At 39.4% G+C, this 103,860-nt stretch overlaps 1 protein-coding gene across 1 annotated transcript; it reads right to left on the bottom strand.

Moving 5' to 3' along the window:
* Positions 1 to 16,824: 16,824 nt before the first annotated feature.
* On the bottom strand, positions 16,825 to 97,823 carry PDS5A (PDS5 cohesin associated factor A). Its single transcript, XM_054382805.1, has 32 exons — positions 97,797 to 97,823; positions 96,805 to 96,975; positions 65,909 to 66,112; positions 65,115 to 65,201; positions 64,234 to 64,331; positions 63,594 to 63,720; positions 59,341 to 59,421; positions 57,123 to 57,263; positions 55,486 to 55,601; positions 54,217 to 54,311; positions 53,203 to 53,348; positions 46,436 to 46,587; positions 43,055 to 43,168; positions 41,882 to 41,963; positions 41,044 to 41,092; positions 40,786 to 40,925; positions 39,211 to 39,326; positions 38,313 to 38,418; positions 36,784 to 36,944; positions 33,986 to 34,109; positions 32,655 to 32,813; positions 32,355 to 32,423; positions 31,528 to 31,664; positions 30,206 to 30,329; positions 29,643 to 29,847; positions 29,010 to 29,124; positions 25,871 to 26,003; positions 25,133 to 25,252; positions 23,928 to 23,990; positions 21,061 to 21,206; positions 19,781 to 19,886; positions 16,825 to 17,181 (listed from the first exon to the last, which is right to left on the bottom strand). The coding sequence occupies exons 1-32, from the start codon at positions 97,821 to 97,823 to the stop codon at positions 16,825 to 16,827; spliced, it is 4,071 nt and encodes a 1,356-aa protein (XP_054238780.1).
* Between the last annotated feature and the right edge of the window lie 6,037 nt (positions 97,824 to 103,860).

The following is a 103,860-nucleotide window of genomic DNA, read 5'->3' as shown; positions in this document are numbered from 1 at the left end:
GAATTACGTTTCATCATCTGTGGATATTATGTGTGCCATTTACATTTGCAAGTAGTTTAGTTTCCCCTGTATAAAGAAAAAAAAAAAAAGAAAAAATACTATTTTTGAATCCTCAGTAATGATTTTCATGGTGTTTTCTACACAATCTCCTACAGAGTTTGCCTCCATGCAGCACATGAAGATGAAGCTGGTTTTCTTTCCTTTTTTTCTTTTTTTTTGGGGGGGGGGCTGTTAGGGGGGAGTCTTACATAGCTCTAAAATATTCTTCAGTACATTCTGGATAATATGATTTCACTGGGTTTGAAGGATAAAAAAACCAAACCCTCCTGATTCTCTAGTGTACTGAGAATTAAACCCAATTTTTGAGTACTTGATATGATGCAATCAGCAGGGTTTGGCAGCAGTTTTCTAGCTTTGTTTTGGGGCTTCAGTTTAAGGATTGCTTACCAGGTACTTTAATCCTTGCTCGTATTTTTCTTTAGTTGACACATGGAGGCTGTGTTGGTGGTTTTTTTTCCTTTTTCCTTTTTTTTTCCCCCTGTACATACTTCAAATGTGCATAGAAGTTAGAAGTGTGTTCTCAATTTAGCTTTCTTTTTGGCTTTGATGTTTCTGATAAACAAGAACTGAACTCTTACCTTGGCTTGTACATACAGTCAGTCTTTTTATTCGTATTAAAATGACATTTCATCCTTGAGTGCAAAAGCTTGAAAATTATTAGTTTTGCAACTGCCACCACTAGTACATCTATTTAAAGAGAGCTGGAATGTCTCTGTGAATATGATGCTAACTTTTTGAGAATATATCTGACAAGTTCAGAGGAGTCCCCTGTGTCTGGAACGTGGGGACTGCAGATAACGGAGTACTGTAGAAGTCATCTTTTCCATGACTGTTTTTTTCCCCTCCTAAACTCTGGATTAATGGGGTGGGTGAATACATGTTTGTCTACTTGTTTGGTTGTTGTTTGTTTGCTTTTTTTTTTCTGGAGCTATGAAGTTGAAACAGTTTCACACTTCATAGTCAAGTCTGTTTATAAATCATACTCAAATCAGGAACATTGTTTTATCAGTTCATTATCTGGAACAGTGGTAAGGGAACAGAACAAGAAAATAGAGCTGCAGAGACATGGCTACTTCAGGGATGTTCCCTGTACTGCTCTGTCTGATGTGTCCAAGCTTAAAATAGTTCAGGGCATGGACAGTAAACACTATGAACTCATATCAGTGCAATACTAAACACATTTGCTTAGTCTTTAATACTTAGTGCTTTTGAAGGCATAGTGATCAGCTTTCTTGAGTTGGTGTAAATCATTTGCAGTGATGCCAAAGGAAATGAGTTGTTTTGTCTTGCCTATTTATTTATTTTCATAACCAGAAGCTGCTACTGTTCAGCTGGTTTGCCAGGTGACAACCAGGGACAGTAGGAAACTGTGGCAAAATGCCACTTGGTGTTAATCTCAAGTCGCTGTCTTTTGTTATACAGGCTAAGGCCTTCTTGATTACATCACACCTGGTTTGTTGTTTATTTCTTTACCCTGGTGGTAATTAGAACTTGCTGACTACTTTCCCTTGTTCTTCGCTGCTATTTATCAAAGAAAGAACTTAGAAATCATTTTTGGGGACGTAAAGCTTCTCCAAGAACAGCAGGTTTGTCCAACAGTGTGTATAGGGACAAAGGAAGCGAGGGAACAGGGGAGGGGGAGAAAAGAGGAAATGGTTCTTGGGTGAGCCTGGTCACCTCTGAAACAATGCCCTGTTAGGTTCTACTTCTCATGGAGTTACCTCATTTTCTTCTCTACTGCAAAACACTCGTCTTCCCCTTTCCCCTTGTGTATAGATGTTGAATACTGGGGTTTGCCCTCTATCCCTGTGCTTGGTAGCAGAGATAGCTTGATGCCAGCTCAGGTGCTGGCAGGAGGGAAGCTTCTCAAGAAGTGAGCTGAGAAGGAAACATGACCCAGCATGAAGTAACCACCTGTGGTCTGAAGTCCCTCTGAATTTTGACATGTGAGTCCTTTATAAGGAATGTTTTTGTATTCTTGGTTAATGATCAGAGTCAAATTACTGGGTATGAGGGTAGTTTAATGGCAGCTGGGGCTGAGCCCTGGGGACTTTGCTGTTGGTATTATCAGTGTGAGTTTGTAGGTACCAAATGAGGTTCTGCTTCTGTGTGACTGACTGCCCCCATATTCAGGGCCCTGTGCACTCTCCCACCTGGAGTTGCCTCGCAGCCTGCTCCAGCTGCCTGACAAGAACATCAAACATGGGTGCAGTTGCTTTTTATGTACAAGTCAGTCCTGCATTCATTCTCTTCCTCTGTCACTTAAGACAGCTTGAAAGGGTGATTTTTGAAGTCTAAACGGCCCCATTTTTCAGAGTGAGCTGTTGGGGATGATGGGTACTGATTGCCAGAGCAGCAATCACATCTCCCTGCTTGAATGTTCAGCATGCACCCAGCAAAGCTGTGCCTCCCTTGTTTGCTTTGTGGTGGGGAACAAAACCCCTGCTCTCTCCTTTAGCTCCTCAGAGAGCAAAGCAGCTTTGTTCAAAGGTAGAGAAATGCCCTTTGCTGTTGCCAAAAGCCTCCCTTTTCCCTACAAGTGCCAAAAGTCCTGACTGCATCACAGCCCTGACTCTCCAAACTCGCAGCTTCCTCCCATTAGCAAGCTGTGTGACAACCTGGAATATTTGGGAGACAAAGCTTAGGGACCTATCCTTGTGGAAAGATGGGGCACTTGGTTTTGGTCACTCTGCTCTTTCCAGACTCTTCATGAAGTTTCTTTTGTACAGAGTCCATGGGGCCTTGACTATAACTGGTTCAGCAGTACTGATCTGAGCAATTCAAAACTAACACTGTAGGAATGACTTGGGTTTTTATGTTAATTATCATTGTATTTAACTATTTTCCAAGTAAATTAGTATTGTAACACTGACATAAGGAATACTTTTTTTTCTGGTTGTCTGAAAGGAGGAACTAAATAGCCAGAAGGAAGCTTACCCTGTAAGGCCAAACCTGCATGACATGGTGTGGGTAACAGAAACTCTCTATGCAAATGGAAGCTGAGGAGCTGTGAATCAGAGCAACTCTTCAGAGCATGTGGGTGACTTACTGGAGGGGGGTGGGGCTGGGGGCAATCAAAACACAGTTTCAAGCAGGAGTTCTTGTTTACTACCTTTGGTCATACACTGTGAAGGTGAAATGTTCCGTTCCCAGCGCAGGGGGAAACCTAACTGCATGCCTGTCCCCTCCTGAATGCCTACCTTAGACTTGCAGGCTTGCCCCCAGGGGGACAGGCTAAATAATTTAGCAGTGAAAGGTAGTTTGACAGAAGGTCAGCTGATGAGCACACAGGGAGCAGATGTGGTGTCCTCTCCTGCTGTTTTGTTGTTAGAGTTGGTGAGGGGCATCTCGAGGAGCACAGCAGTAGGCTCAGAAGCACTTCTCATCGTACTGTCCCGTCCAGTGTGGGAGATGCTCCTTGGCTGCCTGAAGAGTTTCCTGGGAAGACCATACAGCTGGTCTTTTTCAACATTTCCATCCTCGGAGGTGTTGAAAAGCCACAGAGATGTGGTGCTGAGGGGCATGGTTTAGTTCCAGGCTTGGCAGAGTTAGAGAATGGTTGGACTCAAAAGATCTTTCCAGCCTAAAATGGTTCTGTGATGCTACTGTGGCTCTGTCCTCCTTCAGCAGGCAGAGTTTTCTCCTACGGCCAGGCAAACCGGCAGTTGCTGCTTGATTCTCGTGTGCAGCTCTACTCCCAGCCCATCAGTAACTCATGGAGCTTGCTCTTCCCATCTGTGTTTGGTGCCATCAGCTGATCCATCAGACTCACCACACCAACCATGGCTAAGGCCTTTTGCTCCTTGCTCAGCTGCTCCAGCTGCAGCAGTCTGTAGGCAGCCTCTCCAGATTTGTTCTTGCTGGACAAGCAAACCCTTGCAAGCCATTTGCACTGTATGATGCTGTGATGTTCCTTCTCTGCTGTTACCTGTATTGTAGGCATCAAAATAGCTAAGCTGGTGGCTTCTAGTGCTGAGCCATTTGTCACTGATGTTGAGATCCATGACTCAAGCCATGAGGAAATGTATTGTGAAAACGCTGTACTGCTCCAGTTCAACCTGTTGCAGCAGCTGCTGGTGCTCTGTTGTGGTGTCTGAAGGAGGCTGCTGCCATCATGCTGGTGCCAGCTGGTGGAGAACCCTGCTTTTCACTTACCTTTTCCATCGTAAAGCCTGACTTTTCTTATTAAATATATTTACCTATTAAAAAAATACTGCAGGAGGTTGGTTCCTGGGCATCAAACTGTGTGCAGAAGGCATGGGTGGGCTGGAAGTGCAGCACCAAGGGGGTGGGGATGGTTTTTGGTTTGATTTGATCTTTTCCTCGGTTTTTTTTTTTTGCTTCCTTTTTTTTGTCTTGACAATAAAACCTCCAAGAACACTTTTGTACACAAATGATTTTTTTAAATAAACACCTTTGAAAAGATGTTGATTTTCACTGGGAATGCTTACCGAATAAATGCATGTTTCCCTGAAAAACAGCTTTTCATCTTCTTTCTGGAGCTTGGGAAGTTGTGCTGAGCTTAGAGGGGGTCAGTGATGAGAGAGGCAAAGGGCTGGGAGTGCTCGTGGTGCGCATCAGGAGTCTGTGAAGAGGGAAAGGGTGGAATTTGGAGCTGTATAATGGAAGTGTGGGTGAGTCCAGCTTGACCATGCCACCTCTGGTAACCTGAGAACTCCCAGTCTGTATGCACAGAGGCTCCTTTCAAGGGCTGTGACTGAAGAAACAAAAGTTGCTAATTCCCAGAGGAAGCTGTTTTGCTTTGGATTCTGCAGCAGCATGGCTCTGGTTCAGCTCATTTCCTATGCTTTTTAAACAACAGCTCTTACCTGGAGGGTGGCAGCCTGTTGGGTGCTAATGCTGCTCTGCTTCTCAGCTGTAGAGCCACCTCGTAGAAACAACAGCTTTGGAGCTGTTTGTCACCAGGACTTGCTGTTCATTTCTCTGGCATTTGTTGATTTCTCTTCAATGGAGCAGTTTGGAGCACTCTGGCCAGCTGAAGCTGTGGGCAGTGAGTTTGCTGTGAAGTTGTGATCTTGGTTCAGCTCTAGATCCCATCTGCAGGTCTGTGTTGGTCCCTGGGCAGGTTTTGCAGGTTTCCAAACAGGCTCTCCCAGCTGCCATGATGCTGCACAGTCCTAGTGTTAAAACTGTGGTGTAAGGTTGCCACAGCTGCCCGGAGAACTTGAGGGGTCTCCTTCTCTGGTGCCTTTCAAGCCCCATCTGGATGTGTTCCTGTGCAGCCTGCTTGGTCTCCAGAGGTCCCCTCCAACCTCTAACCTTTTATGATTCTCTGATAAGAGGGAGCATGGTGGTGTTTGACTTTGCTATCAACAGGAGCTGTGCTGTACTGTGGTACCTTGGTCATGGAGAGGGGAGAGGGAGAAGGAGCACTCCAGCCCTTCTGCTGCAGGTGGAGGCTTCTTCACTTTGCCTGCTCATGACTTGAGAAATATTACACCCCCAAATCCATATTCTCTTGTTCTTGTAGTCAGACCCTGCTGTGACAAGGAAGTAGGAGCTGCTCTCTACTGAAAGACTTGCAAAACTGTCCAACAGCTTTGTAGTTTCTTCCAGCACCCTAAAATTGGAAGCAGCTTCTCAGCTGAAACAGACTCTGGGTGCTCATAAGCTCAACTCCTCCTGTAGTTAATTTTCTGTTCAGCAGCTGCACTGCTGCTAGGCTCAGCTCTTGGGCAGGTAACTCCGGTACTGACCAGACAGCAAAGCCAGGATGATAAATTGTTTTTAAGGTCAAGTCTGGGTCTGGAGCACTCCTCTCTGGTATAATGTCAAATAAATTACCTGCTTCCCTTGGTGGCTGCTTTGTGCTGAACTATGTGAAGTCCAGAGTTGGGTTGGTGACAGTCTGGAGTAAAACAAACGGTGATGGGCTGGGAGAGGAACAAATGAGGTGGCTGCTGCTTGGGGGAAAAGAGGGAGAGAAGCTGTTTTGTGCTAGTGGTATTGGAGCCACCGAGCCCTTTAGCAATCCCAAGTCCATGGTGTACAGCTGCCTTTGCTTGCAATGGTGCTGCAGGGCATGGGCTTGTGGCTCCCTGTGCTTTTCCCTGCCCTGCTCTCTTCCATGCTTCTATCCCCAAGCTGCTCTTCTCACAGCTGGCCATTTGAGTCCATGACAGGTGGTGAGCAGTCAGGGCTCCTGCTGATCCTGTTGGAGAGGTTCTGGTTGTTCCTGCAGCTGAGCCACGTTACTGGATTGTGGGAGCAGCCAGTGCCTGTTTCAGGGCAAAGCCAGTTGTCCCCATTTTAAATATCTCACCCCTGCCTGGGTGCAGTCAGGTAGGTACCAGGGTGGCTCCCTTGCAGCAGAAACAGCTCATGGGGCACAGCACAAAAGGTGCAAGTTACACTCCAAGGTGGATTCAGATTCAAAACGCAGATCTAGGACGAGCTGGTCCCAGGTCCTGTTGCAGTCAGGGGTAGCCTGGCAGAGAAGTGGGGGTGGCTTTTTTAACAAAGCACTGGAAGGTATCATCACAGCAAGGCTGAAGAATGCAAGGCTGAAGAACAAACACCAGAATGCGGATCCAGGGCATTCCTGCACGTCTTCACCTCACTGAGAAGCTGTGTTGGCCATGAGGTGGTTCATCTGCAGCCACGTTGCTCAAAGGACCCAAAGCTGGCAGGTCAGAGGGAAGGAAACCCCCTCATGTTTATGGCTTTTACTGTTAGAGAGGGAACTGAGGAATGAATCCTGTGTGAACTTCCCAGAGGACAATGACCTGCTGGGATGGAGCAAAGGGGGGGGAAGCTCTCTCTTTCGCTGGGCTTGCACATACCTCTTCGCAGCATCTTCCACATACAAGTCCTTCAATGGTCTGAACCACATCAAAAATTCAAGCTGTAAGCTGTCTCATGGCCACTCACCACTTGAGCTCTTGAGATCTGAACAAGGGGGCAAGTCTGACTTACCAAAGTCAAGAGGAGGGCTCCTACTCCTGAGAGCTTAGCTCTGGGGGTGGAGGTGCCAGGGCTGGGGGGACATAGGTGCCCTCAAAATGCCCAAACAGTATCCAATACCTGATGGTTATGTGGGAAAGAAAGGGTGGTGGTGCTCAGACACTATTGTTGGAGGAAGCACAGGTGATGGAGCAAGGTGGTGGGGAAAAAGTGGCCCCACAGCATTGGTGCTGCCTGTCCTCTTCTGCACAGGCTCAGGAAAAGCCTCAGGGAGAGGCAGCCTGCAGACAGCCTGGGAGGACGGCGAGTTTGGGAGGACACAGACAGGGGCACCAGCCCTCTGCTCCCCTGGAAGGGTCACCTCATTTCTGCTGTGGGGTGGGACAGGCCTGTGGCCTCAGCAGCAGGTGGAGGTTCAGGAGTGGAGTCTCTGCAGGTGCCTGGCGATTCAGGGGGCCAGGCTGCTGAGCTTGTGCTAAGAGGATCTGTGGCTTAGGGAGTAAGACTTGTTGAGGTCCTACAAGCACACAGGTATGCGTGGTGCTTCTCTGCCCCAAATCACATCTGAAGGTTGCTCTGGGCCAGTCCTCTGTGCAAGGTAACTAAGTGGGCCACAGGCAAGCCCCTGGCAGCTCAGATGGAGGGCAAGCACCTGCTGAAAGGCAACTGCACAAAGGCTGAGATGTGCTCTACATCCACAGCAGCACCCTGACACCTCAGGTCTGCTACTCCAAAGCTTCTGCCATGTGTCCAACCACTTGAACACGAAGGAAACTGCTGCCAGCCTGAGCTATACCAAAGCAAAGAGATGATTTTTTTTGTTGTTGGTCAGGAGGTCAAAGCTCCTTCCATTATCTGTGTAGAAGGATTTTGGTAACAGCTGCTGTGCCAGAGCTCTGGAACGTTCCAGGCTAGTCACAACTGACACATTGAACTTGCTGGAATCACAGCCATGGCAAAAAAAACAACCAACCAACCAACCGTGGGGAAGAAGGAAAAGTGAGAAGGAAAAGCTCTTACTGCAAGGTGAAGCTCCTGACACACTTTTTATCTAGAAGGCCAAGCTCCAGCAATTCTCAATGGAAACAAGTCCTGTGCTTGGTGGGAGAAGCAGAGCCTGCTCAGCTGTGAAGGCATCCCCCTGGAAGCACCAGAAATGAATCACAGCTCCAAGTCCTCTTTCTCCCCAGATACTTTTATGCTAGAAGCTAAGCTCAGGGAGAGGACAGCAAGAAGGTAATGTAAAAGGTAATACGCCGGGGTGGACGGATACAGCAAAGAGAGCCTTGAACAGCTGGGAAGCAAACTACTGCAGCTGGGAAAGGGATGGGAAATCTGATCAAGTCAAACATAGAATCATAGAGTAGTTTTGGTTGGAACAGACCTTTAAGATCATCAAGCTCATCCATTATCTAACTCTACCAAGTCTGGTGCTAAACCATGTCCCTCAGCACCACATCCCTGGGGAGCCTGTTACAGTGTTTGAGAACCCATTTTCTCTGGTCCTATCACTTGTTCCTAGGCAGGAGAGACCCATGAATAAAAATGCAAAGTTGAAACAAGAAATTTTGGAACTCCAACATGGGCTCCAATACAAATCCACCCATCTCACTCCAACCTCCTTTCAGGCACTCAGAGAGCGAGCAGCTCTCCCCTCAGCCTTCTTTTCTCCAGACTAAACCACCCCAGTCCCCTTAGCTGCTTCTCACCAGCCCTGTTCTCCAGCCCCTTCCCCAGCTTTGCTGCCCTTCTCTGGACCTGCTCCAGCTCAATGTCCTTCTTGTAGTGAGGGGACCAAAACTGACCCCAGTACTCAAGGTGTGGCCTCACCAGTGCTGAGTACAAGAGGACAATCGCTTCCCTGCTCCTGCTGGTCACCAATCTCCACTTCCAGGGCAATGAGAGGAGAATTTAACACCTGAAACTGAGGAAAAGACGAGTATGTCTTGTTCTGGAGCAAACCCTCCTTGAGGTGCTTTGAGTGCACATCTGAGCTCTGGTGGCTGTTGAAATGACAACCTTGTGGTGGGAAGGGTGGCAAGGTTCTGTGGTCATGCTCCTTGCCTCAGCTGAGACAGGCTACCAAGACTATGCTGCTGCCAGCATGGCTTCAGCACCTTACCCATGGCTGGCTCAGCTCTGCTGACAGTGGACCTAGTGATGAATCCAACAGGGCTTCTTGAATTCATAGAATCACTTCCTGCAAATGCTAAAGAGGTCACCATGAGTCCTGACTCCCTCCTGTGGGCTCACACCACATGGCTGATGCACAGGCAGCCACTTCGCTGACAGCAGGCAGTCAGAGCTTTGGCTAGGCAGAAGGAGATGCGCTCCTGGGGGAGGGTCACAAAGATCTTTCCCTTAGCTTGACAGGAGGACTCCTTCCAGGGCAATGGTAGGATGTTGTAGGCAGCAATTCCAGCCAAACTCCAGGTGTAGCTTGTGTCAAACAGCTGAGTTACACCAAGGCTTTGAGGAACACTCACATCATCTTCAGGCAGGCATGATGCCAGCTGACTTCAAGTGCAGTGTTGCTTCTGCCAGCTCCTGGAGTAAGCACAGCTGCTCCTTGGGCTTCTGTGGCCAGAGCGCATGTGGGGATCTGAGCTGAACAAGCCTGAGCTGACCTTCTGCTGTGGTCCCACTCAGCTCTTCATGAGCAGCTGCAAATGCCCCAGAGTGGCTCATTTCTATTCAGACTGCAGGAATTAAGGCTGGGAACTTGCCTGGAGTAAGAGACATTCCTACTCTGAAGTGATTCTACTGAGTCAGATTTGTGAAAGTCATCATCCTGTGGGCCACCACAGTGACATGCTGCTAAGGAATCTCTGATAGGAGCCATGGGACTGGCCAGTCCAGACCTCCAGTTAAGAACAGAGCAGGGTGTGGGACTGAAGGAAAACTGGGTTGCTCACCTCCTTTGGTCTCCCATGTGGTAAACCATAGGAGTAAGGCATTTTGGCTTCATTCTCCTGACCACACAAGAGAGAGAGGCTGTCAGCTACTGCCTATGCTCCTGCACCAGGACTTCCAAGTTCTGCTCCTGAAGAAGTCTGGTCTTGTTTGCTGCCTTCTACCAACCAAGCGAAATGGATCCAAGGAATGGAAGCCGCTGTTGGCCTCAGAAGCTCAGCAGTATTTTATCTTACTATTTGAGTCTGGGGGTACTCACTGGCAGGATGGTTCCCTTCTAGTCAGGAATGTAAGGAGAGGAAGGCTCCAAGGGAGGTATCAACTGCTGCTGTAGAGAAGGGCTTTGTTAACTGCTGTTTAACACCTTGCTAGTCCCTGGGCACACCTGTTCCTGCACCGAGATACAGCTCCATGGGCTGAGACCGGCCTGGCTGTGACTAATACTTGGCTATCAGCCAGGCTGGCAAGAGGACTTCATAGTCCAGCTGCCTGAGTTTGGGCTGTTTCTTTGGGCACTGATTTGGGACTTATTTCCATGCACAAATCCAACCTATTCCTGCTGATCAATACAGCAACAGAGCACACCAGCAAGTGAGCCAGGAGCCACACTTGAAGCAGCACATTTCCTGTGCACTGCATATGTTTGGTGATCCCAGATCTTTACAGGAGATGGTTCAGCTGTGACAGCCCCACTGGAGAGCCAGTCTGATGTTGAACATGGTCCAACAACATGTGCTAAGTATCTAGTGGCTGAAGTGCATTTTAGATAAGGATTTGTTATCTACCAGAGCTAAAACTTAAATGCTTGTCAGCGTGTCCAGATCTATAATGCCCTATTACTCTTCCTGTTTAAGATTGCTCTAGAAAATATTCTTGTCTAAAACAACTCTTCAGATTTAATTCTGCTGAGTGGCTGAGGTTTAATTTAGGATGCTAGAAAGCCTTTTCTGCCTCACTGCTCTGAAAGCCATGCAAGTCCAGACATCAGAGGACACAAAGACACAGAAATAAATGTCTGTCTGCTAAGAAACAAAGCCACACTTGTATGAAGATGGGAACTTAAAAGATGATGAGAACTTAGCTCCAGCTATATAACCAAAGGTGAAGCCTCAGCACCTTTAAACCCTACACTGGCTAAAAGCCATAAAGGATGCAGTTTACTTGGCTTCCTTTGATTCTTTATCACACAAGTAAAAAACCTCTGAGCATCAGTTTTCTTTTCACAAGGAAAGAATCACCATTTTTATGTAAAATAGTCAAAACCTGATATATGGCCCCAAGTGCAAAACCCCCACCCCTCTGTCTTTGCAACAATTTGCCTTCAATTCTACAGTTTCATACTAATTACTCTCGAACAGATTTTAGTTTTAAAGCATCAGAAGAAGTACTATCAATGTGCAAATTATAGATGTATAAAGCCTGAGCCTCTACTTCCCTGCCTCTGTGATAAAGGCTGATGGTTCCTACTCCTTGCTACGTTCCCTGGCCTTTGGGGACACTGTCATTAGAAAGATGTCTATCACTGAAGCAACTCTGAGCCATGCCACAAGTGCTCTCTGGACTTTGACAAGCAAGCAGCAGGAAGCAAGCAGAGAAGTCCTGTGTAGCCTTGTCTGGGGCAAATTCTGGAAAGAAACCAGTGGGCCAGCAGTAGAACTTTGCTATAGTTTGTATGGCTGTCATTTCTGCTCTGCCAGTGATGCCCAGCACAATTTGCTACATGAATGTACTGATTGTCTTGGACTGTGCAAATAAACCAGCACACAGAAGGAACTCAAATATTCTCTATAAAAAAACCTCAGTAACTGTTAGTAGAAAGACAAGTGAAACCTGAGCATGGCACTGAACCTCCAGAAACTCCTTCTAACCTAATGAATTCTGTGATGATTCCTAGAGTAACTTGACCTTTGAACTGATTAAAAACTGACCAAAAAGGTAAAAACAAACTAACAAACCAACCCTCAACAATTATCCACTATACACCAGAAAAAATAAAAGAAAAAAAAAAAAAAAAAGAAAAATCAAAGCTTTTGGGAACAGTTTGAGTATTTGCAAGATTTTTCCAGTCCAGATTTCAAACCATTGTCAGAGGCTCAGGCTGAGGACCAGAGGGTTTCTTTTACAGGTAGGATCTAAAAGCTTCTAACAAGAATACTTTCAAATCACTTGAAACCAAAAGACAGCTTTTGCATGAAGAAACTATTTGACCAGAGCACTAAAATGAAACTGCCTCATGATCAGTAAACCCATCTTGGGAAATTATCTCAGTCTGAGAAACCAGCCCCCTGATGGCTGTGTAATTACATGCTTATACAACTCTCCCAGTCTCCCTCTGGCAAATGCACTTCAAACCCTTCAAGTCAAAGCATGGAGGATTGCTTTAGCACAACAGCTGCATGTGCTGCTTTGTGAGGAGCGCCTGATTTTCTCTCCTACAGAGGAAAAATAAGTGTGGCACCAGTTAAACACCGGCTAAGAGAGGTTTAAGTCATTGCTTAACAGCACACAACAAATAATCCTTGACTAATGCCCACAGCATCCAGCTCTCCTACAATGAAATCAAGGGCTTTTAAGACAATTTGCAAAAGAGAAATGGGGAACCGAGGCAGGGGGAAAACAAAGTGACCTGTTCACTGTCCCTCTGCGCACCAACCCCCTTCCTTCTTCCCAGGCAACCTTACAAGATAAAGCACTGTAACTTCATCTCAAACCCACAGAATGCTCTGGGTTGGAAGGGACCCCCAAAGGTCATCCAGTCCACCCCCTTCTGCAGTAAGCAGGGACCTCCTCAACTAGATCAGGTTGCCCAGAGCCCTGTTGAGCCTCACCTTGAACATCTCCAGGGATGGGGCTTCAACTCCCTGAGCAACCTGTTCCAGTGTTCCACTACCCTCATGGTGAAAAAAAAAAACATCTTTGTTCCTAACATCCAACCCTACCTTTCAAACCACTTCTCTGCATTCCAGCTTCTCTGCTCAATACAACATCCATGACCAGGGCAGCACAGATAAGAGCAAGTAGTTTTCTGTGAACTAAAAATTCAAATGAAACCAAAAGAAAAAAAAAAAAAAAAGAAAAAAGAAAAAGAAGGGGGAAAAAAAAAAAAGGACTGCTGAGGTGACACCTAGAAGCGTTTATTTTATGCAACAAACTTAAATATGATCACGTGTACATAAAAGTGTACACTTATCTATGCTGAACAATGCCAGGAAACAGAATATTGATGCAACAATCATTCTAAAAGAAACAATTTAGAAAAAAAAATTAAAATTAAAATTTAAAATTATGAGCCTGGACAGGAAGACAAAAATGCAAAACAGACTTACTTCCAATCAGCACGATGCTTAAAATTGAGAGCAATCCTAAACATTTCCAACTTTCCTTACAAAGCTGCCAAAGTCCACCTATTGTTAAAAACTGAATAAAATATTTTTTTGTGTGTTTTTTTTTCTTCTTTTTTTTGTTTTTCCTCTTTACATCAATAATTAAAAATCTGGTGACAAACATTATAAAATCAAAATGCTGGACTGTCTTTTACTCCTTTAAAATTTAGACTATTCCAACAGAACCGTTAAGGAGTAAAAAACACTTAAAAGTGATATATGGGGGTTTTGTGTTTTGGTTGTGGTTGGTTTTTTTTTATATATAAAACAAACATCAATATGTACATTTATTGCAAATTATATTAAACTAAAATGGAGGGAAAATTAAAAAAAAAAGAAAAAAGAAAAAAAGAACAAAACAAAACCCCCCAAAAAACCCAAACAAACAACGAACAAAACCCAAATGAAATGTCTACTTGCAAATTCATAATAATTTTAAGTGATTACTTTCCCACTCTGATAAAAATCAGAAAGCAACATTTATAAAATTGCCACCACATGACTTTTCATAGCAGGGAACTGGAATCTGTACATCTTATTTTTGCAGAAAAGTAGGCAGGCAGAAAGAATTATACATAAAACAGTCTCCCAAAAGGAAAGCAAAAAAACAAAACAAAACCAAACCCTTTCTCTCTTTTTTTTTTTTGTGATTTTGTTGGTTTTGTCTTTTTTTGGTCTTTTTTTTTTTTTAACCTCTAGTCTTGTTTAAAAATTTATTCAGTAGACTTCTACTTTTTCTGTCAAACATGGGAATTCACCTGGCTCTAGGATCATGAATTTTCAGTGTCAGTGTAAGGACCTCCTCTGACTTTTTTTTTTTTTTTTAAAAAAAACAGAAACAAAACAAAAACCCCCAAAAAACCAAAACAAACCCAAAACAAATAAAATGCAGCATGAAAATTAATGGTGTAAATACACTTTTAAACTCCAGAATGCAGGAACTGGAACCAAGTGTTAAGCAATTTGCTTAATTATTGACTTTTCATAAAAAAAGTCTCTGGGGAAATAAGTACAGATGCTTTTAGCCTCTTTCTCAAGAGTTTCTGCTTTACATTTCCATTGAGAAGGATTAATTTCACGTGAAAGGGAAGCGTTAACTTTTCCTTCTGGTTTCAAGAGCTGAAAGCTGTGTGTTTTGAAGTAATTTCAGTTCCTGTACAGGAAATTTCTGAATCCTAGAGTTTTTGCAGAAGCTTGGAGCATGCCTTTATTTTGGCCTTCATTTCCTCCCTTTTCGAGCAAGTTTTCTTTTTACCTTTTTTTGGAAGGGGAAAAAAAAAAAAAAAGGAAAAAAAAAGAAAGGAAATAGAAGTTAATTGCAAGGACATGGAAATGACAATTGATTCTCATTCAAATCCTACCTATATCAGTTACATTTTAGCTTTTAGACTCTATTTAGACTCTGATTCTTCCCACTCCAGCTTGCACCTTCTCAACAATTACACAATTAATGGAATACAACTGAGTTTCCTTACTGTTCAGCACAATTTCCTGATAAAGTTGGAAATACACGAGTTGAATAATAAAAAAATAATTAAGAATAAATATCATTATAATAGCAGCAATAGTAATACTAATAGGAGCAATAAGAGCAATAGGAGCAATAAGAGCAATAGGAGCAATAAGAGCAATAGGAGCAATAAGAGCAATAGGAGCAATAAAATATTTTAAAATACAGACTATAATACTGTTACTAGTAATAATAGCAATAGTAGTAATAAAACAATTTAAAATAAATATTATTATAATGTTACTAGTAATAATAGCAATACTACTACTAGTAACTCCATAACTGTTTTCAACTTGAACAGAATTTTCAATATAAACCAGAAATAGGTCCTGTAAGGATGGTACCTTGCTCTAAATAACTGCACTGAATTACCCAGTGCCTGCCTTACTTAAGGACAAGCACCACTAGAAAAGTTTTCCAAATATTTACAGTAATTTGTACAATGTTGACAAAACTCCAACAAACCTATCAGACACAGCTCTTTTATGTACGTTTTCCTACCAGACAGACAAATCTATTTGATTCCTTACTGTGTAAGCTACAATAAATAGCACAGAATTGTCCTACATAAGATGCCTGCTACACCTTAAGGAAGCCTCCCTCTGCTATCTCTGCATCCTTAGTATCTTCCTGGCTGCTCCCACAGGCTTTAAAAAGATCCATTGCATTTTGGGAATATTCTGGACTCGAGTCTATCTCCAACAGTGAATCTCCATCACTTCCAAGCACCTGGCTGCTGAAAAATGTTAACAATGTTTTGGTATTTTTTTCCAACACTAAAGTGTTACATATTTTAAAGCTATCTGACAGAGGTGGATTATTAAAGGCTATGGATAGTGCAGTTTGTTATGAAGGCTTCAAGAAATATGATGTATAAAACAAGCACCACAAGGCAGCACACAAATATTAACTCTCTCGAAAGACTGAACAATTTACCAGTGTCTGAACCCTGCTGAGAGAGGCAAAGGTAATTTTTTCTGAGCAAGGTTCTCTGCAAGATATTCAACTTACAAAATCTCCAAAGAGAAACCATTCCACTGATTCTTTTTTCTCAATTTGTGATTTCTTCCAGCACATTGTTTTGCTCCCCTTATCTTACTGCTCTACAGTTTTGAACACTTTTGCATAAAAGTTATTATTGTATCAGACTTAGCTGAACAAATTTCTCTGTGTGGTTGTGCATTTGTGCATTATGCTGGAAGTCAAAATGAACACATTTAAATAGTGGAGTGCAGAACCATTAATTCTCATCCAAGAACTGTTTTGTTGTTTACACAGTTCTGAATTCTGCTTCTGATTTACTGAATATATCTAGAATAGAATCATAGAATAGTTTGGGTTGGGAAAGACCTTAAAGGTCATCAAGTCCAACCATTCTCTAACTCTGCCAAGTCTGGTGCTAAACCATGACCCTCAGCACCTCTGCAGCTCTGAAACACTTCCAGGGATGGGAATTCAACCATCTCCCTGGGGAGCCTGTCCATTGTTTGAGAGCCTTTCCAGTGAGGAATTTTCTTCTCACAGCCAACCTAAACCTCCCCTGGCACAAGCTGAGGCCATTTCTTCTTGTCTTGTTACTAGGACAAGTTTATTACTGCTAATATTTAAACAAGCACTGCCCCAAACTATTGGAAAATAACGACAGTGAGAATTCCAGTTTGTTCTGTTCATTAAAGAAGGTCAGTTTGCAAGCTTTTGTTACCAATAAAGCAGAGCAGAGAACCTGAATTCCCATGTACTATCATTACCCTCAACTTTTAGTTCTTTCACAAGGGGAACCAGGATGCAACAGGCAAAAAAAAAAGTACAATTTGGTGACAACAGGTCAGGTTGTCCTGTTCTGACTAAACAAATTCATTTCTCCAATTCCAGTTACCCTGGACATGGCACAATGTTTGACCATGGTGTGAATAAATCATTGTAGTTTAGCTGTGCCCTTTAACTATGCTAGAGCTGTTATAAATGTAAATTCAGGGTCTCTCCTGAGACAGAAAGGGCCCTCCCCACCCAGGTTATCTTATTAATTTTTGATTGTTACCTTTGCAGATCGATTTGTCTCTGTGCTGCTGCTGGCTTTTTTGCTGTGTCTTGCTGTTTTGGTGCTTTGGCATTACCTGCCTCTAAACTCCCTGGACTTTCTTGACTGACTGCTGCCCTTTTCCTTCCCCTGACCGGTGGTTTGTTTGTTTCCTCATTTTTTGCAGTGGTACCCTGAGGTTCAGGTTTGGCTGGACGCCCTCTCCTGGTTTTTGCTGCGAGTGATGGTCCTGTTTCATCTACACTTTTTTCTTCTGGTTTTTGATGAATATTCTCTGTTCCAGACGCTGTTGCTGTTCTTTTTTTCCCACGTTCAGTGCTGTTTCCTTGTGTGGCCTGATCAGAATTTATCTCCTAGAAAATAGAAAAATCATGAATATGAAAGGGGGGGGAGGGGGAGGGAAAAAAAAAAAAAAAAAAAGAGAGATTCCCAAAGGAAAACTCAAACTCAAACCTCAACTCCCTTCAACTGAAATGTGAGTTTAGCAAACAGTTAACTGTTCTTAGAAATACCCACCACAAGCTCTTGAACTGGGCATTAACCTTGCAAAAACATTTCCTGTACTGTGTGTAATGTTAACATTTGCACCCAGTGTATCTTTTAGTTGCTTGAAAGTGAGGTAACAGTAAGTTCTCAGCTCCTCCCATGATGGTTCTTCTGCACCAGCTCCTCTTACTACCTCTCTTTGCCAACTGACAGAACACTAGGAGCTATGCTATGGACTTCACTATGTGCACATTTTGCGACCAACCTTCATCAGAGTCCTAAATGCCAGCAGAAGGTGAAAAAAACCCCAAGGCTTGCAGGGAATTAGGGGGGGTAAGCTCTAGTACAAATGAAACTTTCTGTTAACCCTTTGTCATGTCTGAACAGGCATGGCCTACATGCATGTCCTTTTCAATACTGAACACAGTAATCAAGGTGAATAAACTGAATGTTTCATTTAATCATTATTTAATCTGTGAAACAGAAGGAGTGGTGGCAATGTAGGTCTCCACATAAAAAAGCATTCAAACAGAAACAAAGAGGAAGCAACTGGATGCTAGACCTTCATTTCAACACTGGCTTTTGAAACTACTAGGAGGAAAAGGCAGAGAAAAGGATCCTGACGAAGTATGTCTGGGATGACTTGGCAATTTCCAACAAACCAATTAAGGCCACTCAGTAAAGTGCTCTGTCTGAACCAAGGACTTCTGTTGTTAAATATCCTACCATTAGTTCTTAAATGTTTAGATAAGTCAGGCAGTCTCTGTAATCTTTATGACTGTTCTAACGGCTTCATAGCAGACATTACCAACTCCTGTTCATAAGAACTTTACAGATAACCACTCCATGAAACTACTAAAGCCAGGTTTGAACAGTCTAGAAAGCATTTTTGAAGGTCTATTTCATAAATGCTTTGCCCAATTTCTCCAGTTTTTCAGAAGAATCTATTTTGGGGGAAAAGAGTTAAAAAAATGAACCATATGTTGTAATTTGGCATCTTGCTTTTCCTCATTAGCTCACTTTTGTGACTATCATGGGGATGTGATTTAACAAAAAAAAAAAAAAAAAAAAAAAAAAGAAGAAAAACCTAACTTCTCTCTGTGATGCCACAAGTCCAGAACACCTGCTTGTTTCAGAACACCCTGATTTCATCTAATCAAAAGAAGATTGAGCAGGTAAGTAACTTCTCTAAATGTGTGCAGCATGAACCACCCATGCATCCCTACGTTATCACAGAAACCTGTTTTGATTTTAGAATCGCAGAATTAGCTAGGCTGGAAGTGACCTGTGGACATCATCTGGTCAAGCTTTCTGTTGAAAGACAAGTTGTGAGCACTGACATTCCACCACTTTTCTGGACAACCTATTGCAGTGTTTAAGCTTCCTCACAAAGTAGATTTCCTTGGGTTTCTTTTTGCTTGCATCCAGATGGACTATCTTGTGAAGCAACTTCTGCCTGCAGCCCTTTGTCCTGTCACCATACAGCCTTGAGAAGAGAGTACCTCAATCTTCTCTCCATAAATATCTTTTAGCTATTGAAAGCTATTAAGATTCCCCTCAAGGTTTTTTGTCTTTAAGCTGAACAAACTCAACCTTTCTTCATATGAAGACAACTTCTCCAAGCCTTTAATCATCTTAGTAGCCCTATGCAAAACTCTCTCCAGTCTTTCAACATCTGTTGAACTGAGGAGGACCTAGGTGTGGCCTAAGGAATGTCAAATAGGGTGGAATAATCACATCCCTTAATCTGCTGATGCAGCCTAGGACACAGCTTGCCCTCACTGTTACCAAGGCATGCTGCTGACCCATGCTCCTCTGGCTGTCTGCTGCCATGGTCCCCTAGGATCTTCTCAACCAGCTTACAACCCATCCAGGGAGATCCCAGTATGCTGTATTGCTGCTTGAGTTTAATCTATGCCAGTTGCAGAGCTTCACATTTACCTTTGTTAAACTTCATGTTTTCTAAGTTAAAAAATTCCTTCTGCTTTAGGCAAGAGCATCTCTCTCTAATGGAAGGAGGGCAAGCAATAAAAATGCTCAAAGTTTCTATAATGTTTTAGTTGCGACAATTCAAAAGTTAGATGTTTATTTCATGCCCAAAGACCACTTGTAATTTTCCTGCCAGTATCTTCAGTTACAGCTCCAGGTGCCAACCCTTCACTCTGAATCTCAGCCTTGCTGGAAAACACAGAAAAAAGGTGGGAATCTTGGAATTTTAAGAAAAAGGAAGAAATGTCTCCCAATCTGCCTATGGTATTTTTGAGAATATGAGCTCTATTAATCACCCTGGATAAAATAAATAGGATTTTTAAAAACAAGAGGTCTTCTCTTGGGCTAGGAAAGTAGATGTAACTACATGAAATGAAATCAGACACTACCAGTTCCTCAGAGACCACCTGCAGTGATGTGCACTGACTAAACCCCCAATGTCTGGCTCATTACAGTCCATAAAATCCCCAGACATACCTTGTTTTTCACAGGTTCTGTCTTTGCTGGTGTGACTGAAATAATCCTCACAGGATTTTCATCATTTTCACTGACCCCAGTTTCTGATATATCTGAACTTTGTTCCCTGGTAGCATAATTGAAGACAAAATGAACCCAAAATATACAACACAAAAGAAGGAAAATGTTTGCAGTTATTTTAAAAAAAGAAAGTAAATTAAAATGAATGCAGACAGGCTACATTAGTTTTAAAAGAGCTGAGTTTGCCTGAGTTCACCACTTACATTTTCTTTCCCAGAATTGAAAGAGATTGGCTGGTCACTGAGCCAAACCCCTTAACACAGACACAATGCCATATTAATTATTTTTGCAAACTTCAGATCAATTCTCTAAACCAGGCCACTTTCTTTTTCCAGACAGAAAAAGCTGATACTGGCAAATGTAGTGGGTTAAAAAAAAAAAAAAAAAAAAAAAAGACCAGTCATGCTCTAACTTCAGGTTCATTTATACAGACAGAAAACAGCTTGAGAAAACAAAACATGTAACAGAATAATCAAGATTAATACAGCATACATCATGCACACTTACAGAACAAATTCTGCAAGTGAGGCCCTTTGGTCTTATGAAATGTAGCACCCAGAGCTGACTTTTTCTGCCTTCTTTAACCCTGTTCATCAATTCCAGAACAAATAAATCTTAAAATTGCAAAGTCTCAATTGTTTCTCCAGATTTGTGGCAAATTAAAAAAAACTCTGGAACAATTTAAAAATAACCCTTACTAGAAGAAAGATTGAATCTTGCAATCGTATCTTGCATCTTTCCACAGAGATCTTGGCCCTCTTCAGCAAGACCCTTTAAAAATGTTCTTAATTTTAAATATGCCAGAATATTTAATCCACACCAAGAGTGTTTTTTTTTCTTGTTACCAACCAGGATTAATGCTCATTTAAACATCCAAATGTGTTAGCTGCAAAATCTTTTTAGTGTTCATTATGGCTGGTCTCTTCAATTAATGTATTTTCTGAATATTAATCACCAAAATTTCAGACAGTGCAGTGCCTCTCCTGCTGTTTTGTTTGTTATTACAGGCAGGCCATCCCTAAACTGAGTTTTTGTCTACCCGCAAAACCCCAAAACAAAAAGCAAAGATGGAAACTTTGCCTATAGAGAACTATTACTTTTTTTTTTAACTGAACAAGATAAAAACATAGACACACAGCACACATCATCTTGTCCTAAAAACATGCAAGCACACTGGAAGAACAGGAAGAGCTGATGAATGAAATGTCAGACTCCTGTACCTCGATCTGTTTCCTGCAGAAGAGCTCAGCTCAGAGTTGACACTGATGTTGCTTCCAGTCTCTGATCCTGTAGTTCTAATGTACGGTCTCCTTCCAGTTGCAGACAGTGGTTTGTTTACTGTACCTAGTACACCAGTTGGCTTGGGCTGCAAGAAAATCGTGGAATCTCAATCAAAAATGGGAACTTCACATACACATTCAATAGTTACAATATTTTCTTGAGGGTTTGAAAGTACTTTTTCTGGATTAACAGCCTCAATCATGATGCCATCAGTTAAGAGCTACAGATCTCATCATTACTTAAAACCCAAGAGCTACCCTACTTTTGTTTCTCCTAATTTACCAACACTTCATCAACTGCTTTGCTCTCTCTCATGCTTTGAAGGGATAGCAGCTGGAGAAGTCTGAATGAAATCCAGAGTGTTAGGTGATACTACAGGACTGAAAGGGCATAGCTGGATGTGTTTAAAGGTTGTTTAGACGTGGTGCTTGGGGATATGGTTTAGGGGTGAACTCTGTAGAGCAGGGTTATCAGTTAGACTTAATGATCCTGAGAGTCTTTTCCAACATGAATGTTTCTGTGATCCTGTGATTCAACACAGTTGAGAGCCTCAGGGTAAGGATAAAGGAAAAAAACAAGTGTTGGGAGTCTACTACTGACCACCCAGCCATAATTACTCTACAAAGAATTAAGAGAGATCTCTAGATCAACTGTCCTTGTCCTTATTGATGATTTTAACTTCCCAGGCTAACAACAGGACATGAGGAAATGGTATGAAGCTGCAGCAGGGCAAGTTCAGATTGGACATTAGGAAAAAATTCTTCATCTGAAAGGGTTGTCCCTCACTGGAATGGGCTCCTCATGAAAACGTCTGTGACATCAAACCTGTCAAAAGTCCTAAGAGCATCATCCAGATACTCTTTAAGTCATATGGTTTAGTTTTAGGTAGTCCTGTGAGGAGCAGCAACTTGGACTTGACAACTCTTATGAGTCCCTTCCAACTTGAGACATTCTATGATGATTCCCGTATCTCATGCCTGTAAAGCAAAGCACCTCAGGGAAAGGCTTTGCAAAAGGTAATGCTGACATAGGCTCACTACAAGAGTAGGAAATGTGCACACTTTTACTGTACAAAAAGCAGGTGCAAAAGTATTCAACACTGTCTGGGGTTCTCTGATGCAGTGATGGTATTTAGATCTTGCTGGTGTCTGTTGAGCAGGCTGAGTAGGCAGCAGGAAGTTTATTACTTTGTCTCTGGAGAGGAGTCAAAGAAGCCTAACTGGTAAAATTACATGGAGAATGTGGCATACATTTCCTGAGAGACCAAATTAATTTATTAAGACATTCCAATAAGAAAAAAAAAAAAAAAAACTCCTGTAGTGTGTAAATTTTGAGGTAGCAGGCAAGAGAGAGATACCACAGATGCTGGAAAACATTTGGTTAGCCAAAAAAGCAACAATCTCTGTAGGAATGGCCTGTTACTGAACATGTTTTCAGTAGCTGCAGTATCCTAGTGCTAACACTGCACACCATTTACTTGAACATATTTTTCTTGCAATGTTTAATTTGCTCAATTTACTGAGTATTTTATAAAAAGTAGGACGCATTTGGCACAGCTAATAGGAGAGAGAAAAACGTTTAAGAGAGAAAAGAAAGTGCTTCTGCACAGCATTGGTTCCTCTGGCAAAAGAAAGAGACAAAAAGGAACTGAGGCAGTGGAGGATCCTTACACATCTGTGTTTTCTAGCATGGAAGCAGACAGGAAAAGCAGCATGTGTTACAACAGGGGATAATTGTTTGTTTTCCCAGAGCACTGAAAATCACCTAAAATAATACTAGCTTGCTATGGGACATCCCTCCCCCCAGCCCCGAATCTCTGTTTTAATAGAATGCAGGACAGAAGCTTGTCTTATACTAGTAGGATTCTTCTAGTTAAGACACAGCTTTGCTCTGCATTGCTGACTGCCTTACAAAAGGGAAACGTACTAAGTTTACACAGCCAACAAAACTCGCTTCAAATGCTTCATGCATTGCATTTCAGTGTTGTCAAAGGTGAAACAATTACAGCAGCAAACAGATAATTTCTTCTGAGAATATTTAAAGGACCAGATTGGTACTGGTTGCTGCTAAAGAAGGTTGTCATCTGTCTGCCTCCTCTCTTCCTAACAAAACTCCAACTCAGCTCACTGAGTCGCATCCAGGCTGGTGTCACAGGGTGAACAGGAAGCAAGGAGAGGCAGGATTCTGCTAGCTGAGCAAACCTCAGCCAAATGAAGTGTTCTGACAGTGGAAACTTTTTGTACAAATGAAAAATCACTGAAAGAAGCAGCAATTTCAAACGATAGGGCTATGTACAGAATGATCATTTGTCTCTACTCTTTCAATGAACAATTATCACAAAGTCCTGCTCTAACTGAAGGCTTTAGAAACTAATGCAGTAACAGTTCATGGAACACAGAACATGAAAATTAATACATTCACATGAAATTTATATTAAACCCACAATTTATACTGTTCTCAGGATTTTTATATTTTACAGGTCAGTGTTCTTTCACTAAGCTCAGGACAGAAAAGCCATTTTTTTTCTGAGCTAAAGAGCATTCCAATATAATTTAACCAGAACCTAGGAAAGACAGTTTTAGAATCCCAAGAAAGGACAGCTGACGGTGAAAAGTATAAAAATAATTTCTTTTGTTTCTTTATGACTCGTTTTTCTTTTGTTGTGTGCCTCCCTTGAAACACTTGGTATTAAAGGAATCACAAATAATTGTATACCAACTCTTAGTACGTTTTTTAAACTATGGCAGTTCAGGATATGTTAAAAAAATTTTTAAAAATAATAATATTTGAAGAATTGTCAAAATACCTTTCCTGTCAAAAGAACAACCCTTGTCTCTTCTGAAATGTAATTCCTGTCATTGCAGAAATCCTGTATAAAAAAAATGAAATAAAAATCAGTTTGTGATTGATCTCAATCTTGCTGTTGTATTTTATATATCCAAGACTGACTTCTCATATTAGACACTACTATGAAGTGCTACAGGTATTTTGCACCATGCAGCCTGCTGACAAGTGAATCCACCTAATAAAGAGAAGTAAAACCAGTATTTTGGAGGAGAATTTGTAGAGAGCATTACTGAAGGCATTCATACTGAGTCATACCTGAAGCTGGGATTAACGTTTTTTCTTCTTGAATGACATGAATCATTTCAAATGATGTAAAACTGCCCTACCTATTTCTTCACTTGCATCTTTTTTGTGGGAAACCCAAAGAGAGGAGAAAAAGTGCTGCTTTCCCTAAGTAGTTCAAAAGCTGTTCCATTTGTCACCCTGAGTATGGTTTACACAGACCAAAACACTGACTCTGAATGCAGGTAGCTATCACAGACACCAAGTCCCTGTTACTGTGCCACCTGCCATTTCACAATTAAATAAACGAAATACATTTTGCTTAAAAAGGCCCTGGACAGGCTGTTAATTAACAGTCTCTGACACTGAAAAATGTATTCTTTAGTACAACCAGAACATCAGGTCTAGTCCAGAGAATTACCTTGATTCCACTTCTGAAGAGTATGCCTCTTAAAGAGCAGCAGTGCTATTGCTGACAGTAGAGCTGTGCTCACCAAGACTATCACAAAGCAATGAGAGGAACAACTTGCACATCAAGCAAAATAGCCAAATAGCTACTGACAGATACAAACACACAATGGATATCATAAAAACACTCCCTTTTTTCTCTGCTTTGCATTCTAGTTCAGATACAGAGTCAGCACATACATATATTCTACATCTTCAGATGCATTCACAACACACTAATGAAATGATTCAGTCATGTGCTAACATCTCAAGATTTATTCTAATTAGCTCTCCCCTGGTTACAAACATTTCTGGCACACATTCATAACACACATTCATAACACAGCATGCAGCTTAGGTTAAAAAATAATTATTTGCTGAGGATAAAATGCATGCTTTTTTCCACCCATGCTATTATGTTCTGGAGATAAACCAGTTCTCAACCATAAAAGGATGTCTCCTTTACTACTTTGGAAAGGAAATGAACAAATTTACCTTTTCGGGTTGTGTGAAAAACTTGGTTGGCAATACAGGGTCCTTGGGTGAATCTGCATTGCACAAAGCACTTTTGCTGTTGATGACACATAGTGCTACATCACATACTGTATAAAGTTTCTGAATGAAAAAAGAAAAGTGTGGGTTTACAGTGTACAGAGAATGCAGTCCTCTTCAAAGTTTAATCTCTGTGTTAGAATAACTACCACTAAGGACATGTTTTGTAATTACATCACTAACCATGCTGTTGGCTCTTTGAAGACACACAGAAGTCTCTATTTATCACATGATGCTATTTAATAAAAAAAAAAACAACCTAGTAATACTTTACATGTCTATGCTGCACAATATAAGCTCTTGCTCAATCAAACCATCATAAATCACTCTGCTAGAAAGTAATAGGTTTCACAGCAGCTATGTAACATGATATTTCCTCCCTCAACAGCAGATTATGTTGGGAAACCAGGTAGTAAGAATTAAAATAAGGCAGGCAGGCAGGAACAGGAATATTTAATAAATTCTCTTTATTAACTTTATTAGGCATTGTATGCTGGGTAAGGTCAGCAAAGTTCTGAAAGAATGAGATTGGCAGCACGCAGACAATGTTCACAACTAACACTCCCTCTAAAAGACCATAAAAATTTCTGACCCTTTCAGATTTCCTGCAAATCCTGTTCATCAGCTGCTTGTGAAACCCTCAGCCCATCACTTAACACTTAGCTGAATTGCATTTCTTACTTCATTGGCCTTTGGCTCATCAGGAGACTGAGCATCTCGGGTGAGCTTGATGTTTTCAGCCATCTTTTTCATGAAGGCATGGCTATTGTTCTCATTCTTTGTCATTAAAACTTCAAGCATGAACCACAGGCACCTAAAAAGCCATAAACCCACAAGCAATTACATTCCAGCTTTTATACTGCAGCTCCCACACACAGCAATGTCTTAAAAAATTTTATCAGCTCTACTACCTTTTTCTTATGAAACCACAATCAATTTGAGAATACCATAAACAAGTAACAGCATCCAAAGGTGTAAACAGCATCTAGACCTTTAGCACAGTCTTCACTGTACTCTCTGGAATAACCTGCCAAATTAGTGTGCTGCTATTATTGTATCTACAAACACTGCCTAACAAAGTTTTTCCTCTTCCAAATATAAGAGAAGCAAGAGTTCTGGTGCTGCTATTATCTAGATGAAATTCTGTACTTACTACCCTGGGCTGTATCTATGTTCCTATCAACAATGCAACATGGACACACTCAAAATAGGCTTAAACAAATCACACTGCTGCTAGACAGTGACCTACAATGCATGATTTAATACTGGAATTTGACAGGAGAGGAGACCCAAAACTGAGCAGGTCAGATTCTTGCTAATGCTCCATAGGGGAGAAAAAGAAATCCTTGCAGGCAGACATCATGGAAATAGCTTTCCCAGTTTTCTTCCTTTGACCTCTTGTATTTATGAGGAGATTTCATTATATTTTGACTAAAAGTTTGGGTTAAGAATTTTCCACTTATGATATAAAGCACAACTGGTCCATCCATGTCATCATTTGCTGTCAAGTTTCTCAGGTGTGTGTGGCTGGAGGGTCACCAAAAGTCATAATATGGTAAAATTATATTTAATTGGGAAAGACAAATGGGTGGGTCTGAGAAATGCAGACTTTGCTAGTAATTTACTAATTTCTAGCAAACTAATTTAATTGTGAAGCTCTGTAGGAGAGATTAGAAAGTAGCTAATAACAAACCCTAGAAAAACAGGATTGACTGAATGTTATCCTGTGCACAAAAGCCCCAATCTTCCTAATTGATACAAATTAAAGATTGTAACACAAGAGATGAAGGAACAAATCTCTCCCAAAACAAAAAAAGGGTTGTGCTCCATCAAAACAAAGTTATCTGATAATCCAACAAAATGCATCTGAAAGCCACAAAGGCTATATAAAAAAAAAAAAAAAATCAGTCTCTCAGGTATCTTTACATCCACCTATTCACTGTTCTCAAGAACTTACATGAGATGAATGCAGGACCAGTAATATACCACACTGACCCAGGTTCTCCAAAACCCTGTGTCAGCCAAAGATCACTATTGAGGACAAATTTCATTGTGGTAATTGCAGTTAACATGTCAACTTTATAGTTTGATTTCCTCACTAAGTCAAATTAAATCAAAGAGCACCAATCCTCAACAAGACCTTTCCAGAACAAGAGGGATTTTATGCAGGAGAAATCTGCACCTAGAGGGACCCAGTCACACAAAGTAAGTTCCTTCCTTCTGTATATCTACTTCAATATGTTGGGAATGTCTTAACATAAAAACCAACCCCAAACATACTTCTGTAGGACAAGCATTAAAAACTCTGTAAGAATAAATATCACAGATTATGGTTAAGGAACTTGCTAAGCATGTATTTCTTTACATGATTATACCCAGGCCATGTAAAACCAAGACCAGCTAGAGAGACAACTACAAAACACACTGCCAGGCTGCTTTTCCAACTTTGCAAGCATCTATGTTAACATCTTAGAGTGAACACTACCACTCTCAGAGCTCTTGAAAGGAACACTGTATTACATTTATGAGAAAAATGTTTTGCATTTATCTCAGGAGACTCTTCAGTGATGTATTGCTGCCAAAATTCCTGTACAGAGCATTTCTTTGTTTGGAGCAGTTCTCTCTGGCTAATTTGGCCAGACTGTGACAAACCCGAGAGAGGAAATTTGACAACAAAGGAAAGCTGTACAAGGGCTGTCCAGAAAAGCTCTGTGCACTAGAAAGCACTTCTCAGAGAAAGTATTAACACAATAACTGTGGATTGGAACTTGTTCCATGCATTTTGGATAAAGCACATGCTGGAGGATCCTTTCAGATGTTGCCAGGAACAGGGAGTCCTGGGATAAAATGTTGACTTGACGACTAGGCAAGAAGTCTTCACTGACTTCAGGTTCTGACCTGGTCTGAGTCAAGTAACTCAGAAATCAGAATAATCTTTTTCATTTAAAGAAAGAATCAGACTTGAACTCTCACAGGTGAAGGCACAAAAAGAATTAAGATGTAAACTGGCCTATTAGTGCCAAGAACAAACTGTTTTTCTGATTATGTATATTGTAGTATGTGGTTATACGTGCCCCTAACAGAGCTCACAATTCCAATACCAATGCAAAACCCAAAACACTAAAATCAAAGCATGGGGAAGACACTTCAATTTTTAAGTGTTAAAATTTATCTTTTTTTTAAAATGCATTACAAGACACAAAGAAATACGGAAGTTATAGTTAGGATATAAAAGATGGAGGGATACAAGGTGGTCTCAAACTGGAAACAGTACAGAACACACTTTTGTATGGCAGACTGGTGGGCAACAGTCTTTGCTCAATACATGGAGAAGCACTAAGCCTGCACTGCAGCTCTATAGTGCAAATGAGAAGTCAGCAGCAAACCTAGAATTCTAATAGGTTTGCACAGGAAAACCCAAAAGTTTCCAGTGGAACTGGACTTTGACACAGCATCAGGGGCACTGTGCTTTTAGCCTTGGAGAACCTCTTTATTTTAGAAGTTCAATGATATTTGAACTGACATTACTTGGCATCTCTTAAGTGTGTTGGGAAATTCTACATGTATTCCTAGGCACAAATATAAGAACCTAAAATCATTACCCCACTTTAAAAGAAGAAAACTCACTAATCTGGTATACCCTTTGGGCTTTCAGAATACACTGCTCAGCATTTGCTGATGTCCTTCTTCCTTTGGTTTAAATAGTACACACTTCCAAGATTACTGTTTTGCAAAATACTGTTGATAGAACAAAGAGTTCCTCTTCCTGATTATTTTTTTCCCCAAGCACAGAATACTTCTAGACTCAACTAACACTTACTCTTTGACATCACGAAGCTGGTCAACATCCTGAGGTTTTGTGAAATCTGGATCATGTGCCAGTAGGTGAATCATGTATGGTACCACATATTCAGGCAGCAAGGATAGCAATTTTTCTACAGTAACCAAAAAAAATCAGGAATAATCTCTGTATTACACATACACATGCATCACAAGATACACTTTCTCCAAGTATTCCTTTTGGAAATACGAAATATAACATGTCAACTTGCATTTTCTTCCTACATATTTTCTTTCTAAGGAATCATTAAAAACAAATGAACAAGTTTAACTACTAGAAAAACTACTTGGTCTTACTTCTGAAGGTCATAAAGCCTAAAATGTCAGAAAACAACCTTTTTTTTTTGAGCAAAACAACAACAAACAGCATTGGATTTTACATTTATGTACAGAGAAGTATTTTATGGATTATGATAAATCAAGTAAACTTAGATTTGAATGTGTCCAATATAAAGATGAGGAAACATCTTTATATTAGATGCTTATATTATAAAGATAAAGAAACAAACATATCCAATGCTTCTTTACAAAAAACATTTGTTCAACTTTTAATGATTACTCCTTTCAGTTTAGTATTTGACTGTTGTGTTCTTAACTTTACTGAAATACTAACCATTAGCCATGGGATTCTGCTTAATATATTCTCTTCGTATACTGATGTTTTTGAGCAAGCACTGTCTGGCATGTGCTCTTCTCTCTTTCACAGGGTCTTTGGCACACAAAGCAAAGATTGCCATATATTCCAAAGGGAGCAGTAATTTCACAAGTGCCTTATGCAGTTTCTGGGCAAATATCTGCCTCACTTGGTAGCACTCATCCTAGAGCAACAAAAAAAAAAAGTAAGAATGTAACTTGGTCTTAAAAAGCCCCAAACAAATAAAAACCCCCACCCCCTCTCCCCCAAAATAACCTAAAGCAAACAAAGAGGGACAAAACCCAAACCCACAAACAAAGAAAGAAACACAACATCAGATAAACAACCCAAAGTGGAATTATAAGAAGGCATTTTAAATATATCAATAGGTGCAGCACAATAGATACCTTAAATGTCAAGAACTCTTTTGAATGCTGCTGAGGAAGAGAAAAATACTCAGTGTAGCACCAGCAAAAGCTCAGAACTAAGGACTCTGAACTCAGTTAATTAAGAATCTTTTCAACCCAAATGCAGTTACTTACATTAATGACAAGTGCACAGAGCTGGAACTGTTCTGGGGTAATTATTTCATGGTAACAGGGTTCCTGTGCAAGCTTCATTATTGCACTACCAGCAGCTAACCGCAGTCGAGACATATCCGATTTACTGTGTAAATGGGAGAGAAAAAAAACCAACAAAACACAACTCAGCACAAGTATCCTTAAATTATCTGCATGTCACAATTTCTTATTTCCCCAAGACCAATGAGCAATTAAGGCTTTGCTCTCTTAGATCAGATCTCAGTATGATAGCTTCACATCAAGCTAAACTATCCAAACCAAATCTGTGAAAATTAAGTGCTCTGCTTCCCCACAAGCACTTAACTCCAGTAAAAGAGTGAACAGCAAAGTTTCTTGTTTTCACATCACTATCTGAATGAAAGCAACTCTTCTGACACAGATTTTCTCTTCCTTTCCTTCATCCTCTGAGTGACGATGACACGCAAAGTTATCTTTCTGTCTGAATGAGGAAGCTCCACCAATCATCACCCAAATTTCATCTCAGCACTTAACTATTTCCAAAATTATTCCTGCAGGTCTTCTGCTTTCAAGAATGTCTTTTAGTTATCAAGACACCTACAGAGTTCGAAGTCAGATTATTAGAAAATTACAAGGAGGAGGGAATATCAAGAATGTTTTTATATTGCCATTCCACTTCTAATATTAACACTGTAGTCAGATCTTTCTCTGTAGATTGTTAGATTTGTTTCAGTTGGAAAAGATCCTTAGGATCATAGAGTCCAACCATTATCTAACTCTACCAAGTATACCACTAAACCATGTCCCTCAGTACCACATCTCTGTGGCTTTTAAACACCTCCAGGGATGGGGATTCAAACTCCTCCCTGGGGAGCTGGGTCCTCTGTTGAAGAACCCTTTCAGTCAAGTAGTTTCTTCTAATATCCAACCTAAACCTCCTCTGGTGCAACTTGAGGCCATTTCCTCTCATCCTAGAACTTGTAACTAGGTGGAAGAGACCAACACCCACTGCACTCTAACTTTCAGTGAGCTGTAGAAAGGAGTAAGGTCTCCCCTCAGCCTCCTTTTCTCCAGACTAAACAACCCCAGTTCCCTCAGCTGTTCCCCTCAAGACCTGTCCTACAGACTCTTCGTTGGCTTTGTTGCCCTTCTCTGGACCCCCTCCAGCACCTCAATGATTTCTTTCAAGGAGGGCTCCATTCACCATCCCATTAGCCAACACCAGGGTTACCTTAAAATTCTTAAAAAGCACTAAAAGAATTAAGAAATATCCTTTGAAATTCTAAATCAAAACAGATGGAAGCCTGAGAGGAATAACACCTGACCTGATCCGCTTCTGTTCTGTCAAGTCTCCTTCGCTGACCAGCATGGCTGACAACAACCGGAGCGTGGAGTTGGCAGATTTCGACTGGTTGTTCTTCATACCCAGCAGCCACCGTACCAAAAGTTTGATGGCTTGAACCTAATCAAACAACCATACATCTACAGTGAACTTCCTTCCTAAAGCTAGTACAGAACTAAACCCTGCTGCTGTCAAACTGAAACTTCCACAGCCTCCTAGTTATTGCAGCAGATACATTTGGAAAGGAACAGAATGAAGCAGTAAATATTTAGAGTGAAGAAGGAAGCAGCAGTCTGTGGACATCAGGACATTTCAACTACCATTCAGTGTCTTCTCACAAGTGCATCTAGAGGATGTAGGATATTTGCTACGACGTTAAGAGTAAGAGCAACTAGATAAAACATTTCTACAAATGGCCATAGTTAGAGTCACAGTAAATAGCCTATAAAGATGAATCAAATTCCTCAGGGTCTCAGTTTATTCCAAATCTGTTTATAGTCATGAAATTCAAATTACCTTTTCTTCTAAGGAATACTAAACCCTTTGAATCTCTTTATTTTCTCAGTACTCAGCATAATTAATATTGGTAAGTGTAGACACCATCTTGAACAGTTCATCTATCAGTCCAATAACAGAATGGATAATCCACAAAAAACTCCAGAATGCTGCATATTCTGAGGATACTCATACAAAAGATTGCAAAGGAATTAACTTGTTCTAATCCTCTCCATTGCACAACTTGGAAAAGGGTAAATTATAAAACTCAAATAAATATGCACATGATTACTCAATTATATGCACATTATTCACCTTTGCTAGTACTTCTGGAGAAACTTCTTCATCTGGAGACCACAATTTTCCATTTTTCTCACCTGTTGACTACAGACATTCATGTAAGTTTAAGAACCGGTTCAAGCCATACAGAAGATGCAAAAGTAAAGTTATGGAGTAAGGTCTCTTTTACACAAAGATCTTTATAATGCAATTATCACTGTCCCAGACATTTACAGAAAGTCCCTTTATTGACTCGTTTAACAAAGTTTTATTCCCCACAGAGCTATTAACAGGCAAACAGAATAGCAAGGACTTAGCAAAAAAAGAAAATCTTACCCTGTCGTTCATTAGGAGATCTTTCACAATGAAATTTGCAACAACAGATTTCATTGGAGAAGCAAATTGGTCTGGAGCCAACATAGAAATATGACCCAGTGACACTAATGGAGTTATAAGTTGTTCTGGTACATCAGCATTCAAACTTCTACTAAGAGGCTGTAGAGGAAGAAAAAAAAATAACAGTTAAAAAATTAAAAATTCAACTCTAGCTAAGTAAGCCAGCACGCCTAAAGGTCATTTATTTTACTGCTGAATTGCTGATGAGGTTCACAGTTTTTCCATTAAAATTAATAAGGTTAGCAAATTGAAATGAAGAAAGAGTAACCACAAAACCTCACAAGAGATAAGGCCAAAACATTGTCTATTCTTTGTGTTTTAACAGTGAAACATTCAGATCTGGGAGATGGAAAAAAAATGACTCCATTCTATCCAGGAGTTGTGAAAATCCAAATCAAAACTGCAAATGGCAGAAAATAACAGCAGGTAAAAAAAAAGAAAAATCCTTGGAAACCACCAAGGATATTTCTGTTAGCAATCAGCATCTCGCTTCTAGAGAACAGTCACCAGGACAATTCTGTGCTGCTGTATCACCCAGCACCCTGGCATCTTATTCTGGCATTAAGAGAGGAAACACACGCTCCCACAGAAGTCTAAGCAAAGATCAAACTCTGAAGCTTAATTCTAAGCTTTTCACACTTCTGAATTATGCATAGGTTCAAAGACAGCCGAGATGAAGAACCTAAGATATTCTACAAGTGCAGATTAATAATGTTATTATTTAAGTGACTGCAGTGAAAAGTAATAACCTCTCTGCTCTGCATGAAGTGACTCTTTACAACTCATCCAAGCAAGCAGTAAGTGAGCATTAAGCTAATATCTGAGCTGATAGTCAGGTAGTCATTCTGCACTAACTTCCTCAGTGAGAGAAGTGCTGTATGTGCAAAGACCTTAAAGTACGGTAATTGAATACAGCTTCAAAGCAGAGGATGTTATCTCTCCTTCAGTACCTGCTAAATGTGTCCTCCTGGGGATTTGGTGTGCATCATTCCAGCCTATTTAGCTTATTTTCCCCTAATTTTTCCCATGTATCTTATCTATCAGACATCAGAATATTAATAAGCTGTGATTAAGACACAAACATTAATGATTTACTACTGTAAAATTAATGACTTATCTTGACCATCATCCACCTGTAGGCTTCCTGACATATACATTTTTATCTCTTAATAAACAGCATGAATTAAAGTAATGTTAATTACTATTATCAATGAAGAAACACAGAAACAAATCTTAGAAAAAAAAAAAAAAAAAAAAAAGGCGTGACATACCTCAAAGATCTGTGCAAGCTGCACTTCTTTATTTGAAAATATGGCATGTATACAGTGAACAGCTTGCTTTGCCTGATGAGGAGTGCCTCTTTTTGCTTTCTGATGCAAAATTGGAATTAGTGTTCTGTGAAAATTAAAGAAAATGCTTTAAAGAAAAGGCAATTTGCAATCTACCAAAAATAAAGCTCTTCACCTACACAAATCTACCTCACGGTCTTATAAATCAAGTATTCCTTTGAAGTCTGTTCAGGAAAGACCATAATCATAAGGTGAAAAGCAGGATGGAACTGTATTTTGTAGAACTTGTTGAACACCTGACTGTACACATTTAAACAGAATGAAAGCCCACAAACATGAAAGAAAATAACGATTGAAACAAGGCTGTACAGGAAGCCAAATATAAGGTGGGGGGAATCTGACAGGTTCAGCTAGGGTAAAGCCTTGGGCTTGTTACCCAAGCTTGGAAGTGACAGGGCTAAAGGAAATTTATGAAAGCTAAGAATAACCATTAAACATCAGTGTGTCTACAGGCCTTCACTGCTTCAGCTCTGGTCTTTAATCACGACGTGTACTCAAGTGAACAACTGTTTTGTTCTGAGCTTCTGCATTTGGATCCCCTGAACGCAAGACCCTGAAGGAAACACTGGGGCAGAAGCCACTCCAGAGGCCAGGTAGAGGTTGGTCAGACATTTGATTTCTATTCCTGAGAGAGCATTGGACAGGCAGGCCTGTCCCCTGAGAGGTCATCACCTGACACACCAATTCATGAGATTTACCATGCAACTCACCCAACAACTGACACAAGAGAACAAAATTGCCTAGAAAGTGTATGACACAGAAAAAAATTTCTTGCTTTCTTCAAAGGGTGAGTAACAATGCAGCATTCAGCATACAGATTATTTAGCACCCAGCCTTCACTGACACATTCTACAGCATCAAAATCAGCAACAAGAGGTAGAAGGAGAGCTTGCAGAGCAGAAAGAATGAAGTCTCAAAGCATTCTCCTCAAAAAAAAAAAAAACCTCGAACCTCAAAGCTGAGGACACCTAGAATAATAATGATACGAGCATCCTAAATTACACTATCTCCTCAAACCAGCTAAGATTCTGCAAGTTAGATTAAACAAGAAGCAGAACAGCAAAGAAGTTGGTAAAACCTGCAGTTGGTAAGCTTCTGTGCCTAACCTACAGCTCCCTAGTGTTAAGTATATGCACAAGTATATGCCAAGCATCCAAGTATTGGTTACAAAACACCCCTCATTACACTCCAACTGACACATCTGCAGAAGGTGAAACCTGACATGTTTATCTGAACTTTTTTATGTTTACACCCACAAGTTTACACGCCATCCATAGGCTCTCTTTGAGCACAGCCAACCCTTCCATCAACAGGCCATGAACTGGTGCCTAAACCTATTCATTTTGCATATGAAGAGGAACTTGGGATGCTGCTGGGTGAACACTACTTCAAAGGGGACTACAATTGGGACTATATTGGGAACTATACTGACAATGGAGATTACTGGGCTGTTCTTTTTCTTCACCCCTAGAAATGTCTTTAAAGTGTCTTATATGTGAGTTTGTACCACTTTTCTTTTGAAGCACTGAGAACTAAGGGGTAACTTGCCATGCATTTAGCACAGTGGCTGAGATGCTATTTCAATACATGAGAACTTGAAACCTGTGCTTTATAATCTAGATTAGTTAGTTACTAAAAGGCTTTAGATGTTACCCACAAGGTCTGTGAATACCTCATAGAATATGCAGCTTTAATCAGTAGTTAAAGCATGAATTGCATAAAGATGACTTATAGAAGCCAATTACTCTTTGTTAGAGATTCATGCCTGCTTTTGGATCTTGCTTCCCAACTTGTTTCATAACAAACAGAGCTGTTAACCATCAGAGATTGTATTTTTGTTCCTTACAAAGATAGAAAAATTGTGTGAAGGACAGATATGAGCAGGAATGATGCCAAGAAATTACATCTTCACAGTGTTTTTGCTGTTGTTTATTTTGTAACCTGGGAAACACTCTATGTGCTGGTTTTAATGTGTCTGTTACAAGATTTTTAGGAAGTAACTAACATCTTCAATAAACACACCACATCAGGAGTACAGTGAACTTAAACATAGAATAGCTTAGGTTGGAAGGGACCTTAGAGACCATCTAATCCATTCTCCCTGCCATGGGCAAGTGACACCTCTCAACTGCTCCAGGCCTCATCCAAACCTGGCCTTAAACACCCACAGGGAGGAGGCATCCACAGCCTCTCACGACAGCCTATTCCAGCATCCCACCACCCTCGTACTGAAGAACTTCTTCCTAAGATCCAGTCTAAACCTACTGTCCCTCAGCTTAAAACCTTTCCCTCTTGTCCTGTCTCTAGACACCCTTATGAAAAGTCCCTCTGCAGCCTTCCTGTAGGATCTCTTCAGGTACTGGAAGGCAGCTATAATGCCTGCCCGGAGTGCTCTCTTCTCCAGGCTGAACAACCCCAGCTCCCTCAGCCTATCTTCATAGCAGAGGTTCCCCAGCCCTTGGATCATCTTTGTGGCCCTCCTCTGGACTCACTCCAACAGCTCTGCATCCTTTTTATGCTGGGGACACCAGAACTGGATGCAATATTGGAGGTGGGGAAAATGAAGAGGCAAAACCAGAAAGGTAGTGAAGGAATACAAAATAATGGAAGGGAAGCTCTTCATATTCAAGAGACTGTAATTTCAGGGGCACCATACTGAATAAATCTCAAAGAGGCAGAATTCCAGGTATGAAAGGCAGCATGTAAAGAAATGCACTCACGATCTTATCTGTGGCAAATCTGTTTCTATTTTGTGACCCGTGTTTCTGAAAATCTGTATGGCTGCCTCAGCTACCTTATCATCTTCCATCCTGAGGCACTGCAGCAGAGACTCATAGGTCTCTGCAGAGTGGAACGAGGTAGGATGTGTAAAGGACAGAACCTGCACATAAGAGATGGAAACAAAAGTGTATTTATTCACTGTAAATGAATCATCAAAAAAAACGAAAGTTATGGCTATTTATGAGTATTACCATTAACATAAATAGCTATTAAATGCTTATAGGAGATTATTACATTCAATAACTGCATTTGAGAATGATACAGGTGTTTTCAAATAAATGAACCTAGGCTTTGTACTTCAGGTTCTCCGAGTATTTTATAAGATGCTGCACTATTTGAATGTGTAAACATATTATTTAAATGCACACACATTTTAGAGTATTGATTTACATTTCCTGACTACTTAAGAATGCTTTATTTCCACTTCATTTAACTGAACTGAAATCTTCATTTCTCCAGAATCTGTAGTCCCTGAGCAGAAAAGAAATCAAGTTCAAGATACCTACAAACATCAAATAAGTAACTAAGCATGCAGAGAATCAAGGCAGGTCAAGGGAGAACAAAAGTCTATCCCAAAGCAAAACTACATTAAGAATAGTAAAGTTCAGATAACATAAGGTAGAGAGAATAATGAAAAGTTGCATGTATTTTTTGTGTATTCCTTGGATTTATCTTATCTTGGTTTCTCTGATCAGTTTTCTACTTGCTGAATATCCATGTGTGAAATGGCATTCTCAAAGATACCCACATCACAGCAACATCTTCACCCTTGGCAGACATCTTTCTTTTTTTGAGCTACATCAGCAAACAGACATTACTTCCTTGCATATTTGTGTTTCCAGAACTATTTCCACCACAGCTGCCAGTACCAAATTTGGTGTAGTATGTCCCCATAAACCCTACCTCAGTCATTCCCACTTCTGAAAAGTCTCACTTCATTCTCTCCAATATTATATACTGCTCTTTGTAATACATTTAAAATAAAGCCTCATTAGTGAACTGCTAAATCCATCACAGATGTTTTCCAGATACTTCAAATCCTCCAGTCACTTCTCATCCCCATTAAGAACACAAGTTCCCCCATCCTCTTTTTTTTTTTCCTCTGCGTAACTTGGCTTTCAAGTCTATTGCTTGCTTTCCTTTCCAGTGTCACACAGGCTCCAAAGAGCATGCCTGTCCCAATTTCTCTATTTCCGATCCTCCCCCTTTATCTTCTCCCTGACTTCTCTAGCAGAAATCTATTTCTGCTTTAAAGTCCCTATTTCAACTCTTGGCACCCTTTTCCAAAAATATTTATTCCAAAAACATCTCTTCTGTTATTCCTTTCTCAGGTATTAATAACTAAGCACTTTCATACACTAAAAATATAACTATCCAAACAACATTAGAGCCCTGCTAATGTGAATTCATCAGTTGTACCACTTTTGACCCTTTCAGTACAAACTAGAGGTGCATTACTGTAGGTTACCTTGAGAAGTTCAAGTCCTGCACGAATAGCAGTATCAGGACTTACACCCTCCTCCTCATCATCAGCTGTCCCCTCTATGGATTTATTCATTAGTTTAACTAGTGCACTGAAATAAAAGATATAAAAAGAAAAAACATTGCATGAATGTGACAATGTACAACGCTAAAAGCATGAGATACCAACAAGATTAATTGGCTTGGGGATCAAGTAAAGGGAAGGTAATAGTCCATTGAGGGGAGGAAGGTGGTGTGGTGTTTGGTTTTTTGGTTGTAGTTTTTGTTTGTGTGTATGTTTTGTGCTTTGGCTTGCTTTTTTTCCCCCCCATCAAGCTATTCTATTATTCCTTTCCCTTCCAACGTATGCTTTCTGCAAAATTAATTCTTTAGGAAAAAAACCCCAAACAACACCCCCCTCCCTTCCCGCCTGCCCATGTTGGCAGCATTCAGATCAACACATAGTTGCATGAATTTCAGAATATAATTAGGCTGCCAGACAAGTCTCAAAAGAAATCCAAATGTTCTCTTACACAATCCCACAAAAGCTAATTAATTCAACTGCTATACAGAAGACTGTGTTGCAGTTAAATATGTGAAAATTATGATTATCACTTTCACCTTAAGCCCCACAAAGAGCAGTTTCACTCAGAACAGCTACTGTATTTTTTTGGTATCATTTGCAGACTGCACTGCACAAAGCACAAAAATAAATAAATGAAAAAAAGATAAAATGGCATTCTCTAGTCTGCTAGAAATTAAAACAGCTACACAATTGATTTTTTAAAAGCATATATACAACTAGTATCAAGTAATCTAAATCCCAAGAAATTCTGGGGTTTTATTTTTGCCATTTCAATCAACTTCAGAATCATTCATGAGTTAGTATGATCTTTCAAACTTACCTAATGGCTTCTGAGTCAATATGTACAGGGGCAATTCTTTCCAGAAGAAATTTGACCATTTCCAGAAAAGGATTTGTTGGCTGCTTAGGATTTGCAAGTTTCCGGGCTATCTCTCTCTACAAGAATGTTAGATACAAACAAGGATCATACTCATTTTCCTTACTTACTTCTTAAGCATGTTGAATAGCTAAATATAGCCACTTCTTTTAACTACCAAGTTTGTATACATAATCAGTTAAATATATTTTAGGGGAGGCTGTTGTTATCTCTGCATCTTTCTACATCATCTATACTGAAAGCAGACACGCTTTAATAAAATATTTTAATGTAGGTTTCTAGTGAAAGTTCTTCAGAGTTTCTTAAGGAATTGCAGGACAGATTGTAGACAAAAATCAAGGGACAGTACTGTAGACAGAATTTAAGTATCTATGCTGACAAGAGTAACTCATAGATCTGTAGGTAACTCTGTTTGTATGTGTGAGATTCCATAAGCAACAATGAAAAAACTGTTCCAACAGCTATGCTACTGCAGATGTGCAGAAGCACTGCACTACTTGGGCTACAACAGATGTTCAGACCCTAGGTACTTACTTGCCTATGAACATTTTGGGTCCAACAATCTGGTTTTCCTCTTTGAATGCCCCAAACGGCAAGAGCATTAAATTCAGCTGCAAATCCAGCAGGAAGTGGATAACAAGGTATTTTTTGTTTTGAGTCTGAAAATCTCTGAAGAAATGACTTCTTGAACTTCCTTCTCCTATAATGCTGGATGCTGCAGATTCTACAAACTAGGAAATTTTCTATTATGCTAAATTAGCTTCAGGAAGAAGCAAGAAACCTTCCCCTTGAAATTGCATTCTCAAAGTGCAAAATTTCCTAGTTTAGGAGGAAACATACTCTCTCCCCATCAAGTAGTCAGGACATAATTCTGGAATTGATTCTGTTCCCTTCCCTGGACAATTTCAAGGTCTTTAGACAAAATCCAAGAAGCCTGTTTGCTGATGCTCTCTGTTGTGATTTCTGATAATGAAATTGTTTACTTGATTTGGGGATCATAATGTAAAATAAAAATCTGTGATTTAGGATACAATCTGTAAATCTCTGTGAAGCTTGATTTAATATTAAGGTGTGTTTTTTCATCAAAGAGGTTAAATAGACAAGAAGGAGAGAGAAGACTGATGACAAAAATAAGGTCCAAGGAGGAAAAATACATTAGTAATATGCAGGTGGCGTAATTATTTGGCTTGCTGGTACTCATAAGAAGTTTCATCAGTGTCAGTTTAGGAACCATGCCATAAAAGAGCAACCTGAAATGTGTTTAAAAATTGTATTAGTCTTTTAGACTTCATGCCTGATGGTCATGATCCCAAGAAATAGTAAAGCTAAAGTTTTCTTAGGAAACAAGATGATCATAAACTGTATTTTCCATAATCTCTACAGTTTACCAAAAGGAATTTTATGAATATCATAAATGCATAAAGATCATATTAAAGGTATCGAGAGGCCTTTAACTCTGAGTAACTCTTTTGAGCACAAGTATTTAGGGTATAAAAGTTTGCTTTTTCATTTACTTACCACACAGACATCTGCCTGTTTACAAGAGCACGTAGGGCTAATTAACAGTTCAAGCTGGGACCGAAGCTTCTCATCATCACCTAGAACCTGATTGAATTTCTTCACAAAATCTTGTGCTTTTCCAGGATCTGGAAGGTTTTCTGCATGATCAAACAAAATTTAACATAAGATAAATCTGCCAACTACAGTATGCCAAGATTCCTGAAATAAAGTTTCCAGGAATGCGTAATGAAGTTTATAGAACTTATTAACACTTACTTGCTATGGTCATCAGCTTTCCAAACATGGCAGCACTGTTTGCTTCTGACTGAGAACAACAGCAAAAGAAAAACAAAATCAGTGATAACTCCTGCAAAAAATATACCTTTTACGCTTCTCTGTTCATTCTTTTGCAGCACTATCTTCTATTCTGGAATCTCACATTTTATGTTTTTAAGAATAAACAGTAGAATATTATAACAGTATGATTAGCAGCTGCTACATACAGGAAAAAAAGGGAGGGGAAAAAAAGTCTTCTTGGAATATCAAAGAACTGCAAAACTTAACTAATTCACATAACAAATCAAACTAAATTGTTGGAAAAAGAACCCAAAAACGCAAGTAATTCCAAACAACTCCCCCAAGCCTACCCCACACCAAACCCCTCAAAGCAATGCTCCTCTATTTAAGTTCTCTGCTAGTTTGAAGATATGCTTGTAAGTAAAATTCCAGTGTTAATGCTTAAAAACTTGTTTTCAAACAAATCTTTGCTTTATGTTAACAACATATTCCATTCTCAAAATACATTATAAAATAAGAAACAGAAAAAATAGTGGGTTTCGTCAAAAAAAACGGTCAACAGCAAACAAAAAACTTGGCATTGTTAACCTTTTTCTGACATTACTGAACAGCAATATAATATAATGGTAAACATAGGGAGGGCATTTAAGTGTTACTGAAAGTAGATTTAATGAGAATGGAACATTGTCTACATATGGAAAAAAACAGAATAATGAAGTTAACACTGAACAAATAATATTGTATTAAAAAAAAACCCCAACAGTAAATCAGTCTAATAGGTCCACTGGATAAAGTATTAGTATTTCCCAAACCGTACAGTGGGCTGCTTATGCAAGTCTAGTAATTCTCGTACGTGACTCCTTAGCATGTTCTGGCACTTCCACATCTCATTCAGTGCTCTGCAAAAGTGCACAACCAGAAAAATACATTTTACCAGCGACAAGAACATGCTGGATGTATTAGTAAACAACATTAATTATTTATCTTACAGGTGCAACACCTGCGAAGTAGAATCAAAACCTACCATGTATTAAAAACAACCATTCAAACAAGGTGGAACTGATTTGGTCTTGTTATACAGCATCACCTCCTTGTTATTCTACTCAGAACAATTTCACATAAGCAGGACAGTCACAATATCACAGATTCACAGAGGGATGGAAGGGACTTCAGGAGATCACCTAGCCCAACCCCCTACTGCCAGGCAGGATCACCTGGAGCAGGTCACACAGGAAGGTGTCCAGGCAGGTTATGAAATGTCTCCAGAGAAGCAGACTCCACGACCTCTCTGGGCAGCCTGTTTCAGTGTTTTGTCACCCAAATGATCTTAACATTTTAAAATATAAGTTTAGAAAACAACATTACAATAGACATTAGGAAGAAATTCTTCCTCATGAGAGTGGTTAGGCATTGAACAAGTTGCCCAGAGATGTTGTGAAGGCTCTAAGCCTGGAAGTGTTCAAAGCCAGGCTGGGACGGGGCCTTGAGCAAGCTGGTCTAGTAGTAGGTGTCCCTGCCTGCACATGGCAGGGGGTTGGAACTAGATGATATTGAAGGTCCCTTCCAACCCAAACCATTCTATGAGTCTATGAAATACTGAAATCCTGTATTGAAATCCTTTAGTATTTTGTTATCTTAGTTTTAATCTATGATTCTATGACTTTTAACATAAAAACCAGGTCACTCTCAAGCAGAATTTAATTATAGCCATCTTCAACATGGACTCTTAATATAGACCAAACCTAGAAGGCATTACTTGTCCATTTTTAGCTCTGTATTGTTCTCATTGGATGAAAATGAATGGATAAAACTGTTCTTCTCAATTATCAACTTGTCTATTTCTAATTGACATGAAGAGTTTGTATATACTTGCAAATAACACTAATAACGTTAAGCATCAATTACTTATCTATGTCGTTTTACTTGTATTATCAGAATTTAAATTAAAACATGATGGAAAAGCCTGAGAAAGCATTTGCCCTGTACTCACTTGACAGCATTTGGATCCAAGCTAGCATACAAATAGTACAAGCACTTCATCCTCTCTTCTGTTTCCAAATTGTGTGGAACGAGATACTGAGCAAAGATTTTCTCTACCAGTAACCTGCAGGAAGAGATAAAAACTTGTACATTTCCAGAAGTGGTGGATACCCTTCAGATAAGGGAAAAGAAGAACTACTATTAAAAAAAAAAAAATCATTAAAATACTTTTAAACAGAGAAGAAAAACAAAACAACCCCCAAAAGCAGTGCTGTTCATTCTCATCTGTAAAGACCTCTTCCATTGTTGACAGAAAGATTAGTAAGAACTGCTTCATGGGAACTTTTGCACATTCTTTCATCTTCACCTCTAAGAGGGAGCAATTGCTTTATTTGTCACCATCTAAATTCTTTTTTCTTTAGCTCTGAGAATTTCCCTTTGTTCACCCTGGTGCATAAGAGAATGGGATTCAGGCAGTAAATATAAAGGAGAAAGAATACATGAATATAACCTGAAGAAAAGTAAAAACCTGAAGTATCCTTGAGGGAAAGGTTAAGATAAAACATTAGTATTTGAGGAAAAAAAGCTAAACTGCTCATTATGCTAATATAGAAGTTAAAAATTAGCATTAAAAAGGTGGAGACAAGGGAACAACAAAACATACACAACAAAAGGAGCAGAAGGAAAATTAAGTGAGAGCAAACTAACCCAACAAAAACATTCTCCAATTATATCTTTTTAAAAAAATATATTTAAAGTTTTCATAAAAGGCAAAACTTGAAACTACAAAACACAACTGTACAGTTCATCCAGTTGTAACCCCTTCTAATGAAAGAACATTCAGACATTAATTTAATCCACAGCAGTAAGAGCTGTGCACAATGTTCAGCTGCACAATTTGATATTTATGGATAAATATTTCATGTGTTTCCATTTACAAGCTTTTTCACTATGATTCCTAGTAAATACTCATGGAATGCCTTGTAAAAGACCAGAGAAGCAGCACAGAACAAGCACCATGTTTCGGTTCAAAGAAAATTCCAAGAAACTTGATGGCAAGGCAGAAGAGTGAAAGGATGAATGCAACTACCTCAAGGCAAGCTGTTAATATTAAAGAAAACTTGGCTTCCTTCTTTTAAACATATATTTTACTACTCCAAGCACTAAATTGTTTGGGGAACAGGATCTCCAGACTTCAGGAGACTCCCATCCGTTTTTCACATAGTAGGATACTAGAGACATCAGTTATCTTACTAATTTAGGAGCACTGCTCTAGCATGTCTCTACAGATACATATTCTAGACCATCTGTCAGTCCAAATGTTGAGACTCTATCATGACTTCCCTAGTCAACATCAGTTAGGGTAAAGATTTACAAACAGGGGTAATACCTCTGGGGGATACTTTTCTCCTGTGAGGAATGTCGCTGGCTAGCATACCAAGAACAGGTAACAGGCCAGTGTTTTTAAGATATGGTTATTTAACTGCATTGCCTATGCACTTGTAAAATTAAAAGAAGCTCAGAACACACAAGCTCTAAGCAGTTCTTAAGGTTGCAAGTTCTCAATCTTGAGTAGACACGCACATCAACAGTCCAGTATCATCAAAAAACATTGTCAAGTGATTGAGTAAAGGACGTGGAGAAAATGGGTTCTATTCCACTGTGATACCATGCTGTTATCTTTTGAAAGAACCACTGCTATCCCATACAGTCAATGGAAAATGCTTCAAGGCTCAGGCTGGTTACTTTTTACTTTTTTTCCCCAGTGTTGCTTTTCATCCTCATCTCTCATTATGGAAGCAGAACAACCCAGAGTTGGCTAATTATGACATACACTTCAATGTTTAAAGGACTGGATGGACTCTCTGTCTTAAGAGTTCAAAGCACTTCTACAGCTCTTTAGGTGTTACAAGTTCTAACTCTCTAATTCTGACAATGATAACATTGAAATGCATTTACCACTTCACTCTTTGAGTTGGGGGAACCAACCCAATCCAATGATGTGACCGAGCAACAATTTCATTGTGAGCCTTCAGCATGGATACACAGAAAACAAACAGCATACAATCCACATCTACTCGTGAGCAGAGCAGTTTCAATGGCTTAGTTTGACTTCCAGAACAAGTCACATCAGAGAAAGAAACTCAGATTTGACAACAGCAGTTTTTCCTTAAAACACCTTGTCTCATTTCACTGACACTGTCCTGCATTTCCTGTGAGCAGGAACACTGAAAACGTCTGCTCCACTGCTGTGGAACTTTGATTCATTCTGTGGTGACTAACAAACCTGTACACTGACTGTGAGACATGAACATGCTAGAAAAACAACAGGAATTAACCTCTCAATGCAAATTAAAGCGTATTTGATGCATATACATCTGCAGAAAGCAGCTTTGAATAACCTGAATGTTGATGATTTCCTGATTTTTCACTATTTGGTACTTCTGCCTCAGCAGACTTTCAGAGTAATTTTTGTGTGTGCTATCCCCTATCTCTCTTAAAAAAAAACAAAACAAAACAACAAAAAAACCACAAAAAACAAAACCAAACCACCAAAAAGGCATCAACTAATCAAATAGCTAACTCTGGCCCACTTATGAACAGCCTTAGATAAGCAAAGTGAACCTTCATGACTGCAGCAGTAAGAACTCACTATCATAACTGAAAACTGAAGGAGGCCATTAGTGCATTTGGACCAGTCACCAAGATCACAGACACAGTGAGGCAGCAGACTGGTAGATGCTAAGAAACACTACACAGACATTTCTGAGTCTGCTGTATTAAAAATCTAGGCTGAAATTCTATCTTTGTGTGATCTCATAGTTTGGCTCGCCTTGTGAAAGACAAAGAATTACCAGCGAGAGTTGAAAACTATCTCCCAAAACCTTGGCCAAAATACTTTTCCCTAAGCCAAAATGGCATTTCAAAAATTAAAGGGACTGAGTGACAAAACAGAGAAGACTGGGCTACAGTAGAAGCACTTTTGGTATTTCTTTAGCTTGTGTTCTACTTAAAAAGGGATAGAAAAGAGGGATCCATTTTTACACAGCATACCAAAAGGAGATGTCTGTGCATAAATCCATGATGCTCACATTATAACGTGCCAGTGTCTGGAAAGCAATAAGGCAAACAAGAACTGGTCTAGTAAATGCAGTATTTGACCTTATTTCTCTTTTTTTTTTTTTAAATACAGTAGTTTGTTAATGACCATCTACTATCTTCATAGCTCTAGTTCCATCAGTAAGTCAAGACAAATACATGAACAGATAATGCAAGCATGCTGAATACCTTAATTATTAAATACATCATTTTTAAAGCTACAAAATGCTATGACAGCTTTCTTAGAATAAGCACTACACAATTAAAATTAGGAAGGCTTAGGGTGACTCACTTGTCATCAATGCTATTTTGATAATATATGTGCAAAAGTTTATCCTTTATCCAGCTGACTTTCTCTGCAGCATCTTTTCCAGCCTCGGCATGAAGACAGTACTTCTTGTATAGCTGGGCAAGACCCATCATAGCTTCTTTTCTTACTCGCCACTTGAGGGGGAAGAAACAAAAGAGGCAGGAAGTGGTTTTGGTAAATAAACATCAAGCACATACAAAAATACAGTAAAGATGTATTTGTGTGAAAAGCAGAACGGCCACATTCTGACCTCCTATGTTTAGACAGTTCAAAAGCTGAAAATTCAGGCCCTCTAAATGAGAATTTGTAAGGCCTGCATAAGAGGTTTCTTCCTTGTACTAAGCAGATTAAGTATTGCCTGTACAGGGGAAACCAGTACCTGTGCTAAGCAAATTTAAACTGGGAGCCACTCAGTATGAAAACATGTAGTACAGCTTAACATGTATGCCTGAGTAAGGGCATTCCTGAGCCAGGATTTGAAAGACTTAGCTATTCAGAGACAGGCAACACTCAGAGGTAGCAACCTTCTTTCTCCCCATAGTCTTATACTGTCCTAAAGCACATCTGTCTGGATATGGGAGGTTTGGAAGCTAAGCCCAGGTAAACCTGTAAGGCCTGAACTCTTAGACCACTTTCACAGGACAGTAGGACAGGCCTCTTTTCCTGAAGCCTTCAAGTAATCACTGTAACCAAACTACAACATCTACAGAAGGAGTTCCTGGGTTCTGATCCTTGCCTTGGTGGTCACTACCTTACCCCTTCATGTAAACAGGAAACGTCCCATTATTAAACACTTTAACAGACAGGATCTGTAAGCTCTCCTACGCTGACTCGTGGAAAGAATCATACCAGAACAGACTGAGGACTAATTTAGACAGAACAGTGTCTCCCACTGAATGATTACACACAAAACCTCAGAAGAAACTTGTTTCCCTCACTATGTTTACATGAAATTCAAACTGAAAGAGAAAATTTCTTTCAGAACACACTAGATATCAATTTTGGCCTTGAACTCCAAGGACTAGCAATGCTAAAATCACTTCACTCTATTAAGCATAAATGTAGATACTATTACTCACACTGCATAACTTCTTCAATCTTGTTAAACTGAGGGCTTGTTTTAATAGCACTAAGTGAGATATTGCACATGGAATTTCTTAATAGTTTTACTGAGTGACTTCCTTTTCTTGAAGGTCAAAAAAAGGAAATATTTTGACAATAATATGGCTTATGTCAACACAACAGCCTTACACACCACTAAGCTGCTGAAATAAATGCTATAATGAAGACTGAAAAATAAAATTGTACTTTAGTACATAATTCTTAAATATTAACACCACAAGTAAAGCTCAAGACAGTAGTGACTCTGTATATAGTATAACTATTTTCACAAGAGAGAAGAATTTGGGATATAAATAGACGTTATTGTTTAATTTCTCTGGAGGAATTTATTCACACCCATTGCAATCTAAATTTTAAACAAAATAAATGTCTGAAAGAGAAACGTTTTCAGAAAAGTACTAGTATTTTCCTGGAGTCATAGAATCACAGAATGCATCAGGTTGGAAGGGACCCTTGAAGGTCATCTTGTCCAACCCGCCTGCAGTGAGCAGGAACATCTTTAACTAGAATCAGCTTGCACAGGGCCCTGCCATGTTTGACCTTCAGTGTCTCCAGGGATGTGGCCTCCACCACCTCTCTGGGCAGCCTCCTCCAGTATTTCACTACCCGCATTATAAAGAACTTTCTCCTCATTCAGATATACCCCTCCTGTAAAAATGACAGCTTCATCAGACCTCCTATATGAGACAGGAAGGATGGCAAAACTATTGTTAGAAGACAAAAAAGTATTGCAAGTGATGTTTCTACATAATTGCAGCCTGAAATGAAAGCAGAGTACTTAATGAGGAGTTGTAAGGAAAGGAGGTTTGGATTGCCAACAGATTTCTGATCACTGAAACTGCTTTAGAGAACACAAGTCAGAGCACATGGTAAGGCAGTGTCAGGCAGAAGATGGGAGGCACTGGGCAGAACCCCTTAGAGAATGCTTTGAGACTCCACGGAAGCAAGCCACTGAACAGGAGATACAAGTAGGGAAAAAAAAAGAGCAAGGTGCTACCAAGAATTAAAGCCATAGTAGTGTAAATAGTGCATGCACATGAAACTAAAGGGGAATGTAACAATCAAAAGGAGCAGATTAATAAACACTGCTAACAGAAATACTACCCTGATTTCATTAACAAAAGAATTCTGACAGTCTAGGGAAGACTGCTAGTTAACCAGAAGAATTAAACTCCTTCACTGAAGGCTGTTCAGCTAAGCTAAAAAAATAAAAATCTATTACTGACAGTTGAAGATAATCCCTCATCTGTGGAATAGTTAACTTAATCTTTTTATATAATTAAGAATATCACAGTATCACAGTATATTAGAGGTTGGAAGGGACCTCAAGAGGTCATGTCCAACCTCCTTGCCAAATCAGGATCACCCACAGGAATGCATCCAGGTGGGTTTTGAAAGTCTCCAGAGAAGAAGACTCCATAATCTCCCTGGGCAGCCTGTTCCAGCGCTCCATCACCCTCACTGTAAAGAAGTTTCTCCTCATGTTGGGGTGAAATCTTCTATGTTCAAGCTTGAACCTGTTGTTTCCTTTCTTATTATTGTGCACCTCTGAAAAGAGCCTGGCCCCCTCCACTTGATACCCACCCCTCAGATATTTATAGACATTGATGAGATCCCCTCTCAGTCTTCTCAAGACTAAATAGCCCCAGGGATCTCAGTCTCTCTTCATAGGGGAGAGATATTAACCTTTCAAACTCTTTCTCCTTGAACTGGAAAAAGACACAATATTTTTTAGTATGCCCAGAGAAGGAGGAAATAAAACTAACACATGCAGAAAAACGCATAAAGAGAAACTGAAAAGGAGAGCCTGTTCCTACAGCTCCTCATTCTCTGACTTTTGACTTCAAGCTGATAATGTGAAAGTCTGTTCTCATGATGAGATTAAGTCTGTGGACCACAAAGGCTGTTGAGAAAAATGAGAAGTCTCCTCTATCTCTTCAGGTTTTTAAGGTTACTCCAGTCTAAAAGAGAAGTTCCAGAACCATTTTTAGGTGGTTACTTTTAAAAAGTTTTGGTTTACTGTCTCCTGAAACTCACTATTTTGAAAAGTAAAGGCACCAGAAAGACCCTAGAGACAGTCCTCCAATGGAAAATTCCTCAGAACAATTCTTACCAGGGACTGGATTCCAGATTTTGGGAAACATCTGTTCCCAGAGTTACTTTTCCAACTGGACCAACAAAAATGGATTTGAAAACTATAGGCGGTAGGGTTTGTTTGGGAGTTCCTGTGTTATTTTTTTTAATAGCTGTAATGAATGTGCAAATGTAGATGCAGACTGAGTTGGCTAAGGATTTTATTTTAAAAAATTTAGATACTGTCTTTTAGACAAAAAACTTTTACCCTAGAAAAGACATTAAAGCATCTTTACTAATACTGTGTCAACAAGAACACAGTCAGGAGAGAAAACACAGCTCATATGAATAACGTAGCAGTTACAATGTTTTACGTTTTCAGACTGTTTTATAAAGAAAAAAGGTAGAATTGAAATGACAGATCACTGTGTTTGAGCAATCAGCATTTTGTTTCAGCCTTGTGGACAAGTGTTCTTCTTGCAGTCCTATCTATACTCATTTGACAGACGATTGCAGGCCTAAAAAGAATTAGATGACGTCAAATTGATGAATGATCGCTTAGGGGCTTGCAGTAGATTTGTTCAACAGAAACCTGGCTACAAGGGGTAAATGCAGATAGCAGAAGATAATTGAGTTCTTTAAAGCAAAAGAATAATTGAAGTGGGTATAATGTACTATGTACTGGAACAATAAAAAAAAAATCCTTCACAGAAAATATGAAGACAGTAATATGGACATATCAATAGCCCTCTCTCAAGCTGAAGAAAAATTATTAATAAGAAAATTATTAACATTTCCAAGTTTTGGATATTCACTTTATAACACTAATTATATTTACAAAGACATGTTATATTGTTATCTTCAAAAGCTAAGTATTTGCTGTAGTCATTTCTAGTCAATCCTCAATTCTCATTCCTCCTCAGGATGTATTTTCATTAAAGCTCTCTCCAGAGATTTTTATAAGAGAAACATCATCTAGAGGAGAAGCTATTCTTCACTGATGACTGCCTGAAAAGGCACCTAACCTTGAAATATATCATCAAACCTATGACCAGTGTGAAATCACTGAGTCAAACATATTAGGAACATTAAGAAGTCCCACACCAGGGTTAAGGCTATCTGAACTGAAAATCCCCAGTTCCCTAGAAATGAGTATTACAGCTGTACAACTGACTGCCTTTTACTGCTGGCAGCATGATAAAGGAGACACTATGCAGAAGGCACAGCACTAATCATCTCATTTTGACCAGGTGCAAGTCCCAGTGGGAAGTGGTGGTTACACTAAAAAGTTTTTAGACCTCATAAATGACTTTTTGGACATGTTTGTTTAATGGCTGACAAAAAGAAGTAAGGTAATCACTCCTGAGAAATGTGCAAAGTCAAGCTGCACATAAAAAGAATTGATAGGCTGCTTTTTTAACAGTGAACATACTCAACATTGGGATCTCCCTTTATGCAACTAGAACATCCTTTTTTCGAAATCCATTACAGTAACTTTTTCAGTTAAAAAAGGGAAAATAAGAAACAGAAAATTTTTGAAACTTACTACCTAGAATGATACACCTTATAGAAAGAATGTCCTCTATCAGAAAGGTACAACAACAACAAAAATCAACATGGCTACACAGGACAGTGAAGCCTTCTATTAAAAGCATCACCCTCCAACGAGCATCAAGTCCCACCTGAAAGAGTGCATACAGAGGAGAGAATAAGCTCTGGCAAAACTGAAGGTAAAACCTTGATGAAGCATGGCAAAAGTTACAGAACCAAATTATTAAGAACATACTATTTAAACACCCTCACCAAATCCCCCAGAAAAATAAACCTTCCAGATCATTTTGTAATGCTCAAAATAAAACAAGATTTATTCCAACAGAGAGGTCTGAAGAGATTTCTTAAGAAAAGCGCCATTAGAACCCCTTTCAAACCAACTTAATAAAACGAGTAGTGACAAAACCATTATGACCAAATAGTATCCCATTTGTGACTTCTAGAGGAATTTAGAAGTTATACACTACATACTAACTATTCTGTTACTGCATTTTGACAAGAGAGATTGAAAACAGCAAATGTGAAAGCCAAAGGATCCCAAGAGGCAGAGTGCCACTCACCAGAATATCTGATTTTGAATGGGCAAATAGGCTGAAACAAAGCAGTGACAACAACAAAGAGTAGACACTGCTGGAAAATGAAGTTACTGCAATGATTCATTACATTTTACACAATGAGAAGTTCTGTCTATGAAAAAATAAATTTCAGCAGACTCACAAGTATATGGAGTAAAATGCATGAAGGTCCCAAAAAACCTTCCAACAAAGTCTCACACCACAGGGATCTTAAAATAAAAATCCTGTTGTGAATTAATTATTAACTAAAACATAGGGGACAATGGCTGGAAATAGATGAGTGGTTTTCACAATGAAAGAACCAAAAGGAAGCTATTGACGGAGTCAGAAGGGAATCTGTGACACTTTATGAAACATTATTAGAAAATGAATGTAACAGTGTGTATAAATTTCACTGAGGTAGTCAGATATAATATTGTAATGCAGAATTGCAGAAAAGTGTCATGCTACTGAATCATTGCAGTATGAAATGAAAGAAATTCAGGTTAAGGCCAAGTTTTCCCACACGCAGTAACTCTGTATGTATAGCATTAAGTAATGTACCATCTAAAATTATTCAGGAAAAATATTGAAGTCAACAGGGATGTTTGCCAAAATTGTCACCTCGGTGCTCAGAAACAGCATAAAAGACAGAATGTTAAATAAGAAAAAATTATCATAAAATTATTTACACAACACAGTGCACACCTTGAATGCCACAGGCAAGGCTGGTCACACTGGTTCCAACAGGATAGAGAACAACCAGATAAGAATGATCAGAACTATGCAATAACCAATTTGTGTGGAAGTTAATTAGGTGATTCTTTAGTCTGGAGAGCAAAGGAGTGGGAGACATACACTATACATATTTATGATTCATAAGTGGGTCAAAGAATATTTATTCCTTCACATAAGTGAAATTATCAGACAAGCTTAAAAGAAGTAACTTTTTTCCACACATGCATTAAACTCCAATTTACTGATGCAGATGTCATAGATGATTATAAAAAGTATAAACAAATTCAAGAAAGAACTCGAGAAGTTCATGGAATAAAAGTTCCATTGAAAGCTATGACAAACATGATCAAGCAGATTTAAGAAATCTTTAAATCACAAATCGCTGGAAACCAAAACTGAACACTATGAGAATTATACTGGGCTACAGGGACCTTTGGCCTAAACATGTGGCAATTCTTATGTTCTTACACAATGAATATGCTCCTCACATCAACAATCTTACTTGCTTGACAACACTTGATTGGTGCCTCCCTAATGCACAATCTACATGTTCTGGTAGGAGAACTGCTTTTCCCTCCCACAGCCTTTTGGTTAATAGTCAGCTCTTGAGATTCTCTGTTTCTGTGGCTTTGAGTTGGCTTTGTTGTTGCTTTAATTTCACCAAATTATATTAAAAACAGTTATTCCTGAAAATGAACCATAAAGACTTACCCGTTTGTCTAGTGTTCTTTCCCTGACAAAGCCAAGCAGCTGGTCATTGACTAAAGAAAGATCTCTCTTGCCAGCAGTAATAATTGTAACAATAACATCATGTCGAATGGCTTCTTCTGGGTCGTGTGATCTAACCTTCAAATATTCTGTTATGATCAGAAATAATGACAAAAATGGCTTTTATTAATGTAGCTAATGGCACACTCCAATTTATTAATAATGTATGGAAGAATTAAGTGCCAGTCACATATCGCAACCGTCATCTATTTAACATATAACTGCCTACAGGAGATATTTGTTCCAGCACTTTCTACTTTAAATATCAAGCAACTACATAACTGTAAATATCAGAAGATAAAAGTGAATGGCTTTTACAATAACCTCATTTGCAACAAGCAATGAAGTGAAATAAAATTGATTAGAATACTCTGAAAATAAGGAGGAAAAAAAAAAGAGCAGCAACTCTCATTCCCAAAGAGCTAAGAAGGTAAACAATGAACTAAAAAGACTTGATTATTGCTGTAGGTTAATTTGCATCATAAAAGAAGCTGTTTCAGTTAAATCTGAAAATATGCTCATAATCAGAATGATGCTAAAGTGAAGGAAAAAACCCTCACAGTTTAGATCAGCACAATGGCATTTTTTAAAACCTCAGTGGAAGAGGGTAGTAGGGAACATGCTGGCTTTGAACATAAATCAAGATGTCACAGCAATATCTGCTTTGACTTGCCAAAAGTTTCATTAGAATCTGCAATGGCTTTAAAACTCATTCTGCAGCAGGCTGCTTCTTAAAAACTGCCTCTGATGAAGTCCACACAATGTCACACACTCCTCTCTTTCTAATAACCAGAGCTTGCCTTCAGCAGAAAGCAATTACTCAGTAGTTAGCTCTTCCACCCAGTATCAAGCACTGGGCTTGATACATTTTAGAACCACAGTGCTATGTACAGAAATAATTACATTCTTCCTTGCTCATTTCTTAAATTATTCTAAACCCCTGTACAAGCATCTCACCAGTGAGGTCTTTTGCTAAGTCTGGATGGTTCATTAAACAATGACTGGCAAATTTCACGCTCTCTAATCTCACAGGGACATGGATATCATTGAACCTAGAGGGATAGAAGATGATGAATGTTAATTTTTAATTAGCCTTGCAAATCAAGATTATTCTCTATGTAGTAACATGTGTTGATAGTATGTTCCATTAACTATTAGAATACTCTATACACAGCAAAAGAATACAACGGAAATGTTTTTTAATTTATCTCCAGAATGCACCTCAGATAAATTCTTATGGTGCTTCTTGGGAAATCAAGTCAGGACTAAAATTAAGGAATGAGTAGGCTATATGCTGATGAAATGTTCACTCAGAGGACTTTGTCCACGGATTTTGAACAATAATTATCCATACACTGTCAATCACATGTATGTGTGTGCATGTAAATATATATACGCATACACACAAATCAAGTTACTAAAATATAAATCTCCATGTAACATGGACCATTTGAAAACACTTTAATAGTGATACATTTCTGTTTTTAAGGGAAATATCTTTTAACTCAAAAAGGTAAATGCCAAAATAATGATGCAGTAGCAGATATAGCTGAACAGTATGAAACTTCAACAATGCTGACATATATTGTGTGATTTTTGCTATGCATGGGTTGTGCTATTGATCTAACATATTTTTACAGCTGACAGCAATGCAGCAGCAGTCCTTCAGGCTTCTTCATTCTAAAATGTAATTGTATGCACTTTCCACTTTTAAGTTTTAACACAACAAGGAACTGGGGTTGTTGAACCTGGAGCAAAGGAGGCCGAGGGGAGACTTTCTTGCTCTCTACAACCAACTGAAATGAGTAGCAAGACGGTTGTTGGTCTCTTCTCCCTAGTAACAAGTGATAGGACAAGAGGAAATGGCCTCAAGTTGCACCAGGAGAAAATTAGACTGGGTATCAGAAGAAACTTCTTGACTAAAAAGGTTCTCAAAGACTGAAACAGGCTCCCCAAGGAGGTCAATCCACATCCCTGAAGGTGTATAAAAGCCACAGATCTGTGGTGCTAAGTGACATACAAGGTTTAGCACCAGACTTGGCAGAGTTAGATAATGATTGGACTTGATCATAAAAAGTCTATTGCAATCAAAACTGTTCTATGATTCTAAAAGACTTTGTTCAAATACAGTTACATCCTCTAAAAACGTGATTAGAAATGCAGCAATATGTGAAAATTCTGAACAAAAAGAATAGAAACACAGAACTCTATCTCTGTTTCTCTTACCGCCCAAGAAAGCACTGCCAAAGAGGACGATTCTGTGTGGCTAGATCAGAATCTTTGGAGCCAAAGAGTTTAGCCAGAAGTCGAACAACAGCCAAACGTTCTTCTCCATCATTGCTCTAGATATCAAAACATGAAAGAAGAACCTGTAATATCTCTAATGTTCCTTTGTCTTCTGCTTTTACAAGTTACAGAAAAATGACTCAGTTTGAAATAATCGCTTCTAATCCTCAGTCTCCCTAATTAAATTAGATGAAGATGAGTAAAAATACACAAATACCTATTAACATTATTAATTATCTGGGTCCACTTTGAATACAGTGTCCAGTTCTGGTGTCTCCGTCATAATAAGGATACAGAGCTGTTGGAGAGAGTCCAGAGGGCCACAAATATGATTCAAGGGCTGGGAAACCTCTGCTGTGAGGATAGGCTGAGGGAGCTGGGGTTGTTCAGGCTGGAGAAAACTCGGGGGAGGCCTTCGAACTGGCTTCCAATACCTGAAGGGATCCTACAGGAAGGCTGCAGAGGGAATTTTCATAAGACTGTCTAGCAATAGGACAAGGAGGAATGGTTTGAAGCTGAGGGTGAGCACATTTGGCCAGATCTTAGAAATAAGTTTGTCAGTATGAAGGTGGTAAGACTCCAGAATAGGTTGCCCAGGGAGGCTGTGGATGCCTCCTCCCTGTGGGTGTTAAAGGCCAGGGTGGATGAGGCCTGGAGCCAGCCAAGCATAGTTGGAGAGGTGTCCCTGCTCATGGCAGGGAGGTTGGAGCAGCCTATCTCTAAGGTCCCTTCCAGCCTAAGCCATTCTATGATTCTACATGTGTGTAAAACTCTGCCTCTTTCAGGAATGAAAATCTATGCATACTAGTCTGAAGAACATATCCCTGAATTTCAACAACGAATGATCTTATCTTTGTCTTAAAAATAGTCTTAAAAATGCTTTATGTGTATCAAAAAGGCACCAATTAAGATGTTATAATTAGATGTGCGCTACTAAAGTTAATAAAATGTAATTTCACCCAATACTTAGTTCTTGATCATTTTTGTTGCCACTGTAACCTGCATGTACATACCTAAAGTATTTCTCTTGTTCACTTACAATCTTAAGATGAAAAACTACTTAATTTTAAAAACCCAAACCCCCAAATCAGGATAAATGAACCATTTCCAAGGATTCAAAAGAAGCCAGCTGACATACTAGCTGATTCTGACCAATCAGAGAAAATATTTTGGGGTATTTCCTCTATGATTCAAATATTATTTCACTACAGAAAATTCTGCAAATCAATACTGCAGCTAACTTCTGTATTTCTTGCATATACTTGCATTTCAGGACCTAAGGCAACCACAGCCTAATTATTTTCTAAATTCCAGTTGAAATTCAAAGATTAAGTAGTTATAACTTTTGCATTAGATTGTATTTATTTATCATTATTAGATATTTTCTGTGCATAATACACATTTGCAAGCACAGAAAGCACATGATTGTATACAACTTGCCAGTGTACTTCCTGAAATACTACATTTATCTTTAGAATAAGGTGATAAACACATTTTCATCCCTCCAGCAGAACACTTATTAAATCTACAGCTCTGCACTCTTACCATGTACACAAATTTTATTACTTGTGACCTACCTTCAACTTGAATTCAAGCTGTGGCATGACAGACAGCAGTAAGTGAGGATCTATGGCAAAAAGCTCTTGTATCAAGTCAAACACATGTTCTGATAAGTCACTTACTGAAGACTTTCCCAGTACCAGAACCTGGTTAAAAAACTAGAATACAAAGAAGTTATTTAGCAGATTTTCCTTCAAAAATGCAAACATATTTAAAAATTATTATAAGGTAACATCATTAATACTTCTAATAATTCTAATGGAAGGTACTCCATGCACATTTTTTCATTACATCAAAGCACTTCAGCCTTACTGTTTTGGATCAAGTACATTACAAACACCCTTCAGAGTTCACTTCTATTACTTAGAATCACAGAACTATTTCAATTGAAAAAGACCTGTAATTAGCATGACCAAGGCTAACTGTTTTATCAGGATCAACTAATTCACAGTAATTTGGTAATTTAAAAGCTTGCTCTTGGGTCACAACAACCTCATGAAACACTACAGGCTTGGAGCAGAGTGACTGAACACTGTCCAGCAGAGAAAGACCTGGGGGTGTTGATTAACAGACAGCTGAACGTGAGCCAGTATGTGCCCAGGTGGCCAAGAAGGCCAACAGCATCTTGACCTGGGTCAGGAATAGTGTGACCAGCAGGACCAGGGAAGGCATTTCCCCCCTATACTCAGCACTTGGGAGGCCACACATTGAGTACTGCATCCAGTTTTGGGGCCCTCACTTCAACAGGAGACCAAGGGGAGACCTTGTTGCTGGAGTGAGATATCTGTCAGTCTCTTCCACTTAGTAACAAGGGATTAGGACAAGAGGAAATGGCCTCAAGTTGCACTAGGGGAGCTTTAGACTGGACAGTAGGAAAAACTTCTTGACTAAAAAGGATTCTCAAAGAGTAGAACAGGCTCCCCAGGAAAGTGGCTAAAGCCCCACCCCATGAGGTGTTTAAAAGACACAAATACAGCACTGAGGGACAATGATTCAGTACCAGACTTGGTAGAGGGAGATAACGGTTTGATTCAATAATCTTAAAGGTCTTTTCCAACCAAAACAATTCTATTATTCTATGATAATTTAAAATATCAATAAAGGAACAGTAATGAGAGAATTGTTAAATTAAACTGCATGTTCATCCAGTAGAAGTACCTTCCATTTTTTTTATCATTTAAGACCAATCCAAACTGAACATCAGCAAATGTTGAAAAAGAAGCTTCCCTACTTTAGATCCATTTTAAAGAATATCAGATGACTTTATCATATGTGGTGTGATACCTGATGGTAATTTAACAAAGCTGATAGTGATCTAACAGAAAAAAAAACCTAGCTTTGAATGATTTCTTTTGAATTTGTTAAATTTTACTATGTTTGATATATTTCCTAGTAGATACTGTGGGTTAATATTATTTGATCTGTACAAATGCTACAAAGCTATTACACACTTGAATAAGAAAGCAAGAAGAGTAATATTAAATCAACTCAAAGGTCACTCTATCCACTATCCTGTTTCCAGCTATGAATAATTAGAAAAGGTTACAGAAACAGGGGAATTGGGATCTGATAGTTAGTGAGACTCCTTCAGCTTTTAAATACTTACTGATTCATCTTTCACAAATCTGACTAACTCCCTTTTTAAATTACTGACTTTTAAGAATTCTATTGGCTTTGGGACCAAGAAAAGGCCACAGAATGGGCCAGACTACATCCCACCCAGACTGTAGTAGAACACATAACACTGATATTCAATAAAAGGAATTATAGTAGAAGGAATCCTTGTAAAAAAAAAAATAAAATAAAATCTTTAGTCTTTATGACTGAAACAAGTTCAGGATGAGGAAAAAAATATCCAGTGAAGAGCAGGTAGTTTGACATGCTTCATCCTAAAGATTGCTAAGAAATGAAGCTGTCTGGTTGCTGGACATAAAAAGTACTATTGCTGCAAATGTCTTTTGTTGCAGCAGAATTTCTTTGGTAATAATCTATTTTTATAGACTAGATTTAGGCTTAACTTTAGACTAAGACAAGTAAACATTTATTTCTTCTTTGCTTAGTTGAACAATCAACAACCAAGCTAATAATCCTATTTGGAAAATGGTTCTTTGGTAGCTACGTTACAAAGAGTGAGTTTGATAAAGAATATTTTATAGCAAACAAACAAATCTCCAATAAATCAAGACAATAAGAAGAACACATTGCTTGTGGGTAACATGTAATTGATTTACATACATTGGCAATACACGGTTCAATGGTCTGGACCGTCCTTTTCAACAGGACTTTTGCAAGATCAAATGCTTGTTTATTAAGGTTCTGAAATAAAGCAAAAATAACATTTTAAAGACAAATTTTATTTTTCTCTCCCAATCTTTGAAGACCATGACTTCAGAAAGGTGTTTTACCACCATTCTCGTTGTTTTCAAAACTAAGTTCAATTATGTTAATTCTGTAACTCCACACTTTAACAAAAATTTACAACTATTTTTTCCACACACTTAAAAGAAGTCTAATCCAAGCCTAACACTTCCTGCACATTATTCAAAGACTTTATCACTCCAGTTGTTACCTTTAGCATTGCATTCATAGCCATGAACTTCTCACATGCAATCATATTCCACATTTTGAAGAAACACTACCACACCTCCATACTTTGGTAATTACATCAAAATTAAACTTACTGTTTAAATATGGGTTTGTTTCCCTCTCACGTACTCAGTTGAAGGTACACCCTGTAGCAATGTGCAGCCTCATCTAGAGGGTAACACTGTGCACTGATTTCTCCACAGACTGCACTGTATGCTGTGAAGATGTATGCTTTGGAGGTGCTCCATAGACTGCACTGTATGCTTTGGAGGTGCACAGAAAGCACATATACTCAGGCAGAGTAAACACTGGATTGCAGTGTAACAAATCTGAACACTGCTTTTATTATTCTTGAGCAAGATAAGGAATGTAACTTCACATCTGAAAAATGTGACTGTCCAAATCTGCACAAAATCCAATATGCAGTAGCTCATCTCATCTCATCCTGAGATTAATGCTGCCTGGAGTCAGGGGGAGGAAGGTGATGGCCCTGAAAATTATAAATGATTGCAGACAAAATACAGGTAAAGCCTAAGGATGACTGATTCTTGGAAAGGCAGTGCCTGGCCCTCATGTTCTTCTAGCTAATGAGATGACAAACCAAAAGACAGTGCATCAACTGACAGTAAAGAGAAACAAACGACCAAAGGTTCAAACAATTATCTCTTCAGTGATCATAACACTGAAGACAGACAGGTATGTATAAATTCTCAAATTCAAAACAAACCAGTTTCTTTCCAAATCAGACCACGATTAAAAATCTTGTTGGCAGGCACATCAGTATTAAACTAAAGAACTGCCAACATTATACAGACAATGTATTTTATTTGGATCTTCAGCTTCAAAGACTTTTTGCAATGAAATTGTGTTGGCAGTTTTTTGGGCTTTGTTTTTATTTTAACCCTGGACAGGCTCACCAGAGCTAAAAGCAAAACAAACCAAAAGAAACTCACCCCTCCCCCCCCCAAAAAACGAAACAAAGCAAAAACCCAAACAACAAAACCAAAAAAACTCCCACGCCACTAAAAAAAAAAAAAAAAAAAAAAAAAAATCACAAAACCCCCAACAATGGAAACATAACAATCCCCCCCAAGAGTCAAACAGCATAAAAGCCTAGAGGAAAAAAAATGCATCTTGATAAAACAATTGATAATAATTAATAAATAAATAATCCATCTGTAAGGAGGGGGAAAAAAATCCCGACCATCTGGGTTGGCCATGATATAAAGGATGCAGAAAAAAAATACTGATTTTTAAATGCATGTTTTTAAGGAATAACTTTGGCAGTAAGAGTGTGAAGAAATACTTTCATTAAATAGCACTGGTTTTAAAGTTAAAAAGAACTACAGTCTGATGCCTCAGGTAGTCTGAGCACATACCATAATGCTACGAAAACCTGGGTTTGCTAGAGGAGGGACACATTAGCACAGACTCACAGAACAATGTGCAGAAAAGTCACTTTACTGATATTGAAGATACAAATGAACCTTGTCAAGGTTCTATTTTTTTTTTAGCTGCAGTTTGTCTTACACAGTGTAAGAGTGGTAAAAAAAAAAAATCCCCCCAAAATCTCCAAAAGGAGAATACATTATCCAAAAGACACATTTCAGCTTCTTTAAAAAGATGAACTTCCAGTAAGTGTAACTGTCTAGCCACACTGATACTTTATTATGTCACAGCAGAGAGTGATTAGTACTCAATTGCTTTGTGTGGACATAAAAGTATTCTCTACCAGAAAACAAACTGTGCTTTTCAAGCTATGGTGCTTCTGATTTACATACCTAAGGACAAGCAGTTAACAGAATCACAACTTTCTAACAGATCTGTTCCATGTAAGGAGAATTTAATTATTGTAGTCAAACTCTCCTAGGCAGAGCAGCCAAAATAACTTTGTTTTGTTGTTTGGTCTTTTTTTTTTAATTATTATTTTTCTAACTACTGTGGTAAAGCAGTAGTTCTGTTGTTACAGGAAACAAAACAGACCAAAATACTGACCAAAGTATGATACTGAGCACTGATTACAGCATATTATTTGTTCAGTCATGATGGCCAAGATCCACGAAAGGACTGCCAGCCAGTCCTCTAAGAGATACTAAATACAGAATACAACCCAGTACTTGCACAAAGCTCTCCCCTAACCCCTGCCTTTATCAGAGCCTTATTTGAGAATTTATTGGGCAAAATTACATGATTAAGCTAAAAATGTTAATGCTAAAGGATTATATTTACTTACACTTTGCCTACACCGAGTAATCACAAGGCATTGTTCAGTGGTACAGGGTTTACCAGGTCTTTGCATCCTCAGAGCAGTGCTCACCATTGTGCACAGCATCACCCAGCACCTGGCACACACAACTCCACTCTTCTATTTCCACTCCTGACCTCTACTGCTTATAATTGATTAGAAACAACTTACAAAGAACAGCATATTTTGAAAATGTTACTAACAAGAGGCCTCCCTTCCTGTTAGCAGTTTTACTAAGACATCATCTTCTTGCTGTCAATAAAAATGAGTTGACAGAATGACTATTTTCATCTCATGGTCATGACAGAAAGAATGCCAACTGACCTTAGATGATAGATACTTTTATATATCTGTTGTTGAGATTCAGTGATTTCACTCATTTTGACAATGGCCATGGCTTAGTCACTCCTGTGCTATATATTTCCATGATTTCTTCCCCTTCAACCAACGAAAGGAATAATCCTTGCTTTTATGTGCTAACTTCAATTACATAGTCAAGGATGGAGCAGGCTTAATTTTGTCATTATTTTAAATTAATAAATGAACAAAGAAAAACACGTACTTGGTAATCAGAGTACAGATCATTTGCTGTAGCTCATCACTGAGGCCTACTGTTTTCCATACAATTTTCAGTAAGAAGCACAAGTGTTTTAGCAAGGGAATTTTCTTGGTCAGTGCAAGGCAACACCAGATTGCATCTCACTTACTCTGATTTCACATGATGGTGAACCTACTTCAAAGCTCACCTGCAGACCCAGTGATCATAAACTAAAATGCCCAGTGAAACCAGGACAGCATCACTGACAGTTCATAGAGCTGACTGGAAAGGGAAGACCAAAAAATTTGTTGGAAGTAGCTGTGTTGATGAGCTAAGACAGCATCTGCATGACAGCAGAAGTCTTGCTATAAGGGGCTCACATAAGACTCCTCCAGGGAAAGGGGGTGGTGTGGCACTTTAAAGTGAGTAAAAGGGATACTGAACTTTGCAAAATGCAGGAACATTGTTGAGAATAGAGAGCACTACAAACAATCAATAGAAAAAAGGAGGGGGAAAAAAAGTCACAAAACCCACCACAAAACTCAACCAAACCAGAAAATAAGTACTACACTTTAGGCAATGATTAAGTTTTATTAAAAGAGAAGTTTAAAGGGGAAAGACACAGGGTGAAAAACCCCCAAACAATTAGGGTGGAGTGGAATCATTGGCCTGAGGCAAGCAGAAAGTCACCAAAGAAGTCTTGGGAAGTCTTTCCCACCCTTGCTCCTTTTCCTTTCTATTTCTTTTAAATAATAAAAAAAAAGTCCTTCATGTCTTTTTAAATAAAAAGACCCAAACAACACCCCTCCCCTCACCCCCAAACCAACCTACAACACACAACCCTTAAGATGTCTTCCTAGCACATATTACATTTGCTTGAAAATACTTTATTTCTGGTTCATGACAGAGTTCCTGAGGTGGTAAGTGAGCAGGAATCTCTTGATACTGAGTAATCTAGACACAGCTAATGAAGAGCATCAAATAATTCCCCATAGGAAATTTTCAATACACTGTGACAAGGCAATGATGATGGCTAAAGCGTGTGGAGAGATAAACAATAAAAGGCAATAAAAATTATTTTTATAATGGTATACTACTATCACATTTTACTTTGCAGACCTTGTGTGCAGGAATGAGGTTAATCAAAATCGAGTCCAGCAGCTCCTGAGTTACTCCATCGCCTTCCATGATGATAGAACTCATCAAATCCAGCATATGCATTTGTACCTTCTGGTTGTGGCTATTACTAAGATGATAAAGAATATTATCAATAATGATAAAGAAAATTAGCAATACTAAATTTTCAGACCACAACAAAAATTAACAGCACTGTTAAGAAACAGCGTCTAATACTGTCCAGCTTGCTCTCCCCACATCTCAAAACTTCAAAGTATTTTATGTGCCTTTCCTCTGTTATAGAAAGCTCCAAAAAGTTTGAACATCTTAGTTTTGCTTTAAGTGAAAAAAAATAAAAAAAGAAAATAACAACCATGGAAATACGAAGGTAGATAAATGAGTCAGAATTAAGTACACTGTTGTAACATGCACAAGAAATATTAAAACAAGTCTACCTTTAGACACAGCTTCTCCATACTCTTAGTAATTTGCACTCCCTTGCTTTCCCTGTATCTCCTCATTTGAAGGAATAAAGACTTGCTCTCTTCAGACATATTTACTTGTAGACAATGCAAAGATTCAGTCTACCCCCAAAACTGATGGCCTTTAGACAGTTTGATATAATTGAAGCAATTCTACTTACTTGATAACTGAAAAAAGAGTCCTAAAAAGCTGAATAAAAATTTCATTGCAATCTTCCAACTCAAAGCAGATGTTGTAAGATTTAACCCAAGCTAAATTCTAAAAGAAAAACAGGACATTCAGGATATTGCAACTTCACAAAAAGTCACATAAATGTAATCATGATAGTTAGTTGTTTTTTTTCCTTCTATTTCAGGAAAAATATTATACAATAGATTGTAAACCTTTTGGGGAAAGAGACTGGGCATTTGCTTTGCATATAGAGAGTTCTAAACATAAAAGGGCTTTGGAATACACATCCAGAAAATAACTAAATATAAAATAATCTGATTTCTTTTGTAGAAAAGCAGACTGACAGTTAATATAATAAATCCACATTTCTATACTTTCTTTTCTTCATGCTATGAAACAATACAGTTTTAAACACCAATAGAAGATTTACAAACAAGATACTGTTTTTCAGTGGACTCAAAACTTCTTTTCAAGAGTAGGTTTTTTCCCAATGTTTTTAAATCAAAATCTTACATTCCTTCTCCCACTGTCAATATAAGAAGATTTGCATTTTAATCAGCATTTTTGCTTGAATTCAGTTTCACCTTAAGGATGACACAAAAACCAAGTATAGAATTGTAAGACAAAGCCTAAATTTTAATAAATACCAACTGTTTTAAGATGTCCTCAGCCACAGGCTGCATGGACTTAAATGCAAAAGGAATTATAGCTACTAAAAGAAGCAATTCATTGAACTTTAATGAGTCTGATGGGATTTACAAAATAAACAAAATTTCCCAGGCATACTGGCATATCTAGAGAAAGAGTAATGACATTTCTTAAGCTTACAGAGCTAATAGCATCTACTGAAATTCATAATTATTGTGTTACCTCTAACAAGTAAAAGTATCTGTTAAATTGAGGGCTCTTCGTGTCCTCCAAGCCTTTTAATTGTCTTGTAATAAACAAGAATATGTCCTGTCAAAGAATGATAAAATATTTACAAGCTTGCTTCAAAAGACAATAAAAAAAATACAACCTTTCAGTAGTGACATATACCCACATTTACAAACTCATGATAGAACATTGAATGGAACTGAGAGAAAGACACTACCAACACAGAGGCTGGGTAGCTACTGCGCCTTTTCTCTTCTCTGATCCTCAGAGTACTACACTGACTCACAGGACTAAAGCAACATCTCTTTAATAATATGAACATCAATATAAATGCAAGGAAATAAAATTTCAGTTGGGTCTGATTTTTTCGGGAGTGTTTTGGGTTTTCTTCTTCCTCAGTATGAAGTACAAGGGGATTGTTTAGTCTGGAGAAGAGACCTCATTGCTCTCTACAGCTTCTTGAAAGGAGGTTGTAGTGAGGTAGGAGTCAGTCTCTCCTCTCTAGTATCAGATGACAGAATGAAAGGAAATGGCCTGAAATTGTGCCAGGGGAGGTTTAGGTTAGATATCAAGAGAAATTTCCTCATGGAAAAGAGTGGTCAGGCATTGTAGCAGGATGCCCAGGGAGATGGTGTACTCCCCGTCCCTGGAGGTGTTTAAGAAACGTGGACACTGCACTTTGGGATGTGGTTTAATGGGCATGATGGTGTTAGGTCAGTGGTTGGACTCCATGATCTTAGAGGCCTTTCCTAACTGAAACAATTCTGCGATTCATAAAGCATTTTTACCTTAAGTTTGTCATGGGACGTATATGGAGCTTCAGGAGCGTAGATACGGAAGATATCAGCCAAGCAACATGCTACAAGGAGGCGTACATCTTTATTGGGATTCCTGAGGAAGAATTCAGATGCAAGGTGCAAGGCTAATGGGAGATACTGCTGCTTCTCGTCCTCTGAGTCCTGGTCCATATCCATGAAAGTTTTTACCACCATCTGAAAAACACAGAAAAAGGCAAAAAATAGAAAACCAAACATTTGAATGCTTTCTGCTTTTATTCCTAATTACTAAACAATACTTTCTATCAATGTGTTTCCCTGCTACCACAGTACTACAATTTATGATATGACAAACATCAGTAAAAGTGTTTGTAAGACACTTAAAGGATTCCTGAGGTTTGTATTTTAGATTATGACACTGAAAAATGCTTTTGCAGCTCTGCTTATTTTTGCCACCTGAGGTGAAGTACAGAATCTGCTGTACCGCCCAGGAGGTCAGAGAAGGCAGCATCTCTTCATCAAAGCAGTCCCAGAACACTTACAAGCAAGGACTTGCCTCAGTATAGACATACAAAGGGCTGCAAGCCATCTGGCCTATCGTATAGGTCACAGTATAATGCAGCTGATTTAAGAGCTATGCCAAGGCTTGAGAGGAGCCTAATAGGCCAGTCTGGTGTTCTGCCCCTATCAAGGCACAGAGCTCAGGAACTAGTTTACATACACACTTTTTCTGTGGTTTAAACAAACTAGATACCAGGTAAGAATTTAATCTCTTGTGCAAAGCATGTCCAAAGCTGCACATCTATTCTTTCTGCATACTCAAAACTGCATCTACAGCCTTATCTTAACAAAACCAAAACAAAACAAAACAAAAACCCACCCAAAACCCAACAATCAACTATATGGTTTCCTTGTTTCTTCTAGTGCAGCTAAGAACTAATTCCTGTGAAATGCCACCAAAATTGTTTACTCATTTTACAACCCCAGTTACTTATAACATCAAAATAATGACTTGGCAAAACTGAAAGTGAAAATTTGATTTGAAGAAATAAAAAGCTGCAGGTTTAACTTCTGAAATAGGGTTTGTTAAAGGATGAGAATGACTCCTAGGATGTCAGCACACAACTGGTAGATGGGTCACAGATTCTTAGTATGACTTTAGTTAAATTGGTCTTTGTGCCTACTCCTCCACATCACTTGAACATCCTTGGAGGCAAAATTGTGAAGGACAGTCATGTTGCATTCCAGTAGGATTTAGTATACTCATTACACACAGCATACACAGCACACACATGAAAGGTATCAGAAAAAAACCCCACAGACCTCTGATGGTTCGAATTTGCTTCTAGAATATTAACAGTAAAAGACAAGAGGAGTTTAAGCTCCCATGGGTAATAAACACATCTCTTACCATAATTCTGTTGTTACTGTGTCATTCCGATGATACTAAGGTTGTTCCTCCATTATTCAAGCATGCCTCTGCTTCCAACATGAAAATACTTTCAGTTTTATCTCCTCCCTGATTTTTGGAATCCATTTTTAAACTTAGTCAATCTTATAATTTAAGTGTCTGACAGCAACCCTTCCTTCAGTATGTCACTTGGAACTCTTCCTCAATTTCTATAAAAGCACAAATTACATTCCTTTGTGGAGTAACTTAGAGCAAAACTAAAAATCAAGAAATAGGAAAAAAAAAACCTCATAAACAGAATAAAAGAGAACTTTAGAGCCACAGCCCATAAAAATCCAAATTCCACCTGCAATGGCTTGTTACTATAAAAAGGTTCTTAAGCTATATTTGAAGCACCAGGTTAAAGGACAAAACCATCCTTCTACTACAGGTCTGTCTGCTGCAGTGTCACACATCACAGGTGCTTCCCAGATATCAGAAATAAAAAAAAACAGAACTACATAAAGAGTTTTCAAGACCTACCAGATTCTTTCAAATAAGAAAGGTTTAAAAAACAAAACCCAAAGAAAACAGAATACCCAAACCTAACCCAACAATAATATTAAACCTATAAAACCACACCACACTCTCTCTGCCAGGGGCAGGACAAGCAATAATGGATTTGCAGCCTGAGATTCAGGTAACTACTATGGAAAGCTTTAAGGACAGGGTAGAAAGGACTAAAAGATCTGTAGATCCCATCCTGCAGATTGATGCATCCGTACCATATAAACTTGTCCCACTGAAGTTCCTTTCAGCTATTTTACTAATTTTATAGGCAACCTATAGAAGTGGTCTTCTGATCTGTCCCCTTTCTCCCCTGTGGGTAATCATAAGCTTCACAACCGTAACACCCTCCTAGGCTCATATCTCTCTTTGGTTTCTCATATTCATACAACAATACACATATCTGGCACATATCCCGTCTCTGATACGTAAAAACAGACAAGGTAAGGCAGCGAGCTGCTGTGAAAACACAGAAAACCATCCCACTGGGTAACACAATATTAGGGTATTCTGGGATTAAAATTAGTCTTTGGCACTGTCTTGCCCGTTTGAAAACACACCAACCTCAGGGATTTTCCTATTTTGCTCCTGCATTCAGAAGGAACTGCCAGCAGATATCCATAAAACTATTTTATTTCCTTGCAAAACACTGCTCAGTATTTCTTTTCTATTACAGAACAACACTTGGGCAGTAATTGGGCCACTGGAAAGCTGCAACAGCTATTTAATGTACTCATCTAGGTCTCCTCCATTCTTGCTTTACAGTCTCAGATCTGCTTGTATTTGTGTGTTATCTTTTGTGTTATAATAAGGTCTTGGGTGCGTGGTGCTCTGCTTATGGCATTCACACAAAATGAACAAAATACAACCTTGGTCTTTATCTAGGATGCCAGATACCAGGGGTACACAAATATATTGTATAATGCAAATAATGAAAGTAATATGTAAGCAAACTACATAGGGCCATTCTGTGGTTTTTAAAAGCATGATATAAGTTTTCGCCAAGGGTAGAACATGAATAAGATTTGGGAAAAGAGAAATAAAGACTTGCATTTAAGAATAATCCATGCATTTGCTGAGCTCTGTCATCATAGCTCAACAAAATAATTTCTTGAATATATGCAATTAACTCTATTTAAACCCCTACAGCCTGGGAGTTGTCTCTACAGCCTAACAACTACTGGCACTGATTAAGGTATTACACAACAGAATTATTTCCAAATGTCTGTTAATCTACATATGAGATTAATTGTTTAAACAGTAGAAGGGGAAAAAAAATTCCAGATTTTAAATACAATATAAGCTTGGCTCTTGACACTCGCTAGAAAGCCAAGAACTTACTCCAAATCTCAGTATTTACAGGACTGGTACTTGTCCTCTAGTACAACTGAAAAATTACTTATCAGACAATAGCCCAGAGAGCAACTTCAGTCTTCAGAAGCAAAAGATACTCAGATGAAATCAGTTAGTTGTGGCAGAACCGTGTATCCTCATTGCCGATCACACCGATCAACAACATTTCCATGACTTCCTGGGGTACTCCTGCCTTTCCTTCTACAGACATCTGTTGTCTTGTTTCTTCTGTGACAGAAACTACCTTCCCTTCCTGGTCTAGTGGGAGGTGTCCCTCCCTGGGTTGGAACCAGATAATCTAGAAGGTCCCCTCCAACTCAAGACATTCTATGATTCCTTCCCCCATGTCTGTACCATGTTTAACGCAAAGTCTTGGGCTAGGACTAGTTGGGCTAGGACTGGAGTTCACAAATACTTCCATAATACAAAGAAACAAAATGACAACACACTGCAAGTTAATTTTTTGTGTTAAGGTGTGAAAGAGCCAATTCTAATTACCTGGAATTGGTATTATTTGGGATACAGAATCAATATTAACATGTGAAGGTAAGCACACTGATCCAGCCCTTCCCAAAAATTTTTCTTGAAGAGTATTGTAGCCATGGTTACCACTCTTTGTACATTTCCTATAACTCTGTTACATTTCCTGTTAAAAATTATAGGCTTTTTCAGAGAAGAGATGCAGTATGCAAAAGTTGGGCGATACTTAACAAACACTGATAGCATCTTATGAAGAAGCTGTAACATCTTATGAAGAACTGCTCATAATTGGCTCAGAAAGATTTTCATAGTTAACATCTTTTAGCCATACCACTGCAGTACAAGTATTAATTGCAACAGCTAGAAATTATCTGTTAAAAGAAACTACTAATGAAACTGAACACATGAAATAAACTGTACATATACAAAAAGACTAAAGGTCTAAATAATTTAAGGTTTGAAATAGCTTTGAAACTCTAAGTGGAAAACACTCATGTAGCTAGCTAGTGATATATGTAAGTGCAACAATGAGGGAATATGATGAAGCAAGTAAACCCAGGAAAAAAAAAATATTCAAGGCTGTGGTTAATACTTTATTGAACCAGAGGAAAGAAAATACACAACTCAGAGAGAAAACACAAATTAGTACTTCCAGACAGATTTTAGTACAATTATTTTTTTTTCCCCAACAGTCTGCATGTTCAGAAAACCTTCTCTACTGAAGTTATTCATATTATGAGTACTCTGTTAAAGCAAATTACACTCAAGATGTGCTCTATGATAATTACCCTTGACTGGGGAAAAACAAACAAACAAACAAACAAAAAAAAAAAAACCAACCCCACAACACCCAAACCCCCCCAAAACACTCCAACCAAACAAGCAAAAACACAAAACAAACCCAAAACCCAAACCCAAGCAAACAAACAAAAAAAATCCCACCAAATATCAACCAAAATCCCACTTCTATTTCTCTTTGTATTAAGTGTTTTATTTTAGGTCTAAAAGGAGTTTCCATTTCTCCAAGTTTTGATTCAATCATTACACAAATATTTCTCTGGCAGAATGAAGCAGTTATTTTAGACTCAGGTATTAATTATTATCATACTAAGCCAGGTTTTATTCCAGGAAAAAGTGAATAAACCATGACAGGAACTTCACTGCTTTTTCAAATTACACTATTATTGTTGAACTGAAGTCTTGATGTACAGTCCCAACAACCCTGGCTAAAAGCATTAATACTAACTCATATAAATCCCTACAGACTTTGGAGCTTCCACCACAGAAAACTGTCACTGTCCTCTTTGCAAAAAGCAGGAGAGAACAGTATCATCATTCATTTCCAAACAATTAAGCATTCATTTTAAACACTAATTGCTAGCAAATGTAAACAAAATACAGCTAGTCAGATTAACAATTAAATTAAATCTGCACTGCTTTTGATTTAGTGCATCTCCATTAAGTTATCACGCATTGGTACTTTAGTTGCCTTGCAAAAATAAAAAGGTAAACCCCATTCTAGACATTTTCATTATTGTCATTTTTACCGTAGTACCCTGAAATTCTAATTAAAAGACCAATACTTTACTCTCTCAGGCTCTACAAAACACACAAAGGAAATGCTGTGGCTGTATCACTGAAGATGGTAAAGAAACGCAAGCAACTTGACTCAAATTAGCAAGAACACCAGCTAAACTAAGACTGCAAAGTCACTCTTACTGAAGATGGAAGAATTTAAGCTTTCAGGAGCTGTATGAAAATAGGCACTGTACAAGCCAGAAACTCCAGGCTACCCTTTCACCCACTGGAAAGAAAGGCACAGAGCACAACTGAATTCAAGCACAGATGTCTATGATGACATCTACAGATGTCAGCTCAGTTTTGCCCTAGAATTCTCTGTGCTGACCATGAAAGCAGCTCAGTGTGCCCAGATGCCTAAAACAAGGCAACATGAACTCTACCTGCAGCTTGTTCTGATACCCTCACCCTTTCAGTTGCATTGAAACACACACCAAAGGTGGCCAAAGTGTTGCTTGTGGTCTGCCCACACCTCATACACAGTTTACACGCAGCCTGTGTTCCAAGACAGCAAATCAGCACAGTGGCTTGCCCTTACTGACTCAGCTGCATGTAACTCTTGTGCAAGACCTATGCCTCTGACAGGAACACTAACTTTTGTTGCTCAGATCTTGGTTTGTGTTTAATGACCACAGAGGTGCATGGTTTGTTGGGTCAGGAAGCTCAGCTAGCGCTGAAACACACTGATGGCTGCAGTATTACAGGGAGGAGAGCTACATAAATAGAAAGAGAGGTCTGAGTAATAAGTGCACAGAGGAAGGACTCAACAGTGCTTGCAGAAAGGATGAAGCAGGCAGATTTAATAAAGCCTTGCTACTGCTGGCAGGACAAACACAAACCTTCAAGCTAGTCACAGCATGGGGGAGGTGTTTGCAGGTTCCCCTTGGTTTACTTTTCTTTCAAGACCTTATTCATGGTATTCCAAAGAAGTAACATTTAACCACCTCTGGCTTAAAAAAAGAGGCTAGGGAAAGATTAAGTTTTTCAGCAGAAATGTAACAATTGAAAGAATATTAAATAATTTTTTATTATGGGAATAATATTAGAACTGAAATTCAGTATTAAGATTAAATACAACATAAATTTGGAAGTAAAACTTCCCCAAACTGATGTGAGCCCAGCTCTTCAAGAGCTTAGACAGTTCAGGGAGAGATGTCAAGAGCAGGCTGAAGTCAAAGCACACCCAAATGCTGCAATTTTCAACTCTGCCATCAGAGCACTTTTCCTTTCTTCACCCTCATATGGTTTGAGCAGTATTATGGGTGACACCCTTGCCATTAGCTATTAACAATAAATTATGTTCTTTCACTAAGACTTAATTGTAAAACAGCAAAATGCACAGATATGCATATCTGGAAAAAATACGGTAGAGATTTAGGAGTCTTCAGACACAGCCCTATATATCAGCCAGAACCACCAAACAAACACGGAAAAATGGAAATCACTGTGTGGTTGAAAACAAAAACAGAAGATCACAATATTCAAATCAGGAGGACCAGATGATTGTTATTTCAGAATCTTTAAATACCTGACAAACTAAATCACAAATTTCACAAAAATCACAAACAAAACACAGGTTTTGTTTGCTTTTCTTAGGGCAAAGCAAAACCAAACCAACAAAACAACAAAAAACCCCACCCCAAAACAAAACCAAACAAAAACCATAACAGAAAGGCCCACACAAACTAATAGCCAAATGAGGACATCAACCATGCAGAAATTAGCAGAAGTTAACCTAATAATCAAGAAAGGTGATCCAGTCAACACATCCAACAGCCTGACAGCAACAGAATATTGTAATTCAAACCTAGTGGAAAAGTTACACACAGAAGTTAAGAATAACAGTGTAATGCTTAAAAGGGAACCAGTTTGCTAACCTGATAAACTTCCTTTGATAAGATTATCAGCTCTCTAGACAAGGAAGAACATGACAGGGAATTTGTCTGAGTGTCAAGAACAGCATCACACTGGGTCACATGGAAATTGAGGACACTTGAAGAGACAAAGCTTGACCCAACACTGTCTTAGAATCATAGAATCAGTCAGGGTTGGAAGGGACCACAAGGATCATCTAGTTCCAACCCCCCTGCCATGGGCAGGGACACCTCACACTAGATCAGGCTGGCCAGAGCCTTAGCCGCTTCCTAAAGTGTTAAACTGAAAGGACCTTTTGGACCCGAATGCATTTAGGGGTAGAAAATGGTGTTGTAATTATCTATTCCATAAACAAATGTGGCACAAGATGTAGGAATGAAGCATAATGACAATAGGGGCTGGCAGCAGAGGCCAAGATATTGTAAGAGAACACAAATACCAAAAATTTATCATTGGTAAATGGTCATATGCTGAGTGCTTAAAATCAAGAACTTACGCTATTAAGAGCTTATCAGCTGGAAACAACGGGGGAGGAGAAAGATGGACATTTATTAAGCAATTGTAAAGAGCTTAAGAGCCGACAACAGGCTATGTGCATGAGAACAATGGAAATGCAACTGCAGGATATGACAGAAGTAGTACTTCCAGTCAAGGAAAGGAAAAAACAGCAATACAACTCATGAAATGCTAAAAATACTAAATGCTGATTTGAAACACATCACTTGGGTCTGATTACCCTTACTGATTTAAAAAAAAAAAGGCATCTAAAATGAGAAAAATATATAGGAGGTGGTTACCAAAGGAGTCTCAAAAGCCTTTTCTTGTAAGACGTTTTGGAGGCTGTGGTTTGCTTCATCTACCCAAACAACAGCCAAAGGACTGTCTTCCAAGATGCCTTCAAGACAGGGGTGCCATTTATGCATAGGAAAGAGGCTGCACATACAAGTGGGTAGAAATGGGCCAGCTGCATCTCCAGCTTAAGAACTGGGGCTGCTTTCTGACTGCAGAAACATACGCTCTGGAGCAGTGTCCTCTTGCAGGGTTTCTTTAGGGCAAACAATTCCTCTTCAGGGCCCACATTTATCAGAGCTGTAGCTAGACAGAAGTAAATGCACAAATTAAGCAAGGGGCATATGTGAATCAGAGAAAACAATGAACTGGAAAGGAGCCGATGTCTTTCTGTGAAGTTTTGCTGTTGTCAATAAAACAAAACGCAGCACTCCCTTCCTGGTACTGTGAGCAGCCCCTGAAAATGACATTTTATCACCCCATTTCCATTACAAATTGTATCTTTAATCTATACTCACTGACAAGACACTTAACTGAATCTGAATAATTCAGAAAAAAACCCAAACACCTATGTTGAACAAAAGATTACACAAATCATATTGTGCACTCTTTGAGGCAAAGCCCATTTGCTTCCTTCTTTATAGCTTGCTCACCAAGTGAAGCCAGGGATCAGGGATTCTAGATGTGACAGCAGATAGATCATAAGAGACAAAGCTCATGAAGGAAAGGCAATGTGTAGCAATATCCCTTTGACTAAGCAAACAGTTTTACTGGCTATCCTTTCCCTGGGGACTAACCTACACTGGGCTTTTCTTTGGAGGTTTGGCCGATTGCCAGATTACAAGCAAAGAAGTCACAGGCTTGCAATTTACCACTATCTTGCAGCATTTTACTTGCATTGAGTAACTCTGAGAGAGTTTTCCAGGAGCCCAGGTGTTAAATTAATCTGACATCTGAAAAAGCAGAAGCCTTACTACTGCTTGTAATTAAGAGAGTCTACTGAGAAGTCAACGAATTATTTAACTTTCTCGATACACATGTTTGTAACTAACCACAAAATAAATATATCATACATATACAGCATCATAATCAAAAACAGGACAAATACTGTTAACAATTTGGGAGAGAAGTTGTACTAATAAACACAAAGCAGAATTCCAGTTCTGATCTAAATCAAGAATAGTACAACGAATGCAACAGATGGGGGGGAGGGAGGGTGTGTAGAGAGTTAAATGAGAAAAAATAGTTCATAGAATGGTTCATGTGGGAATGGACCTTCAAGATCATCCAATTACAACCCCCTGCCATGGGCAGGGACATCTTCTGCAATATCAGGTTGCTCAAGGCTCCATCCAACTTACCCTTTAACACTTTCAGGAAGGGGGAATCCACAACCTTTCTGGGCAACCTGTTCCAGTGCCTCATCACCCTTACTGTAAAGAATTTCTCTTAAAGTTGCCTTAATCCAAAAATGTCTTTCAGAGCACAAATTAGAATATGTGATTTAAATAGTAGCAGAATATTTTGCCTTGCAAAGATCAGTCATGTAACACTGACACCTTGACTACAGTAACTTGTACGGACTGCTGCAAGGAAAGGCTGCAAAAAAAAGCCCCCAAAACCAAACAAACAAAAAAAGAGAAAAATCACAAACAAATGAACAAAAAACCCAAACATGCTTCTCAAGGATTACATCAGCACAAGAGGAAGTCAAACAGTGTTCCTCTTTCCTAGTAGAAGATAATCCCAGTAGTGTAATCACTGCCTCTGCTAAATTTCGTAGTCTTCGGCCATGCACAAACCCATGGGAGAAAAAAAATAAAATCATATTCATGACGTGTAAAGAAAATATTCCATGCTCTTCCTTATCACTACAACTTTGACAGAATACATTTTGCTTAGAACAGAGTATTTTAGATAGTATCATTGATCATTTCTTATTGTAGTAAGACTTGCAAGATTCAAAACCATTTTCACACACCCTCAGTTCCTTCACTGCTATTTGTAATAGTGAGGTGCTTTTTCCTCCAAGCCAAATGGCACTTTCTTTTCACTTTAGGCAGAAGGTTCATTTATACCCACTGTTGTCATGATAGGAGATCTTTTTCATCTCTCCTCTCTTATGAAATGGGAACTATTTTAAGCTGTTAAAATAAATAAAAACCCCTCACTCCATTAAAACAGGCTGTACTTTTGTTTGTTCTGAAGATGTTAAAATGTGTCATTAAGGAGAAAGTAGATTATAAACAACTTTAATGGTCTGGAATGTAATAGAACTTTCCTTGTAACTGGCTGGAGCACTATCTTTCTTACAGCTCTGTACACAATGACAGGGTAAAAAATAGCAAAGGAAGACGAAGAACAGACAGAAATTCAGACCTGTTTGCCAGCCAGAAGTCACAGCAGTACATAGTTCAACCCCCTCTCCCAGTAGCTACGGGTTTTGTTCCATGTGACATGATTCAGTCTAGCCACTTGCTGACATCATCTCCTTCTGCCTTTCCCATTACTCACCCTGCCTTGCTTCTGGCCATGCAGGGCCACCACTGAGCCCAACACCTGTTGAGTATCTCCGTAAGTCATTTTAACCTACTGATGACCTGGATGAAAACCTCAGAAAAAAACCCAGATAGTTTTCTGACAAGTTTTCTGAGAGATCACAGTCAGATCTGATTATGTTCCAGAGCCAGCAGAAGGGAAGCTAGATGGCCAAGACCAGGAAAGGAAGAATCACAGAATTGTTTGGGCTCGAAGGGCCTTCTGGTACTAAAACTTGCAACAACCAACCTAATAGTGACACAAATTTTTAACCTTAATAATAACAAGCAGATCAAACCAGGAATGGGCAGCTATATCCAAATCCTAGTAGTCTCCCCCACGAATTAACTTTACCTTTAAACTGGCATAAGAAGTGATCACCAATCATTCATTCTGTGAAATCCTCCCCAGCTGTGAACCAACTCTCCCGTTTCTCAAATATCTAAAAGGTTTCCAAGTGTGCAGAGTACTAGGTCACTGTATGGTTCATCATTAACAAAAATTAATTCTTTAAATCTATTTTTTGTTTACAGTCAACTTTTGATGCGTGACAATACTTGGCAATGCAACCCAGACCCTTTAAAGTAATTTTAACGTAAAAAACATTGAGAAATGTGTGGCCAGCAGGTCAAGGGAAGGGATTCTCCTCTACTCTGCTCTGGTAAGACCCCTGCACCTGGAGCACTACATCCAGCTCTGAAGTATTAAAAACACAAAAGGACATGGAACTGTTGGAGTGGGTCCAAAGGAGGGCATGAAAATGATCAGAGGGCTGGAGCATGTTTCCTATGATGACAGGCTGAGGGAGTTGGAGTTTCTCATCCTGGAGAACAGAAGGCTCTGGGCAGACCTTCTAGCAGCCTTTCCAGTATTTGAAAGGGGCCTCAGGAGAGCAACTTTTGACAAAGACATCTAGTGACAGGACATGGGGCAATGGCTTCAAATTGGAAGAAGTTTGATTGAGATGAGACATGGGGAAGAAATTCTTCCTCATGGGGGTGGCAAGGTACTGGCACAGATCGCCCAGAGAAGCCATGGAGGCTCCAAGGCTGGAAGCGTTCAAAGCCAGGTTGGATGGGGCCTTGGAGCAAGCTGGTCTGGTAGAAGTTATCCCTGCCCATGGAAGAGAGGTTGGAACTAAATGGTCTCAAAGGTCCCCTCCAGTCCAAACCATTCTAGGACTCTGAAATACTTTTAGTTTGGCCTTACTATATTGAAATCCTTTACATATTTTGTTGTCCTGCATTTAACTTGTTTCACATGATTTTTCTGTGACACAAGCTAGAACAATGTAGATCAAATCACATTTTAACAGTGCATGCACATTTCTTCTCAAATAATAGGAGGTGTTCACATATTTATCAGCACATCATCTCTTCATACTCATGCTTCCCACCATCTCTCATACATCCATGATTTTGAGTGTGGTGTCACAGCACCAATTTTTATTTTATTTTATTTTAAAGCATTAAAGTTCAGCCTACAACAGTATCTAGTCTGGGAAGATTTGCAATGGGATTCTTCCCAATTTTCCTGCCAAAGTCTAACAATTGTTAAAGTACTCTAAAGAAGGTTCATAAATTAGAACACTGAAAGCCTTCAGAGTTCTCAGAAACTTTGCTTTCACGTACATAGATACATAACAAAAGAGCATTTGCAGAGGGACTAAGAAGAGCCGATTCTTTAAACATTCTAATGATAATTCAAGATAGCATCAGTTAGAAACATTTCATTAAATAGTCCTTTTCCCCTAGGTATACTAGCAAGTGTTATATATGGCTAGGGCAAAACCAAAAAAATTCTTGAAAGCCTATTCCCCACAGTGAAGAGGTTTCTATTTCCATATGAAGTTTCTCAAGTACTTTAATAATAGCCTCCAGATGTGAGAGGGAGGATTCTTTATAACCAGCTCACTCTTGTGTGATAATTCATTTCCTCTTCCAATGAGAAGGTGGTGCTAGACAGGGAACAACAATGGCATTTTCATTTCTGCTGTGAACTGTACAAATTCATTTTGAAGTGAACATTTAGGCTTAGTTCTCACAACAAAATCATGTGTTAGTGTCACATTCAGACACAACTAGAGGGCCATGTTTCCAACAAGAGTGATGTTTTTTAAAGACTATATCCACACCATTGTGCAGGTTGTGACCCCTGGTACGTCACGCAGCCTTCCTGACTCAGTCATCCAGAAGCAAGGGGTGTACAAAGCACATCATGCTCTCTCTCTCTCCAGTTTGTGTTCCAATATAAGCAACAAATGAGACCAGAAAAAGATTTTTTTTTCCTGAGAAAGTACAGTTTTTCTGTTTCAGGATTCTTTTAAGTTGTGCTAAGTTGAAAACATGCTATAGCTACTGAAGTAGAAAATGATGCAAAATACTTGTAGCTGTGCAATCACAGCTCAAGATCCAGTCTGCAAGAGAAAAAAAAAATTACAGTTTCTTTAATAGAACTTGTTCAATGGCTAGCAATTACACATAATAACATCATTCTCAGCACCACAAGAAGGTACCAAGGTGAAAAGGAAAATACTCTTCAGCCATGGCATTAATTTCCTGACTTCTTTTGGATCTAGATTCCGCTGAGCCTTAGGATTGAACATTAGGAAACAAATGATGTGAAATCATAGCATGAACGCATATCTAGTGATAAAACTGCACTAAGTGCCCTGTCGTCTACTGGAGCTTTAACCCAGGACTGGCATATTAGTATTGTGCAGAAGACATGGCTTTCCATTCCCATCTGAAATGCTGGACAGAAACAAGAACTGTAAAACTGCAAAAAGTTTTGGTATTGCACAACAAAAACCAAAAGCACCGACCAGCACCAACAGAAAAGCCCTACCCAAAGGCACATCAAACCAGAATCTGCTCCCCAAAAAGTACTAGGTGAGATGGACATTCATGTTCCTCTCACTGTAGCAAACTAGTATACATACTCCATCTACCAAACCTGATACCCTTCTGCAAAGAATTTCTAGTCAGACAAATGAGCTTTCGCCAGTGATGCACTACTTTAACAGAAAAGCCTGCTATCATACAAAAAAAGTCATCTGTCAGCTAGCAAGCTCAAAAATAGAGCACTCCAGAATGAATTGAAGGCAAAACACAGAAGTTTGCTTACTCTGTATGTGGCTGGTGGATTAATTTTATTTTTAAGCAGCCCCACTAAAAACAGAAGTTTCTAGAAATTCTTAAAGCATGGGATAAACTTGGTGAAAGAAAAATTGGGACCTGAAACATATTTGGAGTGATTTCTTGACTGTAAGAAGAAAATTATCACAGAATCACATAATGGTTTGGGTTGGAAGGAACTTTAAAGATCATCTACTGTATATTAAAAAAATTATTTATAATTAGTGTATTGGAAGCATTGTATTGATAGAGTTCACTCAGTAAGTTTAAATTATTCTGGAATGAATAATGACAAGCATCCCTAGTAATAAGGAATAGTTTCTGATACATGTTAAAAGAATAATAAAATTTTAGTATACTTTCAGTTTTAAAATATTTCTTTACAATGGGATGGAAGGCTAAAGATTAAAAGCACCAATATTGCTGATATAAGGATATGAAAGTCAAATCCACAGTGCTCAACAACAGGATGATGCTATAGACAATTATTACATGTAGGATATTCAATTTCTGAGAAATAAGTCTGGAAAGTGAATATGACAAGTCTATGTATTTTATCATAATGTAGGTAGCAAAGGACAATATGGAAAGTTTTCAATAAATCTGACTTGCAATATTACCATAATTAGAATCATAGAATGGTTTGGGTTGGAAGGGTCCTTCAGGATCATCTAGTTCCACCCCCACTGCCATGGGCAGGGACACCTCTGGTAGAGCAGCTTGCTTAAGGCCTCGTCCAACCCAGCTCTGAACATTTCCAGCCTTGCTTGGACCCTCCACAGCCTCTCTAGGCAACCCTTCCCAGTGCCTCACTACTCTCATAGGGAAGAATTTCTCCTTAATACCTAATCTCAATCAAGCTTCTTCCACTTTGAAGCCATTATCCCTCATCCTGCCACTTCATGCCTTTGTCAAAAGCTCCTCTCCAGCTCCCCTGTAGCCCACTTCAAATACTGAAAGGCTCCTAGAAGGTTTCCCTGGACCCATCCCTTTCCCAGTCATTTTTAATTAAGGCAAGAAAGTCAAGTGACTGCTTTTACAGAGCTTTACTATTTTCTGGATAAGCAATGCTATTTTAGAGGGTAACATCACCTCCTAGAGTTGTGATGGCTTTGTTGATTTTAACAACTCCAAATTAAAATAAAGTCTTGCCTGGGAATTATTTTCTAATAATTTGAGATATTTAAGTAACTCCTGATTTCCTCCACCAAAGTTCTGCAACTGTTTTCCCCTATCAGATCCATCAAATTCTTGTCTTGTAGATAGCTAGAATATGCCCATAACTGCTGTACCTGTCCCTCAACATTCCTTATATGTAATCACACCATTTTATAGCTACTGAGTTTGCTAAGGTAAGAAGCAGGCAACATATCAGATAGAAAGTGTTCATGCAAGGCTTTTTTGGGTTTGTTTGGTTTAAGAATATTTACAAAACATGGCTGACTTTTTAGAAGCTCCAATAAGGAGTTGTTTTCTACCAAAACTTCCTTAGTGAAACATGTAAAGATCACCAATATCCCAAAGATTGTAAAGAGCACTGCAGTTTGCTTCCTTTGCTAGAAACAGACTTCAGATGCAGATTTCATCATATTCCCATTCTCCCTACAGACATCAGGTACCCACTCCTCAATTCTGCAGACCATTTTTGGTGAGTCCACTCGCACAGAACCATAGAATGGTTTGGGCTGGAAGGGACTTCCAATGGTCATCTAGTCCAATTCTTCTGCAGTGAGCAGCAACATCTGCAACTAGATTAGGTTGCTCAGAGCCTTGTCAATCCTCACCTTGAAAATCTCCAGGGTTGGGGCCTCAACTACCTCCCTGGGCAACCTGTTCCAGTGTTCCACCACCCTCATGGTGCAGAACTTGTTCCTAACATGCAATCTAAATCTACTCTTATCTCAAAGTACTGCTTCTCATCCTTTCACCACAGGCCTTAGTAAACAGTCCTTTACTGTAGGCCCCCTTCAGGTACTGGAAGGCTGCTATTAGGTCTCCCCAGAGCCTTCTGTAGTCTTAACAACCCCATTTCCCTCAGCCAGTCCTCATAGGAGAGGTTCCAGCCCCTCGAATCATCTTCTACATCACCTGTGCTGTGCAGTGTTTTTGCATTTTCACCTTTACATTCTATTCTGCCTTCTTTTGAAGCTTTCCAATTAGAAAAATAATTCCAAAGGAAAAAAAAAAAAGAATAGAATCATACATTCATAGGATTTTCTGGAAAAAAAAAAAAAAAAGTCATGTAACTATGCAAGGAAGAATTCAACATTGACAGCTGACTGAGTACGAGCCAACAGTGTGCTGAAATGGCCAAGGTGGCCGACAGCTGGATCAGGGACAGTATGGCCAGCAGGAGTAAGGAAGTGATTGTCCCTCTCCCTGTACTCAGCACTGGTGTGGTCACACCTTGAGTCCTGGATTCAATTTTGAGGCTTTCACTACAAGGACACTGAGGTGCTAGAGCAGGTCCAGAGACAGGCATGAAAGCTGGTGACAGGTCTGGAGAACAGGTCTGGTGAGGAACAGCTAGGGGAACTGAGGTTGTTTAGACCAGAGAAAACCAGGCCAAGGGGAGACCTCCCAGTTTACTCTTAACTCCCTAAAAAGAGCTTGGAGACAAGTGGGTGTTGGTCTCTTCTCCCTAGTAACAAGTGATAGAAGGAAAGAGAGAAGATGGCCTCAAGTTGCACGAGGAGAGATTTAGATTCAAAATCAAAACATTCCAGAATGCATCTTCATAGCAAGACAGGAAAACTTCTGAAGTGCAGTTTGGTCTACAGATTGTGGAGGTCTGCCATAGACTTCAATAGCTGCAGGAGTTAATTAAACATCCTAAAAATATCTTTGGCTAAGATTTATAATTAGGAAACAAAAGCTGTTAATCTTTAGTGCCTAAAACTCAGGCATTAAGCTGAAGCCATGTTAGACCTTAAAGAAAAGGGCTATGAATTTTATGGGAAATTAACATAGGAGGAGACAACAAGAAGTTGCTGCCTAAGTAATTAGAAGATTTTGAATCAAGACTCACTTAAGGTCTCCAGAATTTATTTACAAACAAAAAGACTGAACCCCAGGATTCTAAATATACTACTGACTGGTGAATATATGCAAAGCATATCCACACATTCATTTCTTAAGCATTACTTTGAAGCTTTGTGAATTGAAAATTACAAATAAAGGTTTACTTTAATAATAATACAAAATGAAACAACTAAAACCAGCAAGCCACAAACCCACTCAATAACAAGAGATGAAATCTGATTATTTCCAACTGAGAATTTGTATAATCAAAATGATGCATACAACTTCACCCAACAGCTTCTGGCAATGTCCCCATGCAGCCATTTTCACAGAAGTTTCCACATACAAACTAATCACTACTAGATTAACAGGTAAAATTCAGTTTTAAAGTTGGCTGAAATTTGGCACCTACAGAATTTCAATGCTTACACCGTCACAGGAGCACAAGCTCCTTGACAACACTGTCTCTGCAAAGAATAAACAAAATTATATTCAAACATTTTTCAACAGCAGCTGGATTTTTGGCCTGTCAAGGAATCCTTTGTCTGTTCTGCACAACTTTCAGACCCTGAAGTGTACAAGTGTTTGATTCAGGGCACTACAGTATAAAAAAGACACTGAGGTCCTATAGAGAGTCCAGAGAAGAGCAATGAGGCTGGTGAGGGATTTGGAAGGCATGGCTTATGACGAGCAGCTGAGGAAACTGAGTCTGGGGAAGAGGAGGCTGAGGGGAGATGTCATTGCTCTCTGCAACTACCTGAAAGGAGGTTGGACTGAGGCTGTTGTTGGTCTCTTTTCCCAAGTAACTAGTGACAGGACAAGAGGAAGTGGCCTCAAGCTGTACCACAGGAGGTTTAGGATGGATATTGGGAAAAACTTCTTTACTTAATGAGCAGTTAGGCATTGGAACAGTCTGCCCAGGGAGGTGGTAGAGTCACTGTCTCTGGGGATATTCAAGAAGTGTGTGAACATGGCACTTTGGGACATGGTTTAGTGGTCAGGGTAGTTGGGTTGGATTCAATGATCTTAAAGGTCTTTTCCAACCCTAATGATTCTATGATGAACCAGTTAAATGAGTAACACTTAAAGAAGAGGTTTTACTTTGTATGAGTAACTCTGGAAGAGCTTCATCTGCACCAGTAAACTCATGGACTGCTCTTACTCTGAGCTCTGTGGAGTGTTAATAATGCTGGCTTGGTATGACACAAAGAGATTCTACTACTTACATTTTATCTGTTCATGCTTGGGGCAGGCAGAAAGCTATTTATGGCTATCATGCATTATCCAGCTATCTGCTCGGTAGCAGATTTTTTTTTTTGAATGTGTGATTATCTGGAAATAAGATTAATTCAGTGTATGTGTACATATCCACACACATACTTTCCCCTACAGACAGATCTACATCCTGTAAGTTACTGCCTTTGTTTAAAGAACAATCAACTACAGCAGGTATTAAGAAGGGGGGAGGTAGAAATAACGAGAGCTGGCATGAAGACAAATCTGTTTGCAAGCACTGGCCTGTACCGCCTACTCCAGTTCAAGTCACAGCACAAGACTCAGTAGTTTGGACTGCAGAACAGGAAAAGACCAGTTGTAACATCAAACACCACATTTCATAACCATAATACTCATACAGAACGGGGAGCCATCAGGCTTAGAGAGGCCTGAAAACCACTGAAACCTCAAATACTGTCTTTTCCATTTGTACAAGAGAAAGACATAGGAAAAAAAGAGGAAACCAAACATTTCTAGAGAAAGAAGAAGTGTACGTAAAGGCCTCTCACTGGACTACCACACCAATTCTGAAGTCCAATATAGCATCAATTTGTTTTGAAAGCCATCCCATATTAGGATGAAGAGTATCATCTATTACAGCAGGCAGCCAGCTAAAACATCAGAAAATTAACTGTCAATTCCACAACATTCACAGTAGTTCAAAGTTACCAGCACAATCCACACAGTTTCTAAACAGAGAACACTCTCCTCTGTATCTTAGGTACTTTGTCAGACATGGAAAGGCAGTGCTTCATCCACCACTCCTACATTGGCAACTCTCTGAAACAAGGGACAGACTTCGTTTTGCGTACAGATGCTGTCTCACCAAATCGAAGGGCTGAGGGATGCTTGTAGAATTTCTTAGGGTGACATTACTGAAAAAAGCAAAACAAACAAATCTCTCTTTCTGGCCAAGCTACTTTTCAGATAGATCTGCTTCTTGAAGCAGCCAGCTCACTGTGGCTGTAAAAACGCACAGGGGAGGGTGGGGCTGCTTTCAGCCCAATCTTAGGATGCAAGTTTAATGAATCTTTAAGTTGATTTAATAAGGTCAAACCCAATGTACAGTGTTCCATATTAAGCTGTCACTGCAATAAACAGTTCTGCCACCCCAAGACTGTCACACAGCTTCTGCCAATGCAGGGAGGGGGCAGCAGGTCGTATTGATCCAAAAGAAAACCAACCTGAGATAAAGTGGTTTTAAGTAAGATCAGTTCTGCAATCCAGTATGTTGCAGGTCACAGACACACCTGGGCTGGTGCAGAAAAGGATGGCCCACAAGCAAGCAAGAGTAACTCTACCCTTTCCAGCTATACCACTCTCTGTCTCTTTGCCTACAGACACTATGTGCTTCCATTTTTCATTTTTCTCCTCTTACTCTTCACAAACTTGATTTATTTCTATGACTTTGAGAGAGCTGCTGACTCAAAGCAAAAGACTTTGAGTTGTTATTCTCCCTGTACAGCAAGGGCAGCAGCAGCACGGGTGAGTAACCGTTTCCTTCAGCAGCAGCAGCAGCAACTTAAGAGCACTCAGAGTAGTCAGGTATAGCAATGACAGGACAAGAAGCTCCCAAAACACAGTTCTGGCACGCTGTAAAGAGGACTCGCATTTTTTTGGTTTAAGATAAACCAGCTTGACTTTAACTCAGTTAAAATACTCACCACGCAGGTCAGCTCACATTACTAAGCTGACTCTGCAGAACTAACCTGTCTTTACTTACCCTTCCCTCCACCTTTTCACCTTCCCGATGAAATTATTTTTTCCACAGTTTTCTTTTCAATTGATAAAGATAATGAAAAGCAGTGGGGAAGCTCCCAACAAATCCTCTCAAAATGCTAGCAATTAATATTTTCCTCATTTCTAAAATTTTGAGGCTAGTTTCAAAGTAATTTTATGGGGCTGTTGCATGATGCCAGGCTTTTAATCAAAGTGTTGACAGGTGTTAAAACAGAGCGTGTACAGAGGCTTAAAACTCATCACAGCCCACGTACAAACTGAAGTCAGAGTGACTCTGAAGAGTCTTTAGATAGTGTCAATTAGGGCACAACTCTACAGTATTTCTCAGGAGGCACAGCCCCTAAGAGTCCCTGAAGATGACTCTTAAACCAGCTTCATTGCTAGATAAAATGCAGTGGAGAACTCCATCCTCACAGACAGATAATCAGAAACCAATTTTAGCATCAGAAATGGAGTAGCTCACAGAGCTGCAGCTCTAGGATGAGTTTGCTTTCATCTATGTGGCAAATCCAAGTCAGACCAGAATACCCCAATTTGCACAAGAACCTAAACAAAGAACAACAGGCAAAGATGTCAAAATGAAACTACATTAAATAACACCCTTTTTACTTTGTAACCTGACTGAAGGTCTTTTAACATTTAAAGTGAAACAAAGCCAGAACTAAGAGAGCACAACTTTGAAAAAACACTGCAGGCCACTACACCCACTTTCCCAGCTGAGATTTAGAAACATACCCCTTACACCTTGTTTTTCACTCCTGGTTCAAAGAGATTTTTTTTTTTTTTTTTACCAACTCATTAGGTTTTCAACTGACCTACTTCCAGCTGTACCAATCCGTATATATTCTACAAAGATAAAGTTTTCGTACTTGGTGAACCCTCCCATTTCCTAAAGCAAAATTCTCATGGCTTTACAGCAGTCTAGACTACCATTTCCAACTGGAACAAAGCTGAAGTCTTATTTCCACATTTCCAGTTTCCCTTAGGCTGCAGAGTTATGCCCACTTTCATATTCTACATAAATTTTCTAAGAAAAAACACGACTAACAGCTCAAATGCAACTCCCAGATCTTCATTTACTGACTTGACACAAGCAAAAATAGTACTTTCTTTTCTTGCCACTGGAATTTTACTGGCAATAGCAGAAGTGGGAGCTTTAGAGAAGAGCTGGATTAGAAGTTTTTCAGAAATAGTGACACACGCCAACTACATTTACAATGGATGACTGAATAAGGTATTTAAATAAACATGTATTTTCAGCAAAAAGCTTTAAAGTTGCCTTGCATTCCTTTGTTTTGCTTTCTAAGTGAATGAATGTTAACTCTGCAGCAATTCAGTGCTGAGAAAATGCCACTTGTCAAAACCCAAACAGACAGGGTAACCTTTCCCACCTACCCCCAGAATGCTGAATTCTGTTTATGCCACCAAAAGTAAGGATCCAGCTTACTCCATTTCACTCTTAGTACTGCCACAGCTGAAGAATTAAACCTCCTTTGCTTACTTTACAATGTATTGTGCCACTGCTCGAACAAAGGGACGTATTTTCTGGATGATTCCTCTCCACTGCTTCATGTAAACAAAGGTTTCAAAGACAAATTATATCCGTTTTGACTGACTAGTAAATCAGGGCTAAAGCCCAGACAAAAGGAACAGATCCCAGGTTTTACTCTTTTAAATCACAAGAAAAGAAAAATTTTTATATTTCTCAAATTTTAATATCAAGTAATTCCCTACTAAATTGGGAATATTGCTTGATTAAATATCAATAATGAATTGATTATGGAAAACTATTACTGTCTTTTGACTAATTAAGTATATACATTTATTTTCAAATGGTCAGACCACAAAATAATATCAACATAACAGGATTTACCTCCACTTCAACTACTCTACCTGAAGGTAGCAAAAAGTTGTTAAGGGGAACTATCCCACTGTATTTTCCTTTCATTAAATTGATAACACAAAATAAATCTATTTGGGTTGGGTTTTGTTTTGTTTGGGTTTTTTTAAGGAAGAATTTATTTTAACAAACTTCTTTTTGCTTCCACATTATGACATCATCGTACAGCACAAACTGCAGATTATCTTTACATTAAGCACTTCCTAAGTTCAACTACTTCCATTACATACTCTTTGCTGCAGCATTTGGACCATCATCATGATTCTAGGCAGCCAAAATAAACAGAAAAAAAAATGTATTAGAAAAGTATGGACAGAAAACAAACTGAAGAACTTAAGTGTTCATCTTCTGAGATTTTTAGGTACTTTTGACTGGTTTGTCTTGGTAGTTTGGTTTCTGTTTGGTTTTTAAATTTTTGGTTTACCCTCTCAATACTAGCATATTGGATAAGCAATTTTCGTCACAGGTGTCATTCCTAGTTCTTAAAAGTCCACCACTCTAAGACAAAATTACTAATATTGTCAAAAATCATGCACAGCCCTCCACAAGCCTGTGAGTTAAAGAGCATTAAGAAGTTTTTTGCTTTATTTTAGCTGCTTATCTCCTTTACTGCTGCTGTATAAAGTGAGTTTTATCAAAAGCAGTAAATTAACAATGGCTGGTTTCCAACAGATCTGTTCCCCTTCACTTTCCTCCAAGAGAGTAGCCAACTCATTCCCTCCTGCATCACTCACTCTCATCCTCCTGCATAACTTACCCACTTCCCTTTTGGTGCTGTGCTTGGAGAGTTGGGAAGGGGGTAGCACATCCTCCTACAGCATCTGAAACACCCATGTGGGAATTAATTTAATTTATTCCAGATCACACTTTGCTGCCTTTGGAAACGTTTACCAGTGCTGGTCCATTTTCCTTTGTATAAAGACTTTGGATGTCTCTATTCTGCTCAGCACCAATCAGACAAATCTTGGATCTCTGAAACTTCTGCCAACCTGCCAGCAAGTTTTGAACTAAGGGAACTACAGAAAGATCAGTACCGAAGAAATTACGCCAGCTGATCAGATAAAAAAATTATTTCATTAGAAAAGCAAGCTAAAAGCATTTGTCCAGAATAATCATTATCACATTGCAAAGCATTATCACAAAGTGAAAAACACAAATGTTTTCTTTCCATTTTTGAGCGACTAATTCTCAGACACTTAAAACTACAGTAAAACATTTTCACAGTACCCACAAGCTCGAAGTTGGCTTTTTGACTGCCTCTCGTGGAAGATTAAGTAAAAAAAATAGTTTAAAGATCAGCAAGTTACACAATACCCAAAAAATTAAAATAAAATATTGTACACCTGCAGATCTCAAGCTATTCCATGATGGTCTATCAGGTTATTTCTATAAAAAGCCACAATAAAGAGCCTACAATTGCAGAGGACAGGGAATCCTTTAATGACTGCAAGAAATGCTGATACTACTAAACATTAACTTAGCTATGCTTTTTAATTGTATATAACTCTCAGGTGCTGTAGCCAGCAAAGAAGAGAGTGGGGAAGGACTCCATAAATATTTGATTTCTCCAAAATCATCTTAAAATGTTCTTTCTCCTTCTCTTTCATCTTCAACAGCTGTATCAGCTCAAAAAAAAAAAAAAAAAAGAAATGGAAAAGACATGTCTCATTAACGCTTATGAAGGTATTTTGCCAGTACAAAACCTTTCTTGTGCTTCAACAGTTTGCTTCAATTCTAATACATCTCCTAATTTCTACCATGAGGTATGAAAATACAAGACAAAAAAACCCATAAGGCCTAAAATTGCTAATGACTAGCAAAGAGTGTTTCAGCAAAAGGTGACAGGTTCTATTCACAGAAGACAACAGAGAAGCATTAAGATTAGGAAATATAACTGAATAACTAGAAAGAAATGGGAACTCACTTGAGAGTAAGCAAGATATTAAACAGCCTAAGCAGTCTTCACAATAAATTTGAATAGATTTTTCCCCCACCACGGCTGCAAAACTGATCCTAACGCTGCAGCTCTGACATCTCCATCAGATAAGTACATCTCATCTGTCTCACATAAATAAAACAGATGTTTAGGGTATCCCATGCTATTTAGGTACTATAAAGTTTTCAGCCTTCGTTTCTAAGCAGGAATATGCTTTGTACCCATTTTATCTCTGTTTACCTTTAAGAATACTTCATCATGCTTTAGACATCTTTGCAACAGCCAAATTCTGATGTCAGCACAGCAGTGGGAATACAGTTCATTAGTTTACTGCAGCTGCAGAGCCAGTGAACACACATTGCTTTGAGTGACACCAATAATAAGCATGTGGTTTAGATTTCTAGGTAACAATGGTGATTAAGATGATAGTGCAGTCTAGAAGAAATTCACATATGCAGAAAGTTTAACATAGATTGGGGAGTAGATAAGAGCTTGGTTTCTTTAACTACCAAAATGGCTACAATATGTACTGTGAACAAATGATCTGCTAATTATCTTGTCTGTTGATTTTTTTTTTTTGGTAGCAAAATATGCACATGGGCATTAAGAGGAGAAATAATATGAATTGATTCAAATAGACAAGGATGAAAAGTAACCTCAGATGATGTCTGACTTCCCTTCCTATCAATCATCTCTGTATTACTGTCTGCAAACGAAGGGATAATTTTTCTTTCAATTCATAGAGCTGTTGTGAGATTAACACTTTGTTTATGAGTCTTTGAGCAGAGATAAACAAAACAGCTCCCGCTGGTTTGCTCTTACACAAACTCCTCATAAGCATACAGTGATATGTCAAGGACTTTGCATCCAAACTTTATTTCAAATAGTTGAATACAGACCATCTAAAGTAAGTGATTTATTGATTAAAGCATGTCATCACTTATACTAAAAGACAACATCCATTCAGCTCCGCTCTACCATAAACTTCCACTATGATCCTGAGAAATACTTAGTGCCTTCAACAGTTTCTTAAGTTTCAGTATCAATTAACGTTCTTTAATCATTGGACTTAATGGTCTAATAAAGGTCTTTTCCAACCAAAACAATTCTATGATTCTTCCTTCAAGAGAGGGGGACAAAAATCAGAAATTTCTCATTTACTATCTGTCATTTCTTCTTTTGTATGCTTTTATCATAAAGACTTTTACTCATCTTTTCCAAGGTAGACAATCCTATACTTCTCCAGTATCAACTTAGTTTCCTCAACCCTAATGCTAATACAGTATTTAGTAAGTGATTCTATAACTTCCTTTTTTAACCCTTTTTAAAAACAAAACCAAGCAAGCAAAAACCAAAAACCACCAAAAGCAAACAACCAAAAACTTGAAGCAATTCCTTGGTTCAGTCCAGAGAGAAGACTTGCTCTGGAGTTAATCAAGGCTGTTTGGCAGAGAAGCATATTGCCCAAAGGCCATTTTTCTTATTTATTGAAGTTGGAAGACTATAACTGAAGAAAAACGTTGCAGGAAATCAATATTCTAAGCCACATTTTAAAACAAGTAAGCCTGAAGACTTGCAGGTTAGCTTCCCACCTATTACGAATTTCTATGTCACACCACTTCAGAGTTTACACAGAAAACATTTATCACCTTCTGGGTTCTTAAGCAGAGAGGATGAGGCCTGGTTTACAGATGTGCCAGGCATCAAAAATGTCATTGAAAACATAGGAACTTCTGACTGGAACACAAAGTGCAAAAGATTGCTCAGCCACTTCAGAAGTCATGTTTTAGAAATGCCAAACCAGGCATATGAAGCCAGCTTGTTGTTTTGGTGTTTGTTTTTTTTTTCCCTTTCAGTAGCTCTTTTCAACTGTGATTAACATCACATCCTCACCTCACAAAAGCATAAAGAATAAAATGAATAGTTCTTTCAGTTCCTGCTGCCCATTCTGGTGGTCAGTCGTCAGAAGTTCTCATTCCTAATTCAGCAATCTGTTTTTCCCCCTTTCAAACTGAGATTTCTTTTCTTCCTTTCCTCTCCCCCCCCAAATATTATTTATCTTATCGTTGTTGGGGAACCATTTGAATAATATCATATGTGTGAAATTGCCATTAATTACTGATGTACCTGTGACAAAAGAAAATTATCAGATACAAAACCTAAGGGTCTCTTGCAATGTGAAGTTCAGCAACATTTGGGTTATCTTGGTTGAGAATACATGGTCTATTTCTCTAAGGACTGATAAAATCAGACATTTACAAAGCAAACAGCTAATAATCCATTGGGAAAAAAAAAACAGAACGAGATTTCTTCTTCTCTGACTAGTGGCTTGTCCTAGTTAATGAAAAACTTGATTGTTACAAGAGTCAAACTAATTAAAAAAGATTAAACTATGAGCAAAACCAAATTAGAAATTTGGCTTTAGGCTTATGTGGCCAGTAACAGCTCAAGAACATTGCCAACTGCAGCCTGCAGTTAAATACAATTAATGGAAGTTTTAAAACTGTTAGAATAATTAACTGTGGATCATTTCTGCAACCTGGCTGTATGACCTCCACAAAACCACTTAAATTCTTAAATACAAGCATGTAAGGACATGGAAGCCAGATGCCTAAGCCATGAAAATACCCATGTCATGTAAGTCTTGACAACAAAATGCTTAACAAATCCAACATATTTCACATGTAAACTTTTCCTTTCAAACACATCAAATTCTAGTGTATGACACACTTTCTTCTCCCAGATGATACTCTCATTTTATCAGTTATTTTCAACTAAACTAAAAAACTAGGCAGAGCCAAGTCAGATCAAAGCTCCATCTAACTACAGTCTCAGAAAGTGGCCACTGACTTATGCAGAAATATCAGGGTGAGTAAAGGACAGCATTTTTCTCCAAAACATTTAAATAGCAAAAAAACCAACCTTGCTACATTTTACCATTAGGTAACAGATGCCTAAAAAAATACCAGTGCATGATATCAGAAATTATTAGCCTTAACTGATTCTAGTGATATAGGGATAATCTTCCAAAGATAAGGACACAACAGGCCCAACTACAAAGAAGTCAACAGAGAAACACGCAGAAACACAATGGGAAGAAGGAGAGGGAGTGCTTGTTTCACTCTGGCACAGATACATATCAGATAACTAAGAAATGCCATGGGACAAGATAAGGAAGACTTCAAGGCTGCATTAGGAGTGCTAAGTTCTCTAGATGATCACAAGCTAGGCCTTGGGGTGGGACAGCAGGAGGATAATTGGGGAGAGAGTAGAAGAGGGGGGGAAAGAAACTGTCACCACCATGGGAAAACCAACAAGACTGACTGAAAAACAAACAAAAAACCCACCACTCCCTAAAACAACAAAAAACCCCACTCAGAAAACAGAAAACTAACCCCAGCTATGTTAAACTACAGTGTCCTCAATAAATTCTAACCTATAAACCCGTTAATTTCACTAAAATAGGTTTTTACACCACTTTAAACCTTTGTTAAAAAACTCCATGAAGAAACTAACACTACCCCTTTTACTTCAGAACGTTTCAGAAACTTTTTTACCTTTAGAATTTGATTAAACATGCTTTTTACAGGTATTACGGATTATTGTTGCTTACGTTGGTTATCTATAGGTCAAAGAAAGAGCTGCACTAAAGATGTTTTCTTTTATGCCTACAGATTTCTTGTACACTCTACCCAACTGCACAGAGCTATATGTGAACACATCATCATGTTGCATTTCTTTTAGTTAAAAAAATCTAGTAGGCTTTTGCATAAAGAATGCAGAAGTCATCATCTTGTTCCCATAATACAACATTTTCAAACTTCAACATTTAAATTGACTCTGAAGTTCCTGGAGGAACTTCAGAACTGCCACAGAAAGAAGTTGCTTTTTCCCCTACACCAGCACAAGTATTTGTGAGATTTCAAAGTAAATCAGGCAACAAAATTATTCAGGCTAAAATTAACACAGGTTTGGGATTGTTGGGTTTTTGGTTATGTTTTTTTTTTTTAATTCTAAGTTTTAACCCAGATTTGTTCACCCATCCATCTGGCATGCAGTAGAACAAAATGCTTGTTGACAGGGTACAGAACAGAGTTGGGACATGCAGCAGAGAGAGCCTCTTCTTTCAGTGGCAGTTATGGTTTTGCCTACAAAAAGGTGCTGCTTCAGTCAAGTCTCTACATTTTGGATTGATGGGGCTATTTTTATATATACCTGACAATTAAGTACACACAATTTTACTAGTAATGATTGCAAGGTTTTACATAAATGACATTGAAATTTTCTTGTGACCAAATAAAGTTATACCTGAAATTTAATAGTTTACTGAGCACAACATAAAAGTCTGGAGTTCACCAATGTAGTAAAATACAGTCAGTTCTGGAAAAACAAAAAAAAGTCAACTACCTTTCAGGAATCAATATAATATTACTAGTGCCATTGTTCTCAACTTGTATTTAGTTGCTGGCTCAATTTTGGATCTGAAAGAGGACTACTTGGGTGCCTCAGAATTGTTTGTGGTTTTTCCACTTCTATCACTTGGTTAAACAGAAGTTACCACCTCTCCCAGCAAGCCCTATTAAACTGACAAGCATCTGACTTACAGTCCTGAAACCAATCATGCTATGACTTGAACAGATGCACTGTAAAGAGTAATATTAATAGAATTATTTATTTGTAGATTATCAAAGTACAGTAACACTCAACTCTCTGATACATGCTAGATGTCTAATTTGGTAAAGCTTAACTGGGTCTATCAACTGGACACTTGTCCCACAGCACACCACAATTAAAGTCACTTCTTCGATAGCTGAAATTACACATCACATACTGCCCCACTCTGAGAAGGTACTGACCCATCAATGTAATCTAACACACCAGAAACTACCTCTGACTCCATTAAGCACCTGAACTAGTGTTTTATTCATCATACAATCCAGAGGCTTTTCCTTCCTACACCACTCAGAAGGTACATGTTGATTTTAAAACTCTCAATACTTCCATTTTCAGTACAGTGCTAACGTTATCATACAGATACATCAAAACACTGTAAAAGAATGTGCCCTACATTTTATTACCCACAACCCCAAGCAGGAGGAGGGAAAGGATAGAAAAACATTCTTTTTAAAAGTCCTTGGCACAAAAGCTGCTGCTCAGGCACTCTGGGACAGGTGCCCAGAACGTCTCAAGTTCTAATAATAAGAAAAGCCTTCATTACAAGAAGAGGTTTGGACACAAAACCACAGATGTTATATCAGAAAAGTTGCTAATAAGGACACAAATTTGTAACCAATTAATTTGACCATGACTCCAATAAGCTAGAAGAACAGAAATGTGCAGACACTGACACAAAGCCTGGTGGCCAGAACATGAAGTTGCATGTGCATCTTCTCAGCAACACACAGAGCATCTTTAGATCGTGCACAGCCAAAAACATGGCAAAGCTCCTACAGTTTCAAGGACTGATTCATGCCTGAATTTGCACATTCTGCTAAAGCTAGCTTTTGCCATTAAGTCATATGTAAAGCTGTGAAAAGTTATCTTTTAACTGAACAGAACTTTTACAAGTGTTTCCATCCCGAGCATTGTCATCATCATAATAACCCACATGGCAAAATGGATTTGTTTTTTATAAACCCAGTTGACATAAAGAAGCATGGATTTCATCAGTAAGAATTTAGACACGTCTCTACAAAAACAAAGACAAAAGAGTTGTTGGTTGAGTTCTAAGGCGTATAGCACTTCTGACTTTCTTAATACTTCCGTGAACCAAATATCTGACCAAAACCAATTTACAAACCCAGATTCAGCAGTACCAGTAAGATTTAAAAAAAAAAAAAAAACCTCCTCTGTTGTTCCAGTGATGGTAGGTCTGTCTACTATAAAAGTGTTTGTTCCCATCAGTCTTGAGGTCATCTGAATTGCTTTACAGTAGTACATTAGAAAAACTACACAAAACTCCCCCTTGCTCTTAACCTGAAAAATACGTCCAACACAGAGATGAATTCAACAAAACATACATGCATTACTTTGAAATTCTATTATTCCATTTACCTAGGAATTGCACAGCTCACCACTGCAAGTTCTCCAGCTGTGACCAAATAAACATACAAACTTTGATTCAACGTCTCTGCCCAAACAATCAAAACTCTAGGATCTTCTCCTGTAACTAGACATGTTCCACTGGAAATTCTGGATATACTAGGCTGGGCTTGTCCACTCACTGATTATCAAAACTGTCATTGGACAACAAAGTTTGTTTTCAGAGAAACAACTGGCACATGCCTTGCTGCTTTGAAAGCAAAGCACAAAGCCTACGTTTTCCCCATATCTACAGGTAAGAGATTTTTCAATGTACTAACTGACTAGCCAAGACCACAATTTCTATTTTTTGTGGGGTCACTGTTGTGATGGCAAACAGATCATCAGACTAGAGAATATTTTTAATCTCTAAAAAGATTATTACTACATCTCCACCCTGGGCATAAGACCAAATCCTAGGTTACAACAACTTTCTGGTCCAAAGACCAGGGTGCTCACAAACTAGGTGTACCAATATTTGATCAATGCTCAACTTCATTCTCTATTTTCAGCATTGAGTTAAGAAATAATACTCCTGTATCACAGTATTTCATGTTTCCAGTGGAAAAAGGAATTTAAAAAAATTAAAACACAGATAAGCCTCACAGTCCCCCCAAGACGCTGTCAAGCAAGCAGAGATTTTTTTTTTTGTAACAATTCCTTTTACTTATGAAAATTTAGCAACTCTGCCAAGCACCATTTATGCTAAGTAAGAAAACTGTGTGCATTATATCCAATTGCAAAGTCTGAGGCAGGTTTTACATATGAAACACTTTCAAAATTCCATCTAGAAACTCCAAAAATTCATGCTCACTGCCTGCAAATATCTTTTTAGTCAAGGATAACCTTAACTAGGTTTACTTGTTGATCCTGCTCAACTATGTTTGCTTCAAGTGCTGGAACTCACCGAAACCTTCTAGCTTACCAACAAAAATTTTCAGTAGCATCTCCTGTGATTATTACTTATGATTCTACTTCAGACCTCTTCCCCAAACTGTGGATATATTTCACACACGAATTAGCAGTTTAAAGTATCAACTCTTGCTTTATGAGAATGCACCAGAGTACAGTCATAAATTACAGAAATAACTCCTCCTCTTTCAAGGAAAATCAAGGAAGTAGTATTCCCACAAAGGTCTGCTGGCGAACAGGAGACATTTCGGCTATGACAAGGAAACTCTGGCCGCTCTTTTCAGTGTTAAGAAGCAAAGTTGCAAGGACGGGGGGTGGTTGATCAGGATTGCTCACCTTTAACCGTTTAACCACTTCATCGTTGGTAATTTTGTCCGTAATCTCCTTCACTCCGGGAGGATAGTAGATGATTTTACCATCGGCAGCAGGTTTTGGTTGGGCAGCAGGGAAGTCCATCCTGGTGCCGCTGGTTATAAACTTTCCTTCTCCACAATCCTCTACCGGCCTCTATCGGTCAGAAAACAAAAGTTCAGCAGAATGGAAACGACTTTCTAACCCTCTTTTTCCATTCCTCACCCTCAATTCGCAGAAGGCCCCGGTTATCACCCCGCCGGCTGCGCCCCTCGCCGCTGCCCCCGCAGCATCCCACCGCCCCGGGCAGCGCTGGAGCGAGGCCTGGCCCGCCACCGCCGCCGCTCCCCACAACTCCGACCCCTCCATTCCCCTCCGGCGCCTCCTTTCATTGCGGGGCTGCTTCAGCCCAACACTGTTAGTTCGGAGCCAACGATTTTACAATGAAATTTCGGGCTCGATTGAAGGATGTCTCAGGGCCGAGGGCTCGTTAGGACCCGAGAGGTGAGATTCCCGGCCCTAAGGTGGGGGTTCGGAGCCGGCACACCGGCCCCGGAGCCGGGAGACGAGGCCTAAACAGTTAGGCCTCAAAACTATCAGGAGGCAGAGAGACCAACAGGAGAGGGGGAGGGAGGGAGGGAGAGAGGCGGCGGCGAGCACAAACAAAACACTCCCCCCGGCCCCCCCCGCCCGGCACCAAGCCCCCCGCCTGTTCCACCCACGGTGGCGGGAGCTCTCCTGGGGAGGGGGCCAGGCCACTCTCCACTTTCCATTTGTTCCCGCAACTTCATGCCCCCTCAGCTCCTCTCCTCGCAGCCCCTCCTCGCCCCATCGCCCCGCACCCGGCCTGGCCCACAAAGAGCCCCCCCACACCACTGGGCTCCGCGAACACACCCCCACCGACCGCGGGCGACGGGGAAGAGGCGGGGGGGGAGCAAGCAGGGACGGAGGGAAGCGGGACCCGGAGCCGCCTTTACCTCATGCAGCTCCGGAAGGTGCAGCATTGAGTAGCCTCCGTGCCGGGTGGTCCTCACCGCTCCGCTGCCACCCCAGCCGGCCGCTGCCCTGGTTGCTCCCACCGCCTCCCTGCTCCGCGGTGCAGCGGTGGCTCCTGCTCGGGGAGGGGTGGGGGGAGGGGGAAGCTGCTCGGTGGCGGCAGCAGCAGCAGCAGCGGCGGCGGCTGGGGAGAGGGGGAGGCTCCGGCGGAGCGTGCGCCGCGGGGACACAGTGCCGCTCTCCGTCCGGCCAGGGAAGAACAGCCCGGGAGGAGGCTTCGCGCCGCCCCCCTACCCCTGCCCGCCCTCGGGCCTGGGGCCTGGCCCGCAGCGCCGCCCAGCCAGGATCTCCCCAGCCCCGAGGCAAGGGGGAGGCCGGCCAGTAAGTCTCGTAGCTCGGCGTTCCCCGCGCAGGGCGGTGGCGCTGGGCAGTACCGGGTACGGCCGTCGCAGCGCTGCCTTTCGCTTGGCGCCAAAACCGGCCAGCGGGCCGGACTGGGCCGGACGGGCCGCGACCTGAGAGCCGGACTCGGCCCCGCGGGGCTCTACAGGGTGTGTGGGGGGGCGAAGGCCGGCTCCAAGGCCGAAGCCTGGGCGGCAGGGGATCAGCTGCTGTGATTGCTGGACGTGGCGGCAGAGCCGTGTACGGGCTGGGAAGGAGAGGCATGCTTGTGTTTCTTCACCGAGTCGGGGTGCTCATGGCAGCGTGGTCCCGTCTGGTTGCTCCCTCAGGCACCTGGTAGGGGTGACGAGGCCTGGTGGGCGCGATAAGAAAGAAAATGAGGGGAAACAGTGTTTGAGGTGACACTGCCAGGTAGGAGTAATAGCCCTTCAGGCAGATTGGGCGGGGGGGGGGGGGGGAGGGGGGGAGGGGAGAAAGAGCAGCATCCACATAATCGACGTCTACATTTTTCTTTCTCGTTGTTGGCAGATGAGTGTTTCAAACATTAATTTAGTTATAAATCTTCAGGAGAAACTTGAATATGCAGACTGAAAGAGCCCTTGCCAGGCAACTCAGGAAATCTTTCCGTGCAAAATGTCTTTGCAATTTAATATTTTTTTCATATTTCCAAGAGATGTATGTCTGGAAAGTCAGTAGTGAAGCGGGATATGATATAGCTGTGTGTTGTGAAGCTACGTTATGTGTTCTGCATGCCTGAAGCATAGGTGGCTATAAAGTGCTTTCCAGATGCTCGCCCTGCCGAGGGAACTGCAGTCGTTCAGTCTGGGGGAGGTTGAGGGGAGACCTCAGCTCTCTACAGCTGTCTGAAAGGAGGTTGTAGTCAGGTGGGAGTTGGTCTCTTCTCCCTAGTAACAAGTGATGGAAGGAGAGGAAATGGCCTGAAGTTGTGCCAGGGGAAGTTTAGATTGGATATTAGGAAAATTTTCTTTAGTGAAAGAGTGGTCAGGCGTTGGAACGAGATGCCCAGGGAAGTGGTGGAGTCACCATCCCTGCAGGTGTTCAAAAATGATGTAGACATGGCATTTTGAGACATGGTTTAGTGTGCATGGTAGAGTTGGACTGACAATTGGACTTGAATGATCTTAGAGGTCTTTTCCAAATTTAATCATTATGTGATTGTATGTGCATGACTACTGAAAAGTGTCTTTTAACTGATGAAGACCAATTTAGGGTCTTCAGATGACTATACTTGCTTACTCAAACCAGCTAAAAGTATCATCTCAGCTTTTAAAATCTCTAATGAATTTTCTACTGAGCAAATTAAAGGTTGGAGGCTAGGATCAGCCTACATGGAAGGGTGGATTTTTCCACAGGAGCTGCAGATGTGTGACAGGGGCCTTGTTGGGCACAGCAGAAGGTGAGGGGATGGAAAAGGGCTAAGTAAGATTATGGTGAAGTATGTCAAGTTCTAGATTTACAAGGTGTGGGAAGAATACATGGAAAGACTGAGGGGCTTCCAAGTACTTTTAGTGTAATAGCATGTGGGAAATTGTTCTCCTACACCTGTGTTCCTTGTCTACCAGCAGAGTTATCCTAGAGGAGTTAAAGTCTTGAATGTCCATTTGAACTAGCTCAGATGGATTACAGTGAAAATAACTGAGAGTTGCAGGGAACACTTATGAGATCTCAGACACTGATTTAGAAATCTAGAAGGATGCTATCAGACAAGTTGTTTAAATCTGGCTATGAGTGCAGGCTTAAACAAAATTATTCTCTCCAGACTTAAGGATCGATGGATTGAGACACTCACAATGGACAGGTGACCATAAGAGTGTGATACATGATTCCATTTAAACAAGGTTGCACTGATTTAATAAATAAACCAAACACCAAGCATTTAATCTTTCTCCTAATCCAGACTTCAGTGGCCATTTAGATTTGCCTTGGAGCTGAAGTACTCAGATTAGCTATCAGCTCTCATTTGTTGTCAATAAAATAACTTGTACTGTCAAAACTATTATACTTCTAATGTTTGGGGGGAGTTTTATCCCTACATTTGTTACACTAGGTGATTAGCTTCTCAAACCAAATTACTAATATAAACAATTCATTTGGTGTCAATTCTTTATTTTTAATACACTTGTATTAAAAATAAATCAGAAACAAATCCTAGAAGATTGTTCTATGACTACTGAAAAAAAAAAAAAGGATGTATGAAAAACTTGTGTTAGCTCCCTTCAACTTCAATAAAACAAAGAGAATGTAAGTTAGTAAAAATGATTCAGGAAATAAATTTAAAGCAAACTTTGCTTAAGTTTTTTTATGACCCAAGCATAAAACTAGGAAGACATTAAGCAGGCTTCTCTTTCAGCAGACTTGAAGTATTAGGGATGTGACACTCTAGAAAATTTACCTAAGTCTCACAACTTGCTTGCCTTTTTTGTTTTGTTTATTTTCAAGTATTGTTACTGAAAAGCAGTATTTGATGTGTATCATTAATATGACCCACGATGGCATAATGTTTTATTCTTGTTGCAAGTTTTTCACAAACTGATACCATCTTTACCTGGAAATTTTTATATAACAGGCCACGAAGTAGGAGTAAGAATGAAAAAATAGAGGACTACTCTCCCATGACTGGTTTTCATTCTAAGTTAAGGACATTCTAAGGCATATTTACACTGAAAACAGCATGTACTTAGATGTGGCAGTTCAGAAATTTCACTTGAAAGTGCCAGGGGAAGTTTGGTCATTTAATTAAAATTTTATCTTGAGCAAGCTGGTTGTGAAGCCTTACACAGGATTGAGTACTCTTGGTTGTGAACCAAGATCTATCTTCTTGCAGACTTCAGATAGGTAGTGAAATCAGCCATTATTGTGGAGTAATGTTTGAAGATTTTTTAATTCTCAGAATTTCCTATCTGTTGTATAGCAGAAAAAAAGTTCTGGAATACATCAGTAGAAAGTTGAGTATCTAGGAGAGGTTCACACTAGATTTCTGCTTTTGCAGGTAATGATTGGTCGTCAGTATGAAAACTCTGACCACCCTTCAGCATTAATGTTATTGGAGTCCTTAGCCATTAAGTGTAGGTTGAGTTTCTACTGGTGGACCAATCCATTCCTGGTACAATTTTCTGTCTGACTGTAGGTTCACATATCAACACAACCTTGCTAACATGCCTTGGGTCTGTACCCAGGAGTACTTTGTCAGCATCCTGGTGTAAAACTCTCAGAGCTCTTAGGGTAGCCATTAGTTAAGAAGCTCTTAGTCAGATATGTGGTGTCTTGAATGAGTCATAGACAAACGATGATCAGCAAAGTGGTTGAGAGAGGAGTAGGTGCAAATTCTGTAATCATGGGATGATTAGGCAATGGTCCATATTAGAAGAGAAGCAGCTGGATTCCTACTTCTGCACTAAAACAAAACGCGTGGTTCTGATACCACCCCCAATTAAGGGAGGTATGAATGAACACTTAACTGCCAATTAGCTTGAACATATGCATGGCATTTTCAGAATGTGCAAACATAAAAACTTCAGATAATATGACCTGTCCTATGCTTAATCAGAATAGTGGAGAAATCAGCTTTCAGATATGATTACAGCTGCTAGTGTCTGGTTTGTTGCCTTTGCTTGTTTGACCTTCACCCTTCTAATTTCAGCCAGAGATCTGACTTGGACTCTGCTTCTTGTACAGCTGTAGCCAGGTTCACATGATCCTTTGGGTTTTAATGGATGGCTCTGTGTAATAATAAGATCCAATCCTTTAGTTTTTACCTAGACTTTACTGAGTCCCTACCTGAACAAATTTGTGTTTGGATCTGTTGACATTTACTACCATTATTTTTATTGGAATAGATTTACTCCAATCTCACAGAATCAATAAGGTTGGAAAAGACCTCAAGGATCATCAAAGTCCAACCAGTCACCCAAGACCTCATGACTACTAAATCTGCTTGTCTGATTATTGATATATTTTAGACTACCATTGCAAGTGTCATTTAAAAGCAGACTGAAATAAAAGGATGCTGGGCAAACTTGTTTGGTCCCTTCTCTGGAGGGGTTAGAGGAAAGTACCCAGAAAAGGACAATATGATGTTTTTATTGGTAGGGGAAATAGCACAGGGTTTTCAGAACAAAACGACTTTCTGGTGAAACAGAATAGGGTGATTACTTTAAGCACAGAAAATCCTTTAATTCATGTTGATTAAATTAAGCTATGCACACGTTTCCAGGAACAGCTTAATGGTTGTCCTCAGGTCTTTGTTAGTACAGTGAGCATGGAGAGTAATAATGATCAAGAAGTAAATAGTCGTATCGAAACACAACAGTGTGTCGTGAACTGCAGAATAAGGCATATCTGTCAGTCAGCTGGGCAGACAAGAAATCCTATCTGGCGGGTTAGGAAAGCACTTGTCTTCCTAATAATAGCTACACTCTTGAAAGCTCCTGCCTTGCAGAACCAGGTGGTGGAGTGTGGTCCTTCACTGTAACATTTTTTAAGCCACAGTCAAATATGTCAAGGCAGGGAGCTTAATTACTTTTCAGCTGTTAACATTTAGCCATTTTTTGCCATGTAGCAGGTTGCTTCCTAATCATGAATGGGGTTTTTCCTCCTTATGAAGGCCTATTTACTTTTAAAATTACACACATTCTGTTTCCTGCAATACACCAGTTCCTCTGAACTCAGTAAAAATCAAACTCCAGAAAACATTTTCCTCAGTTTTGCACAGAAGCATTCTTTTATTCCCTGGTTCTTGTCCTTGTTCCAGTCATCTTTCTCTTTGTCCACCTGTTGATTCTCTCTCAGAAGCAGTTGCAAGCAGCTCCTCCAGTTTAAATTCTAGCCTCTAAGATCGCTGCACTGGACCTTCAGAGATATCTCTGAGGTTTCTAATTAAACTTCACGGTTTAACATAGCTTTGATAACAGCACCTATTTGTTTCAGCTACCTGGTTTCATAAAAGAATTGATGGGTTTTACATCTGTAAATTGAGAACAGTGGTTACATTCACCTGAGTCAAATGTAAGTTTCTTCATGATGTGGGTTGCAATAATGAAACAACTCCAAAAGGCATCACATTGCAGAGGGTATTTGTAGTGAAATTACTCTTGTCTAATAACAGGCCAAGAGGAGTGTTTTGTCCTGAAAACAGGGATTTATGGGTCTCCCATTAATCCCACTGACACAGTAAATCTGTTAAAATGATGTGCATATCTGATGAAGACAATCAGCTGGAGACAAAGAGCTTCCTTGGAAAGGAGAGGACAGTCCCACAACTTGTTGACTTTCCATGCAGCACCACCAGTTCTGAATAAAGGGAAGGACAAACACCACGTGTATGATCTACTCCTTTCAAACTGATCCCTAGCCATAACCTGGCTAAATGTTATTCTGCTCTGGTTTTTGGTAAGAAGGACTTTCTCCTGTGCTGTGTGAAAATATGCTTATTCTGAATTCTATTTGCCACAAGACCTTTGTGGTGTCAAAGCCTGTTCAGAAATGACAAAGATTATTATTGTTAGCATATTTAAGCCATTGTGAAAAAGTGTATAGTTGCAAATACAGAAAATTTACAAAATGCTGCATTGACAGAACAATTGCACTTGTTTCCTTAGCTTCCAAGTGAAGTAAAATCAATGT

The sequence above is a fragment of the Indicator indicator genome, chromosome 8 (assembly GCF_027791375.1).
Source record: "Indicator indicator isolate 239-I01 chromosome 8, UM_Iind_1.1, whole genome shotgun sequence".
Lineage (NCBI taxonomy): Eukaryota > Metazoa > Chordata > Aves > Piciformes > Indicatoridae > Indicator > Indicator indicator.
The sequence above is the reverse complement of the archived record's forward strand: the minus strand, read 5'-3'. Positions and strand labels throughout refer to the sequence as shown.

Bases quoted from the DNA above. Each gene is read 5' to 3' on its own strand.
- PDS5A (XM_054382805.1), bottom strand. From the start codon at position 97,823: ATGCTGCACCTTCCGGAGCTGCATGAG. The intron at 43,169-46,435 runs GTGAGTCACCCT...CTCTTCCTGCAG, and splicing joins CAAAATAGCATTGATGACAA to GTTACTGGTAGAGAAAATCT. The intron at 38,419-39,210 runs GTAAGTTTGAAA...CTTTTATTTCAG, and splicing joins ATTGACTCAGAAGCCATTAG to TGCACTAGTTAAACTAATGA.